At 33.9% G+C, this 144,179-nt stretch overlaps 1 protein-coding gene and 1 non-coding gene across 2 annotated transcripts; one reads left to right on the top strand and one right to left on the bottom strand.

Annotated features, from left to right (window-relative positions):
* Window positions 1–45,634: 45,634 nt before the first annotated feature.
* Window positions 45,635–45,741, bottom strand: LOC127563557 (U6 spliceosomal RNA). Its single transcript, XR_007954010.1, has one exon. It is a non-coding gene; the product is annotated as a U6 spliceosomal RNA (small nuclear RNA).
* A 3,792-nt stretch (window positions 45,742–49,533) lies between these two features.
* On the top strand, window positions 49,534–102,808 carry HDAC2 (histone deacetylase 2). The gene is made up of 14 exons (XM_051997571.1): window positions 49,534–49,853; window positions 67,688–67,800; window positions 71,332–71,449; window positions 73,937–74,011; window positions 74,234–74,372; window positions 75,142–75,283; window positions 84,665–84,757; window positions 84,846–84,954; window positions 94,644–94,784; window positions 97,757–97,865; window positions 100,103–100,233; window positions 100,976–101,131; window positions 102,020–102,077; window positions 102,427–102,808. Exons 1-14 carry the CDS (start codon window positions 49,802–49,804, stop codon window positions 102,455–102,457), a joined length of 1,467 nt encoding a protein of 488 aa, XP_051853531.1. The 5' UTR covers window positions 49,534–49,801; the 3' UTR covers window positions 102,458–102,808.
* The last annotated feature ends 41,371 nt before the right edge of the window (window positions 102,809–144,179 follow it).

The raw sequence follows: 144,179 nt of genomic DNA, 5'->3' as shown, positions 1-144,179 counted from the left end.
AATAAGGATCACCCAGGATCTGGCAGCATCCACATTAAAGGATCGAAGGGCCTGGAATATGATATTCCGAAAGGCTAAGGAACTTGGTATGCAACCAAAAATAACTTACCCAGCGAGAATGAGCATCTTTTTCCAGGGAAGAAGATGGACATTCAACGAAGTAAGCAAATTTCACCTATTTTTGGTGAAAAAGCCAGAACTTAACAAAAAGTTTGATCTACAAGCACAGAACTCAAGAGAAATCTAAAAAGGTAAAGATTAATCTTGGGAACTATATTTCAGCTATAAAGATGTATAAAGAATACATGTATACCTTGTTCTAGAAACTAGATGTGGAAAGGACATTGTACCAGAAAAAGGGGAAAGTGGGGGTGCTACATTTCATGAAGAGGCAAAAAAAAACCCTATTATATCTGAGAGAAAGAATGGAGAGGGATGAATATAGTGAGTATTTTACTGCTTTCAGAATTGGCATTAAGAGAAAAATTTTAGACATATTCAATCTATGGTGAAACTTCTCCCACCTCATTGAAAAGTGAGAAGAGAAAAGTGAAAAGGGAAGGAATAAGCTAAGTGGAAGGGAATACAGTAACTGGGAGGGAAAGGGGCAAGTTAGGGGGAGGAACTCTAAGGGGGGGGAGGGATACTAAAAAAGGGAGGGCTGTGAGAAGCAAGTGGTGCTCACAAGCTTAATACTGGGAAGGGGGGTAAGGGAGTAAGAAGGGAGAAAAGCATAAACCGGGGTTAACAAGATGGCAAGTAATACAGAATTGGTCATTTTAACCATAAATGTGAACGGGGTAAACTCCTCTATAAAGAGGAAGCGGTTAGCAGAATGGATTAAAAGCCAGAATCCTACAATATGTTGTTTACAGGAAACACACCTGAAGTGGGGTGATACATGCAGGTTAAAGGTAAAAGGTTGGAGCAAAATCTACTATGCTTCAGGTGAAGTCAAAAAAGCAGGGGTAGCCATCCTGATCTCAGATCAAGCTAAAGCAAAAATTGATCTAATCAAAAGAGATAAGGAAGGGCACTATATCTTGATAAAGGGTAGAATGAATAATGAAACAGTATCTATATTAAACATATATGCACCAAGTGGGGTAGCATCTAAATTCTTAAAAGAGAAATTAAGAAAGCTGCAAGAAGAAATAGACAGTAAAACTATAATAGTGGGAGATCTCAACCTTGCACTCTCAGAATTAGATAAATCAAACCACAAAATAAATAAGAAAGAAGTCAAAGAGATAAATAGAATACTAGAAAAATTAGATATGATAGATCTCTGGAGAAAATGTAATGGGGACAGAAAGGAGTACACCTTCTTTTCAGCAGTTCATGGAACTTATACAAAAATTGACCATATATTAGGACATAAAAACCTCAAACTCAAATGCAGTAAGGCAGAAATAGTGAATGCATCCTTTTCAGACCATGATGCATTGAAAATTACATTCAATAAAAAGCCACAGGAAAGTAGACCAAAAAATAATTGGAAACTAAATAATCTCATACTAAAGAATGATTGGGTGAAACAGCAAATTATAGATATAATTAATAACTTCATCCAAGAAAACGATAATAATGAGACATCATACCAAAATGTATGGGATGCAGCCAAAACGGTAATAAGGGGAAATCTCATATCTCTAGAGGCCTATTTGTATAAAATAGAGAAAGAGAAGGTCAATGAATTGGGCTTGCAACTAAAAATGCTAGAAAAGGAACAAATTAAAAACCCCCAATCAAACACTAAACTTGAAATTCAAAAAATGAAAGGAGAGGTCAATAAAATTGAAAGTAAAAAAACTATTGAATTAATTAATAAAACTAAGAGTTGGTTCTATGAAAAAACCAACAAAATAGACAAACCCTTAGTAAATCTGATTAAAAAAAGGAAAGAGGAAAATCAAATTGTTAGTCTTAAAAATGAAAAGGGAGAACTCACCACTAACGAAGAGGAAATTAGAGCAATAATTAGGAGTTACTTTGCCCAACTTTACGCCAATAAATTCGACAACTTAAATGAAATAGAAGAATACCTCCAAAAATATAGCTTGCCTAAACTAACAGAGGAAGAAGTAAATATCCTAAACACTCCTATCTCAGAAAAAGAAATAGAACAAACTATCAATCAACTCCCTAAGAAAAAATCCCTAGGACCAGATGGATTTACATCTGAATTCTATCAAACATTTAAAGATCAATTAACTCCAATGTTATATAAACTATTTGAAAAAATAGGGATTGAAGGAGTCCTACCAAACTCCTTTTATGACACAGATATGGTACTGATACCTAAACCAGGTAGGCTGAAAACAGAGAAAGAAAATTATAAACCAATCTCCCTAATGACTATTGATGCTAAAATCTTAAATAAAATATTAGCAAAAAGACTACAGAAAATCATCCCCAGGATAATACACTATGACCAAATAGGATTTATACCAGGAAGGCAGGGCTTGTTCAATATTAGGAAAACTATTAACATAATTGACTATATCAACAACCAACCAAACAAAAACCATATGATCATCTCAATAGATGCAGAAAAAGCATTTGATAAAATCCAACAGCCATTCCTAATAAAAACACTTGAGAGCATAGGAATAAAAGGACTTTTCCTTAAAATAGTTAGGAGCATATATTTAAAACCTTCAGTAAGCATCATATGCAATGGGGAAAAACCAGGTAACCTTTCCCAGTAAGATCTGGAGTGAAGCAAGGTTGCCCACTATCACCATTATTATTCAATATTGTATTAGAAACACTAGCCTCTGCAATAAGAGTCGAGAAAGAGATTAAAGGAATTAGAGTAGGCAATGAGGAAACCAAACTATCACTCTTTGCAGATGATATGATGGTATACCTAGAAAACCCCAGAGATTCTACTAAAAAGCTATTAGAAATAATTCATAATTTTAGCAAAGTAGCAGGATACAAAATAAATCCCCATAAATCCTCAGCATTCTTATACACCACCAACAAAATCCAAGAGCAAGAGATACAAAGAGAAATTCCATTCAAAATAACTGTTGATAGCATAAAATATTTGGGAATCTACCTACCAAAGGAAAGTCAGGAATTATTTGAGCAAAATTACAAAAAAGTTTTCACACAAATAAAGTCAGACTTAAATAACTGGAAAAATATTAAGTGCTCTTGGATAGGCCGAGCGAATATAATAAAGATGACAATACTCCCTAAACTAATCTATTTATTTAGTGCTATACCAATCAGACTTCCAAGAAAATATTTTAATGATTTAGAAAAAATAACAACAAAATTCATATGGAACAATAAAAAGTCGAGAATCTCAAGGGAATTAATGAAAAAAACTCAAATGAAGGTGGTCTAGCTGTACCTGATCTAAAACTATATTATAAAGCAGCAGTCACCAAAACCATTTGGTATTGGCTAAGAAATAGATTAGTTGGAAAAGGTTAGGTTCACAAGATAGAATAGTCAACTATAGCAATCTAGTGTTTGACAAACCCAAAGATTCTAAATTTTGGGATAAGATCTCATTATTTGATAAAAACTGCTGGGATAACTGGAAATTAGTATGGCAGAAATTAGGCAAGGACCCACACTTAACACCACATACCAAGATAAGATCAAAATGGGTCCATGACCTAGGCATAAAGAACGAGATTATAAATAAATTAGAGGAACATAGGATAGTTTATCTCTCAGACTTGTGGAGGAGAAAGAAATTTGTGACCAAAGATGAACTAGAGACCATTACCGATCACAAAATAGAAAATTTTGATTATATCAAATTAAAAAGCCTTTGTACAAACAGAACGAATGCAAACAAGATTAGTAGGGAAGCAACAAACTGGGAAAACATCTTTACAATTAAAGGTTCTGATAAAGGCCTCATTTCCAAAATATATAGAGAACTGACTCAAATTTATAAAAAATCAAGCCATTCTCCAATTGATAAATGGTCAAAGGATATGAACAGACAATTTTCAGATGAAGAAATTGAAACTATTACCACTCACATGAAAGAGTGTTCCAAATCACTATTGATCAGAGAAATGTAAATTAAGACAACTCTGAGATATCACTACACACCTGTCAGATTGGCTAAGATGACAGGAAAAAATAATGATGAATGTTGGAGGGGATGTGGGAAAACGGGGACACTGATGCATCGTTGGTGGAGTTGTGAACGAATCCAGCCATTCTGGAGAGCAATCTGGAATTATGCCCAAAAAGTTATCAAACTGTGCATACCCTTTGATCCAGCAGTGTTTCTATTGGGCTTATACCCCAAAGAGATACTAAAAAAGGGAAAGGGACCTGTTATGTGCCAAAATGCTTGTAGCAGCCCTGTTTGTAGTGGCTAGAAACTGGAAAATGAATGGATGCCCATCAATTGGAGAATGGCTGGGTAAATTGTGGTATAAGAATGTTATGGAATATTATTGCTCTGTAAGGAATGACCAGCAGGATGAATACAGAGAGGCTTGGAGAGACCTACATGGACTGATGCTAAGTGAGATGAGCAAAACCAGGAGATCATTATACACTTCGACAATGATATTGTATGAGGATGTATTCTGATGGAAGTGGATTTCTATGACAAAGAGACTTAACTGAGTTTCAATGGATAAATGATGGACAGAAACAGCTACACCCAAAGAAGGAACACTGGGAAATGAATGTGAACTATTTGCATTTTTAATTTTCTTCCCGAGTTATTTTTACCTTCTGAATCCAATTCTCCCTGTGCAGCGGGAGAACTGTTCGGTTCTGCAAATATGTATTGTATCTAGGATATACTGCAACATATTTAACATATATAGGACTGCTTGCCATCTTGGGGGGGGGGGGGTGGAGGGAAGGAGGGGAAAAAACGAAACATAAGCGATTGCAAGGGATAATGTTGTAAAAAAAATTATCCTAGCATGGATTCTGTCAATACAAAGTTATTATTAAATAAAATAAAATTTAAATTAAAAAAAAATTTCATCATCTGAAAATTGTCTGTTCATATCTTTTGACCATTTATCAATTGGGGAATGACTTGTATTCTTATAAATTTGGCACAGCTCTTTATATATTTTAGATATGAGACCTTTATCAAAAATTCTGGCTGTAAAGATTTTTTTCTCAGCTTGTACTTCCCTTTTAATCTTGTTTCTGTTGGGGTTTTTTGTGTAAAATCTTTTCAATTTAATGTAATCAAAGTTGTCCATTTTGCCTTTCATAATATTTTCTTATTTTTCTTTGATTGTAAATTCCTCCTTTCTCCAACGATCTCCAAAGGTAAATTATCCCTTTTTCTCCTAATTTGCTTATGGTATCATCCTCTTGCTCAAATCATGTAGTTATTTTTACCTCGTTTTGGTATGGGGTGTGAGATGTAGGTCTATGCCAAGTTTCTGACATATTATTTTCCAGTTTTCCCAGCAATTTTTGTCAAATAGTGAGTTCTTGCTCTAGAAGTAATAATTTGGGGACTTATCAAATACTAGATTGCTATAGTCCTTGATTACTATATCATGTGTAGTACCAAGTGATTTTGATTATTGCTGTTTTATAATACAGTTTTAAGTCTGGTACTGCTAAGCTACCATCCTTTGTAATTTTTTTTTCATTAATTCCCTTGATATTCTTGATCTTTGTTTTTCCAGATAAAATTTGTTATTAGTTTTTCTAGTTTTATAAAATAATATTTTGGCAGTTTGATTGGTCTGGCACTGAACAAGTAGTTCAGTTTAGGAAGAATTGTCACTTATATTAACCTGGCTTAGCCATGAATAATTGATATTTTTCCAATTGTTTACATCTGATTTTATTTGTGTGAGAAGTATTTTGTAATTATGTTCATATAGTTCTTGGATCTGTCTTGAAATGTAAACTCACAAGTATTTTGTTTACAGTAATTTTGTGTGGGTTTATTTTATATCCTGCAATTTTGTTAAAACTGTGAATTGTTTCCAGTAGGTTTTGGATGATTTTCTAAGATTCTCTAATTATATCATCATATCATCTTCAAAGAGTGATAATTTTATTTCCGCATTGTCTATTTTAATTCCTTTAATTTCTTTTTCTTTTCTTGTTGCAAAAGTCAACATTTCTAGTACAATGTTGAATAATAATGGGGATAGTGGGCATCCTTGTTTCACCCCAATCTCTCATTACAAATAATGTTTGCTGTAGGTTTTAGATACTCATTACTTTAAAGAAAGCTTCTTTTATCTCTATGCTCTTTACTATTTTCAATAAGAATTGGTGCAGTATTTTGTCAAAAGTTTTTTCTGCATCTTTTGAGATTATCATATGATTTTTGTTGGTTTTGTTATTAATATGGTTTATTATGATAATAATTTTCCTGATATTGAACTAGCCCTGCATTACTGGTATAAATTTCACTTATTCATAATGTTTTATTCTGCTGATAAACTGCTGTCTCTTTGTAATATTTTATTTAAAGTTTTTGCATCGATATTCATTAGGGAGATTGGTCTGTAATTTTCTTTCTCTGTTTTGGCCCTTCGTGGTTTAGGTATCAGTGCCATATTTGTGTCATAGAAGAAATTTGACAGTACTCCTTATTTACCTATTTTTCCAAATAGCTTGCATAGTATTGTAATTAATTGTTCTTTAAATGTTTGGTTAAAAATTGACTTGTGAATCCACCTGGCCCTAGAGATTTTTTTCTTAGAGAGTTCATTAATGACTTGTACATTTTCTTTCTAAAATGGGATTTTTTAAGTATTTTATTTCCTCTTCTGTTAACTTGGCCAATTTATATTTTTATAAATATTCATCTATTTCAATTAGATTGTCAGAGTTGCTGCCATACAGGGTAAAAATAGCTTCTAATTATTGCTTTAATTTCTTTTTCATTGGTGCTAAATTCACCCCTTTCATTTTTGATGGGGGTGATTTTGTTTTTTCTTTCCTATTTCTGATCAAATTAACTAAAGATTTATCTGTTTTGTTAGCTTTTTCATAAAATCAACTCTCAGTTTTATTTATTAGTTCAATAGTTCTCTTAGTTTCTATTTTATTCATCTCTTCTTTGAGTTTCAAAATTTCTAATTTGGTACTTAATTGGGGGTTTTTAATATTATTTTTCTAACTTTTCATCCCTAATTCATTGGTCTCATCTTTCTCTGTTTTATTTATGTAGCTATTTAGAAATATAAAATTTCCCCTAAGCTTCACATAGGTTTTGGAATATTGTCTCATTGTTGCCATTTTCTTAGATGAAATTATGATTGTTTCTGTGATTTGTTGAGTTTGACCCACTCACTCTTTAAAATTAGATTATTTAATTTCCATTTGGTTTTTAGTCTATCTTTCCATGGCCTTTTATTGAATATAATTTTTCTTGCATTGTGATATGAAAATAAGGCATTTACTATCTCTGCCTTTTTGCATTTGAGTGTGAGGTTTTTATGCCCTAATACATGGTCAATTTTTGTGTAGGTGCCATGTACTGCTAAGAAAAAGGTGTATTCCTTTCTGTCCCTATTCAATTTTTGCCAGAGGTCTATAATAACTAGATTTTCTAAAATCCTATTAACTTCCCTAGTTTCTTTCTTGTTTATTTTGTGGTTAGATTTTTCTGATTCTGGGAGGGGAATGTTGAAGTTCCCCACTAGAATAGTTTTGCTATTTATTTTTTCCTGTAACTGACTTAAAATCTTCTCTAGGAATTTGCCTGCTCTACCACTTAGTGCATATACATTTAGTATTGTTACTTCTTCATTATTTATGGTACCCTTTATCTAGATGTAATTTCACTCCTTATCTCTTTTAATAAGATCTATTTTTACTTTTGCTTTATCTGAGATCAGAATTATTACTCTTGCTGTTTTTTTTTTTTACTTCAACTCAAGCATAATAAATTCTGTTCCAATCTTTTACCTTTACTCTGTATGTCTCTCTATGTCAAATGTGTTTCTTATGAACAACATATTGTAGGATTCTGTTTTTTAATCCACTCTGCTATTTGCATTTTATGAGAGCGTTCATCCCATTCACATTAACAGTTATGATTACCAGCTCTGTATTTCCCTCCATCCTATTTTCTTCCCTGTATGTACTTTTGGTCTCTATTTCCACCCTGTCTTTAGCCTTGTGTTTTTTTTTAACTCATCTCACCTATTACCTTTTCTCCTATTACCCCTCACCCCTTCTCTTAGTGGTATTTTTACCCATCCCACCTACTACCTTATCTCCTCTTATCCTTCCCCTTTCTCTTAATAATGTTTTTTTAATCCACTCCACCCACTACCTTATCTTCTATCAACCCCTCCCTCTTCTTTTACCTTTTTTCCTTGTGTTTCTGCCTTCCCTTTTATCCTGTCCCTCCCTTTTCTTTTCCTTTTTCTCCTCCTACTTCTTTGTATGGTTGGATAAATTTCTATATCCAACTGAATGATTAGATTATTCTCTTATAGCCAAAACTTCAGACAATGCTCATCCCCCTCCATTCTTTCCTTCAATTGTAATAAATCCTTTGTACTTCTTCATGTGAACTAATTGTCCCATTATACCTCCCCTTTCCTCTTTTCCACTTCTTAATGTCTTTTTCTTTGATGTGATCACATCAGGGACCATCCACAACCACATCCAGAACATGTGATACCTCCCGCCCCTCCCCCCCCACCCCACCCCGGGTCTGCCCTAGTGACAAATACAGTTACAGATACTCTTTTTCCATCTAAGAATGTAAACACTTTAACATTTAAATATATTTTTTTCTTTGTTTACCTTTATATGGTTCTCTTGAGTCCTGTGTTTGTAGATTAAATTTTCTGTTTGGTTCTGGTTTTTTCAAAAGAAATGATTTAAATTCTCATAGTTCATTGAAGCTCCATTTCCTTACCTGAAAGATGATGCTGAATCTAGCTGAGTAGTTAATTCTTGGTTGTAACCCCAGATCTTTTGTCTTCTGGAATATGGCATCCCAGCCCCTCCAATCCTTTATCATAGAAGCTGCCAGGCGCTAGGTAATCCTGACTGTTTCTCCTTGATATTTGAAATTTTTTGGCTGGAAGCTTGCAGTATTTTTTATCTTGAGATTATAATTTTGGAGTTTAGCCACAATGTTCCTTGGGGTTTTCCTTGTGGGATCTCTTTCTAGAGGTGATCGATGGATGCTTACAATGAGTATTTCCCCCTCTGTTTCTAGAATATTGGGGTAGTTTTCCTTAATGACCTTTTGTAGAATGTTATCCAAACTCTTTTTTTTTTTTGTCATGGCTATCAGGTAGGCCAATAATTTGTAAATTGTCTCTTCTCAATCTTTTTTCCAGAATGGCTGTTTTGCTAATGGGTATTTCATATTCCATTTTTTCATTCTTTTTAGTTTGACTGATTCTTAATATCTCACAAAGTCTATAGCTTCCATTTGCCCTATTTTAGTTTTTTATGTATGATTTTCTTCAGTTAGCTTTTATATCTCTTTTTTCCATTTGGTTTATTCTAAGGAGTCTGTTTTCTTCCTTTTTTTCCCTTCCTTTTCCAAACTGCATACCTCTCATTTCTTTTCTAATTTTGCTTCTAACTCTCTTTATCTGCCTTTTGACGTCTTTTATGAGCATCTCCAAGAAGTTTCTTTGGAATTGAAACTAATTTATTTCACTCTTTGAGATTTCTTCTGTGGGCATTCTGTCCTTGTCTGAGTTTGTGTTTTGGTCTGCCTTGTCACTATAGTAGCTTTCTATGGTCAAGGCTCTTTTATGTTTCTTACTCATTTTCTTTCTTTTTCTTTTTGGTATTTCTTCTTTTTTTTTAACTTTTATGGTTGATTTCTGCTCCTGGGATCAAGGGGGTGCTGTCCCAAGGTTCCTGTGCATCCCTGAGCCTAGGCTTTGAGCACAGGGGTCCCATGTGTTCATAGAAGATAGCTTTGCCTGCTTTGTCCAGGAAATCGCCTGGTTTCCCAGAGTTTGCCTTCTGAGCTGGGATTGGAAGCTGCCCCACTGATTTGCTTTTCTACTGCATCAGGACTGAGGGTTTTAGTTGTTGATCTGTGATTAAGACCTTCTCACTGGCTTTCCCAGAATCTATCTGACCTGGGCTGAATACCCTTTTAATTGCAATGAGACTGACCTTTTTTGAAGTTTTTTCAGTCTATCTTGAGGTGGAGAGTGGTTTCATTCCATCAGACTCTGTTCAGAGGCTTCCTTTCGTGTGGTTTTTGAAGAAACTGGAAAAGTTCAAGCAGCTTCCTAACTTTACTCCCCATTTTAGCTCTACCCCCAGAATTCCCCTACCTTTGCAATTTAAAGAAATTCTCCTCCCAGATAATATTTGCTGTCCCCAGAAAAAAATCAGTTGAAGAGTTTTTTTGGATGTTTGTCCATACTGCCAAATCTGGATAGCTGTCTGGTGATTTGAGACATTTTACTCCCAAGTGCTTTTCCAAAGGTACTTGAAAAAGATCAATGAGTCTCAGAAAGTCTTTTTGGTATAGTTCTTCAACAATCCAGAAATTACTAGTCTCTTGAGAGAGTTCATACTACCAAGTTGATAGGTTTGGCGATTATATTTAATTCTAAAAATGTGAGGCAGCTACATGGCAACAGTATATAGAATGCCAGACCTGAAGTCAGGAGGACTCATCTTTTTGGGTTCAAATCTAGCTTTAGAAAATTACTAGTGATATGACTCTAGGGAAGTCACTTAACTATTTGCCTCAGTTCTTCATCTGTAGCTGGAGAAGGAAATGGTAAACTATTCCAATACCTTTATTGGACATTATCCTAAAGGGGACATGAAGAGTCGGACATGACTGAACCAAAAAAAAAAAAAAATTGGTTAATCCAACTGTGTGAAATTTTATCAGTTATTATCTCTTTCTGACTGTAAATACCTTGTTATAACCCAAAGGCTTTATTGCTTTTATTTAAGTAAAAGGAAAAAGAAAAATAAGACTCATAGGGAAAGTGTTCCCCAAAGAACTCCTAACTAGAACAAGAGACCTGGAGTTGATTGGAAATCATCCTTACCTTCAGGTAAGAAACCAAATGTCCTGGGCTCAAATCTCTATAACACTCTGGTCATCCAACATTTTTCCAATGGATTTCAGCAACACTTCGAAATACATGTCAGAGCTCACATCTCTCAGGGATCAGCAGATTAATACAAGAAAAAAATAAAGTACATTCAGAAACTGCTGAGAGAGGTGTGAAACTCTGAAAAAGGAATTAAGAACTGGGGATTGATTGCTTGGAGATTTCTCAGCCATCAAGATAATCTGATAAACCTGGAATCAATAAAGACTTCAGAAAAACTGTCGTGCCTCAAGCCACAATTTTACAAATAGTCCACAACTATTCCAAGATGAAAAAAAATTAACATTGATTAGCCCCCACAACATGCTTTAGGTACAATGCTAGGTAACATTGTTCTAAGAATACAACAAACCCACTGCTCATACTGCTACAAGCATATTAAACATGTAATACAATAGATAACTATATTTAATTGAACCATGCCAAATTTATCTCAAAAAAAAAAAAAAAACTAGTCCAACTTGTAAAAGAAACATCAGAAAACTGATTATCCAATTACAGTTTGAAAACAACAAAAAAAATTTTTTTTTCCTCCAATGGATCCCAGTAATAGTATTATATTCAAGAAGAAAAATCTTAGAAAAGCCCAAACAGTAATCTCTCTGCCCTCCCTCACCTTCAGCTGGTTTCATTGGATTGATCTTCTGACACCCCAGCTTCAATCCCCTGCTAGTATATTCATTTTTAATAGTCATCCTGTTGATAAAATTAGTTCAGAGCAAAGGCATTTACTACAATAGTATAGTAAGAACAACAATGACAAAATATTCCTGCCTGTGGCATACTCTTCCACATATGCAGTAGTGGGAAGAGTTCACTAATGGAGAGGCACAAATGTCAAGAACACATATGGCTAAGGCAACACCTATCTTTGGCACTATCGGGCATAAATATCTTTTTCTATAATGTTTTCTGCTTCTCCTACTTAATATACAGTCTTCAGCACAGGTCACTTCACTGAACTTCCTGAGTCTATTTCTTTCTGCAGTTCAATATAATTCACAATAGCATTCTGGATCTGTTCTCTGCTTGGTGAATTTCTTTGTCCTAAAATGTCATTGGTGATTGTGAGCTTCGTAAAAAAGGAATGGGTCAATAGGAAGAAAATAAATTAGGTTAAATTTAGGTAAAAATTTGCTACTGAAATGTGGAATAATTTCTATCAAATTCAAGAATTTCACTTTAAAAATCGATGGAAATATAAGAAAAATTTCAGCAAAGTGCAAAAATTAAATGACCTATTAGATCCTTTCCATCTTTAGTTTATTTGATTTCAAATTAGCTCAAAGAAAGGCTAAGCTTAGAACAGGATAATCTGTAGAGCACTAGATTTCAATTAAGCAATAAGTGGCAAATAACTCTGAAGTGACATCCAATTCATCCTATATTAATATCACCTATTTTAGGTTAAATTTCTATGCACAAAAGTGGGTAGAGGTCCTCCATTTTAGAAGGAAATTAGTCTTTTTCAAATTTATTCTTCCTACTTGGAATTAGAATTCTCAAAGATATTTAATGAATGTATACTAAAGATCATAGCTTTCTACAATATTAAAATAGATCAGGATTCTAAGGATGTAAGCAATTATAGATTATCCCTATAATCTGAGTAATATTCAATAAGTATTGAAGCGAAGGGTGAACCAGTCAACTTCTAATTTGTTTACAGATTAATCGGGATCCCACTCATTTTGGAATGAACCTCAGGAAATATTTTGTAATAGGATAATAAATTTAGAATTGTAAGGAATATTAAATGCCTTCTATCTCAACACCTCATTTTACTTGTGAGGAAACTGTGACTAAGAAAGATTAGATGATTTACATACATACATAATAAATTATAGGGTCAAGATTTGAACCCAGTTCTTCCTACCTAAAAATTGAGAGCTTTTTCTATTGCACTATAATAATTTCCTTAAAAATACCTCTCATCTGGGCAGCTAATTGGTTCAGTGGATAGAGAACTAGCCCTGAAGTCGGGAAGACCTGCGTTCAAATCTGGCCTCAGACACTTCCTAGCTATGTGACCCTGGACAAGTCACTTTACCCCAGTTGCTTCAGCAAAAAAAATAATAATAATAATAATAACTCTCATCAATATATTGCTAAGCGATTGAAATAGTTAAAATTCTCCCAAAATCATGACAGAGAAATTTCTTCAGAGAGGTGAACAAGAGAAAAGCACTTGAACAACGATTTATTATTTGATAAGAACCCAGGAAGAAATTGGTCAGCTGCCTTGGTTCACTAATCACTGAGTAGCCAGTGTCTGAACTCAAGCTTCTTTCTAAAATGGGGAGGTAATAGGAGACAATTTGAATAGTGTGAACAAGAACAAGGTAAACTAGAAATACAAGGCTAATTTTAATCCAAGTTGGCAGATGTATGTCTTAAGCAATAAAATATCATAGAAACCTATACATTCAATATGTATCCTACTCTTTTAACACTAGTCTGACTGGAAACAGCATGTTTCATCTATAGTGTCTTTCTTAGGCTGACAAACATTAAGAATAGGCATTACTCTGAGTTTCAGGAAGAAAGGGTTTTTTATTTAATAGAAAATTTTTCTATATCTCCTCCAACATTTGTCACTTTTTCCTTCTATCATTTTAGTCAGTATGATAGGTATGATATATGAAAGTTGTTTTAACTTACATTTCTCTAATCAATAGATTTGAGCTTTTATTCATATAGCTTTATATAGCTTTTATTTCTTCTTGTCCATATTCTTTTACCATTTATCAATTGAGGAATGACTCATATTCTTATATATTTGACAAAGTTCTTTATATATTTGAGATATGATATATTTATCTGAGAAACTCTACAAAAATTTTCTCTTAGGTTTTTACTGTTGTTGTTTTGTTGTTTTCTTCTAATTTTGACTACAATTGGTTTTATTTAGGGGAAAAATTTTTAATTTCATGTAATCAAAATTATGCATTTTATATCACAAAATGCTTTCTATCTCTTGTTTATTCATGTCTAATAAATCCATAAGTCTGATCAATGTTCCATGTTCTTATTTTCTTATACTATATCCCTCTATATCTAGGTCATATATCCGTAATGAACATATATCTTGATAAATGCTGTAAGATAGTGGTTTATACCCAATTTTTGCCATTCTGCTTTCCAACTTCTCCATTTTTTAAGATCAAATAATGAATTCTTATCACAAAAGCTTAAATCACTGCATTGTCAAACACAAAGTTATTATAATCATTTGCTAATGTGTATTGTATTTCTACTCTGTTCCACTCAACTACCTTTCTATTTTTTAGCCAATACAAGATAACTTTAATAGTTACTACCTTATAATACAGTTTAAGGTCTAGTAATATTAAGCCCTCTTCCTTTATTTTTGTTTACTAATTTCTTTGATAATATTAACCTTTTATCCTTCCAAATGAATTTTGTTATAATTTTTTTCTAGCTCTGTAAAACAATTTTTAGTAATTTAATTGGGATGGCATTGAATAGATTAGTTTATTTTATTTTTTTTTAAATTTTTTATTTAATAATTACATTATATTGACACTCATTTCTGTTCCGATTTTTTTCCCCTCCCTCCCTCCACCCCCTCCCCTAGATGGCAAGCAGTCCTTTATATGTTGGATATGTTGCAGTATATCCTAGATACAATATATGTTTGCAGAACCGAACAGTTCTCTTGTTGCGTAGGGAGAATTGGATTCAGAAGGTATAAATAATCCGGGAAGAAAAACAAAAATGCAGATAGTTCACATTTGTTTCCCAGTGTTCTTTCTTTGGGTGTAGCTGCTTTTGTCCGTCATTTATCAATTGAAACTCAGGTCTCTTTGTCAAAGAAATCCACTTCCATCAAAATATGTCCTCATACAATATCGTTGTCGAAGTGTATAATGATCTCCTGGTTCTGCTCATTTCACTTAGCATCAGTTCATGTAGGTCTCTCCAAGCCTCTCTGTATTCATCCTGCTGGTCATTTCTTACAGAACAATAATATTCCATAACATTCATATACCACAATTTACCCAGCCATTCTCCAATTGATGGGCATCCATTCATTTTCCAGTCTCTAGCCACTACAAACAAGGCTGCTACAAACATTTTGGCACATACAGGTCCCTTTCCCTTCTTTAGTATTTCTTTGGGATATAAGCCCAATAGAAACACTGCTGGATCAAAGGATATGCACATTTTGATAATTTTTTGGGCATAATTCCAGATTGCTCTCCAGAATGGTTGGATTCGTTCACAACTCCACCAACAATGCATTAGTGTCCCAGTTTTCCCGCATCCCCTCCAACATTCATCATTATTTTTTCCTGTCATCTTAGCCAATCTGACAGGTGTGTAGTGGTATCTCAGAGTTGTCTTAATTTGCATTTCTCTGATCAATAATGATTTGGAACACTCTTTCATATGAGTGGTAATAGTTTCAATCTCATCCTCTGAAAATTGTCTGTTCATATCCTTTGACCATTTATCAATTGGAGAATGGCTTGATTTCTTATAAATTTGAGTCAGTTCTCTATATATTTTGGAAATGAGGCCTTTATCAGAACCTTTAACTGTGAAAATGTTTTCCCAGTTTGTTGCTTCCCTTCTAATCTTGTTTGCATTAGTTTTATTTGTACAAAGGCTTTTTAATTTGATGTAATCGAAATTTTCTATTCTGTGATCAGTAATGGTCTCTAGTTCATCTTTGGTCACAAATTTCTTTCTCCTCCACAAGTCTGAGAGATAAACTATTCTATGTTCCTCTAATTTATTTATAATCTCGTTCTTTATGCCTAGGTCATAGACCCATTTTGATCTTATCTTGGTATATGGTGTTAAGTGTGGGTCCATGCCTAATTTCTGCCATACTAATTTCCAATTATCCCAGCAGTTTTTATCAAATAATGAATTCTTTTCCCAGAAGTTAGGGGCTTTGGGTTTGTCAAACACTAGATTGCTATAATTGACTATTCTGTCTTGTGAGCCTAGCCTTTTCCACTGATCCACTAATCTATTTCTTAGCCAATACCAAATGGTTTTGGTGACTGCTGCTTTATAATATAATTTTAGATCAGGTACAGCTAGGCCACCTTCATTTGATTTTTTTTTCATTAATTCCCTTGAGATTCTCGACTTTTTATTGTTCCATATGAATTTTGTTGTTATTTTTTCTAGATCAATAAAATATTTTCTTGGAAGTCTGATTGGTATAGCACTAAATAAATAGATTAGTTTAGGGAGTATTGTCATCTTTATTATGTTCGCTCGGCCGATCCAAGAGCACTTAATATTTTTCCAATTATTTAAGTCTGACTTTATTTGTGTGGAGACTTTTTTATAATTTTGCTCATATAATTCCTGACTTTCCTTTGGTAGATAGATTCCCAAATATTTTATGGTATCAACAGTTATTCTGAATGGAATTTCTCTTTGTATCTCTTGCTGTTGGGTTTTGTTGGTGATGTATAAAAATGCTGAGGATTTATGGGGATTTATTTTGTAGCCAGCTACTTTGCTAAAATTATGAATTATTTCCAATAGCTTTTTGGTAGAATCTCTGGGGTTCTCTAGGTATACCATCATATCATCTGCAAAGAGTGATAGTTTGGTTTCCTCATTGCCTACTCTAATTCCTTTTATATCTTTCTCGACTCTTATTGCCGAGGCTAGTGTTTCTAATACGATATTAAATAATAATGGTGATAGTGGGCAACCTTGCTTCACTCCAGATCTCACTGGGAAAGGTTCCAGTTTTTCCCCATTGCATATGATGCTTACTGATGGTTTTAAATATATGCTCCTGACTATTTTAAGGAAAAGTCCATTTATTCCTATGCTCTGAAGTGTTTTTATTAGGAATGGATGTTGGATTTTATCAAATGCTTTTTCTGCATCTATTGAGATGATCATGTGGTTTTTGTTTGTTTGGTTATTGATATAGTCAATTATGCTAATAGTTTTCCTAATATTGAACCAGCCCTGCATTCCTGGTATAAATCCTACTTGGTCATAGTGTATTATCCTGGTGACAATTTTCTGTAATCTTTTTGCTAATATTTTATTTAAGATTTTAGCATCAATATTCATTAGGGAGATTGGTCTATAATTTTCTTTCTCTGTTTTCAGCCTACCTGGTTTAGGTATCAGTACCATATCTGTGTCATAAAAGGAGTTTGGTAGGACTCCTTCAATCCCTATTTTTTCAAATAGTTTATATAACATTGGAGTTAATTGTTCTTTAAATGTTTGGTAGAATTCACATGTAAATCCATCTGGTCCTGGGGATTTTTTCTTAGGGAGTTGATTGATAGTTTGTTCTATTTCTTTTTCTGAGATGGGACTGTTTAGGATATTTACTTCTTCCTCTGTTAGTTTGGGCAAGCTGTATTTTTGGAGGTATTTTTCTATTTCATTTAAGTTGTCGAATTTATTGGCATAAAGTTGGGCAAAGTAACTCCTAATTATTGCTCTAATTTCCTCTTCGTTAGTGGTGAGTTCTCCCTTTTCATTTTTAAGACTAACAATTTGATTTTCCTCTTTCCTTTTTTTAATCAGATTTACTAAGGGTTTGTCTATTTTGTTGGTTTTTTCATAGAACCAACTCTTAGTTTTATTAATCAATTCAATAGTTTTTTTACTTTCAATTTTATTGATCTCACCTTTTACTTTTAGAATTTCAAGTTTAGTGTTTGACTGGGGGTTTTTAATTTGTTCCTTTTCTAGCATTTTTAATTGCAAACCCAATTCATTGACCTTCTCTTTCTCTATTTTATACAAATAGGCATCTATAGATATGAAATTTCCCCTTATTACCGCTTTGGCTGCATCCCATACATTTTGGTATGATGTCTCATTATTATCGTTTTCTTGGGTGAAGTTATTAATTATGTCTATGATTTGCTGTTTTACCCAATCATTCTTTAGTATGAGATTATTTAGTTTCCAATTATTTTTTGGTCTACTTCCCCCTGCTTTTTTGTTGAATGTAATTTTCATTGCATCGTGGTCTGAAAAGGATGCATTTACTATTTCTGCCTTACTACATTTGAGTTTGAGGTTTTTATGTCCTAATATATGGTCAATTTTTGTATAGGTTCCATGAACTGCTGAAAAGAAAGTGTATTCCTTTCTGTCTCCATTACATTTTCTCCAGAGATCTATCATATCTAGCTTTTCTAGTATTCTGTTTACCTCTTTGACTTCTTTCTTATTTATTTTCTGGTTTGATTTATCTAATTCTGAGAGTGCAAGGTTAAGATCTCCCACTATTATAGTTTTACTGTCTATTTCTTCTTGCAGCTCTCTTAGTTTCTCTTTTAAGAATTTAGATGCTACCCCACTTGGTGCATATATGTTTAATATAGATAGTGCTTCATTATCCATGCTACCCTTTAGCAAGATATAGTGTCCTTCCTTATCTCTTTTAATTAGGTCAATTTTTGCTTTAGCTTGATCTGAGATCAGGATGGCTACCCCTGCTTTTTTGACTTCACCTGAAGCATAGTAGATTTTGCTCCAACCTTTTACCTTTAACCTGCATGTATCTCCCCGCTTCAGGTGTGTTTCCTGTAAACAACATATTGTAGGATTCTGGCTTTTAATCCATTCTGCTAACCGCTTCCTCTTTATGGGGGAGTTTACCCCGTTCACGTTTATGGTTAGAATGACCAATTCTGTATTACTTGCCATCTTGTTAACCCCGGTTTATGCTTTCCTCCCTTCTTTCCCCTTTCCCCCCCTTCCAAGTATTAAGCTTGTGAGCACCCCTTGCTTCTCACAGCCCTCCCTTTTTAGTGTCCCTCCCCCCGCCTTAGAGTTCCTCCCCCTATCTTACCCCTTTCCCTCCCAGTTCCCGTATTCCCTTCCGCTTAGCTTATTCCTTCTCTTTCCACTTTTCCCTTCTCACTTTTCAATGAGATGGGAGAAGTTTCACCATAGATTGAATATGTCTTAAGATTTTTCACTTAAAGCCAATTCTGAAGGCAGTAAGATACCCACTATATTCATCCCCCTCCATTCTTTCTCTCAGATATAATAGGTTTCCTATGCCTCTTCATGAGATGTACTACCCCCACTTTACCCTTTTTCTGGTACAATGTCCTTTCCACATCAATTTCTAGAACAAGGTATACATGTATTCTTCATACATCTATATAGTCAAAATATAGTTCCCAAGATTAATCTTTACCTTTTTAGATTTCTCTTGAGTTCTATATTTGTAGATCAAACTTTTTGTTAAGTTCTGGTTTTTTCATCAGAAATAGATGAAATTCGCTTACTTCGTTGAATGTCCATCTTCTTCCCTGGAAAAAGATGCTCATTCTCGCTGGGTAAGTTATTTTTGGTTGCATACCAAGTTCCTTAGCCTTTCGGAATATCATATTTCAGGCCCTTCGATCTTTTAATGTGGATGCTGCCAGATCCTGGGTGATCCTTATTGTGGCTCCTTGATACTTGAATTGGGTTTTTCTAGCCGCTTGCAATATTTTTTCTTTCATCTGAGGGTTCTGGCATTTGGCCACTATATTCCTTGGTGTTTTGATTTTAGGATCCCTTTCAGTGGGTGATCGATGAATCCTTTCAATGTTTATTTTTTCCTCTGTTCCTATGACTTCTGGGCAGTTCTCTTTGATAATTTCCTGGAAGACAGTGTCCAGGCTCTTTTTTTCATCATGTTTTTCTGGGAGTCCAATGATTCTCAGATTGTCTCTCCTGGATCTGTTTTCCAGGTCTGTTGTCTTCCCCAGAAGGTATTTCACATTTTTCTCCATTGTTTGATTTTTTTGGATTTGCTTGACTGATTCTTCTTGTCTCCTCGAGTCATTCAATTCCACTTGTTCAATTCTGATTTTCAGTGAAGTATTCTCTTCACTCACTTTTTTAAAATCTTTCTCTAATTGTCCAATTGAGTTCTTTTGTTCTGTGGAATTTTTTTCCATTTCGCCAATTTTGTTTTTTAGAGAGCTGTTTTCTGTTTCCAGTTCACTAATCCTATTTTTCAAGGATTTTACTTCTTTATCCACTCTCTCTTTAACTGACTTCTCCAGGCTCTTTTGCCAAGCCTCCCTCTCCTTTTCCCAAGCTTCCCTCTCCTTTTGCCAAGCCTCACTCTGCTTTCCCCATTTTTCTTCTAGCTCCCTTGTGAGAGCCTTTTTAATCACTTCTATGAGGTTCATCTGTGCTGAGGAACAGATGATCTCCTCTTTTGGGGAATCACCTGGGGACTGCCTGTTTTTAGTCTCCTCAGGATTTAGAGTCTGCTCTCTATCTGTGTAGAAGCTGTCAAGGGTTAAAGTCCTCTTCAGCTTCTTGCTCATTCTGTCTATTAATCAGAGACAAACTACCAAAGAAAAACAGAAAAAACTGGAGTCTTTCTTTGGGGGGGGGCTGGGTGTGTTATCGAGCTTCCTCTACAGACTGCAGGGGGCAGCAGTGAGGCACTAGCAGGACTGTGCTGCGCCTGCGCTCTGAGATCCCAAAGCGTGCTGAGTCACTGAGGGGGGGGAAGGGGGGGGCGGCCAGGTCCTGAGAGACTCCAGCTGTTTGCGGTTGTGTTCTTCAGCCCCGGTGTTTTTAGCTTCTCTGCTGGGCTGTTGACTTGCTGCAGGTTCCAAACCTGTAGCGAAGCTCTCCCCGCAGAGACGGCTACGATCACTCCCCAACCCCTCTCCAGTCTGCTCCCGTGCTCTCACTGCCGCTGCCCGCCGCCTGCGCCCGATCTAAAACCGCCCCAGCCCTCCAGTAAAGACAGACCTTTCTTGGCGGATCTCAAGGATGGCTTCTCTTGGTAACTATTTGTGGGTTTTTTTCAGTCAAGCATTGATTCAGAGGCTTGTAATGAAGTGGATAGTGAGAGAAAGCGCGGAGCTTATGCAACTGTGAGCCTCCTCTCCGCCATCTTAACCGGAAGTGAGTGAATAGATTAGTTTAGATAAAACTGACATTTTTTGTTATATTGACTCTGTCTATCCATGAATAATTGATATTTCTCCAATCACTTAAATCTGACTTTATTTGTATAAGAAGTGTTTATAATTATTTTCATATAGTTCCTGGACTTGTTTTCATAAACACTCCCAGATAGGTTATACTGTCTACAGTTATTTAAAATGGGGTATCTCTTTCTATCTCTTTTATAGGATTTTGTTGGAGATATGTTGAAAATGCTAATAATTTATGTGAATTTATTTTATATAATGTTACTTTGCTAAAATTATTGTTTCCATTAACTTCTTAATTGAATCTTTAGGATTTTCCAAGTATATCATCATATCATTTACAAAGAGATAGTTTTATTACCTTTTTGCTTATTCTGCTTGTTTCAATTTCTTTTCTTATCATTGCTATTGCTATCATTTCTAATATCATATTGAATTATATTGGCAACTATGGGCAGCCTTGTTTCATTCCTTATCTCACTGGGAAGGCTTATAACTTATACCCATTACAGATTATGATTGCTGATAGTTTTAGCTAGATGTTTCTTATTTTAAGGAAAAATTCATTTATATTTGTGCTTTCATGCATTTTTAATAGGAATTAATGCTATATTTTCTCAAAAGCTTTTTCTGTATCTATCAATATGGTCAAGATTTTTATTATTTTTATTATTAATAAAATCAATTATGATAATAGCTTTCCTTTTGTTAAACCATTCCTAGATGCCTAGTATAAATCCCACTTTGTCACAATGTATCATCTTTGTAATAAATTGTTGTAGTCTCCTAGTTAGTAATTAATTTTAGAATTTTGCATCCATATTCATTAATGAAACCAGTTTATTTTTTTCTTTCTCTGTTTTTACCCTGAGAATGATACTTAAACCTCAACAGAACATAAAACAAATTATACATCTACTAATTAGGCTATGAACAGTCAAAACAACTCTAGTATATGTTGTTCAATCATTCTCAGTTTTGTCCAACTCTTTATGACCCCATTTTGGGGGTTTTCTTGGCAGAGATATTGGAGTAATTTACCATTTAGTCCTCTGACTTATTTTATAGATGAGGAACCTGGAGCAAATAGGACTAAGTGACTAATCCAGGGTCACACAACTAGTGTCTGCAACAGGATTTGAATACAGAAGGTCTCCCTGACTCCAGGTCTCACACTTTATCCATAGTAAATATCTGTTGTTAAAAGAATCAGGATTAGTTATTGGTAACTATTTTCTCCAAAGAACGTGAGTAATTTCTGGAGATCCCTACCCTGCAATCATTCAGCTCTGAAATAATAATAAAATAAAATAATCTCAAACTCAGAAAATCACCTCCTACCCTTAATATGTTCATTTCAAGGCAGAACTTCATTTTTCTATGTGATGATGACGCTAGCACCCAGGATACCTTAGAATCAACCAGACTCAGGATAAGCAAAAGTCCTTAGTCTTTATTCTTGATCTTTAGGGATAGAAGTGAAAGGGATGGAAGCAGAATCTTCCCAACCTCCTTCTTCCTCCTCAACCACAAAGAGTGACCCTGGTTCGTCTTACTCCACCCCCTAGTTTCTCCTACAATCCTCTCTATGTACCAATCATCGAGCCAGCACAGGATAGTGGGAAGGGCCATTTTCCAAGCACATGCCCATAGAGTATCCAATCAGTAGCTAGCCTCAAGTGCTCGGTTGTCCTGATCTTAGTGCATCGACTCAAGAGTTTCAGCCCTCTACACTTCTATGATAAGGAAACAAGAGACAAGCAACCCAAACGATTCCCAGGCTTGTCTAGAAGGACATGTGCATTAGCTGTCCAATGCTTTCAGTCACATGAAGGTCAAGGGGAAAAAAGGAAGGGTTAAGAAAAACTGCTTTTTTTCCTGGTCTCCCCTACCAAAACAAAGCAACTTAAAACAGTCTGACATAATTTGCAACTGAAAAAGGAAGAAAGAGGCTATAAATAGGTACATCTACCTAGTTATGAACTCTTCTGATACTGTAGCAAACAAGGAGATTCTTTATTATCACAAAGTATAAGCCCTTTAGTGTTCAGTCACACATGGCCACTGGCAGAGTCCTAAAATCCCACATGATCAACTGGAATCAGAAATACCAAGTTTACGCATGCTTCATGGGACAGCCCCTATCAGCCAATTCACACTTTATATCTTGGCTTCTATAAATCAATTTAGAAAAGAAAACAAACATTTATTAAGCATTTATTACATGCCAAAACTGTGCTAAAGATTTTACAAATATTTTCTCATTTGATTCCCACGAAACCTTAGGCAGTATTTCCCATTTTACAATTGAGGATACTGAGACAAACAGGTTCAGAGACTGCCCAGGATCACAAAGATAGTATCTGAGGTTAAATTTGAACTTAAATCTTGCAACATTTTATCCAGTGTGTTACCTAGCTGGTTCCAAATATGGAGAAAAATATTAGAGTAATGCATCAGGGGGACACTAACCACTGTTGAAATTAGGAAAATTCTTTTGAAGGAGTTGGCATTTAAGCTAAACCTTGACATTAGCAAGGGTAAAAAAGATTTAGAGGTGAAGAATCAAAGATTAAGCTCTGCAGAATAGTGTGCAAAACTGCTAGACTTGAAATCATAAAGACTTTAGTAGAGTTCTACCAAATTTTATCAGCTATGTGATGCTGAGCGAGTTTTTTGGCCTCCTTCAATCTCAATTTTCTCATCTGTAAAATGGGAAATAATAGCATCTATTTTACAGGATTTTTATTAATGAAGATAATAAGGATAACACATGTAAAGCAAAACAAAAAATCCTCTAGAAATGCTAGTTTCATGTTATTTACATATATATATAATTATGTATTTATGTATGTGTGTATGTATGTATATATGTATTCCAGGTGATGGGGACAATGAAGACGAAATTTTAGGGGCAGGAAATAGAAAGTAGACTAGTGTGACTATAAAGCAAGACAAGTAAACAAGAACAATATGTTGATCATTTTGCAAAGATTAAGTAAAGCCATATTGTGGAAGGGCTTTAAATACAAAACAGAAGAATTTTTATTTTAAGTAAAGGCCATAGGAAACCAGCAAGGCTTCTTGAACATAAAAGGGATAGAGCAATATTGAAGTTTTATGAATGTCATTTTGGTAGATGTGAGAAATTTGAGGTAAGAAAAACAATTTGGAGACTACTGCAGTAATCCAAGGAAGTAAGAAGGACCTAAGATAAAAGTAGTTATGTTGTGACTAAAGAAAACAGAATAGGAGCAGCTAGGTGGTGCAGTGGATAGAGTACCAGCTCTGAAGTCAGGAAGACCTGAGTTCAAATCTGGTCTCAGAACATATATGGTCTGAAACCATAACACTTCCTAGCTGTGTCACCCTGGGCAAGTCACTTAACCCCAATTGTCTAGTAAAATAACAACAACAACAAGAGATATTAAGGTAGAATAGAGAAGACTTGGCTAATGATTTGACATTAAAGCTTTTTAGGTTTAGTCCCTGCTTTAAACATTTAATCAAAATGTAAATATAAATGGCTATATATGTTTATGCAAATATAATAAAAATGTGAAATATTATTAAGTTGCCTTTCCTTAGAAAGGGAAATTTCAAAGTAGTACTAGATAGTATAAAGAGTTCTTCAGATATCATGTGCACTTTCATTAAGATATTGATAGGAAAGTGTCCAGTGAATTGAGTGAATTCTCATGCCATGAATAAGAATCACAGAGGATGAGAAAATTGGGTGCATTAGGTCCAACTGTATTGTGACAGACACAAGGCATTCTATAATGTCTAGGTTATAGCTGGCATATCTCATTATTTATACAAGGATATGTTTGTTATTTAGGATGTCAAGGTTATAAATGCTAACATTCCTTTGTGAATGAACTGACAGTGTCTGCTATAAATGTATCAAGGGAAAACTGTAATGTCCTTGAGCAAAAAACCTTATTATCTTTGCACCATAGAACATGCCTCAAGGCCATTTCTCTTGGCTTTGGTCAAGTTGTGTAGAGATAAATAGAACTGCTTTAGGATATTTGTATTCTTACTAAATATTTTCTTTCTTACCTTTGTTATTTTTTTTTTTGCTTTTGACTAATTTGCTTTTTATACTGAAATAGCTTAGACTTTATTTCCAAAAGTTATAATTTCATAAATAATTTCCATTTTGCTCCAAATGGAAGAATCTAGTAGCATTCTAATTCCTAGGAATATAGATAATAGACTTTCATGTCCTCTTGCTAATAGGTTTTTAACAGAGATAAGAAATATGACTTTTCTAATTTTATATTCAACATCTCATTTAGTCAATTAGTATTCTAGAATCCCTGGATGCCAGAAAACTGAAATATCAATAACATAAATCAAAAACAGTACCTCTCCAGAAGGAAAAGTTGGTGAACTCCTTTTGGGATTACATCATCTGGCACAATGCCTGTCCTTTGAGCCATCAGGATCATGGTGCAAATCTCATTTCATGAGGGAACTTCTATATCCACTTCTCCATCCATCCCTATCCTAGCTCACTCCTACAAACCTCATATGATTCTCATTTGATTCTCATGAAACCTTACGCAGTATTTCCCATTTTATATTTGAGGAAACTGAGACAAACAGGTTGAGAGACTGCTCAGGATCACACAGATAGTATCTGAGATTAAATTTGAACTTAAATCTTGTGACATTAAACTTAGCTATATATATTTCCCATATAGCTAGTGTTTACCTAATTTGGGCTAGAAATCTAAGGAGGTAGAACATCCCTTCTCTTCAACTTTCTCAAGCTTTCTACTCAAATAGGTAGAATAACTTTAAATAAATACTAGTTTAAAAAATAAGTTATATGCATGAGTTATTTTCCCCTTCTCTGTTATGGAAATTAACTTACCACAAAATTATTTATATGGAAAATTTTTTTATTAAGTAGTAAGGGAAAATGAGCAGAAAAATTTAATCAAATGTTGCTTTTCCTTTAGCTGATATTGACTCCAAAATAAATTTTTTTCTCATGAAGAGTTTTAGTCCTTGTTCTATTACTTAGTAGTTACCTTATTACTTAGTGTAAATCATATACCTTTTATCATTTTCCTCATTTCTAAAATGAGCATATCTATTTTTATCTATCTCACATACCCATTTTTTTAAGATCAAATGATCCATAGTCTCACAATCCAAGCCTTCTGCCACAATGGTATCAAACACAAAACAAGTCTTTGAAAAACACTAAACAATATACAAAGATCTTGGCCCATGGCATATTAATTTGGATAACCACATATTAGCATTATCTATGTTCTATTGTATTTTTATTTATTTTGTTAAATGTTTCCCAATTACATTTTAAGCTGGTTGAGGATACTCAAACATACTATAGTCAGCCACATATTTTGACATCTCCACTGCATAATATGGCTCCATTTTTTAGTCTTATTTTGAGTCTGTCAAATCAACCATGTCATTGATTGACTCTGTTCTGATTCAGAAGACAATGGATCAGCAGACTAGCTGTGAGACTTCCAACGCAACTACAGAAGCCAAATAGTGAGCCTCTGAACCCCAACATAACAGGCAGAACTTGGCCATCCCCACCCAGCAGAAAAGGAAACCAGCAGCACCAGCCCCAGGGCAGCATGAAGTCACTATCTGAGGAAGTTTGGGACAATCTCCCCTTTGTCCAAAGAACAGAGCTCAATCTTTTAAAATGAGCAAAAAAGCAAAAAGAGCTCTGACCATAGACAGCTATTATAGAGACAGGAAAGAACAGACCTTAAATCCTGAGGACACTGAAGGCAAAATGTCTCCAGATGAAACCTCAGAGGGTGACATGAGTTGGTCTCCAACTCAAAAGGCTTTCTTGGAAGGATTTTAAAAGAGAGAGGAAAAATGGAGAAAAGAAATTGTTTTGCAGAAGAGTTTGGGTAAGGAAACAGAAATTATCTGAAGAAAACTCCTTAAAAAACAGATTTGGAGAAATGAGAAAAAAAAATACAACTCTTTGAAAAACAGAATTGGTGAAATGGAAAAAGGGAACAACTCCCTAAAAAAATAGAACAGGTGAAATGAACAAATTAACAAAACAACTCATTTAAAAATTCAATTGGCAAATGCAAAAGAAGATAAAAAAAGTTACCTGAAGAAAATAATTCACTAAAAATTAGAATGGAAACAAATGGAAGTGGAAGACTCAATGAGACATCAAGAATTAATCAAACAAAACCAAAAAAAAAAAATTGAAAAGAAAAAAAAAAAAAGAAGAAGAAGAAGAGAATGTAAATTTCTTCATCAGAAAAACAACTGGAGAATAGATCCAGGAGAGACAATCCAAAAATTATTGGACTACTTGAAAACCAAGATGAAAAAAAGAGCCTAGATAACATCTTTCAAGAAAATCACCAAAGAAAACATTCCTAATGTCCTAGAACAAGAGGGTAAAGTAGCCATTGAAAGAATCCACTACCCACCTCTGAAAGAGACCCCAAAAGGAAAACTCCAAGGAATATCACAGCTAAATTTCAGAATTATCACATCAAGGAGAACATATTGCAAGCATCCAGAAAGCAACGATTCAAATACCATGGAGCCACAATCAGGATTACTCAAGAGCTAGGAATTTCCACTTTAAAGAATAAAAGACACTGGAGTATGATATTCCAGGAAGCAAAGGAGTGTGGACTATAGCCAAGAATTAACTACCAGCAAAATTGATCAGTATCTTTAAGAGAGAAAGATGGAATAGAGGAATTACATTTATTTTTGATAAAAAGATCAGAGCTGAACAGAACATTTGATCTTCAAATACAAACTCAAGAGAAGCATAAAGAGGTAAAAAAGGAAGAAAAAATTGGTTTTTTAAAGGTTAAAAAGTTTACATTCCTATCTGAAAAGATGATATATTTAACTCTTGAGAATTGTATCATTGTTAAGGGTATACTTAGAGAGTGAGGGTATAATTTGACCTTATTGTGATTATATAAAAAAAGAAGCTAGGGGTTGTATTCAAAGAAGAGGGAAGAGAACATAGAATGCAATAAATTACATCACATGAAGAGGCAAAAAAGACATAATTGAGGGAAAGAAAGGAGGGTGATGAACATTATATGAAACTTAATCTCATTGAATTTGGCTAAGAGAGAATATCAGACATATTTAATTTGATAGGGAAAATTGTTTTACCTTATAGAGAATTAGGAGAGGAAAGGGGAAAGGAAAAGAGAGGGCTAATAGAAGAGAGAACAGAAGTAGGAGAAAAAAGAAATAAAAAAGAGAAGGGGCTATAAAAGAGGAGGCCTAATTGAGGGACATGGTGATCAAAAACAAAACACTGGGGAGGGTGGAAAGGGAGAAAGGAAAGAGAAAACTATAACTTGGGGAATAAATTTTGACTGGGACACTAATAAATTGCTGATGGAGTTGTGAACTGATCCAGAAGGTAAATGGAATTTTAGAAAAGTTAGATATTTTGGAGAAAATTGAATGGGGACAGAAAGGAATATTGTTTTCTTGGTGGTACATGGAATCCACACAAAAACTGACCACATATTAAGGCATAAAAACCTCAAAATCAAATGCAAAAAGGTAGAAATAATAAGTGAATCTTTTTCAGATCATGATGCAATAAAAATTACATGTAATAAAGGATCAAGGGGAAAAAGACCAAAAATTAATTAGGAGCTAATCTAATCCTAAAGAATGAGTGGATCAAACAATAAATCAGAGACATAATTGATAATTTCATCCAAGAGATTGACAATAATGTGACAACGTATCAAATTTTATGAGATGTAGCTGAAGTACTTCTTCAGGGAAATGTTTTATCTCTAGATTCTTACTTGCATACAACAGAGAAAGAGGAAATCAATGAATTGGGCATGCAACCAAAAAAGCTAGAAAAAGAAGAAACTAAAAACCCCCAATAAAATACCAAATATGAAATTCTGAAAATAAAAGAGAAGATTCATAAAATCAAAAGTAAGAAATTATTGAACTAATAAACAAAAGTAAAAACTTCTATTATGAAAGACCAACAAAATAGATGAGCCTTTAGTTAATTTGATTAGAAAGATGAAAGAAAAAAATCAAATTGCTAGTATCAAAAATGAAAAGGGTGAATTTTCCATTAAAGAGGAAATTAGGATCTATTTTGTCTAAGTATATGCCAATAAATCTAATAATCAAAATGAAATGGATGAATACTTACAAAAATATAGAGTGTTCAGATTTAGAAAGGAGGAAATAAGAAAAAATCTCCAGGGCCAGATGGATTTACAAGTGAATTCTACCAAACAGTTAAAGAACAATTAATTGCAACACTTTGCAAACTATCTAGAAAAATTGAGAAAGAAGGAAAGAGTTCTACCAAATTCTTTTTATGACACAGATATGGTGAAACCTAAATCAGTTAGGGTCAAAACAGAGAAAGAAAATTATAGACTAATTTTCCTAATGAATATTGATGTGAAAATCTTAAATAAAATATTAGCAAAGAGATTACAACAAGTTATCACCAGGTTAATACACCATGACCATTTTATATTAGGAATACAGAGCTGGTTCAATATTAGGAAAACTATTAGCAAGATTAACTATATTAATAACCATAACATTATCTCAATAGTTGTAGAAAAAAACATTTGACAACCCATTCTTATTAAAAACACTAGAGAGCATAGAAATAAACTTAGTTTACCTTAAAATGATCAATAGCATCTATTTAAAACCATTAGCAAGTACCATATGTAATGAGGACAAATTAGAACCGTTCTCAGTAAGATCAGGGGTGAAACAAGGTTGCCCACTATCACCATTACTATTCAGTATTGTATTAGAAATACAATGTATTAGAAATGTTTGCTATAGCAATAAGAGAGGAAAAAATTAAAGGAATTAGAGTAGGTAATGAAATAACAAAATTATCACTTTGTAGATGTTATGATGGTATACTTAGAGAAACTACTAGAAACAATTAACTTTAACAAAGTTATAGGATACAAAATAAATCCACATAAATCATCAGCACCTCTATATATTAACAACAAAGTCCAACAGCAAGAGATACAAAGAGAAATTCCATTTAAAATAACTGTAAATAATATATTTGAAAGTCTATCTGCCAGGAGTAAAACATTTTCCATGCAAATAAAGAAAGATCTAAACAACTGGAAGAATATCAAGTGCTCATGGGAAGGTGGAGCTAATATAATAAAAATTACAATTCTACCTAAAATAAATTTCCTTATTCAGTGCCATACCAGTCAAACTCCCAAGAAATTACTTTATATAGCTAGAAAAAAATAATACAAAATTCATCTGGAAGAACAAAAGATTTAGAGTTTCAAGGGAATTAATTAAAAATGCAAATGAAGATGGCCTAGTTGCACCAGATCTAAAACTATATTATAAAGCAGCAATTTCTAAAACCATTTAATATTGGCTTAGAAATAAAAGTAGTGGATGAGTGGAAGATTAGGTTCACAAGACACAGCAGTCAATGTCTGTAATAATATAGTTTTTGATAAACCCAAAGACCCCAGTTTCTGGAATAAGAACTCACCATTTGACAAAAATTGCTGGGAAAACTGGAAAATAGTATAGCAGAAACTAGATATTGACCAACACCTATCACCCTATACCAAGATAAGATCATTTGTTCATGATTTAAACATAAAGAATGATACTGTAAGCAAATTAGAAGATCAAAGTGTAGTCTACCTCTTAGATCTGTGGAGAAGGAAGGAATTTGTGACCAGAGAAGAACTAGAGATCATTATTGATCACAAAAGAGAAAATTTTGATCATATCAAATTGAAAAGCTTTTGTACAAACAAAACCAATGCAGACAAGATTAGAAGGAAACAATAAACTGGGAAAACATTTTTACAGTCCAAAGTTCTGATAAAGGCCTCATTTCCAAAATATATAGAGAATTGACTCAAATTTATAAGCATAGAAGCCATTCTCCAAATAAATAAATAAATTGACAATAAATGTCAAAGGATATGAACAGACAATTGTCAGATGAAGAAATTAAAACCATATGAAAAAATGCTCTAAATCATTATTGATCAGAGAAATGCAAATTAAGACAACTCTGAAGTTCCACTATACACCTCTCAGATTGGCTAAGATGACAGGAAAAGATAATGATAAATATTGAAGGGGATTGGAGGGAAAACTGGGACACTAATAAATTGCTAATGGAGTTGTGAACTGATCCAACCATTCTGGAGAGCAATATGAAACTATGTCCAAAGGTCTATCAAACTATGTATATCCTTTGATTCCCCAAGAAATCATTTTAAAAAAAGAAAGAAAAAGGACCCACATGTGCAAAAATGTTTTTTTTTGTTTTTTTTTTTTTTTTTTTTTTTTTTTTTTGCAGTGGCAAGGAAGTGGAAATTGAATGAATGACTATCAGTTGGGGAATGGCTGAATAAGTAATGATATATGAATGTTATGCAACATTTTGATTTTTAAGAAACAATCAGTAGGATGATTTCAGAGAGGTCTGGAGAGACTTACATGAACTGATGCTAAATGATGTAAATAGAACTAAGAGAATATTGTTCACAGCAACAACAATTTTATACAATGATCAATTCTGATGGATGTAGCTCTTTTCAACAGTGAGGTAATTCAGGTCAATTCTAATAGACTTGTGATAGAGAGAGCCATCTGAAAACAGAAAAAGAACTGTCAAGACTGAATGTCAATCACAACATATTATTTTCACCTTTTGTTGTTGTTTTGCTTGCTTTTTTGTTTTCTTTCCCATTTTTTTCATTTTTGATCTCATTTTTCTTGTGTAGCATGATAAATGTGGAAATATGTATAGAATTGTTCATGTTTAACATATGTTGGATTGTTTGCTGTCTAAGGGAGGAGAGAGGGGAGAGAGAGGGAGAAAAATTTGGAACACAAGGTTATGCAAAGGTGGATGTTGAAAAGTATTTTTGCATGTATTTGGAAAAATAAAATAGTATTTAGAAAGTTTTTTTTTAAAAAGTTTGTAACAGTCCTTTTTTGTGCTGGCTAGGAACTGAAAATTGAGAGGATTACCCATCAGCTGGAAAATGGCTAAATAAATAATAATATATGAATGTTATGGAATATTATTGTTCTGTAAGAAACCATCAGCAGGATGATTTAGAAAAGCCTAGAGAGATTTACATTAACTGATGATAAGTAAAATGAGCAGAACCAGGAAATCATTGTACATGGAAACAGCAAGATTATATGATAATCAATTCTGATGGATGTGGCTCTTTTCAACAATGAGGTGCTTCAGGCCAATTCCAATAGACTTGTGATGGAGAGAGCCATCTGCATCCAGAAAGAGGATTGTCAGGACTAAATGTAGATTACAATATATTTTTTCACCTTTTTTGTTGCTGTTGGCTTGCTTTTTGTCTTTTCTCATTTTTTCTTCCTTTTTGATCTGATTTTATTGTACAGCATGTTAATTGTAGAAATATGTATAGAAGAATTGCACATGTTTAACTTATATTGGATTACTTGCTGTGTAAGGGACGGGGTGAGGGGAAGGAAGGGAGAAAAATTTTGAACGCAAGATTTTGCCAAGGATAATGTTAAAAACTATGCATATATTTTGAAAATAAAAAGCTAAAAAAAGAAGACTCCAAATGAGGTCTGAAACAACTAAACAACCACCACAAATATATGATGTGTGTGTGCATATATCTCTCTGTGTGTGTCACAGACAGATATATGCACACACACACACACACACACACACACGTTATGGACCAGAACTTGAAACAAGGTGCTATGTTAGTGGAATTGATAGAGACAATAGTTATTTAGCATGGTACTTAACAGTTCTCTAGTTCAGTACATGTACTTAGTACTTACTATAGTTTTACAAGATTCACACCTTTGAAAAGAGACCATATAAGCTTGGACAAACTCAGCCAGAATCAGAACTAGGAAAGACTAGAGAAGTAGTGGCAGGCTCTCCTCCTTCATTTCTCCACTGAAACCAAAATCCGGAAGGCCTCCAGAAAAACTAGCTGAGCCCCCGTGAAGGAGACAAGACTTTGAAGGAGACAATAAAAGATTTGGACTTTAACTCCTGGCTGTACTTGTGTGGTGATTACTGAACTGAAATGAAGGCTGCCTCCAGAGACTCCAAGGAAACCTCAACAGAGAATATTACATTTGAAAGAGAGTATTACACACATACATATGTGTGTGTGTGTATACATATATATATATATATATACATATTCAACAATAGCTGTCAAATCATTCAATTTAATCTAATACTGAATTTATTATGCCCTGAGGATTAAAAAAAAAAAAGGTAAAAAGGAAATTCTGTTGGTGCTCAACACTAATTCTACTAGAAAGATAGACACGTTGTTGGTTTTCAAAGACTACCAATTTTATTGGGAGGATGGAATAATGTACACTGATAAGTACAATATGTCAGAAGTAAGAGGATAAAGGATAGATTGCATGATGTTCTAGAAGAGTTTTTGAAGATGTATAGAATATTAACAAATGTGAGAAGTATCAGGGAAATCTTTGGAGAGGAGGTAATACCTGATCTCAGCCTGGAAAGAAGATAAAGAATCTGAAAGATGGATATAAGAAAGAAACACATGAAGAATAAGAAAGAAAAATATGAAAAATGGTCTGAGATATTGTAGCAAGTTTAAGAAAATATCTAATAGTTCATTTAGAAGTCAGCATAGTTTGTTTAGAGGGCAATGTAACTTATGGTTCAGTGCCTTGAATTTTCAGAATTGATTGGATCCAATGGATTTATGTGGATTGGGTCAAATCTTGGGAATGTCTACCCTAAATCATAATTTTAGTACATTTTTCCTTACTGCTTTAGGTAGAAATAAATTTTATGCTATGTAATTGTAATAATATAATGTAAATATCAGTTAGAAAATGTCATGGGGAGTAAAATTTATCAGTGTAGTTTTTCTTAGAACTTAATAGAGAAATCTAAAAGAATAGCAAGCATTATGAAGATACATTAAATCAGTTTTGTGACATTATTCAATTATCTTGGTATTCACAATATACTTTTTGTTATTGATATTCATAGAACAAAAACATTAAAAAGTATTGGTTCAGATGATTCATAGCACCCCACTGTGATTTGAATTCCTTTTGGAAGGGAAATGAATTAGAAGTTGCTGACATTTTTAAACTATACACAAACACACACACACACACACACACACACACACACGTGTGTGTGTGTGTATGTATGTGTATATATATAATTATTCAGACTCATGCAACTTACCCCAGTTTGAAACTCCCCAGAAGGAAAAAAACATTATGAGGACTATTAGAGAGGGCAATACCTTTTTCATGGCTGTCATCTCTTGATCTAAGATTTTGTTATTGCCTCTCTAAGGCCATGAGTTTTGGGGCCCATCAGGCTATGTGAATGGCAAGAGCTTCCACATGCCTCTGTACCAAATTAGCCTCTGTATGACTTTGCGGGGTGGAGACGGGGAACTTCCTCAGGCTTAGTTTCATTGATAGCTCAATGCTTTCTGGTCTGTCCTCCAAAAGGGAAAAAGGCAAAGGATGACAGATTAACATTATCAAGACATCCTTTTATAGGAATAACACTAAGGGATGGCTCTGTCCCATAAGCAACCATCTTGATAGCTTACATATGTCTATGTACTCTCTTTACATGCATTATCTCACTTGATAATCACAACTCTGTGAAATAGAGTATCAAAAAGATTAATTGACTTTCCCAATAACAAAGCTAATAAGTGGAATTTGAAACCAGACCTCCCATGTTCCATCTACTAAACCAGACAATTCCATTTTAAACTAATAAGATTCAAACAAATTCTCAAACAAAAAGCCTTCTCTTCCTACCATTTCAATAGTACTAGTATTGCAGAATGACCTAGCAGTTATCTGCTATACAATATTATTAAAATAAAGATCTAAAGGTAAGTTTGAACAAGGCTATTGAAGACTATAAATGTCAGGCTAAGGATTTTTATTTTACCTTGGTTGGTTATTGTCCTTTATTCTCAAGGAGAACCAAAATGACAGTACTATGTTGTAATCAAAATATGTAGTGTTTCTGACTGTGGCTGATCAGACCAATATGGGCTTAGGATACTCTAACACAGGTTGGGTACAAATAGTCCATGTGAACAATTGAGGTGGATTCTTTTTCTTTTTCTTTTGAGTTACTTTAATCCTACTTTGCTAACAGAACACAGTACCTTCTCTGATGAGGGCACACCATGTTGATGGTTTTGTACTAGTATTTCCCATGTCACAGAATCAATCCAAAAGTTCTTAAGAGACACCTTTGAGAGTGTCCTTATATTGCTTTCTGACTACCATCTGAGTGCTTATCCTCTGTGAATTCTCCATAAAAGAATCTTTTTGGCTAGCCTACATTTAGCATTTGAACAACATGGCTAGCCTGTCAAAGTTGTGTTCTCTTCATTAGAGTTTAAATGCTTGGCAGTTTAGTTAGAGAAAGGACCTTAGTGTCTATTATGTAATTCTGCCAGGTGATCTTCAAGATCTTCTTAAGACAATCAAAAGGAAATGATTCAGTTTCCTGGCATGGCAATGGTAAACTGTGCAAGTTTCACAGGCATACAAAATACAGAGCACAAAAGCTCTGTAGACCTGCAGTTTGATATTCAATTGAGTATTTCTCCTCTCCCACAGTTTCCTTCAGAGCCTCCCAGACAGAGTTGTTTTGGAAATATGTGCATCACTCTTATTATGAATGGGTTTATTCCTGGAATGTATACTGCTAAAGTAAATGAACTTATCCATAGAATTCAAAAGTTCTCTATTTGCTACAATCAATATGCTATATTGTTATAATTGCTATAATCCACATATGTATAGTGTAGTGCTGACTGATGGAGCACCTGTTTCCTTGTTAATTGTTAAGCCAAAATAAGCAGAGAATCAATATATACTTAGTTGCATCTCAACTTCAAAAGGCTTCATTCAGTACACAATCATTTGCAAACAAAAAAATCATACACCAGCACTCCTTTCACTTTAGTCTTGCTTGTCATTTTTTCAAGTTTTCGAGTTTTGAACAGTGAGTGACATTAACAGAGAACTGGAAGGAGACCTCAGAGGCTAATCAGGCCAATAGAAAATTGTTCATTTATAAATCTGGCATGTACATAGTCAATTGCTATTAGATTCATAGCTGGGGACCTGAGAAATCAAGAACATTCTTGAAGGATCAATGATTACTAGAGTGTGTAGGATGAATCCTTAAATGAACCTCATTTTATAATTTTTTTAGAAAATTCTCCCGTGCTAACATTTCCCTTCATTAACTCCAAAACAATCAATCTTCTATTTTCAGATGTTCCTGAGTGGAATAGTCTTTCTTACTTTTGTGTTGAATATTTTGTAAAAGCAAGTTCCAATATCACTATTGGCTATTCAAATCTTTTCAAGTCTCTTAATTGTTTCAAGTTTTATTTTCCTTATCTATGAAATCAGGATATTTACATCCCTTCTGTACCTGTACTCAAGAAGCCATGAGATTTATTTGGGGGATTTATTTTCTTTGAATTATCTAGGTAGATAAGTCCTCAAACACAATTGAATGAAGCACTGGTTTGTGTAGCATCTTTAGCCCTTATTCTGTTTATACCATCCACATAGGTCTAAATTCAGTAGGATCAAGTTAGATACAGTTTCATTATTGCTATTCAGTATAATAAATGAGTCACTGACAACATGTAATTTAATTTCTTATAGTAATTACTAATGTATCTTTATTCACATTAAGTATTCCTCTACAAATACTTCATGCTTTGGCCAACATGAACTCCTTGCTGCTCTATAACCGTATTCTTCAGTTTCCTCCTTTTATAACTTTGCCAATGCCTTCACTAAATGCCCATCTATTCATCTCAGTTAAGGCAGCTAGATGGCACACTGGATAGAGTTATGGATGTGGAAATAAGAAAACTAGAGTTCAAATTCATTCTTAGAAATTTACTTTGGACAAGTCATTTAAACTTGGTTTGCCTCAGTTTTCTCATCTGGAAAATGGGGTGATAATACCTACCACTTAAGGTTGTTGTAAGGATCAAATGATAGTATTTTTAAAGTTCTAGGTGATGCATTGAATAGAGTGCCAAGCCTGTAGTCAAAAAGATTCATCTCCCTGAGTTCAAATTTAGCTTTATATACTCAATAGCTGTGTAATCCTAAGCAAATCATTTGACCCACTGCCTCAATTTTCTCATTTATAAAATGAGCTAAGAAAGGAAATGGCAAAACATTCTATTATCTCTACCAAGAAAACCCCCAAAATGGAATCACAAAGTGTTGGAGATGATTGAACAACCAAGCACATACATGTAAGTAGGTGCTACATACATGCTTATTTCACTTCCCTTCATGTTGAAATTCCATATATGCTTAAAGTTCAACTTAAGTATTTTCTCCTTCTTGTGTCCTTCTGAGACACATCTGTCTGGAAGCAATTGTTTTTCCTCCTCTGAATGTTTAAACTATAAAAAGTATTTATTTATTTAATATGATTTAAGTTGGAAGCAACCTTAAGGATTACCTAATTCAATTCTATCATTTACAATTAAAGAGAATCACTTGCAAAAAAGTTAAATAGCTTTTTTGTTGTTGTGGCAATTGTGGTTAAGTGACTTGCCCAGGGTCACACAGCTGGAAGTATTAAGTGACTAAGGTCACATTTAAACTCAGTTCCTACTGACTTCAGGGCTGGTGTCTATCCACTGTGCCACCTCGCTGCCCACTAAATGGCTTTTAAAATCAGATTGATGATCTGGAATTATGCCCAAAAAGTTATCAAATTGTGCATACCCTTTGATCCAACAGTGTTACTTCTGGGCTTATATCCCAAAGAAATACTAAAGAAAGGAAAGGGACCTGTGTGTGCTAAAATGTTTATGGCAGCCCTGTTTGTAGTGGCTAGAAACTGGAAATTGAATGGATGCCCATCAATTGGAGAATGGCTGGGTAAATTGTGGTATATGAATGTTATGGAATATTATTGGAGCCCAGCATTCTATGCACTGTATCAACTAGCTGTCTCTGACAGAGGTTAAAGGAGATTCAAAGATAAGTAGGATATAGTTGTTGTCTTCGAAGCACTTAAAATTTTGGAGACACAAGATATGTACACAGATAAACTAGGATGCTAAGTGGAAATATAAGAAAAGAAAAACTGAATTTGTAGACGTAGGTTCTCAATTCAAATCCTAATTCTGTTTCTTACCAGCAATCTGATTTTATTTATTTATTTATTAATCTATCCATCTATTTATTTATTTCCTTTACTGGAAGTTTTTTTTAAATATATTTTATTTTATTATATTATATTATAAATGCATATTCAACAGAGAGGACTGGCGAGACTTACATGAACTGATGCTGAGTGAAATGAGCAGAACCAGGAGATCATTATATACCTCAACAATGATACTGTTTGAGGATGTATTCTGATGGAAGTGGACCTCTTTGATAAAGAGAACCTTAATTGATCAAAGATGGACAGAAGCAGCTACACCCAGAGAAAGAATACTGGAAATGAATATAAACTGCTTGCATTTATGTTTTTCCTCCCGGGTTATTTATACCTTCTGAATTCAATTCTCCCTGTGCAACAAGAAAACTGTTTGGTTCTGCACACATATATTGTATCTAGGATATACTGCAACCCATTCAACATGTAAAGGACTCTTGCCATCTGGGGGGAAGGGGTGGAGGGAGGGAGGGGAAAAATCGGAACAGAAATGAATGCAAGGGATAATGCTGTAAAAAATTACCCTGGCATGCGTTCTATCAATAGAAAATTATTTTTAAAAAAAATGCATATTCAATTCATTTCATGTAATATAGATGAAAAAAATACTTTGAAAACTATTTTACAAATGTATTATTATTAGTTCTTATTTGTATGAAATAGACTTTCTGCAAATTCCTCTTTAATATAGTATTGAGCTAAAGGAGAAAATGCCAACATATGAGTAGACAGATAACACAATAGAAATGCACATTTGTGTGCAAAGCAGAGTATATTAACCTATAATAAAGCTAAAAAACAAACCACAACTACAAAAAAGCACATGTTAGCACATTGTGTTTGAAATATTCCTTGAAAAATGCAACTAATGGTCCTTGAAAAATGCAACTAATGGTACTTAAAAAATGTGAGTAGATATCATATGACTAGAAATAATTCTATACCATAGTCAGAAATACTTCATAAGGCAGGCTAGCCAAATTTCTATTATTCTAAGCTTTGGATAGAGCCTTTAATGGTCTCAGACCAGTGTTTTCATTCACATAAAAGAGAACAGAAGACATTCTCCCACACCAATATGCAAATACTTGTTTAATATCCATAAGCATTATTAAAAACTAGCTCCTTTACTTCATGTAGTATTTTTTTAATTGAAGCTTTTTATTTTTAAAACATATGCAAGGGTCAATTTTGATTGACCCTTGCAAAACCTTGTGTTCCAATTCCCTCCCCCACTCCTGGGGGCACCCCCTCTCCTGGAGGGCAAATAATTTAATATATGTTAAACATGCCAATATAGGCATACATATGTATACAATTATCTTGTTGTACAAGAAGAATCAGATCAAAAAGGGAAAAAAAGAGAAAAAAAATAAAATTCAAGCAAACAATAACAAAAGAAGTGAAAATGCTGTTATGATCCATACTCAGTTTCCAGTTTCCATAGTCCTCTCTCTGGGTGTTGATGGTTCTCATCATTACAAGATTATTGGAACTGGCCTGAATTGTTTCATTGTTGAGAAGAGCCACATTCATCAGAACTGATCATCATATATTCTTGCCATTGCTGTGCACAATGAAATCCTGGTTCTGCTCATTTCACTTAGCATCAGTTCATGTAACTCTCTACAGCCTTTCATATAGTATTTATAAAGACTAACAGTTCTCAAACTTTTTGACCTCAAAATTCTTTAACAGTCTGAACAATTATTGGAAATTCCCTCAAAAAGCTTTTGTTTATGTGGGTTATATGTATGAAATTAAAATGTCTTAGCATAATTATGAAAATAGTTTTAATCGTCTGAAAGTGACTCAGAGACCCCAAAATATACACAGGCCACATTCTGAGAACAGTTGATCTAGAGAGAACTTTAAAAATAATGAATGGTGAAAAAATGCTGAAACTAAATGCAAATGTCATATAAAATGGGTACATAGCAGAATCTGTTACAACAAACATGAGAGTATTATTAAGAGAAAGGATGCTGACTTTCCCCACTCTTATTTGACACAGTTCTGGAAATGCTAACAATAGCAATAAGACAAAAGAAAAGAATTAAAAGCATAAAGATAAGTTAAGGAGAAGATAAAATTTCTCTCCTTGCTGCTGCTGATGATATAGTTGAAGAATCCAAGTGAATTAGCAAAGATACTAATAGAAATAATTAATAATCAGCAAAGTTGAAGAAAACAAAATAAACCAACAAAAATTATCTGCATTGATATATAATGATAACATAATTTGAGATGATAGAAATATCAATAATAGGAAGTAGAATCCTATTCCAAATAACTATAAAAAGCATAAAGTATTTAAGGATCTATCTACCAAAGTATATAAAATTTGATACAAAGATTTTTTTTTCATATAGATTCAATTACAAAATATTCCTTTAAGAAATAAAGAAAAGTTTAAATTGCTAGCATAATATTCAGTGTTCATGGTTGGGCCATGACAGTATGTTAAAAGTGACAATCCTACCAAAAGTTAATTCAAACTTTCTAATGCTATACCAATCTAATCACAAAGAGAATATTTATAGGACTTGATAAAATAATAACAAAATTCATTTGGGAAAATAAAATATCCAGAACATCATGGGAGATTAGCATTCCCAGACCTCAAATTATACTACAACTACTCAAACTACAACCATCTGGTACTAGTTTAAAAATAGAGGGATAGATCAAAGGAACAAATGAGACAAAAGAAAATTAAAAACAATGGAACTTGTTCAATAAAGTAGAAAACACAAATTATTTAGGAAAGAACTCCTTATTTGATAAAAACTGCAAGGAAAAGTGGACAACAATCAGGTAGAAACTAGAGTTGGACCAAAACCTTACATCATATTCCATAATACATTCTAAATGGCACCCTTAATAATAATGATCATGAAAAAAAAATTAGAAAAAAAAAAAAAACCAGATGGTATAAGTCTTAGAAATATGGTTAAGAAATGCATTCTAACAGAGCCAATTACAAAAAAAATAGGTAGATAATTTTATTTACAAGAAATTGAAAAGCTTTTGCACAGACAAAAATTAACACTCCTAATATAAAATTGTCAAAAGGAGAAAAAAAATTTTTTTGCATTAAATTTCTCTGATACAAGTTTGGTCTGCAAGATATATACAGTTAACAAATATATGAGTAGTTGTCATTCTCCAATATATAGTCAAAGAATATTTTTCAAAAGTTTTCTAAAGAAGAATTCTAAGACATTCACAACATTTAAGAGTGCTTCAAATCACATTTTAATAGGCAAATCAAAATAATCCTGAAGTTTCACTTCACACACTGCAAACCAATTAAGATGAACCCAAAATGTGAATAGTCAGTGTTGGAGGGATGAAAGATAGGCACACTAAGACCTTATTGGAAGAGGTATGAATCAAGACAATCATTTTGGAAAACAATATAGGATTATGAAAATAAAGTAATTAAAATATCCATACCCAGAGATTATATATTTCCCAAGGAAGCAATTGATTAAAACAAAATCCCTCATATATACAACAAAATGTTGATTAACACTTTTGGAAATAGCAAAGAATTGGGAAAAAAGTAGCTGCCTATCAATTGGGGAATGGCCACAGAAATGATGATATGAGAGAAATGATAAGCTAATAGCTAATATTGGGGAGACACAAGATTTAACCCTTTCTGAAATCTTATTTTCTTACTATGCCATTTGGGGAAGGCCATTGTGTTCTACTTAGGTTTGAGTGGCAGATAAATTCTTTGATTAGGTTGCCATCAAACTCTTATTCTCTAAGCCCTTCATTATACTAGGTTCACCTCTCCTTATAATATTCTTTCTCTCTCATTACTTGTTAACTAATTAGAATCATTGTCACTCTCAAGAATATCCATCCTTTCAAGGACATATAAGCTTGAGTGGGTTCTATGAAGAGTCTTCAGCATTTGAGAGTGTCACTGATCTCTTTTTTAGTTATAGGTTAACATGATTAATAAAAATGGCTGATTACCCAGAAACTATGTCTCTTGAACTTTTTATATATTCCAGGTATATGAACATAATGAAATGGTAAAAGAAATAACGAATTATTATTTTAAAAGAAAATATGAATGTGATAAATACAGAGTTGGATGGAGATACATGAATTGATAGAAAATGAAGTAAGCAGGTCAAGAAAACAATATACACAATGACTATAACAGTGGGAATGGAAAGAACTATCACACACAAAAAACTTAAAAGTGAATTAATAAAATTGTAAAGATCAAATGTGGCTAGAAAGGAAAGATAGCATAAACTTCCATTTACTTGTTCTCTTTGTAGATGTACAATCCACAAGTGTTGTACATTGTACATATTTTCAAGTTTGTAGTTTTTTGCCTTGGAAAAAAATTACTATTTTTATATGGGATGGCTCTCTGAAAAGAAGCAGCATACTAGAAAAACTATGATATAAAAAACAAAAAAGCAAAAGGTAGCCTGTTTTTATTTTAAATAAATCATTTGAAATATGCCAGTTGTGTTCACTAAACATTTTTTATTTGATCTCAATTGAACTTTCACTACAGCATAACAATTCCTTTTTGATTCTGACTGACTTTCTCATTCTCAAAGTCAGGCTTTTATTTCACATAAACTAGAACTCCATTCCTAGCTCCCCTAAGCTCTAATTTTTTTGCCTATCCAGAAACCAGACCTTTCATTCCTCTCTGCAAGTCATCTTGTCATATATCTATATAAGTAACCTTTTCTTCTTCCCTTTTTCCTTTCCATCACCCCTTTGTGTGTATCCTACTTCAATAAAATGTAAGAACTTTGAGGAGAGGGAAAATTATTTATATTTATATTCTAGGTACTTAGCACAATACCTGGCACAAAATTGTTATTTTAAACTTTGCTTTTGAAAAGGACCATGACATCAGGTAGATGATATCATGACATGCAAGTGAATTGGATTAGAGTAAGGGAAGGCTATGCAAAGTCACCTGCCTCACTTTCCCTTCTAGAATCATCTGAGTTCATTGGCAAGAAAAAGAGCAAACTAGAGATGGCCCTGGATGTTAAGCCATTAATAAATGTTCTTTCTAAGATAAACTTTCTTCTTTCTTCTTAGGCTGCCAATACCAACTTTTCTGTCCCTCTCAGCAGAGGAAATTTATTCCTATTTTAGTGAGAAAACAAATTTCCTCTTTATTACTTCATATTCCAAAAATACTCCAATATTTTACATTTTCTCTTCCTTCACTTCAATCTCTGGTATGCAGATGAGCCTTTGTTGCAATCTTTACAAACTGCTAACTCATTAGAGTTGATAGATTATTGATCTGATCTTACAAGATGTTTTGGGCCTGAACCTGAAACAAGGTATTAAGTAGAACTAATTGATACAATGCTTGTGTTCACACCTTTACTCAATGGAATTCACAAGTATGAGAGATTCACAAAGTAAACTTTGTAACTTTATGAATTCATGCCTCCCTTGAGTTATCACCTTGTTTCAAGTTGAGTTAACACTAGGATTCCAGTAAGCCTTCTTACTTAAATTTCTTCCAAGTTGTGCTCTTGATTCCATCCCTCACTGTGTGTGGAGCTTATCTTTTCTTTCTCTCTCTCTGTCTCTGTCTGCTCTCTCTCTTTGCTTATATTTCATATTTATATATTTATAAATTTATAAATATATATTATATACATATAATTATATTTGTCTCATTATATTTCAGCTAGCTCTTTCTTTCCTTTTACTAACAAACATTCCCAGATCTTCATGATCATTAAAAAGAAAAAATAATTAACTCTCATTCCTTAAAGCTATTGTTTTATATCTTTTCTTCCTTTGATGGCCAAATTCCTCTAATGAGTTGCCCATTTCCTCATTTCAGACTCAAATTTCAGTCAGTCTCTTATAATTTGTAATCAAACTCCAGTGTAAGACTGAAACCACTCTCCTCAAAATTATTAATCTCTTACTTGCTAAATCTGAAGACTTACACTTTGAACTATTTAAAAACTAATAATAATCTTGGAGAACAAATCATGAAAAATCTCTTCTTTGACACAATGTTGAGAATATTACACATATTGTCATATTCATTCTTTTTTGGTTTTTTATGTATTTTAAAATTTATTTTAAGGAAGAATTCATTGTCCGGTATGGTGAAGACAAGAGGATGGAAAGTTTAAAATTGTGTTTAAAAAGGCAATAATAATACTTTTTTGAAAAAAATCAAATGACCTTTACTTAGCTCTTAACCATCTTAATCTATCTGAACTTTTGAAACTATCACTTCCTAGACCTTCTTTTCCTATGTTTTATGTAATAATGTAACTTCTGTTTATCCACTCTTCATTTTCCTTTGCTAGGTCATATCTTTTTTATCTTATCTCCTCTACTAAAGGTGAGCTTTCTTTTTATTCTCTCAAGGCACTTTCCTAGACCTTCTTCCCTTTTTCTCTCTCTTCTTAATACTCTCCTCTATTCCCAAAAAAGGTTCAATTATTAGCAGTGCAAATGATTCTAAAATCTTTCTATCCATCCCTAATTGCTACATTGAATTCCTTTCTATATGTTGAATAACTTTATCTGTTGTTCCATTAATATATCAAGCTCTATAATGTCACAATAGATCTCATATTTCCCTCCCCAAAAATCTTTCCTCTGCCAGACTTCTTCATTTCTGCTGATAGTTCCACTCTTTCTTCTAGTCATTTGGATTCATATGACTTTGAAGCCATTTTTACTCTTACTCTTCTCCCAATTCCCTTATCTAATCAATGTTCAAATCTTGCTGTCCCTACTTCCACAACATTTATCACATTTGCCAGTTAACTCAACTCAAAGAACCTCTACCTCTCTTGCCTAGATTATTGAGCTTTATAATTGGCCTTTATGTCTCTAATTTTCCCTCTCCATTCCATCTTCTACAGAGATGCCAAAATGAAATTCCTAATATAGAGAGAAGTGAAATGAATGAGTGAATGAATGAAAAAGTATTGATAAAACATCTAATATGGCCCAATTACTCTGCAACACACTGGGAATATGAATATAAAAATGAACAAGTCCTTGTCAACAAGGAGCTTATGTTCTAGCAGAAGCAGACAATACATGTAGAAAGTGTTGGACAGGAAAGGGAGTTTAAAAAAATAATATTTTAGATTTTTCCAATTACATATAAAAACAATTTTTAACATTCACTTTTTTAAAATTTGGAGTTACATATTCTCTCCCTGCTTCCTCTCTTGCTACCCTTTTCCCTCCTTGAGATAATTAACAATTTGATATAGTTTATAGATACAAAATATTTCCATATAAATCATATTGTGAAAGAAGACATAGTTTCCAAAGCCCCACCAAAAAGATGAAATAAAAAGTGAAAAAAAAATATGGAATGCATTGCAAATTTGTTTGTCATCCATGCATTGGAGCCATGCTAATCTTCTCTGTGTCATTCTAATTTTGATATATGTGTTGCCAAAGAAAGCACAAATTGATTACTTTTCCCAGAACAAGAGATAGAAAGGTCTGCCTGCCTGACAGACAAACCACCATGTTAGAAACAGAGGAACTCATTTGCGTTGAATCAATTCAAAATATTCTTGACACATATCCTTATTAAATGCTCTTCCTCTAAGGCTAAGTTAAATCGCTTTTTGTTAATTGTCTCATTTTATTCTAATTTTGGGCTTAAACTGAAGGAAAATGGCCTTAGTCAGGTTCAGCATAGAACAATAGGATAGCTCTACCCAGTGGCAGAATATATGGCATGTTGTCCAGGGTGCATGAATGTGAAGCTAGTTTGAGGCCAGTTATATATAATGTAGTAGATGATTTTTTTTGCTTGCTCACTCACTCATCAAGACAATTCATACCTAGGGCTGGATTCCCAAGCAATAGTAATTTTTCCCCCACATTCAACTGTTAGTTCTGCTGCTTTCTTGTCTCTCTGTAAGGGCTGATAGAAAACTCTGGGACTGGTCCCCTTTTACTGAGCCATAACAAAGAAATGGCTGTGGTCCACAATAATAAAACAATTAGCCTCCAATTGGTGAGATAAAGACTCTACTCTGCAAGCTCATGAAAATTATAATGAATGAATGAACAAATGAATGAATGAAAAACATTTATTAAATGCTTATTATGTGTGCCAAGCATAGTGATAAAACCTGGAGATACAAACTCAAGTGTATTTTTGCCATTGTCTTGCCTGAAGTCATGACTGCTCCCCCTGCTTTTTGTTGTTGTTGGTATTGTTGTTGTTCAACTAAAGCATAATACATTTGGCTACAACACCATATTTTAACTCTATGGAGTCTTTATGTTTCAAGTGTGTTTCTTGTTAATGATATGCTATTAGATTCTACTTTTTCTACTCCATTCTATCATCCTCTTCCATTTATAGGTGAATTCATCCCATTTCACATTCACAATTATAATCATTAATACATTTTTATCTGTATATAAATCCTCCCTTCCCTACCCCCTATTCGAAAGGAAACTCTTTGAAAACAAGGGTTTTATTTTTTGTCTTTAGACAGTTCCTGGCATACCATAGTTTCTCAATAATTGCTCTTAGCTTTGTGTTAAATTAAATTGAAATGAATTATGATCAAAGCCTAGTTTTTAGAGCAATTACAGCTATTAAATTCATATTAAGTATCCCTGAGACTCCTTAGAAAGACATAGTCACCCAATTCCAAATTTAAATAGGATTCTCGAAAAGAATCTATAGGTAATACTTTATACATTATAATCTAAAGAAACATGTTTGGAGAAACAATTGTATAAAGTTAGAGACAATTTTCAATAATTCAGGGAATGAGGATCATTTGTGAATTGTCCTTTTGATGATTTTATTCTTTCGAACATTTATTATTTTATTGGGTAAAAATTAAATCATTCATTTTGCTGCTGGTTACTCTTATAAAAGGTTTTGTAGTAGATGTTTTTTAAATTGTAGCTTCTCCATTTTTAAAATGCCTTTTATTTGTCTATATTTATTTGTTCATAACAATAATTTCCTCTTTTAAAAAAATTTTAAGTTCAGAATTTTTAAAAATATAGAAAGTGCTTAGTAAATATTTGTTGAATTGATTTGAATTCGGCTTTTGCTCATGATATTCTTCAGGCTATCTTTTAGATATAATCATGCAAAATTAAAAAGTGAGTTGTGAATAAATTTTCTATTAGTGTACTTTAAGTACCCCTACTGTAATCATTGACACTAGGTATAGTTTGGAGAGTGTATAACCCAATTTTATAGAGTAAAGTTTTGTTATTTTTGACTTTATGATGCCATTTAAGTAAATGTCTTTGCTTTGAAAAAAGATTAATTGGGAAGATAAATTATCTGTTAAAATGTATGTGTCCTTTACGAACAGCTGAATATGAAGAATTCAGAGAAACATGGAAAAATGAGTGAATTGATAGACCAAATATATATATATATGTATGACAATAATGCAAAGGGAAAGTATAAGAACAAAAGCTTTTTGAATTTTATATATTTGTAATGACCAAGCTTGGTCCCAGAGAAGAATTGTGAAAATTAATCTTCCTCCTTTCTTTGCAAAAGTAGGAAACTATGTGTGTGGAATATTACATATGTCAGAATTGATTGATGTGTTGGCTGGCTTTGAAGAACTGCTTTTATTCCTCTTTTTTTTTTTTCTTTATTACAAAGAATGGCTCTCTAGAGAGGGGAAATAGAGGGGATATGTTCAATAATAAAGCTGTAGTAAAAACTAAAGCTTTTTAAAAAGTTACTCATCATGGGGTATACTTAGGATAGTGTAGTGGTAATGGTGGGACACACACATCCTTAAACAAAAATTAAGATTAGAAAAATTTAATTATAAATCCATTTTGGATGCTTATAGTCAAGATAATGTAAATGAACCAATTGTAAAGACCCCAAAGATTCAGCAATAGTCTAAGAAAAAGATCACAACTATACTCATCATTCAATGAAACTAACAAGTGGTCAGATGATTGCCATTTGAGTTTTAGGAAGGAAGGATATTATCTCCCCCTTCTTCATGTTGACATATACACACTGAAGATTTTGTGGATGAATCCTGAGAAGGTATAATACTGTTTGCAGTCATCCCAATTATCATATTAAGGAGGGCACAGAAACCTATCTCAAATTCATTTTTTCTTTTATGCTATATGCATATGCTATATGCAGGTTTTTGTGCTAGATGCCGATAGACATTTTGTTTTCCTTTCTTAAAATAACTTTCGGGGAAGAATCTAAATTTCCTACAAATTTGTTTTCTTCCCAGAATATGACAAATTTAGAATTTATTAAAGAAAATGCATTAGAGCCAACTGAATGTATTATATTTTACTTTTCTTTTTTAGGCATATAACTTACAGATCTGGAAGGTCCTAGCCATAGCTTTGCGCATAGCGATAAGTGTTTGCTGAATTAAGGAGTTTTAGAAATAAAATCGATTAAGCATCCAAAAAAAATGTCTTCGGTCCAGCAAGTAACTTTATTTCTTAAGAGGAAGTTGGTGGGGAGGGAGCGAGGGGAGATAGAAGAAAAGGGAGGGGGGTGGAAGGGCTGTGTCGAGGTGAATGAGCAGCTGCACGTATGAACTCAAACATATATTCATAATTTATTTATTTTTAAATGAGCCAGTAAGAAGTTCAGAGTCCACGACAGCAAAGATGATGACTAGTAATAGAGGATTTGGAGGAGGGAAGCTCAGGTAAAAGTGAAAGGGAAGTACAGTAGCACAGGAGAAGCGTGAAGCAGTGGTCTCTTCCAGCCCCCCGTTTTCCCCCCTCTGGCGCAGAACACGTGGTTTGTTCCAGGCGGGTACAAGAAGGGGCGGGAGGGGAAGGGGGGAGACAGTGAAGGAGAAGGGAGGCGTAGGTGGACGCATAGAAGTCTCAGTGGCTGATGCTTCGGTTAGAAGGAACGGATAAACTCGTAACTGCGCAGGCGCAGAGTGGGCGCGACCATCTCTTCCTAGCCGAAAGATAGGGAAATCCAAGCAGCAGCTTTGAATATTTAGTTATGCTATAAAGATATAGTTCCAGTTTTCCCTTTTAAGTTCCTATAAATTTATTCATATTCTCTTTATCTATAAAATATAGCCTATATAGGGGATTGCCTACCAAATTTAGAAACCTCTTTTGAGCTTTGTCCCCCACCACAGGCACAATGGCAGCGTCCCCGCCTCCCCAAGCTCCCGGGAGGTGGTGGGGAGTGTTCCCCACCCCCCTAGTGCCGCGAGTTGGCGCTGCTTCCTCCCGGACTCCACTTGTCGGCCCCCTCTGCCGGGCGGTGCCGATTCCCCCTCCCGTCACCCCTCCCTCCTTTCCCTCCCTCCCTCTTTCCTTCCCTCCCTGCCCGCCTGTAGCGCCCCCGTGGCTGCCGCCACCACCATCACTACCACCGTCCCAGCACAGGCCATCCTCCGTCCCCTGCACGCTCCCAGCCAGCCGCGAAGGCGGCAGCGGCGGCGGCGGCTGCAGAAGCCCAGGATTTCGGAGACAGCAGCGGCAGCCGCGGCGGCGGCAACTGGGAGTCCATGGCGTACAGTCAGGGAGGCGGCAAGAAGAAAGTCTGCTACTACTATGATGGTAAAAGAGGCCGACCCTCAGCGGGAGGGGGGGGGCACGCTATTGGGGCTTCAGGCTCCCCTCATCTCCTTCCCCCCACCTTGCACTCAACCTTGGCCTTCCCTCTGCCCCCTCTCCCCCGGCGAGGGGTTGGAGAAAGAGAAAAGCCTGAAATTGGGATGGGTCGTCCCCTCCTGCTGTGAGTGAGGGGTGGTCGTTTGTCTCCTTCCCCCCACCCCCGTCCCCGCCTCCGCCCCCGCTGAGGTTGCTGGCGGGAAAATGGGCATCTCTCCTTTTCCCCACCTCCCCAACCATCCCCATCCTCCTCCCCAAAAGTCACCACCCCCTGGGGAGCCCGCCCAAGCTTCTTTGAGGTTGGGGTAATGGCGAATAAGGCCCGCCCTTCACTCCTACTTGCATGCGTGGGGAGGAGAGATTAGGGGGGGAGTGCGAGGAGTGCATCCTATTTCCACTGACACCCCCGAAATAATAGTTTATATGTCGAAATGGGAGATTTCTCGTTTTACACAAAGCGGTGCATCCCCCCTTGGACCCGAGCCCCGCCTTCTCTCTCCTTCCTCTTTTCCCTCCCCTTTCATCCTCCCTCTCCTCACACTCACTCCTCCCTTTCTCTCTCCTGGCTCCCTCTCTTACCCACCTTTAATGCATCCACTGCAGAAGGTGAAAGAGTTTTCCCCATATCATAGGGCCACGGTAGAATTACATCAAGTATTCCTGTTAAGGAATGATTTTTTTCCCTTAGCCTTTGTCTATCCATTTCATGGAACCCCACGTTGTCTGGGCCAGTGGGATGGAGAGGGTCCCTTCGGCTTAAATGTCACCGTTTTGGGGGCGATTAAAACCAAGTGTTGTTAGCCAAAAATTTTGCCGACTTTGAGGTTTTCGGTGTAGTGGACCATTAGAATTTAGTGGAAGAAGAGATCTCTGGGGGACGAGGAAGTGTTGCTACTTGTGTTTGGAAATCAGACTTGATGGGGCCTGGCCTTGGGGAAGCCTCTGTCTATCTCTGTGATGCCAAGTTAGATGTGGTTGCCGCCCACTTCTTTGTTGCTCTTTGTTCAGCAAGGGGTGTTTGTATGTTGGGGAGGTGAGGGGGGATTCGTTGTGCAGAACCCTTAGTTTATAAGTTTGTCATATCCTTTTTGGAACATTTTGTATAGGTAAAATTAGAATCCTGGGGAAGGGAAGTATTCAGCAGCGGTTCCTAAATGCTGTATGATTGCAGGTAGTTGAGTACTTCTAAGATCTGGGTATTCTTTCCACTGGTGGTAGTGCAACCCTTCTGCATTATTAGAAGCTCTTCAAAAATTGATGTGGCTGAAAACCAGCGGCCAGCATGGTGAAGAGCTTTCACTAACACCTTTTTCCCCCTTAAGTGTAGTGGGACTTGATAACAATTGTGCTGCACTAAGGAACCCTGAAGTTTTCTCAGCATAAAAGGCATCAGAATAGGACTTGAGTGGAGAATGTGCAAATATTTTGAAAGTTAGTAGAACAGATTATGCTAGAGGAAAAAATATCCCAAATTATAGCAGAGAAATTAGACTTCTCCACCTAATGTAACTTTGAAAACTTGTATTAAATAACCCAAAAGTTTCTCTTTATAAGCCAGCCCTTTTTCAAAATTTGTTATGGTATCTTTTAGAAGGGATCTTACAAATCATTTATCTCAACATAGACTTATAATCATACCAAAAAAGATATTGATAATTTGCCTTTGGATTTTTTTTTAAGCAATAGCACATCTTTCTAGTGAAAAATGTCATAACTTTTAACATAATTTTTCTTATGCCTGTTCTGTGAACAAAAAAAATGATCTTTTATCAAATGATGTAACATTTTATGATGATTTTATTTTATGACTATGAGAATAAAACAATAATTTTGTCTTTGTTAGAAATACACTTTCTAAAAGGCTTAATTATTTACTGTAGTTTAAAAGTTATATATGGGGCTTAAGGTGTCTTAAGATTTATATTTTGCTTTTTTATACATATTTTGGGGTGCCATAAAATCTTTTGGTTTCTTTAACCAAAATAGACTTTGATTATTTGTGTTAACAAGTGATTCTTTTTATTTAGATATAGTTTTAGAGCACTCTTTAAAATTGGTGTTGGAAGGGAAGGGCTGAAGGGATCAGAGAAACCTGATACACAGAACACTTCAAACAGCTGTTAGTTGGTCTTGGCAGTGAATTGTGGGCTCTGAATGGAGTGAGCCAGCCTGTACATTTTCTTCTGCTCTTAGTAACATCTGTGGTATCCCAGGGAGAAGCTTAGTCTCTTCTTTTCCCCATAGCACTCTCTCTGTATAACTAAGGGTGTTTGTGTACCTAATGTATCCCTCTTAGTAGATTGTAAGGTCCTTGAGAGCTGAGACTGTCACTTTTAATTTTTATATCACTAGCCTGTGTGTAATAATCGTTTAAAATAAATATCAGAACTAAATTGACCCTACTAGAGTTCTGAAAATTGTATGGTTATGGTAATTATATCAAAGTATTTTGTTCTGTAAGGGCATCTAGACGAAATGATGGAGTAGAAACAATGAGAATAGCAAGAGAGGTGGATTTTGCCAGTATTTCTTTATTTTGGACTACTTTGATTAGTTATATTACTGTTCTAAGGATTGCCATCAAAGATGGCAAGAAAATCATTAGATTAGATGCTTTTTATGTGACACTGGTCTTTCCTCTCTTCCTCCCCACTCTGACGCCACCTACATTTTTTTCAGCCTTATCAAATTCTTCCAGGCACTTTAGACAGCCAGATCTGCCTACTCCCTGTACTAAAAGAAAGTCCTCTGCTTTTTTGCTTCTTCAATTAGCAGAAGAGCATCATCTCTTTTTTTCCTCTTTTACTATAAATTCTGTTTGAAAAGAATGGCACTCATTTGACTTTCCCTAGGAGGGCTTTCTCCCTACCTCATCTATCTTCAGCTATTTGTGTTTTGTAGTTCTGAAATGGATTTATTGTGAATCACACAACTAATTCTTTTAAACTAAACTTTGCCTTATTGTCTAGCCTGAAAAGCACAGCTATGAATGCAGTGGATGCTCAATAAGTGTTTTGAGTTGAATTGACTTCTCATTTAATCTATGTTCTTAACTTGCATACTTTTAACTAATTTAATATAGGTAAATTATATATTACTTCCCTTTATCTGCATTCTAATTAAATTGGTCTATTTATTTACTGTCCCTCAAGACATTCCATCATATCCCATCTCCTTGCCTTTGTAAAGATTGATCCAGATTTTACTCCTTCCTCCTCTCAGACTTTTAGAATCTCTGTAGATTCTTTCAAAGCCCAAGAGGCAGCTTCTATGTGAAACATTTCCTGATACCCTCATCCACCCATTACCTTGTATACATTTTGTATTTATTTATTTGAACCTGTTGTTTCCTCGAAACAGTGAAAGATCCCACCCAGTAAGAACTGATTCTATCTCTGTGCCAGTGTTGCAACATAGTAGGCACTTACTTAGTAGATGCTTAATATTTGATTGATTTCCTTTAGATTATTGTTGTTAGATAAGCATTTATTGCAATGCTTTTTAAATTTTACCTTTGAAAAGAAGTTGGGTCCCTTTGTTAGCTAACATTTGGCCTATGATATCTTTGATTTTGATAACTTTACTTTATTGTGTTTTTAATCATTAGCATTCCTTCATAGTTTTAATCCCTCTCCTGTAATAGCATTGAAATCTGTGTAATAAATATGAATATTTTTTGTAATTTCAATAGTCTTACAGTTAGAATAATATGTAAGAAAGAATTTTTACCAAATTTTCAAAGATAAAATAAAGATAATTGCAATTTGGGACCCTTAGAAGGAACTTTAAATTTTGCAAATTTTGCTTTAAGCCAGTAAACATTTAAGTGCCTTCTCTGTGCCAGGCCATTTTCCTCTTATAAATGTCTTTTCTTCACTTTTTTGATGACCTTTTATTTTCATCCTCTTCATTTTAAAACTCAGAAGGGCAAAATAGTAGGAGAGAGGAGAAAGAAAAATAACAACTGAAGGTATACACAGACATAAAAATGCCAATCTTAGTCATAAGTTTTATTAATTCAGCAAACTGTGTACAAGACTAACATTCTAAGAGCTATTTTTAATACTAATATGATTAGGAACTCATCAGGAAGAAAAAAATAGAAGAAGTTTAGATAATTCACCAACCAAGTAAGCAGCATTTATCAAATTAATTTGGTCATAAAACACTTCCGAATTTGAGATCTGTTAATCATACCATGAATATCATCTCAGAGAATCTTTGAGCTTGGAATACCTCTTGAGCAAAGGCCAATTGATTAAATTTAGTGACAAAATAAAAGCCATAGCATGTTGTAAAATGAATGTTTTGCATGTGCATAATTTGAGGCAAAATAATCTGGATTTTGAGTCAAAATATTTGGGATTAAATTCTGACCTTGCTTCTTACTAGCTGTGTGACCTTTAGCTCTGTAATTCAGTTTCTTCATCTGTTAAATGAGGTTGATCTCTGAGTTCCCTTCTAACTCTGAGAGTATGAAATTTAATATTTTAGAGGGAGTAATGTAGCTATTGTCATTTTCCCACCTAGAACCCTTATTGACATCATATGGAACGAGTCTTTAGAATAGTTTGGAAAATACTTATCTAAAGAAAATAAGCAATCTAGCAACAATTTGAGATGGAGAAAAACAAAGAAATTCTGGGAGGAAAAAAGAAGCTCCTTATAGTTTGTTGTTTATATATAAATGTAGATATAACATATATATGGAAAGAAAGGATGGAACGCATGTTCTCATTGATGTAGTGTTTAAATTTTAAAACTGCTCTTAAGTCTTTCGGGACATCCTGTATAAGAACTAAAGACTATAGATGACATAGTTTGCTATATCTGAAATTATATTTACTGTGAGAGTTAAAACTTTTTCATTTGGTATGAAGTTTTTATTTATATCATTTTCCTCTAACATTATTATTTAAATGTATTGCCTAATGGGACATGTCCTTTTTATAAGCCAGTTAGAGAAATGAGTACTTAATTTTGTTCATACAAAGTATTTATACTAAAAAGTACATTATTGTAAAATTTAAAAAATTCTCCTTCCCACTGCTCCTTTCAATAGAAGAGTAAAACAAATAAAAAAATGTCCTTACAATAAATAAGCATAGTGTAGCAAAACCAATTCCCATGTAGTTTATGTGGCCAAAAATGATTGCATCTCTCTATATTTTATGTTTATCACTTTTATGAGGAAGAGGAATAGGTGAATTGTTTTAATACTCTAGTTTATCATTACATTAATAAAAGTTTTCAGTTCTAAAGTATTTTGAAGAATTTTTTTCAATAATGTTGTCATTTTATAAATTATTTTCCTAGTTCTTTTGACTTCTGTATCAGATCATAGAGATCTTTCCATTTTACTTTGAAACTGTCAGTTTCATCATTTCTTATAACACAGTTATATTCCAGTACATTTACAAACCACAATTTGTTTATCTATTCTTCAATTGATTTTCTAGTTTTTGTCTCCACAAAAAAAAAACTGCTATGAATATTTTTATATCAATCCTTTGATCTTCTTAAGGTAAAAGTCTAATAGTGGCATAGTTGGGTCAAAGTTATGCATAGTTGAGTAAATTCTTGGACATAGTTACAGAGATTACTTTCCAAAACGTCTGAACCAATACACAGATCCATCAGGAGAGCCGTAATGTCCTTAATTTCCCATAATCCCTCCAACATTTATCATTTTCCTCTTTTGTCATCTTCAACAATCTGATGGGTTTGAGGCAGAAATCATTTTAATTTATTCAGTAATTATTTGGATTTTTTTATGACTATTGATAAGTCTGGGAGAATGGCTCTTAATCTAATACATTTTAATCAGTTCTTTCTATATTTTGGAAATGAGATGTCACACAAACTCAGTACAAGAATTTTTCCTTTCTAATTGTAATTACGTTAAATTTGTTAATTAAAAACTTTCATATTTTATGTAATCAGAATTGTTTATTTTAATTTCTGTGATCCTTTTTTCTCTATTTCTTGTTTAGTCATGACCTCTTCCTTTCCCAATACATCTGAACGGTTATATATTTCTTCCTCTTATTTGCTTATTTTGTTACTTTTTATGTCTAAATCACTTTTGCATTTGGAGTTTACCTTGGTATGTGGTATAAGTGTTGATATATATCCAATTTGTACCAAATACTTTTCTAGTTTTCCCATAGGTTTGGTCAAAACTAAATCCATATCCCAATAATTAGTGTCCTTGAGTTTATTGAACAGTTAATGTGTTCTGTTTCTTTGTGTTGTATACTTAATTTCTTCCACTGATTTTCCTATTTTTAACTAGTACCTAATTGAGTAATTCTTTGTGATAATTCTGATACTAATAAATCCCCCCTTCTTTCCCACTTTTATTTTTCATTATTGCCCTTGTAATTCTTGATCTTGTTCTTCCATAAGGATTTCACTATTTTTTTCTACCTCACTAAAATAATTCTTTCCTACATTGATAATTTGAAATAAATTAATTTAGGTAGTGTTGCCACTTTTATTAAATTGACTGAACCTACTTATGAATAATTGATCCAAATTATTTTAGGTCTTTCTTTATTTGGACAAAAAAGATATATTACCAAATCTTTTATATAAAAGTACCAACCTTTGACTTAATACAAACAATGAGAAACATAACTTGTATTGGGAATGAATATAGTATGAAGCAGTTACTGAGGAATCTAGCACAGGCTAGTATTCTATTAAAAACTTGTTCTTTTTTCCTATTCTACTTCTCTTGTCAAGCTCATCAACTCCTATGGATTCAATGCTTTTCTTTATAGATAATCCTTAGATCTCTTTATCCAGCTCTAATCTTTCTCTTGACCTCCATTCTTACAACACCAATTGCACATCTCCAATTGAATATCTCATAGGCATCTTAAAACTCTTTCTCCCTAAACTCTATTCTCCTTTGTATTTTATGTATTATCATGGAGGTTGCACCACCAGTCACACAGGCTCAAAATCTAGATATCATCCTTGGTTCCTTACTGTCACTTATCTTTCTCTCTTTCTCTGTGTCTCTGTGTCTGATTGGCTATCTCTCTTTATGTTTGTCTCATACCCATGCTCATGTGCATGTGTGAATACACATACACACATAGACACTCACATATTTAGTCTGTTGCTAAATATATTGATTCTATCTTCCCACTGTCTCTCATCTATGTCTTTGATACTGCCATCTCCCTAATGCAGGCTCTCATCATCTCATATTTAGACAATTTTATTAGCTTTCTTTCTGCATCAAGTTTCTCTCCACTGTATTTTATTCTCTCATCAGCTAACAAAGTGATCTTACTAAAACATCTCTGACCATGTCACTTTTAATTTAGCTTGTATATTATATGTATGTAATTTGTGTTGTTGTGTGTTTGTATGTTGTTTTCCCTTTAGATTATGAACTCCTTGAAATCAGTTATTATTTTTGCTTATCTTTGTATGTCAGATACTTAAACGTAGTTGCTTAATAAATACTCATTGCTGATATATGTGCTTAATAAATACTTCTCTACTTGATTTCATTTAGGCTCCTGTGGATATGTAAGGCTTCTAAATCCTTGGTAAAACAGTTGCAGGAATATGTGCCATGATTAAATTTATTTATGATGGATTTTTTTGTTACTTTTTTTGTTACTTCCATGAGGATTCAGGAGGAATTTTTAAAGTTTTGTTGTATCACTAATGTAAATCATAATTTTCCACATCTAAGGGAGTAGAATGGGGAGAATCTTTATGTGTTGCTGTGATTAAAACAACTGGTGACCAACTATCTGGTGATGACTAAACTGGGTGCATGCTTGGCACTTACTGTCTTAGACCTAGGAATGAATAGATACTGTAATAACTTTAAAGAATCCAGGGTCACTTGTATTCCACTGTGGGATATCTGGGAGAACTTTAGTGGAAGAGATTTAATTGATTTAAAATCCAATTAAATCAGTTAAATAATTTCAAACATATTTAGGCATGATATAGAAGCTAAATAGTAGAAAAGGCAAATTGATTTTCTGAACACTCAGAAATAAATTGAATTCTTTTGTTTAACTTAAAAATTGAAGTTTTCTCTAGAGGGCAGAATCAGGACCAGTATGTGGAAGTTGCCAAAAGGCATTTTTAGTAACATCATATAAGGAGAAACTTTCTAAAAATGATTAGGTATAAGGACTGACAGTCTTCCAACAGAGATTGTACAATCAAACATTTGTTGCAAGTTTTATAGTGAGGAGTCTTGTTCAGGTACTAGCTTGAATATATAGTCACAGAAGTCTCCTTTAACTAAATATTTTGCATTTTTGATAGTTCTTTACATTTTTTTCTTAGCAATTAAAGATGTTTGAATATGGAGAACATTTTTAAGCACAGTGGATTGCAACCTTGTAACTGAATAGGGGGATCACAGAATTATGATTTATTATCAGATTTTTGATGTATATACCTATTTTTTATATTTATATACTTGGGGTCACATAAAAATTCTGGGCAAAAAGGGATGGCAAATGGAAAAAAATGAAAGAAGTTCTACTCTAGAACATCATTTGTCAGAAGTCTTGTTTGTTTATTTAATAATAGTTTTATTTTTCAAAATACATACAAAAATTGTTTTCAACATTCACCCTTGCAAAACCTTCTATTCCAAAACTTTCTTCCTCCTTCCCCATCTCTCTGCTCTCTTAAACAACAAGTAATCTAGTATAGTATATGTGCAATTCTTCTAAACATATTTATTTCCACATTTATCATGCTGCAAAAGAAAAATGAGATTCAAAGTGGGGATTGGAAATGAGAGGGGGAAAAAAATAAACCAACAAACAACAACAAACACAAAAAAGGTGAAAATGCTATGTTGTGATACACTTTCAGTTCTCACAATCCTCTCTCTGGATGTGGGTGGTTCTTTAACATCACAAGTCTATTGGGATTGCCTTGAATCAATCACTCTTTATTAAAAGGAGCCACGTCTGTCACAGTTGATCATTACATAATCTTTCTGCTGTGTAGTGTTCTCTTGGTTTTTACTCACTTCATTTATCATCAGTTCATATAAGTCTTTTCAGGCTTTTCTGATATCATCCTATGTGGTGGTGTTCTTTTTTAGAATATATAATGGTTCTCTGGGAGCAGATTTCTTGGGGAGGTTTTCTGGAGGTAGCCTTCGTTTCAGTTCTGAGTAATAATCACTCCAAACACAGCCAGGAGTTAAAATCCAGTTCTTTACTGTGTCCTTCAAAGTCTTGAGCTTCAGCCCCTACCTCCCTCTGAATGTCTCCAACCAGCATAAGGGCTTCTGTCTCTTTCAGAGTGCTCTTTGGCCCTGAGAGCTTCTTGCTTATATGCTGTACACTGAGTACACACTAATCATTATATCACTGGGAAACCGTTATTTGTTGTAGGATTAAATCAATTCTAAAGTAGATTTAAACATTGTCTCCTCAATTCCACTTAGTACCTTGTTTCAAGTTCTGGCCCATAACATCTCCTCATAGGATCAGATCAATCATACTGAACCATGCTAAATTAGATAATTATTGTCTCTATCAATTCTAATGACTTAATACTTAGTAAGAATTCCAACAATCCTACTTATCATTTCTTATAGAAAAATAATATTTCATAACATTTATATACCATAACTTGTTCAGCTAATGGGCATCTATTCAGTTTCTAGTTCCTTGCCACTTCAAAAAGGTCTGTTAAAAACATTTTTATATATGTAGGTTTTTTCCCCTTTTTTATGAACTCTTTGGAATATAGACCCAGTAGAGACACTACTGGATCAAAGGGTATGCACAATTTGATACCCTTTGGGCATAGTTCCCTCACCAGAATGGTTGGATCAGTTCCCAACTCCACCAACAAACACTAATCTAGTGTTTGATTTGTTATTGTCTTTCTTCTGTGAATTGGATTAGGTGAGCTTCAATGTCCTGTCTAACTGATAGCTTATGGTAATAGTTTTTTCACAATGCTAATTTTGGGGAAATTTTTTTTCTCTATTACTTGAGTTCTTATTTCCTAATTATTATTATTATTATTATTATTATTATTATTATTAGGGGGGAGGGGAAGAAGGGACATCATAGTATAGTATGTCAAAATGTAAAGTTAATCTAGCACAGTTGCAGAATTTTGAGATATCTTTGTTTCCTCTCTGCCCACAATTATTTTACCCACTTCTCTCTGTTCTCCTCAAAAAAAACCTAAATGGCCATGCCATTGAAGGGAAGAAAAATGGCTTTTGAAAGATTAAGAACAATATAGTCTTCTCTACTTGTTCCTTTTGCAGCTTTAACCTTTAGGATCTTGTAGAAAATTTTAAGTGGGAGGTGGCAGATTCTTGAAGGAATCCCTCTATAATTTGATCACAAATATTTTTGTGATTTTTCTTTTAGTGGAGCATTAAGTTCTTTATCCATTGTATTGCATAGTTTCTTGTACCTATGTGTTTGTATTATAAATATTTTTGAATAAGGAATTAAATTCCTCAAATTATTGTTTGTAGATTTTTTTTTTTTTTTTATTGTATACTTCAGCTGTCATGGATCTTTGGTGTGTTAAGAAAAGGTGACAGTATACGGAATTAATGATTTGTAATCATACAGTTTCAAAATTGTTTGCCTTTCATTTCAAAGTAGACTATTGACATCACAAGTGATATATTAACTTGTGAGTGAATTGGATTTAAGTGAAGCAAAGTTGTGCAAATTAGTCAGCCTATCTTCTTGAGTCATCCAAGTCCAATGGCAGGACAAAAGTCAGTATGCTTAGGAGTGGCTCCTTGAATGGAACTTTAGAGATCATTTATCAATGAGCTTTGGAAGTTCTTTAATCATTTTCTGTAAGTTCATATTTGGAATCAATTTGTTATGGGATTGGCTCCAACTTGTTGCTCTCTGACAATTTTGTAGATACGTTGTCTAATAGCATCCAACTATATCTCCTTTGTTTATAGGATGAAGTTACTGTTTGGTTGAACTGACATTTTATTTGCCTTTGTAAATACTACTTGTTTCTTACAACACAATTATAACACATCTCTAGATAATTTCTGAATTGTGGCTAACAGAGATCAATAGTTATTATTACACTTTTATTTTCGTAGAAGGTAATTTTGGTTTCATAACAGTAACCTATAGGTTTGCTGGTCCTTGGTGATGGAACCTGAAAAATAGAGGTTGCTAACCTTTAATTTAAACAATCCCTAAATGCCTGTTTTAATAATCTGCAGAAGAGAGTTTCAAAGCTAGAAAAAGAGGGGGGGAAAGTAATAATAATAGATTGAAGATGTTTTGTTTCAAAATTTAACTGAAGTTAGAAGTTTCAACTATGAATACTTAATATCAAATAATGTGTAATGACTTTACAAACCTTAAGGTGCTAAATAAATGTTAATTATTACTTTTGGAAATATTACTGCATTTTAAAAAATGGACAATTGTTTTGAAATGATTTTTTAATGACCATGGTACAGAAACAAAATAAATTTATTCCCAGAATTTTCATGAAATATTTTATAACTAAAACATTTCAAAAGACTGCTCTGTGCTGAAGATGAATAGTTGACTTTATTAAGAAGCATTCAATAACTTAAAATACAAGATAATTACATAAACTATTGAATCATAAAGCTTCAACCCTTTGAGAATAGTTCAACATATAGCAAAATCATATAGTTATTTGCATAATTTCTTCCTTTTACGTTAAGAAATAACCTTTCATCCATTTACTTAATAATTTCAAAGAAATAGGTAACCCAGACACCATTAAAAATAAGAAAGACTGTTAAAACTACTTTCTATGAAATGTACAGGCAGCATGACATAATGGATAGAGAAAAGTGTTAAAAATCAGAAAAACTGAGTCTAAGTCCTACTGACAAAAACTGAAACAAATTGCAGACTTGATCTGAGCAGTTCACCTAAAGTCTTTGCTGAGTCTACATGATGCAAAATGGTTATTGATCTGCATTGATAAGGGGGTATTTTTTCTTATGCCAGGAGTTCCTCCAAACCAATGAAAATATGAGTTCTGATCAAAAGAAAAAAAGTGTGTGTGTGTGTGTGTGTGTGTGTGTGTGTGTGTGTGTGTGTGTGTGTGTATTAGTGACTCTAGTATGAGGTTATGAGAAGCAAAGAATATATGCTTTAAAAGTGCACCAAAAAAAGCTTCATAGTATGTTAAATTCTCACCGAATTGGAAAAGTTAAATGAACTTGAAGCGTCAAATTACTCATTTTTGACATCATTAAAGAAATTTTTGAGTAATTTGAATTTGTAAAATGTAATATGATAGATAAAAGTAACTTTGAAAACAGTGGGGGGTTTTGGTTTAAGATTTCTAACATCATCTAAAACGTGTAAACTTTGATTTAATCTTAAATATTTATCACTAAATTGAACATTTAGGAAAATATATATTTAATTTTTTAAAATTTGTTTTTTATTTTTAACATTTAAAATTTTTTTTAGTTCAAAATTTTCTCAAGGAAGAATTTCTCTGCTGCTCACTAAGAAGATAGGCAATATGATTCCCATTACACATGTGAAAACATTTAAAACATTCCCATATTAGTCAAGTGACATCCCCCCCATCCCCCAAAAGCAAGAATTGAAAAAAAAAGTTATATTTAAATATCTACTCATAGTTCATCAGTTCTCTCTCAATCTCTCTCTCTCTCTCTTTCTGGAAGTAGATAGTAATTTTCATCATGAGTCCTTAGAGATTGTCTTGGATCATCATATTAATCAGTAGCATCACACAGTTAGGTGGTAATGGATAGAACCTGGGTCTAGAGTAAAAAAGATCTGAGTTCAAATCCAGTCTCAGACACTTAATAGCTCTGTGACTTTGGGCAAGTCAGTTAACCTAAGTTTCCTTCAACTGTAGATGAGCTGGAAAAGGAAATGGCAGACCACTATAATATCTTTGCCAGGAAAACCTCTAATAGGGTCATGAAAAGTTGGACATGACTAAACAACAAATCTTGCGCAGTTGGTCATTGTTACAATATTGCTATTACTGGGTACAACGATTTTGTGGTTCTACTCACTTATGTTAGTATAGGTCTTTACAAGTTTTTCTGAACCATCCCTCTGATCATTTCTTATATCCTATCGTTTCCAATAACAAAGATATGCCACAAGTTTTTAAGCCATTTCCTTCATAATAGATGTCTTAATTTCCAATTCTTTTGCCTCTGCAAAAAAAAAGAGCTGCTATAATATTTTTGTACATTTAGGTTGTTTTTCTTTTTCTTGGATCTCTTTGGGATACAGACTTCATATAAGATAACTCTTTAAAAAGTTTTGTGAATTGGTCTCATCAAGCAAATGCATGAATGTCCCTGTTTTCTGGTTCCTAGGTGCTCATTTACTTGTCTGAGAAATGGACATTAAACAGTGTACTTCCTTAATAATTAGTTATAACTTTCAGGACTATATATAAAGCTGTGTTCATAAATTCTGTCAAACGGTGGTATGTCATTATGTTGATCAGAATTATTGAAATTTTTTACTGTTGACTGTTTACAATATTGCTGTTGCTATTATAGATTGTTGGTTCTTCTAATTTCACTTTGAGTAAGTTCCTCTAGGTCTTCCTAGGTTTTTCTAATCTCATTCCCTTTATTATTTTTTAAAGCACAAGTAGTATTTTATAACATTCATGTGCCATATAACTTGTTCAGCCATTCCCCAGTTAGTGAGCATTACTTCAGTTTCTAATTTTTGTTAATCACAAAAAGAGCTGCTATAAGTATTTTTTAAAATAAGTATGAAAAACATGAATTTTTTTCATCTTTTTGGGGGGTGATGAAAGACCAGGAATCTCTTTTGGTTATAGACCTAGTAACAGTATATCTACATCCAAAGTTATACACTATTTAATAGCCTCTTGGGCATAGTTCCATATTGCTTTTTAAAATGATTGGACTATTTCACAGTTTCACCAACAGGGCATCCCCCTTCAGCATTTGTCATTTTATTTTTTCATCATCTTAGCCAGTGTGGTGATTGTGAGATGGTACTTAAGTTATTTTAATTTGCATTTATTTATGATTTTTTTATTTGTCAGTTGATAGCTACCTCTGAAAACTTTCTTCATATCTTTTTTCCATTTATCATTTGAAGAATGACTTATACCATTTCCCTATATAATTTAGAAATGAGACCTTTATCAGAAAAACTCGGTGCAAAGAATCCCCACCCTGTTTATTGCTTTTATCATTTTAGCTGCTTAGGTTTTTTTGTGCAAAAACTTTTAAATTTCTTATTAATCAAGATTGTCTATTTTGTCTTCCTTGAATCTCATTATCCCTTGTTTGATCATAAACCCTTCCCATATTCATTGGCTTGATAGGTATTTTTTTCCTGCTCTACTGATTTGCTTATGATATTATTCTTTATGTCTAAATCATGCACTCACTTTGAACTCTTCTTGATATAAAATGTGACATATTGGTCATTGCTTCATTTTTACTAATCTACTTTACAGTTTTCTTAAAAGTCTTTGCCAAATAGTGATTTCTTGCTCCAATAACTAGGATCTTTGGGTATATCAACACTAGATTACTTTGTTCATTTGCTTATGTATCTGGTAGGCCTAATCTGTTTCATTGATCAGCCTCTCTTTTTTATTCATTAGCAAATTGTTTTCATAACTACAGTTTTGTAATAAAAATTTTAATTTGGGTATTACAAAGCCACCCTTCCAGTTGTTGTTTTTTAAATTAATTCTTTTGATATTCTTGATCTTTTGTTTCTCTGGGTGAGTTTTATTATTTTTTTCCTACCTAATTCTTTGGTAGTTTAATTGGTGTAGCATTTGATAAGCAAATTAGGCATTATTGTCATCTTTTTTATATTGGCTCAGTCTATAAGTAACTAATATTTTTCCAATTATTAGATGTTTTTATTTGTATGAAAAGTATTTTGTAATTGTGTTCATTTATATCATTTATAAACTCCTAAGTATTTTATATTGTATTTAGTTATCTTAAATGGAAATTCTCTTTCTGTCTCTCTGCTGGATTTATTGGTAATATTCAGAAATGCTGTTGATTTATTGTGGATTTATTTTATGTGGGTTTTTTTAAATCTCCTGCAAGTTTGCTGAAGTTGTTAATTGTTCAGTTAGCTTTTTAGCTGACTAGGTTGTAGAGAACTCATCATCTCATAGAGAACCATAATATCATCTCTAAAGAGTGATAGTTTTGTTTTCTCACTGCATATACTTATTTAATTTCTTTTTATTATTGCTACAGCTACCTAGAAAAGTACAATATTGAATAGTAATGGTGATAATGTAAGCCTTGTTTCATGAACCTTGCTCTTATGGAAAGGCTTCTAGTTTATCCACTCCACCAGTAATGTTTACTCTTGATTTTAAACAGGTGTTACTTATCCTTTGAGGGAATTCTCCTTTTATTTTTTTACTTCCCAGAGTTTTAACAGGAATGAGTATTTTATCAAGATTTTTTCAACATCTTTTGAAATAATGATAATTTTGTTATTGATGTTGTCAATTCTGCTCATAATATGTGATCTTTGTGATATTTTTGCTATAATGTCTTTGCTAGTATTTGTTTATTTTGTTCTTTTGAAACTTCTTTTTTAAAAAATCCTCTTCTAAGAATTCTTGTTGGGTTTCTGTTTAATCTGTGTTTTTTCTTTGAGATTGTAGATATTTTCAGGTCATTGTCTTTTTCCATGTTTGTGTCTTGAGCTTCCCTGTCACCATTGTGGCTTCTTTTTTGTTTGTTTGATCAATTTTTCCAGATTGCTTAGTGTTTTAGACATTATGTTAGTGTTGAGCTCTACTTATTTCTGGGGGAATTGTCTAGCTTGAGCCTCTGTCCTAGGTGCTTGCAAGGTTTTGTAAATTATCTGGAAAGAAGTATGTTCACTGCCTTAGTGGCCTAATCTCTGCAACTTCCTGACCGAGGTTTAGGTCTGTTGACATATGTGCATTTGACTTTCAGTAGACTATCCCTGGACTCGATCACTATTAGTTCCCTAGGAGCTTTGACAGGTTCAGAACAGTTGAACTGCTGACTGTTTTATTCTTGGTTTCTACCCAGATTATTCTACCAAAGGTTTGTGTGTAGGACTAAAGGCTAAAGCTGAGTCCCGTCCCCCCGTCCCCCCCCCCCCCCCCCCCCTTTGCTGTTAGGCTTAGAGATACATAGCTATGGTTCTGGAACTTATTCCTTGCTCTGTACCCAGTGAGGTATCTGCCCTAGAAGTGCAACCTGAAATTGGATGATGGTTATAACAGAGTGCCACCTGGCACCAGTTCTCAACCCTGGGAATTTCTTCAGTCCCTGTGCTTCTCTGCTCGTTTAAAATCCTTGTTCACTAAAATGTTCCCCACCACTGTTGTTGCTGCCTCCCTTGCTATTCCTAGCCAGCCTCCAACTCATTGTCCATAGACCTTTCCATCTTCCTAAGCTCTAGGCTGGAAAAATGACTTTATGCTGTTTTTTTATTTTATTATTATTTTTTTTATTCTTAGCTTTTCTAGTTTCACACATTTTCTAGCTTGTTGTAACGAAGCTATGTGTTAGGTGAGCTGTGTAAAAATGCTGACTCTCACAGCCATTTTGACTCCACCACCCTTCCCCTAATAAGATTTTTAAATCCATACAAATATGAGTGATTAGTTGCAGGCATGTTGAGCATCTAGACTCATCAGAGGCATTTTTTAAAACTATTATCAGGTTTTTTAAATCAGATATTCCTTTTAAAATAGTAGGAACAATTTTCTTTTCTTTTTTTTCCAGGCAATGTAACTCTTATATTAAATCATTTGGGTATAAGTTAGACCTCTATCCTCTATCCCACATACTCCAATAATGCAGAATGGTATAGAATATTCAACTCTTAGGCCATCTCCCAGATTGGGTCTGTTCATGATTATGTTCATCTTTATAGACACATCCAACTTGGGTATCACAATAGTCAATAACTCATTACAGACCAAAAGGCCAAGTTAAAAAAAAAAAAAAATGTGATTCCAGAAGTGAATTACCAATTTAGTGTGAGTGTGGCCATACTTGATTGTGACTCCCATTAAGGACAATTTTCTTTGTGTATATTCATCTTAAAGTAAGAAAACTGAAAGGCATGCTAATTTTTCCTTGTCAGATTTATCAAGAACATAAAAAGCAAGAATAATTTTTAATATAATATTTAAGTTTCTTTTGTTCACCTGGCTGAAAATTGAAAAAAAATTATATATAATTTCATTTCTTAAAGTTACTAAATGTATTTTTGGTATAAGGTAAATCTCTACAAGATGTTAAGATAATTGGTGTAGTTCAATGAAACAATTATTTAAATATTTAAGATACGTAATCTTGTTAGTGAAAACTGTCCTAGAATATTCCCCTCATCAATAAACTGTTGGATTAAAATTTGTTTTACTTTTCAGTGATTTGGTAATAATAACATATCATGGAATTCTTAGGGTTTTTTTCAAACTAGAAGGAAATTAAGAGATTAAATCTATCATATTATATATAAGCATATCAGAGCTCAATATAGGTGTCATACAATGAATTGGTAAAAGTTGAGACTGAACTAGGGCACTATGTACTCTATGATAGTTGTCTAAGCTAAATGTGGTTTGTTTAACTGATGATATTATTGTGAAATGCTGTAAATCAGGGCATTATTATATAGGATAGGTCTAAAAAAATGGTATCCTTTAAAATGCTTCTCTGTAAACTATAAATTCTTATTGGAATTATTGATTGTACATATTTCTTCTTATTTCAGGTGATATTGGAAATTATTATTATGGACAGGGTCATCCTATGAAACCTCATAGGATCCGCATGACCCATAACCTGCTGTTAAATTATGGCTTGTATAGGAAAATGGAAATTTATGTGAGTATCACTTTTTTGCAAGAAAATTCATGATTGAATATATAATTGAACTGCTACTTTGAAATGAGTAGTTTTGACAAAATGAGTATTATTAACAATGGTGAATGAGAGAAAAATATGTTGGGGTATTTTCTTTCTTCTCTATCTTCAGTCTTCTTGGAACATCTGGGTCTTAAATAGTCTTTCCTCATTTTTAAATTATCCCAATTTAATAGCAATCCATTAAGTAACGTAATAAAATGAAACAGAAAGAAACAACAACCAAAAAACCCCAAGCGTGTTTGTCAAACACTAGCCGCTCTATGTATGCATATCCTTGCATAGGGTGCTGAGGAAATACGAAAAAAGTGAGTCCCTGCTCTACTGCAAGACATTGTTTAATTAGGAAGATAAGTCAGAAGGACAAAATTTGAGGCAGAAGGTCCACAACATCTTCATCCAAGCCCCTTTTTTTTTTCCTTTGAGGATAGTAAATTAAGGTTCTTAAGAAAGTGATGTGCCCAAGTTAATTGATGGTATTGGATCCCAAGCTTCAGTTCTAATGATCTACTGTGTTTTATGACCTTAAATCCTTGAGTAATCTTTTCTTGTCTCCCCCCCCCCATTGTCACTATGTAACTCACATAGACTGTTAAAATTGGAAGGAATCTCAGCATCTATCTAGTCCATATGTACCTGAAAATGAATTTCTAGGATAATATGTACAACTGCTAATCATCTGTTCTTTCTTGAAGACCTTCACTAAGAGGATCCCCCCTCATTTAACTTTTCAGTTAGTTCTGTTAGAAACTTTTACTGATATCAAGCTTAAATTTGCCTTTTTACAAATCTCTGTTGTTTCTGGCTCTACCTACTGGAGCCAAATGGAATAAGCCTAATCCTTATTCCATTCAAGGCTTTTTATTATTCTAGGTGACAATTTTGTACACTCTTATTTTATCATTATTCTTCTTAAACTCTTTCAGATATGGTCTGACCAGGGAAGAGTATAGAGGAACTATCACTTACTTCCTGAATATCTGTCTGTCTTATTGTAGCCCAAGATTGCATTAGCAGTTTTTGATTACCATTTTCGATGATTCATGTAATTTTGTATCTATGAGGTTGATTTCTTGATCCTAAATGTAAAACTTTACATTCCTATTGAATTTCATCCTTTTAGATTCAGCCCATTGCTTTATTTAGCCTATCATTGGATTGTTGTTGTTTTTTTTAAGATACTAAATATCATTCATTGTTAATCATTTTTTCTCATTTTTGTGTCATTTGCAAATTTGATAATGTGCCATCTATATCTTTATTCCAAGACATGGGGATAAATAGGACAGGGCTAAGTACATACCCCAGAATATTTGACTGAAAATTTCCAAGTTGACTTACACATTAATGACTTCTCTTTGAGTTCAGTCATTCTACTGATTCTAATTGTATTGCCCTCTCGTGCACAGAGAATAGTTTGAACCTCTTTATCAAATATTTTACTAAAATCTTTGTAAATTCTGTGACATCCTCTTCCCTATCAGTTGAGTAATTCTGTCAGAACAACAAATGCATCTCTTTTGGTATGACCCATTCTGGATGATATTATGCTGGGTCTTAGTAAAAACTGTTTTATTTCCTAGATGTTACTAATCATCTCTTTAATGCTCCCTTGTAGAATTTTCCTAGCAGTCACAGGTAAGCTCTTTGTTTTAAAATGCATAGGCATTTTCTTATGAAAATCAGAGCATTATTCTTCTCCATCTTTGCAGTTCCTTCTCCAGGCTTGCTTTCAAATATTATTGACAGTGGCCCAGCCATCCTACTTCTTTTAGTAACAGTACATGTAATTAGTTCATCTGAGCCAGGAAACTTGAATTTAGTCATGGGTACTTCCTGGGTGCTCTTTTACTTACCTTGGTTATCTGCTCCCTGTTAATAGTTTTTGTCCAAGTATTTCTGTTGTAGAGATCACTTCTTTAACAGAGAAAACATACATGAAAAAGAATTGAGCATTTTCGCTTTTTCAATATTGTCTTATCATATTCTATGACTATAGTATATTAATATTTATCCTTAATTGCATTGTCTTGCTATGATCTTCTGGATGTATCCTTCTATAACTTGCATTTGGTTAGTGAATTCCATGTTCATTCACATTGTTTTCTTCACAGCACCTATTTTTCCTTTTCATTAGAATTGTTGCCTTTTATTTTCAGGAATTTCATTTTTGAGTGTTTCCTGACTCTCCTAAGCAGATTTCCTCTGTAGAGTTTGTCCATGGAATCTGGCTATCCTTCAGAGCCCTTAACCTGCTCTCCCAAAATATAAGATGTATATCAGACTATGCCTAGGTTTTCTTTCCCTTATTATACATATTACTGGGAGGAAGTGGTTGCTTCCACCCAGGGTTCCCATCAGTTCTACTCTAGCAGCCAGTTCCTCTGTTCAGTTGTCTCTGGAATTAAATTTCCCTTTATTGTTTTCTCTACTTTTTGAATGACAAAAATCATCATTAAGGTAAGTAAAAAAAAATTACTAGCTGTGCTTTTTTGGCACAAAGAGCTGTAGCAAATTCTGCATATCTGCATTATACCTCTTTTATCAGGTTAATGTTCTCTTTTGTTAAATAAATATCCCATTTATTTCCTTTTACTGTCTATGTGTACTCTAGGATTCTTTAAGGATAATTTTTTTTTATTTCTCAATCCATTGATTTTCAACCAAATGGTTTCCACCATACTTTCCCCATTCTAGTTCTAAATTTATAGATTTTCTCATACAAGTATGTTTTTTATATACATATACAATACTACCATTGTCTCCTTTCTTCTCTTTTTAAACAATTTATGCCATAACTTTTTATTAATCCATCCAGAGTACATATGTTTTATGTCACTAAATTTCAGTGATACTCTTGAGGTTCAAGTTTATTTCCTTCTTGCTTATTTCCTCTTGATTATTACTTGTGTGTAGACTTTTGAAATTATCAGTTTATAGCAGTTTTGCTTTTGTCTTTATAATCCTAGCACCGAGCACATTTCTTGGTATATTAATGTCTACTTGGTATATTGTAGACATTTAATAAATGTTTGTTAATTAATGAATTTATTAGTGTTAGCTCTATTCTTTCATGTATATTTCATTGTAATTATTTAGTAATATCTAGAGTGCTACTTATATATGAGCAGTTTTCTCCTCAGTCCTCTTATTATCTGAGAAAAAATTGAATGCTTTCATGTCATCAAGGGTCCCCCTTTTGAGAGGCATCTGATAAAGGAAGATACATGATAAAAGGAAGGTAATAAGTCCTGAGCAAGGTCTCTACTCCTAAGTTTGATTTTGGATAGACAAGGAAGGAGATGGCATGATTAAAGATTGGAGTTGACAGTGAATCTGATATTTTGGACTAGTCTTTCTGACTGGTTATTCATTTTTTCAGACATTTTTCTTTTTCAGTAATGATAACAAATGGGAACATTTAAGCATCTTTTCTTAATGAATTTTTTTTAAATTAGATATAATCCTAAAATTTTTGTTCTTTTCCTACAGAGGCCCCACAAAGCTACAGCTGAAGAAATGACCAAGTATCACAGCGATGAATACATAAAATTTCTGCGCTCAATAAGGCCAGATAATATGTCTGAGTATAGCAAGCAGATGCAAAGATGTGAGTTTGGATATTAAAAGTAAATGTTAATATTGTTTCATAAAATTACTGTTTATATAGAGACTTTATATATGCTTATATAAAACTTAAATGATCACAAAGTATAATAGGATAACATTAGTCTTATTCCTCATTCTATATGTAAATTTTCAGGACATATTAAGGTATTAACATTTATGGAAAGAGGTGCCTAGATAGCAATTTTTGTCTTGTTTCAGTTAATTTTCAGTGTTGTTTAATGGCAAATGATAGTAACAATGACAACTAACATTTATATAATACTTTACATAACACTTTAAAACAAAGCACTTTCTTTACAGTATTTCATTTAAGCCTGATGGCAATGTAACATAAATACTACACATTTTTGTCTTTCCATTGAACTCTGATGTTAAAAGTTACTTTCTGTGGGTGAAATGAAGTAATAATAGTCTGTAGTCACTTGGAAATTATTAAAATGACATTTAGTGTGGCTTAATTATGCTCTGGTGGCTTTTGTCCTGATTAACAAAGGGTTAATTTAGGATTATAAAAGTAATGTAACTAGGAAATTCCGGGATTTAAAAATTGAGTTATTGGCTTTTATTTCTTGGTATTAGAGACTTCTAGTGCAAATAACTTTTAATGGGAAACTAGCATATGTAGTTGAACTTCTGGTTACTCTCATAGTAGTATGATCTTGAAATCAAGACTGTCCTTAACCTTCAACAGTAAAAGCAAAAAAAAATTGGGAATAATAATAACAGCACCTACCTCACAGGAGTGTTGTGAGGCTCAAATGAGATATTTATGAAGTCCTTAGCATAGTACCTAATACACAACAGGCATTTAATAAATTAATTAATTAATTGAATTTAATAAATAAATCTATTTTGTCTCTTACTCCTTCTAACCATTTTTATGCATAGGGATCTCTTGCTAAGAGTAAACTACTTGGAGGGAAATGCATAGTTCTCTAGTAGTGGAACGGGGCCAACTCATATATATATAATTTAGATATTGTTATTACACAGGTATCAACTTGTGTGCTCTAACCCACACAATTGAATTAGTGCTGCTTGCAAATATTTCTTTAGTTCTTCTAACAATATTTTCTAGACTTTTATCATTTTTGCTAGTTTGGAGAGTGTGATTTCTGTTTTACTTTTGTTTTAATTTTCATTACTCTGATTATTAGTAATTTTTCAACATTTTTTAGGTGGTTGTGGACAGTTTGTATTTCTTTTGAAAACTATATTTATTCTTCAAAACACATGTCCATTATGGAATGTCTCTTTAGTTTTATAGATTTGTGTCAGCTCCTTATATTTTGGATGTCAGATATTTATCAGTTCTTTAATGCAAAAGGATTTTTTTCCTAATCTATAACATCTTAATTCTAGCTGAATGGCTTTCATTTGTACATTAGCTTTTTAATTTTACATTGTCTTGATTGTTTTGTCATATGCTATCTCTTTTATCTTGTATCTAGTAAAATATTTTCCTTCCTTTTCTTTCTTTCCTGTTTTCAAAATAGTTTGACTTTTACTTATTTATTTATTTTTTGCTTTTTATTTAGATCATTTGTCCATTGGAATTTATTGTGGTAGATGGTAATAACACATTGATCTTAATCTATATTTCACCAGAATGCTTTCCAGTTTTTCTGAGCATATTTTCTTGGCTGAGGAGTCTACTTCTTAGTAATTAATTGGTATTCTTGGATTTATTAAATACTGAGTTAATGTTTTTATTTCTTTAGGAGTATTATTTAACTGTTCTTTCTTTCACTGAGTATATATGTGGGTGTACATGAAATAACTTACCAGATCATTTTTTTTATGATTATTGTATTTATTTGACTTGAGTGAGGTCTGGTAATCCCTAAGCTTCCATCATTTCTGCTTTTTTTCAGTATTTCTCTTGAAAAATTAATTTTTATATTTTTGTTTAATACAATGAATTAGTGTAGCATTGCTTTTCATTTAGTCTGTTAAAATATTTCTTCTCTTCCTTTTCTTATTAGCAGTGTTTCCTTTATTCTGTCACATAAAGTGCTTCCATGTATACATCTTATTGCATAATATTACTTTTCAGAAACCTTCTTATTGCTTTCTGAATAAAACCTTGACTTTTTAGCTTGTTGTTCAAAGCCCTCTACAGTCTGGCTCTAATCTACCATTCCATTTTTTCACACTATTTCCTCTCAAAACTCTACTATTTGATAAATATGAAAACTTTCCTTCTTTTCTAGCTGTTGAAATAAAGAAATCTTCTCTGAAGCAAATATCCAAACAAAAACAGTCTCTTTTTTGGAATCATGTAACATTTTATATATAAAGTTTGTGTATCTACATTTTACTAGCTTCTTTAAAAAGTTCTTTAAACTAAGTTTCTTCAAGGCAGTGACTAACTTTAGTCCTTTATACAAAGTACTTAATATTTGTTGTGTTTAACTTTTTGCATTGATTCAATAGGGTAAATTAGACTTGGTATTTTTTTCCACAGTTAACGTTGGAGAAGATTGTCCTGTGTTTGATGGGCTTTTTGAGTTTTGCCAACTATCAACTGGTGGCTCTGTTGGTATGTAATCTTGATTTAATCCTGTATCCAAAAATGGGTTTAAAATTTCAGTCTTCTCAGTTTTAAAAGCACCTGCTAGACACTTAAATACTTCTTGATTTGAAAATCAAGACCTGAAATTTCCCCATCTCTTATGTAATGAAAAATTATGCTAAATTCTTTCTTATTTTAACCATTGTTAGAACTAACACCTTTTTTCCTTTTTAAATTTCTCTTTCTTAGCTGGGGCAGTAAAATTAAACAGACAACAGACTGACATGGCTGTTAACTGGGCTGGAGGTCTTCATCATGCAAAGAAATCAGAAGCATCAGGTTTCTGCTATGTTAATGATATTGTCCTTGCCATCCTAGAATTGCTAAAGTAAGTTCATTGATAGTTATTTTTTGATATTATAACTTTATTGATAATTCCACATATTAGTGAAAATACCCATATTAGCAAAAAAAAATTTTTTTTTTAATTATTTTATTTTACTTGAGTTTTGACTTGTATTCATTTAATCCAACATTGAGAGCTTATTCTTGACAATTTTTGGAGGAGAAGAAAGTATTAAAGGTACAAGGTCAAAATTAATGTCCTGTCATAATTTTACATTCCCAGTTATGGTTGGGAACATTTAAGGATTCTTTGAAGACTTAAGAAAGATGAGGAGGGAATAGACTTTCACTAAATAGTCAATAAATAATTAATGGCCAGCAAGTTTTGAAGGGTTTCTTCCTTGTTTTAAAAGGCATAATCAGGATCTGATGTTTTCTTTTCAGGGTTGCTATTCTCTGTATGGTTTCAGGGTTTTTTCACCTTTGATTTCATTCTTAAGGGGATAAACCCAGGATTTCTCCATACCACTTCTTAAATTTATGCTAATTGTATTTCATAATGAGAAAGTCTTTTCTTATAATTATAAGAACTGGAAACACTGGCAGGTACTATGTTACATGTTAAAACAGGATACAGAAATGTGTAGGAAGACCAGAACTCTGCCTGAGTTTTTGTAGTTCAAAGGATCATTGATGATCACTCTATATAGCTTTTGGTAGTTTTATGAATTAGATTCTTTCTTAACTAATATGTTTTATTCTCTATATTTATTTTTCCTATAAATATTTATTTCCTGTGAATCTTTTTGTAGGTACCATCAGAGAGTCCTGTACATTGATATTGATATCCATCATGGTGATGGTGTTGAGGAAGCATTTTATACAACAGACCGTGTAATGACTGTATCATTCCACAAATATGGTGAATACTTTCCTGGTACAGGAGACTTGAGGGTAAGTCTGCTAAGCTTTTTAATTTGATTTGCTTTATGGGGAATTGTAGAATTCATATGTGACCTAATTAGTGCATGTGCCTTATTAAGTTATGTGCATTATACACAGTATACTTAGAGCTTTCTGACCTAGACCTGAATTTTAATCTTCCTCAACAAAATCTTATTAAGCATCTATATTGTCAGAGGTACTTTTCTTCATGAACTACTGAGTAACTGATGTAGCCATAAGATTTTTGTTAGTTGAATTGAAATGATTGTAATTAACTATTTCTAATTTTCATTTTCTTTCTTTCCTTCCTTCCTTTTTCTTTCTTTCTCTCTCTCTTTTTCTTTCTCTCTCTCTCCTCCCTCTCTACCTTCCTACCCTCTTCTCCATCCCTCCCTCCCTTCCTTCCTTCCTTCCTTCCTTCCTTCCTTCCTTTTTTATTTTTTTCTTTCTCTGGATGGGGTGAATGTTGTTTTTTTTTTCTTACTAAATCTTTTTAGTACAAAAACCTTCAGCCAATTCCCATGTGCAGTCTTACTGGGTTATCCAGTTTGAATCTTAATAGTTTTAGTATCACAGAAAAATATATTGTTATTTACAACTTTATTAATAATAAAGAAGAATCAAGTTATTTTAAAAAGGAAAATGAAAGTGCATTTGTTTTTAATAAGGTTTTAGTCCAGTTTCTGAATATTCAGAAGTCTGGTATCTTTAGCTGTTCCATGCACTTCTCTTATGCGTTCAAGTGTCTATAAAGATTGATTACTATTATAAACTGATTAATAGAGTTATATTGTCAAGTATTTATAAAGACTGGTTACTATTTAGTATTATACTATGAAATGTATGTTATTTTGCATTTTGGCTGTCCAGTAGTTGAGTGTTCCATTTTTAATATTGAAAGATGGTTTAGTAAAGTAGAAAGAAGACTTGATTTGGAATCAGAATTGGATTCAAATTATCATCATCAATTATCATTTTTGTTCCCTGTTTGAATATCATTCATCAATTAAACATCTCAGTGTTCTTGACTGTTTATTTTTGCTAACAACTTTTTTTGGTCCCATTAGATTTTAGGCAGAAAAGAAGTGAATCAAAATACTTTTAATACAGTAGATTAAATTAGTATATTGACTGAAACTTTCTGCTTTGATAGAATTAAAGCACAAATCATGAGCTATTTGATAAGAAAAAATAGATTATATTTTAATAGGTAATAATTGCTTATTAAATGGAGTATCCCTAAGGCAGGTGCTATATTGCCCATATTTTATTTCAGTCTCCAGGACCTTTGCCAGTGAGTGCTTAATAAATATTTGTTGAATTTAATAAATTTTAAACGAAATCTGTTTTGTTCTCCTTTTTTCATGAAGTTGAACTATTTAAATGGCATGTTTGGGCATCAAAATAATTAGTATACATTGTTTCTTTGTGATTGGAAGTCTTCAAATCTAAAATATTTCTTTCTAGATATGATTTTTATTTTATCTGTCCACAAGATGGTACTGTTTCTTTAACCCAAAAGTCATAAATGGTGAATTATTGAGAATATTATCTTCTTTTGAAAGACAACTCAGATAGTTTTTATTATGTATATATACTATGTTCACATATGTGTATGTGTGTGTGTTCATGAGAAATTTTGGGTTTATAGTCTGCAATAACATTGGTAAGGTTTTTTGCTCTCTAGTTTGAAAGTTGTTTTTTTTTTTTTTCTTAACTGTCATGTCATTTTTCATATTGTATGTAGAATTCTATACCACTAGTATAGGTGACTTTAAAATATTTTACTTGATATAAATTTGATTTGACCATGACTATATTTATTAGTACCATACCTCCTTTTTGGCTTAGATCCTTCTATTTTCTTTTTCCTTTTCTATGTTAATAGATCAGAAAAAAAGATTTTTGGAGATTATCTGAAATACCTTATTCTCTCAGAACATAATCAGAAAATTAAAGGAAAATAGAATTTTTTTTTTAATGGAGCATATCTGAACTAATTTTCTCAAACTCTGTTCCTTCTCTCCCAAATCTACCATGTTAGTGTCCAAGGAATACAGCCTCCCAGTTACTCAAGCTCACATCCTAGCTTTCATCCTAAACTCCTTACATTTTCTTGTATGCATTGTTACCAACATTTATAATTAGTTGCTAAGTTCAATTGATTCTGCCTTTCCAAAATTTTTCATATAGAATCCCTTCTTTCCTCTGACATTTACACTATTTTAGTATAGACCCTCATCTCCTTGTGCCTGGACCACTGCAGAAGCCTGCTCATTGGTGTCCCTGCCTCAAGTTTCTCCCTACTCAAATTGTTCTCCCTAAAAAATGCCTTTTCTCACTATTTCAATCTCCTATTCATTAAACTTGTTATCTTTAGGATCAAATAAAAAATTCTGTTTGACTTTTAAAATTTATCATGACATTACCCCTTCTTACTTTTTCATTCTTCTTATTCCTTACCCCTTTCCAAATATTCTGCAATTTAACACCATCACCTTGTTATTTCTCATATAAGACATTTCACTTCCAATTCCCAATTCTTTGCATTTTCAGTGGCTTTTTTTCTTACCTGAAATTCTTTCCTTCTTCATTTGTATCTCCTGGTTTCTTTCAAGCAATTCTCTGCAAAAATCCCACTTTCTAAAATATGCCTTTTCTAATCCTCATTCATAGTAGTGCAAAGGTGGGGCATCTTTTTTTCTGCCAGTTTATTATCAGTTTATGGGCAGTTTATTATCAGCAAATTATCAGTTTATAGAACTCAGAGCAGTGGGAGTTTGTTGTATCTAGTTTGTCAGTGGCCTAACAAATGATTTTGTGGGCCTTATATAGCCTGTGGGTTGGATATTCCCTACCCCTGGTATGTCTTTGCCCTGTGGGTTAAGTCCAGTTTATTGTATCTATTTCTTGTTTGCTCATGGATGTTTGCATATTATCTCCACCATTGTATTTTTTTTATTATTTTAGTATTTAATTGTTTTGCTTTTTTTTAATTTTTTTTAATAGTATCTTTTTTTTTTTTCAAATATGTGCTAAGTTTTTCAGTGGTCATCTTTGCAAAACTTTGCATTCCAAATTTTTCTCCCTGTTTGCCATCTTCAAGATAGCAAACAATCCAATGCAAGTTAAACATGTTCGGTTCTTCTAAACATATTTTCATATTTGCCATGTTGCACAAGAAAAATCAGATCAAAAGGGGAAAAAAACCATGAAAAAGAAGAAAGAAACAAGCAAATAAACAACAACAAAAAGGTGAAAATGCTATATTGTGATCCACATTCTGTCTCCATAGTTCTCTATCTGGGTGTCGGTATCACTTTGCATCATAAGTCTATTGGAATTGCCTTGACTCACCTTATTGTTGAAAAGAGCCAAACAAGTCACAGATGATCATCACATAATGTTATTGTGTACAATGTTTTCTTGGTTCTGATTACTTCACTTAGCATCAGTTCATGTGAGCTTTTCCAGGCTTTTCTAACATCAGCCTGCTCATCATTTCTTATAATAGAACAATAATATTCCATTACATGCATATAACATAACTTGTTAATGGGCATTCACTCATTTTCCAGTTCCTTCCAAAAAGGGCTGCTACTACAAAAATTTTTGCATGTGTGGTTCTTTTTCCCTCTTTTAAAATTTTCGGGATATAGATCCAATAGAGACACTGCTGGATCGAAGGGTATACATAGTTTTATAGACTATTAGGCAGAGTTCCAGATTGCTCTGGACTATGAGCATTTTGAGAGAAGGATGTGCTTTTTTGAATTAAATTCCAAATGTAGAAAGTTTGAGCTAAGCAAGCATCTTTGATAGAGGTTATATCAGAAACTAGAATATCAATTTTCAAAGATCAACTATAATGTCAAAATAAAAATAACTTTAAAAGAGTTTTAATTGTTTCCAGGTATTTGAAGATTTCTCTTTTCTTAGAAATTAACAGAATTTCACTCTACTCCATTTTAATAAAGTACTTTCTCCAGCATGTGGGATTTTATAAGAGTATGGCCTCTACTTTCTTCTTTACTACCAACTTAGCCAAGAAAACTTTTCAGTAATATCTCTAATGAGGATTTCAAGAACTTGAATTGAAAGATTTATCTCATTTTTAATGGTTAAAAATATCTGCCAGGACAGCAACCAGTGAATAAAAATCATTTCTTTCAGAATGTTCCCACAAGTGTGTTTTCTGTTTCTTTCAGCTGCCTTTGGTTCAAACAAGCACATCAAGACTTGTCCTTTTGCAAATACAGTAGAATGGCACTTCATTTTCTGTCCCCATTTCTAGACGGACTCTTTTTAAAATATGATTCAAAGACCTACTTCTGATTAAGTTGGCTATTGACAAAACTTCTTTCAAGCTTGTTGGAAGACTTGTTAATGTGTGTCAGTGTTAAAAGCAGTGAACAACAGTGACATAAAGAGCTTTCCTTTTAACTCAAATAGCATAACCAGATGCATTACCAAGGTTTGAAGCAACTCCAAATGTACGAGACTTTTCTTCCAAGGCTTTTTAATTGACAACTCCACCCCCCCCCCCTTTTTAAAACATTTTCAAAACATTAATGGGCTTTGTAGTTTACAAAAAGGATTCATAAAGTGTTATCAGCTATTTTCATCCAGAAATGTTTGTATTTTAATCCATACTTCTATACTTTCTAGTTCATGAACTGATGATCTAAGATATCCTTTCATGTTTGCTGCAACAAACACAATGATGGCATGTCCATCATGTTCATTAAGGCAAGTAAAACCATATTAATAGGTGGTTGTTGCTCATTACTTCATTTTTTTCATCATTTTTGCTTAAATTGGGATTGTAGCTATTTTTTAAACTCAGTATTTTTGTGTGGTTTTGAAGTAACTAGTTTGGTAAATTTCTACATAGAAATAAATATTTTATACATTGTCATTAGGTATTTGTTAGTGCCCTACTATGTGCCATGCATTGTGGCAGGCTTTGCACTAACAAAGAAAGGCTAAATCAACTTCTGTTCTCAAAGAGGTTACATTCTAATTGTAGAAACTATATAAAACTGTATTTACAGGATGGTTACTGGATAAATTCAAGGTGATTAAGAAAGGGAAGGCTTCTCTGACAGTAAGGGGGAATCAGGAAAGACTTCTTACAGGAGGTAGGATTTTAGCTCTGACCTTTTAAAGGAAGTCAGATCCAGAGGCACATGTGAAAAGGCAAAGAATTTCAGAAATGGGGGAGAATCACTGAAGACTTAGTGTTGGGAGTGAGAATATCTTGATTAATAAAGGAGTCTAGTGTCATTGTATTTAGAGTAATATGAAGGAAAGTAAGGTATAAGAAAACTGGAAAGGTAGAAAGTTCCAGGCTGTGAAGGGTTTTAAAAGCTAAATATAGAATTTTATATTTGTTTCTGGAAGTATTAGGGAGCTGTAACATTTTAATGGATAAGAGGGTATCAGTCAGAAAAAAATCTTTTTTTCCCCCTTCATTATCTTTTTACATACATTTATGAAGTAAAGATATTTGCAAAAAGAATGTTGTATTATAATGTTAGTGTATTATTCCATGAAAATAATTTACATTTAAAAATCACTTTTCAAGAAAACTGAATTAGGTCAAAAATGAGAACCATTATTTCTAGGAATGCATGAAAAAAAAATCCAAATTCTAAGAGTAATATGATTCCTAGGTTGTAGAAGTGTTAAAGCTTTATAAAGCTGACTTTATTTTACTTGTTATAAAAAGTAATTGAATATCTTACTATTTTACTTAACATTCTGGTAACTGTTTGCTTCTTATCACTCTATTTCTAGCCTTATTAAAATATCCAGTTCTTAATCTTTGTCTCCTGAAATTCATGTCTTTATGCTAGGGGAATTCAATATACATACTGATACTCTTGCAAAACATCCTAACTTCCTAGTTTCTCAACCTTTTGCTCTACCCTACCTCAGCTACACACAGAAGTGGTCTTATCCTTGATAGTGCCATCCCCCACAAGTGTTCTATACTTCCTAGTTCACAAAATGAAATTTCTGTTTATTCTTCCCTTTTATTAATATGCTTTTGAAAGAAGCTGAAAAAAATCCCAAAGCTATAGTTACTAGTTCCATAGATTTACATTATATAATGTTATCTAAGGCCATTTGCTAAGACTTTTTTCTTCTCATATTACTTAGATGCCTTTTGTCACTGTCTTTTTCTTCATTCCTATCTCTGATGAAGAGGTAGCCCTTCTTTCTTTTGGGCAAGACAAATTCCTTTACTGGAAAAGCAGATCTGAGTTCATCCTGTATTCTCCAACAGTTTGCTCCTTTTATCTTCCCCACTCTCTCACTAATCTTTAATCCCTCCTTATAGTCATTTCACACCTAAGTTTACTCTATCCTTAAAAAACTTGTCATGTCTGTAACCTCATTACTCTTATTTTCTCTGTTTACTCTCTTTCATAGTTTTAACTTCTTGAGAAGCCTGTTTGTATCTTCCTTTCCTTTTCTTTCAATTCTCTGCAGTCTGGCTTCCAGCTCCATTCTTCAACAAAACTGTTCTCTCTAAAGTTAATTGCAAGAAATTAGGCATGGACCCACACTTAACACCATATACCAAGATAAGATCAAAATGGGTCCATGACTTAGGCATAAAGAATGAGATTATAAATAAATTAGAGGAACATAGGATAGTTTATCTCTCAGACTTGTGGAGGAGAAAGAAATTTGTGACCAAAGATGAACTAGAGACCATTACCGATCACAAAATAGAAAATTTTGATTATATCAAATTAAAAAGCCTTTGTACAAACAAAACTAATGCAAACAAGATTAGAAGGGAAGCAACAAACTGGAAAACATCTTCACAGTTAAAGGTTCTGATAAAGGCCTCATTTCCAAAATATATAGAGAACTGACTCAAATTTATAAGAAATCAAGTCATTCTCCAATTGATAAATGGTCAAAGGATATGAACAGACAATTTTCAGATGATGAAATTGAAACTATTACCACTCATATGAAAGAGTGTTCCAAATCACTATTGATCAGAGAAATGCAAATTAAGACAACTCTGAGATACCACTACACACCTATCAGATTGGCTAAGATGACAGGAAAAAATAATGATGAATGTTAGAGGGGATGCGGGAAAACTGGGACACTGATGCATTGTTGGTGGAGTTGTGAACAAATCCAACCATTCTGGAGAGCTATCTGGAACTATGTCCAAAAAGTTATCAAACTGTACATACCCTTTGATCCAGCAGTGTTACTTCTGGGCTTAAATCCCAAAGAAATACTAAAGAAGGGAAAGGGACCTGTATGTGCCAAAATGTTTGTGGCAGCCCTGTTTATAGTGGCTAGAAACTGGAAATTGAATGGATGCCCATCAATTGGAGAATGGCTGGGTAAATTGTGGTATATGAATGTTATGGAATATTACTGTTCTGTAAGGAATGACCAGCAGGATGAATACAGAGAGGACTGGCGAGACTTACATGAACTGATACTAAGTGAAATGAGCAGAACAAGGAGATCATTATACACTTCAACAATGATATTGTATGAGGATGTATTCTGATGGAAGTGGATTTCTTTGACAAAGAGACCTAACTCAGTTTCAATTGATAAATGATGGATAGAAGCAGCTACATCCAAAGAAAGAACACTGGGAAATGAATGTAAACTATTTGCATTTTTGTTTTTCTTCCCGGGTTATTTTTACCTTCTGAATCCAATTCTTCCCGTGCAACAAGAGAACTGTTCGATTCTGCAAACATATATTGTATCTAGGATATAGTGCAACATATCTAACATATATAGGACTGCTTGCCATTTAGGGGAGGGGGGTGGAGGGAGGGAGGGGAAAAATCGGAACAGAAGCGAGTGCAAGGGATAATGTTGTAAAAAAATTACCCTGGCATGGATTCTGTCAATATAAAGTTATTGTAAAATAAAATACAATATATTTTTAAAAATAAATAAATTAATTAATTAATTGCAAAATCCATAGGCCTTATCTTAATCCTCATTTTCATGATCTCTGCCATCTCTCATACAGTTGATAACCCTCTTTCCCTTGATATTTTCTTGTTTTTTAAGTTTTCTTTTTGCTGCTCTCTTCTATCTCTCTTCCTCTTTGTCTAACCCTTCTCAGTCTTCTTTACTGGATCTTTATCTGATTACTTTAGTAAATATTAGTTTCTCAAGACTCTGTCTTGGGCCCTCTTTTTCTCTTTATTTTGCTTAGGTGAGTCTCAGTAAATGATCTCTTGTATCCTCACAATCCATCCCTCTATTCTTTCTAACTTCCTTAATTTCATTATTACTGTTAAGGGTGCCACTGTCCTCCCACTCACCCGATGTAGCAACTGAGTGGTCATTCTCAATTCTTTGTTACCCACCTATATCTAATCATTTAATGTACCCAACCACTTTTAACTCCCAACATTTCTCACGAATATCCCCATCTTTACTCATAGATCTTATAAGACGGCACATGAGCTGTATCATTACTTAATTTGTTAGCAGTAAAGAAAAAAAAAAGAAAAAAAAACTTTGAATTTATAGAGACACCTCTGTGGTGTTGGATCTGCAATTAGGAAGAATTGAGTTCAGTTCCTTCCTTAGGCAAGCCATTTAATCTCGTTCCACCTTGATTTCCTCAACTATAAAATTAGAATAATTATATCACTACCTTCTATGGTTTTTGAATCAAATGAGGTGTGATACAGGTAAGATATTTTGCAATCTGAAAGCACTATATTAATGGTAGCCATTATTAAATAACAGATTTCAACTATTGCTTCAACTATTAGACATGTTGGAACTTTATCTACACTCATAGCCTGATCCCTGTTTGTGTTGCAAAGGCCACTGCCTTATATGTAATTATAATTCTCACTTGAACTGCTGAGTTTTATACAATTTTATCAAACAAAATGACATGTCTCCTTCCATATATTGATCTACAAACAATTGTAGATAGTACTAGAAAACTGCATTATATCTAGGTCATCAGTATGAGAGTACATAACTTTATTTGGTGGTGAATGGCTCCTTGGTGCAGACTTGCCTAATAAATGTCCAGCTGTATCTTTTAGTGACAAAGCCATGAGTATTCATAATACTACTCTGTTTTATTGCATTCAATGATAATTGTAGTAAATGCCAAATTTCAGCTAGATGTTTTTTTGTCCATAGTTACAATCATTTACTAAGCTTTTGGATGCCTAGATGCTGTTTTTTCTTTCCATGTCCTATGATACTGATATTTGTTAGTAATTATGTCAGATTTTAATTTTGTCACTTTGTCCTTTAAATAAACGTTATGAGATTTTTAACAATTTGTTTAATGGATAAGTTTAATAGTGTTTGTTTAGAAAAATTTTCTAAGTCTTAATTATGCATTTTTAGGACATTGGTGCAGGAAAAGGCAAGTACTATGCTGTCAACTTTCCAATGAGAGATGGTATAGATGATGAGTCCTATGGGCAGATATTTAAACCAGTAAGTATTATTTATGCCAAATCTCATCCATTTTGTTTTATTATGTGTTGAAAGGGATTAACCTTTGATATCCTCTGTTTCCATATAGATAATATCAAAAGTGATGGAGATGTATCAGCCTAGTGCAGTAGTGTTGCAGTGTGGTGCAGATTCATTATCTGGTGATAGACTTGGATGTTTCAATCTTACTGTCAAAGGTAACTATTTTAAAGCACAGTATTTCCAGATAAGGATGGGAGGGTAGTTTTCACACATATACGCTTATACATGCATAATATAAAGTAACAACTATTTGGTCACTAGACTTTTTGCCTATTGTCATTTTGAAAATTAATTTATTATTAGTCTTTCAGTAAACTCACTTGGTCATAGTGTAAAGATAATGCCAATGGAATATAATCTTTGGTAGTTGTTATCACCCTAGAAAGACTTTGAGGTTGGTCTCTTTTCTGAGGTTCACCTTAACTAAACTTGAAAGGTGCTCATCCTCAAAGGATGGAGTGAATTCTTCAACCACAACATCTCTCAAAGACTGTTGGAGGGTACAGCTTTAATGTCAGCACTCTTAGTTCAGGTTCTAATTTGAGCACACACAAGTCATTCATAAATCATTAAACAAAAGGAGATTTACTTTGCCCTAACACAGTAAGGATATGCAACCAAGGATACAGTGATACTAGTCTTCGGCTTTGGTAGAACTGGCTTCCCTCACCTCCTCATGGAAACTCGTCTGATCACCAGGTCATCAGGGTATGGTCCTAGGCACCCATCAAGACTGAGAGGCCTAAATTCCACATGACTTGCACTTTTTGGTGTTATTAGTTGACATGAATCTGCAGCATGGAATCCAGGGCTAATCAAGTCCCAACATGGCTTTTGTCCTAAACATTCCCTGAGAGAGTGTCATTACTTGACCGTGAATCTTCAACATGGAAACCAGGGCAAATCAAGTCTCAGGACAGCTTTTGTCCTGACATACCTTGAGAGGGGTGGGGGGAAAATAAAACATCAGAGAAGCAGGAGTTAATTACCTAGGCCAATCAAGTTGATTTTGTCTTTTTAAAGTAATGTTCTTCTTGTTTTGGATGGGAGGAAAGAAGCTATGCAGGAAAACATAACTGCTTAGTTTCAGGGTCTTAAGGATCTTCTAAAGGATCTTCTACCATCTAATGCTTATAAGATTTTTGCTGCACAGTACTAAAGGGCAAAAGGAAAAAAGAGGAAGAAAAAGAAACAAAAACATGGAGGTAAACACTAATAAGAGATCCTAATCCCTTCCTCCTTCCTTCAGGAAGACCAAGTCTCAAGTTTTAAAATCTGATTCATATTGTGGGTACCACCAAGTCAACTCAGGAATCCTTTTTCTACCCAGTAGTTATGAACACTCCAATATACCACTGTAGTGATGGTATCAGTTCTCCAATACCATTTGAAAGCAAGAATTCTCCCACCAAAACTCTCTCCTTCCCAGAAGGAGCTGCCCAAAATATCCCAGAGGAAGGAAAGCTTGCCAGTTGAGGGGAACATAAGCTCCTTCTCAAGAGAGATGGTATCCTTTGAGAAGGCAAGCACTTGAGACCAGGGCATCTCTGCACTGGGAAGGGAAGGTCAGGGAGGGTTAGTTGGGAGAAAGTCCAAAAGTAGTCCATTCTTATTGGGTAAGTGTCCTGGAATTTGGATGCCAGAAACCCATTGGACTAGAACTAGAGTGTCATTGAATTGTTATAGACAGAGTTGGACACCTCACTTTAGCAATTAGTTGCATAATGATTCAACTGTTGATCATCAGAAGCAAACTTCTTTTCCCTGAGAAGCGAGAGTTAGAGATCAGTTGAGTGTCACTTGAGGCTGTGCTCCTTGCACATATAGAACATATAGTCCTGTGCCCCACATAACATGGAATCACTTCCCTGGTGTTTGACTTGATATGTGTATCTCTACTTTTTCCCTAACCTCTACTTTTCTTATCACAGTTTCACACTGGTGATTTAGCATATATTGTCTCTGATGGGTGGTGATATGCCCCACAAATAACTGTATGCAGAGGGAAGATTCCAAAAGGGAGAGCTTTTGATTGTCCATACCTATGCAGACTCCAAACAACTTGGTCAAACCTATGGTCACCACTCAGAAGTCAACATAGATGAAGATCTTCTTGCTTACTGAATGGACTTATAAGGATCCTCATTATCTGAGGTGTTTGTGTTACAAGATTAGGGATTGCAGAAATCAATTTGCAGATGGCTCTTGTAGCAGATGGAGGCATTGGTCTTTTTTATTTTGTTTTTTTTTTTCTTTTTTTGGGCTGAGGCAATTGGGGTTAAGTGATTTGCCCAGGGTCACACAGCTATGAAGTGTTAAGTTCTGTGACTAGATTTGAACTCAGGTCCTCCGAATTTCAAGGCTGGTGCTGAATCCACTGCACCACCTAGCTACTCCACAAAATAGTGGAAACTATACTAGTCTTTGGATGACTATACCAAAGATAGTCATCATCCACTTTTGAAGGACACTCACATCAGAGGGATTCAAGCAAGTAAAATTTCTAACAGACCATTTCCATTTAGCTTTAGAAGTCTCTTATTAAGAGGTACCATTTTGCATCTCAATTAGGTGCTAGAAAGAAGCAAACAGCTGACTTTAAAAAATGTTGTAGTAACAAGATTCCCTAGAAAACTTTGTGTTCCAGAAGCCAAATAATCACTTATTCTGATCATGTTTTGGTAGCCACAAAAAGTTCTGCTCATCTTAATCTTCAGGGACAGAGACCTCTAGAAGCATGAGCTTCCCACAGCTATAAGGATCCAAACTATAAGGTAGCTTACTTTATATTTTTCCAGGGCTGTGGCCTGCTTGGAAATCCATTTGAAAGAGGCAGATTTTCAGGTGAATATAAATGAGGGGCCATCAAGATACACAAATAGGAAATATAGATTCTTCAAAATAAGTGTCCATAGCTTATTCCAGACTCACCTGGAATCCTCTGGGTTTTTGCTACCTGCTGTATTCTCCAAAATTCAGCTGAGCAATCTGGACTCTAGATTACTTTATGATTGATTCTTATCCCACCTCTGTCCTTTATGGGCTTCCTTTGGTCCTATAAACATTACTTCATCAGTGTAGTGGTGATCACCAATACCTTTTCAGATCTTCCTATGTCTTTGCTCATCTCAGCATGATAGGACAAGAAAAAATGAAAAAAGCCTGAGGAAGGATGGTGAAATTATATTGGATTCCTCCAGGTGAAAGCAAATCTCTCTTGACCAATCTCTGTCACAGAAATAGAGAAAAGAACATTGGCAAAGTTGATTACCCCATGTCAATGATCACCCTGGTCCTAAGGAACTCGTCTACAATACTGATAGGGTAGGAACAGCTGCAGAAATGGATTTGATAACTTTTTTACCTGTAAGCTCCCAAGTATCTTCTACCTTCCTCTCAAATGATACAAGGCTGTGTAAGGGGAGTTAGTTTAACAAAGTGAACCAGCTTCCTTAATCTCCATCATTTGAGGAGAAATACCTTTCACCTCCATTTGCCCCCTGGGGGACCAGATCCACTGTGGTAGTAACTGCATGAGTGCATGTGACTAAACATTTTCATCCATCTTACCCAGAGTTAAGTGCCTGCAGATTGCTGAAAAGATTTGCATAGGTACTGAAGTTACAGTCCCCTTCTGTACGGGGTCTGTACTCTGTAACTTCACTCTGAATAATCTCATTGAAGCAAGTGCTTTAAAGGATACCTTAGCGTGGACCTGAAGGACTGTTGGTACCTGTTTTCTTGATTTCCTTGAACAGTTTTGTTGAAACTCCCTTCAGCTGGCCATTAGTTGCTTTCTTATCAACCTCATGTTTCAGAGGCTTTTTCCAAGCTCCCTCTGAGGATAATGTTATTTCTTCTGCCTACCTAGCAGGGTGATGGCCTCTGATATGACCTCAATTCCCAGCATTCTTATTTGAAGTAATAGTATTGCCTGAGCCATAATCTATTCCAACCCGCTGCTTAAGTTTCACCAGTTGATCAGCCAGTTCTTGTGTGGTTATGAGTCTGGGGAGACTCTTAGCTAAAGTCTGAGGCCTTCAATTGAGGTTCCACTGAGAAGGTAGGATCTCCTTTCACTTGAGACAGGCTGGGTATAGTATTCCAGGGATTCCTTAGGTTTCTTTTTTAACTTCTGCAAACACCCCAGTTCATGGGTAGAAAAAATTTGCTCACTACCAGCTGCCATAAAGTGAGTTCCTGGAGGGGGCTCACAAATCATCAGTCTTCTTCCCATCAGAAGAGATCATTTTATTTAATCAGATACTGGTTGAGCCTTGGCTTTCATTTCATGTTCCTAAAAGCTTAGAATTCTTTCTAACCACTTAATTATTCTATTTCAGTTCACTTTCAGTCTTCTGCTGTTAATCCAACTTAGAACAGGGATTTTGAACTTGATTTACCATTCCTGGGCAACCTTCTTTAGCATCCACTGAACTTAGTCCCTTTGCATAAGCAGGAGCTTGCTTCCTATACTATATAGAAATACATTATCAGGAGGGCTTTTGAAACAGAGCCCCATAGTAGCCCAATCACCTCCCCTATATTTGCAGGATTCCTCTCCCAATTTAACCTAAACACATCCCAGTGTATTGAAACTATGTTATTTATGGTGTTCTTCTAACACCAGCACTCTTAGCTTAGGTTCATTTAGGAAGACTTGTAAGCCATTGAACATTTGACAAAAAATTTCTTTTGCCTTAACACAGAAGAAATGCATCTGAATCAGAGAGAATTAAATTCCACATGGCTAAGACTTTTTATGCTTTTAGGTTACCATGAACCTGCATCATGGAAGCTGGGATCAATAACAAAGCTTTGTCTTCTTATAGGTAAAGCTTCCCCATATTGGTGGAGAAAAGAAGCTGGATCAGGGAAACTGGGCCTGTTACAGAAACCTAAATTTAGGATTGCAGTCTGAATCATTGAAAAGATTATCCACGTAGATTTCTAAATTTTTTGAGTTAATAAAACAAAAGGTTTTCTTAAAGACTGCTACCAAGAAAACATTAAAGCAGTAATTTCTATTTTTATAAGAAGAACGTATAATCTGGGTTTATTCAAGTCACATCAATATTCTTTGTTTATACAGACTAATCATAGATCCACTTTTTCTTTTGAAAATAGTAAATTTAGTCATATACTATCTGATGCTGAATCTCTACTCTGTAGACACCTATCCTTTTGAGAGTAACCTCAGGTTCTTGAAAAAAAGTTGGTTTTGGATGTTTTGCACATTGGAAATATTCAATTCATAGAGCAAATTAGATGTGCTGTCTGAGAACCAGCCTAAGTCTAGGAGGCTGAACATTAATTAGTCTGATCACTAGGTTTATGAATTCTTGGAACAAGGTGATGTAAATTTTTTTTTTAGATAAATGATAATTTTTATTTTAGGTGTTCAGAATGCAAGATTCTTGTCAAAGTAATCAGTAGTTTTTCATCTAATGGATCCATAAAAAATCATTTCATGAGATTCCTGGTCATTTTGCTCTTCCATGCTTATGATGGACATAAGCAAAAAGACTACCAGTATAATTGCATAATCTCAAATTATGTCATGAGCATCCCCCTCAAAAAGGAAGTTAAAAGAAAAGATAAGAGAAAATGGTCTCCATTTATAATGGTCATACCTGAAGTATTCAGATGAGCTATTTAAGCTGAAAAATTTGAAGTTTTAGTTGTCTAAACATCCTTATCTTAAGAAATACTCCAAAACTAGGAAATGGAATAACAAAAATAAAGAACCCAATGAAAATGATAGATGGTGCAAGAAAATAAAACCTCATAATCTTTTGCTTACAAGAAACTTGTTTGTAAAAAATATATTGCATTAGGTAAATTTCTGAACATCAGGAGCTGAGGTCATGCTGTCAGTTAAAGTAAGTACATCAGGGAAAAAATAGTAAAACTACATTATACTAAAAATTGTCATATATTACTATTAAACTCATGTGCTTCAAATAACTTTGCATCTGAATTCAAAAAAGAAAAATTGATTGAACTGCAAGAGGTCATAGTAACATAAGTGACAAGACATATTTAGATAAGCTTAAGGGAGAAATGAAATGGAAAATAGAAATTGAACATTTAGCTGGAAAAAACAGCTAAAAGACTAACATGAATTCTAAGTGCATCTGCTAATGTGTATACGTATTTCTTACCACATTAAGGCATGGAGATACTGCAAATGTAAAATGTGGTACAGTATTTATATACCATAATGTGATAAAAAATCAATTCCAAGACCACAATACAAAGCCAACTGGATATAACAGAATCCTCAAGTGAGTTAAAGAACAAATTATGGAAACAATTATTGGAAGGAGAGAGAATATAAAATGATTTGCCAAAATTTCTGGGGTATAGCTGAATGCAATACTTGAAGAAAAATATTTCTGAAAACAAAATAGAAGGGGAATATTAATAAGCTAATTCACTTTTGAAAGTCAAAGCTAAAATGAATATACAAGATACCAAAATTAAGCTCTAAATAAACTACAAAGATAGTATAGAAATAATCAAACTGAAACTTGGTTTTTTGAAAAGATGTATAGGTTCGTAGGGCTTTAGCCAATCTGATTAAAAAGATGGCAGCAAAAATCGAATTAACAAAAAAGCAAATAAATTAAGTGAAATTACAAATCAAAATAAAATGTTAAATTGACACAGAAGTAATGTGCTTATAAAACAACACGAAAGAAGCAGGGATAGTTTTAAAATTAATTAGGAAATTATTATTCCTGTCATTTCTTTAACAGGAAATCAAATAATGATTTTTTAGCAATTCCATCTTAGAAAATAGGAGTAGCTGCAAAAGAAAAAACTGTTCCTTATGGATTTGCAGATTTCTCTCACCTTTTTTAAAAACCATGTTACTTCTTAAAATTAAAAAATATATATATCCTACCACATTTTTTTTTGGAAAGAATTGAAATACTAAGGTAAATCAAAAAATGATAAAGCAATAACGGAATGATATTGTTAGTGGATATTGATTTTTAAAATTGGAATAAAACCTACTCAGCCATACTCCAATGTTTTATCTAAGAAATTGTGATGGAATTAGATTTACAACAGATCTAAAGATGTTTTCAACATGAGGGAAACACTTCATAATAAAAACATTTAAAACTTCACATTATGTAAATGTTAGAAAAGCCTTTGACAAAGTATAGGATTCATTTATACTAAAACTTTTGCAAATAATGGGCATAGAGGGCCTTTTAATGTCATAAAATGTTTAAAAGCAAGCATAAACAGCAGAAATTTTTTTTTCAAATTTTTCCAGTTACATACAAGATTATAAAAGTAGTGTCTACTATTCCTACTATTATTTGACATAGTTTGGAAATGTTATGAAATGGCACTAAGGAAACTAAAGACATAAGGATCCCTATTTACTTGTATCTTCAGTGAGGTGATGCAAGAGAAACCATGCCAGCCCTGAAATCAAGAAGACTCAACTTTCTGAGTTCAAATCTGGCCTCATATTGGCTCTGTGACCCTAGACAAGTCATTTAACATTTTCTCAGTATCTCATCTGTAAAATGAGTTAAAGAAGGAGATGAGAAACTATTTCTTCCTCATGGCCAAAAAACCTCAAAATGTAACCATACTCAGACACAATTGAATTGACAGACCATGCTACCCAAGTACAGTTTCAGACTAAAAAATCAACTGTGTTTCTGAATTAATAGTAAGTCCAAGGAAGTTACAAAGTACCTAGGGATCATTCTACAAATGCACACAAAATACTTCTATAGGTTCAATTACAAAGTACTCCTTTATAGCTAGAATGTTAAGCACTGTGCCAGTGTAATATTTGTCACCAGTTAATTTGCAATATTCTATACTAATGAAGTTAACTAAGGGGTACATTGTGGTACTCAGAAATCAATTCTTTTTTCTAAAATTATTTTATAACATTAAGGGAGATAAACGGGCATAAAGAAAGAGGGAGTAGTACTTCCACAATTTAAACTATCTTATAAAGAAACTATTTTAAAATAGAAGTATAGTGAAACAATATGAAAGAATCCAACAGTACAGCATAATAAATCTATTTGATAAATAAGAAAACAAATTTCTTAGGAATGAATTTCACACTCAAATTTTATTTTATTTTTTTAATAGTCACTAAAGTGACTTTTTTAATAGCTTTTTATTTACAAATTATATGTATGGGTAATTTACAGCATTGACAATTGCCAAACCTTTTGTTCCAATTTTTCCCCTCCTTCAGATGGCAGGATGAGCAATAGATCATACTCAAATTTAAAAAAATAATCTGGGGAAACTAGAAATCATTCTGTCAGAAATTAGATTTTGGCATTATATTTCATGATATATACTGACAAGCAGATTGTATGCCATTCACAGCTATGCATAACAAATATTTTTAACCAAGATGGTTAGGACAAAAAATGAAATGATTAACTGATTATATGAAGATGAAAAACTACACACAGAAAATGCACCTTGGATCAGCTTAGTGAATACATAAGAAACTGTCAAATTTCTTTGATAAAGAGTTTGCTGGGATACATAAATAGTTGGCATATATATACCTCTGTACATAAGCAAGATCAAAAGCCATTTCTCAAAAGATAAGTGGTCAAAAGAATTTCCAAATAACTAATAATGGAAATGAAAATCAAAACAACCCTAAAGTTCACCCTTCAAAATAGCAAAAAATAAAAGATGAGAAGTTAATGTTAAAGGAATTGTGGGAAGGCAGTAGCACATTGTTGGAGCTGTGAAATCAGTACAGCCCATTTGGAATGAAATTGGAATTATGTAAATAATAAAATTATCAAAAATGTTCAAACTTTAGACCCAGAGAACCCACAACTAGGATTGTGTTTGCAAGGTGGTTGTTGATAAGAGAAAAATGCTAATATACATTAAAATAATTATAACACTTTTTGAGAAACTGGAATTGGAAGGAACAAGGAATTGGAAATCATGTATGCCCATTGATCAGGGTTTGTGAATATAATATCAATGTTCTGTTAGATGACATGTGAATTCAGAAAAGTGTAGAATCTATATAAATTAATGCAGTCAAGCAGAGATAAGGGGGAAAAATGCCTAATTACTAACAGTGCAGATGTGGGGAGAGAAATACAGCCAAAAAAAAAAAAAAAAACGTTCAAAACTAGAAAGAGCAAGTTTGACTTCAAAGAGAAATGAGAAAATATTCTACTTCCTTCTCAAAATAGCCTCCCCTAGTATTATGTATTATACATATTTTCAAACATTTTCATTTTGTTGATCAATTATGCTGACATTTTTCCCCTTTTGGCAGGGAAGGTTTTTTAAAAAATACTGTTACAATAGGATACTCTGGAAAAAGGTGAAGAAGTTTAGGTACTAGAAAAAACTACAGTCATATTACCAAAAAAAAAGTACATAAAATATATCAGTAAGAACTTTGGAAACATTCACAAACCCCTGGTTAACAAACCCTGGCCTAGGAACAGTGGAGTGTTCAATGATGTGTCAGTATTTTTCCATATAAACAATACAATTTCGCATTGTCCCAAAGGCAAATGGAATGCTTTAATCATTTATTGGAGATACTGTTGAAGGGGTTCCTGGTTAGATACAATTAGGATACAATGTTTGGGGGTACTTTCACCTCTGATTTGAAGCAGAAGAAATTGCTTCTAACATACGTATGTGTTTGAAGTATTTTAAAGAAACCAAAAAATCCCAGTAAGGTCTACATAATATTTGAAAAACATTTTGATTATTTTGATTGTTTACATTTTCTTTAAATAATGTTATAGTTTACTTTGTAAATAAAACTGCTAATTTATGTTTTCTATCTTTGTGTTAGGTCATGCTAAATGTGTAGAAGTTGTAAAAACTTTCAATTTGCCCCTTTTGATGCTTGGAGGAGGTGGATACACAATCCGTAATGTTGCCCGTTGTTGGACATATGAAACTGCTGTTGCCTTAGATTGTGAAATTCCAAATGGCAAGTATTACTACCCAGTTTAACAGTGAAAATGAGAAAATTATTTATGATTAATCTTTGTACAGAAGATGGTGCAATGGATAGAGCACCAGCCCTGAAGTCAGGAGAACCGGAGTTCAAATCTGGCCTCAGACACTTAACACTTCCTAGCTGTGTGACCCTGGGCAAGTCACTTAACCCCAACTGCCCCAGCAAAAATAAATAAAGAAACAAATAAATAAGTAAGCAAACAAATAAATAAAGTTATGGACATCTTTGGAAGTTTGGGGAAGCTTATAGACACCTCAGAATGACATTTTTACATGTATAAAGTAAGATATATAGTATTACAAAGGAAATCAATTATATTGAAATACAGTTATCAAGATAGTAAAAGAGAACAAGTTCACAGATCTCAAATTAAGTATTCCTGAGTTAGAAGATGAATATGACTGAAGAGTTGTCATTGTGGTGTAACAGGAAGAATACACATTTGTTTTGCCATTCTCTTTACCATTAATAAAGGATACTGGAGTGCTGTAGAATTTATTTGTAAAATAATTGCCAGTAAGAAATAATTTTTAGTAAACAGAAGAATATATGAATGAAGCAAAATTGAATTTAAAAATAATTTTTCAAATGAAAATATATATAAATCTTTTTTGCAAACCTTAAGACATTATGTAAATGCAGGTCATTATTTTATTTCCCCCTCTTCCCACAAACATGAAAATAAGTAGGTACATTTTATATATATGTATATAAAAGCATTTACTGTATGACAAGATGTTCTAAATACTGGGGATACAAGTACAAAAGCAAAGGAAGTCTGTATCTTCAAAGTAGGTTAAATTCTAATTGGGTAAAATAACAAATATTTAGAGGAGACCAGGAGCAGGTGTAGCTTTTTGGTTCAGAATGTTAACTGGGATGGTAAGTGGGTCCATAGGGAATATATCAGCACAATCCTTATAGAAACAGTGGCAGAGTTTATTTGATTTGATGTTCATTCCAGGAGGAATTGATTTTGGAGTTGAAAGGCTAGGTTTATATAAAATAGCCCAAGAACAACAAGTTCAGAAGTGCAATTGAATGCAACACTGCACTTGGGGTCAAAAGGACCTGAGTTCAAATCTAGAAAGTGCTTAGCATAAAAGAATGGGAATTATTAGAATAGGGAGAGGGAAAAGAAGTGGAGCTGAAGAGAAACATTTCAAACTAGATATATGAGACAACTTGTGGAAAGGTTCAGAGACAGATGGAGAACAAATATGAAGAATAAGTTAGTGTTTAGACTATAAATGGGAGTAAAGTATAAGAATATTCTAAAAGTAGAAAGGTCATTACCCTCTCCTAGGTATTTTTCCTGAGTTTTCCTAGTTTTTCCTGACAGTTTTTTCTTTTCTCCTACTGTCTGCTTATTCTCAGTCTCATGTGGTAAATTGTCTCTTGTGTTCTACCCCAAAGTTCCATCTTGGGTATCTGTCTCTGTTCCCTAGTCCTTTGTAGCCTGCCTGCAGTCTCCTTTCTGGCATTATGCATCATTCCCCTTTACATGCTCTTTGGACCAACCAAATTGATCTTGTTTTTCACATGTCACTTAACTCCTGACAGTGCAGTGGCTAACCAACAGGTCTCATATTAGTTGGTGAGGTAGGAGTTTTTCTATCCCAAGCATGTGAAGATTCCTTGGCAGAATGGGCAGATAAGAACAGTTTATTCCACTGGCCAAGAGACTGAAACAAGCACTATGGAAAGCTTAGTTAGTAAGCATCAAAGATGCCAAGGTCATTCGCTGATTCCCAGGCTATTGCCAATCGTCTTAACTTTTGTCTGCCACTGGACTTGAATCAAGACTTTGTGCAACTCTGCCTGCCAGGCAAGTCAAGACATCATAACAACTCATTTATAAAATGAGGGAGTTAGATTAGATGGTCCTTCCATGATATCCCTTATGTTTCTGTCATTTCTCTCCCTGCCTTTGCACAGGCTGTGTGTACTATCCCTGGAATGTACTCCCTTAACAGCTGTGCCTCTTAGAATGCCCAACTCCTTGCCAAGCTCAAGCACCATATCCTACACCATCCTACTCTGATTTCCTGGTGTTGGTTACCTTATCTCTTGTTACTTTGTGTTTATTTGTATGTATTTTATGTAGTCTTCTCTGCGTGTTGTTTCTTTCCTATACAAGTTTTAATAAATGTTTGATGAATGATTCATAGTGTTGGATGTTGTAAACTGTCTTGTAAGTTGTGTCGTAATTATGTACTTTGTTCAATGAAAATAATGTGTTATTACATTTCAAAACACTTGAGGGACTTTTTTCATTTTATCTTTATATTCTCAGACCCTAACAATGACTTGTACATAGTAAATACTTAATTGATACTTTTTGAACCAAATGTAGTAATGGTTCATATTCAGTTAACTTGGAAAAAAAAGGGGCAGGGGCATAGATGAAAGAAGGGATGTATTTTGACACTGGCTAAAGAACTGACCTCGAAGTCAATAAGATTAAATTCAAGCCATTTTTCTTGATACTCACACAACCACAATGTAAGTCATTTAATCTCTGCCTATAAGCTTTTAGACAACTGAATCGTTAGAAGTAGTTTTCTTTCTAAAAATCCCCTATCCTAATGTGAAATCATGTCTAGTCTCGCCTGCATCCTTTTCTCTTTTTCTCCAACATGCCCAACTTGTTCAAGTTTTGCTGGTATTCCTGAGTTGAACAGGAATAGTGACTAAAGTAGCTCAGATTTCTCTTGATGGAAGACATAGACTTAAGTATTGAAATTAATTATTGCTGTATTTTCTATATTTTTGCATTTCACTTGTGTAGTCTTGTTTGGTACTTAGTCTGCTGTATGTAGTCCTGATTATTCTTGTAACTTTCTAAGAACTATTTTTAAATTCTAGGTTTGGTGGATGTTCACTATTTCTGTCTTAAAGATTAGCTTTTTAACTATAAAATGTTTTGTTGTTTTCAATAGAGTTGCCATACAACGATTACTTTGAGTATTTTGGACCAGATTTTAAATTGCACATTAGTCCATCAAATATGACAAATCAGAATACTCCAGAGTACATGGAGAAAATTAAGTAAGTAGTGATTGAAATAGTTTATTTTGTTAAATATTTGATAAAAATAAAACTTTTGACACATATGCATGCAAACATTTTTCACAGTATCTTTTGTATTGTAAAATCTAGGCATCAGTTAATGAACTCTGTTTATATTTCCATTTTTTACTTTTTCATCATATATAATATCATTAAACTGTCATTCTAAAAACATTCTTTTTTTTTCAGAGAGTCTCAGAATTGGAAAAATCTTTAGAGATCATCTAGTTCAACCCATAGTAAAATATAAAACCCCTTAATAAGATATCTGACAAATGGGCATCTAGTCCATACTTAAAGATGTTATTTTGACTAAGTGACATTGAGAATACTATTATCTTTCTCACTGGTTAAGATTTATTATTAATATCAAAGTAAACATAAGTCTTATATTACTTTTTAATATAATCTGGCACATAACACCTAGTCCAGTTTTGGATTTGGCAACTATAAGCTCTAACTTCTTGGTTGAATTAGGTCCAGGTTTTAAGATCTTTGAACCTCATTATTGAATAAAACATTGATGCATTGTAGTACTCTAGACTACATTAAAAAGTTGAGGAAACTGTATATACATTGTGTCTACATGTACATTTAGAGAGAAAAAATGCATATGTATATGTTTTTATATATAAATATAGATAGAAGAGAAAAGATGTGGGACTGACAAATTAAGAGCAACATTTAACTATGAAAAACTAGTAGATATCTTGAAATATATCTAAATGATTAGAAAGACTTTTGACTTATTCTGTCTCTTGCTAGAGGCAAGAACAATGGACAGCGGTTGCAAAGAGACAGAATTACACTTAATTAACAACAGAATCAACTATTCAAACCTAGAATGAATCCTATCAGAATATATTGCTTTCTTCCTCACTCAGTAGTTAGATGCTTACTTCTTCAGTATATCCTTAAAGGATTTATGTTGAAGTACAGGTTTAGCTGTATTTCTTTTGAGATTGCAAGTGTTGAGATTCTGGCTTTCAGATAGGACCTCTCTGTGTAAATTCTAGCAATTGTGAACTTAAACAATGAAATATCTGAAGATGCTTACAAATAGTCCTTAAGTAATATTAACTTAACTAGACTTTAGTATTAAACTTAGAAAAAATAATAACAAATATTGAAACATTGAAATTTGAAAAAATATTGAAACACTGGTCCACTTGAAGTCAACAAAGTTCAGTAAAAATTTTACCACTGTAATAGATTTAAATCATTATTTTATGTTTGTTTTGAAACAATTTCAGTGTTTCATTATTTAACATTATTCTTATACTGGTATAACTTTGATGTAAACATTATGAAATTGCTTCCTAATGAAATTCATTAATGAAACAAACTAATGATTGCTTTTTGATGGTAAATACTTGCCTAAGTGTCAGATTTTCCCATTCTCTTTTATACTGTTTTAAATTGGCAATATTAGCTGCAAATATAACCGTTTAGTTGAATTCATGGTGATAATTTTCTTATAATTTTATTATTTTCAGTGTAAATTCCACATAATAAGGATATTAGAAGACCAATAAAAGAAAATTTTCAAAAATTTGATGTTACTTTGTTTAAAAAAAAGCCTATTCTTGATGTAGTTAATATATAATAAATCTGAATCTAATTTTTTAAAGAGTATGCTCCAATCTATAAATTTTTATTTTGAATATTACCATGGTATTGATAGAAAATATTGGGTAAATCTGTTTTTAGCATCATCTTGAAGGCTTTTACTTGAAAAGATTTTTACTTGTTTTAAATTTTATTTAGTTTTGGTATTTTTAAAAATTATTGGATTTTACATCATGGGACTAATCATACAGATCCATTGTTTCCTTTTTTTAAAAAAATAATTTGAAATTCCAAGAATGAAGTACATATTAATCTATCAGTTGAATTATAGCTAAGTCATTCAAAAAGAAGGAAAGAAAATTAAATAAGTATTGACTTGAACTCAGGTATTTTGAATTTCCTATTTGTAACCTAGTATGACCCTTGCGTGTACAATTTCTCTGCATACTTTGAATGACTTTCTTTGAAATTTGAATGCTAGAAAATTTTCCATTTTGGTAGAAAAATATAACCATTTAGTCCATGAATTTATAGGTACCCAAGCTTTAAAGGATTGCATATTTTCTTGCTCAAAATTCTTTTGAAATATGTTAGGGATTAGTAAAAAAAAATGAATTATTTGAATGACTGTTCCCTGTACAATATAGACAACGTTTATTTGAAAACTTGCGCATGTTACCTCATGCGCCTGGTGTACAGATGCAAGCCATCCCTGAAGATGCTGTTCATGAAGACAGTGGGGATGAAGATGGAGAAGATCCAGACAAACGAATTTCTAGTAAGCTAATGCTATCAAATGTTATGAAAATTGTATTTGGTTTAGTGGTTTTCTTAGTTATTCAAGCAATTATTAAGCTATTTGAAAGTGGCTTATATACCAAGAACTTTGATACAGATTGAATTCTTAAAATATTTTTCTTTCTTAGAAAAAATAGCTTTCTTCTTACTGAAAAACTAAGTTGCATTGTCTTTATAAAGATTCAAAACTTACTTAAAAGAATTTATGCTTAATCAGAAAATAGATGTTTTAGCAAACTATTGTATATTTTTTTAAGATTTTGGATATTCAAAAAGGTTTTCTGCTGCTAACCTTTTACATGTATTACTATATTGAAGATCTCCTTTTTTGATGTCTAAAGCCCTTCTTGGCATTATACCTTTTTTATCTTTAAAAATAATAATAATAATAGCTGGTGTGGCATAGCAATGTAAAAATATTTCTCATTGTAAGATATATTTTTAAAATCTCTAAATTTTTCAGATTTCTTTTTGTTCCCTTTAACTGTTTTCTCCCTGATAAATAAAGTATGTTTTAGTATTTATTGAGAGAGAAACATGGCCCAATTCTGAAATTTCAAGTGCCCTTTTAGCTTTAGCTTTAGTTTAATAGGTATTTTGTGTTATTTATACATATATATAATTATATTATAATAGATTAAATGGTTAATGGAATATAATGAACACAAATTTTATATTGCTCTTGGACAAAATGTAATATTTATCTTTACATTGTGTTTCAGTTCGAGCATCTGACAAACGGATAGCTTGTGATGAAGAATTTTCAGATTCTGAGGATGAAGGGGAAGGAGGGCGTAGAAATGTGGCTGATCATAAGAAAGGAGCAAAGAAAGCAAGAATAGAAGAAGATAAAAAGGAAACAGAGGACAAGAAAGCAGGTTAGTTGTTGGTCTTTAAAATCTAGCAAATGATAGGTTGGCTAAGGAGTTATATTTCATCTTTGAAGGGATGTGAACTTAATTACAGCAGTACTTAAATAGGGGTTTGTGTTCAGTAAATAACTGGCCAAAAAGTGTGGTGAAAAAACCCAAACAACTATAGATCATCTCATTTTAACAATTCATAGTCTCCAAAACCAAAATAAAGTGAGAAATTGAAACAAATCAACAGTGTTCATTATTATATCTTCAATCTACATTTATTGTGTGCACACAATATTGCACTAAGCACTCTTATCAAATGGAGAACAAAAGGTAATTTATGTGTGTGTGTGTGTGTGTGTATGTACACACACACACACACACACGGGTATGTAGGTGTTGCATCTGCAACTATATAATGTAAATATTATTTGTAGAATATTAGCTTGATGATAGTGACTTAACATTTTACTCTTATCTTCCACAGTGCAATTTTTGTTTATTTTATTTTTTGATCACTTGAGTGTTAAGTAAGTTAAGTAAGACATAGGTGATGTGGGGCAGCTAGATGGTGCAGTGGAAGTCAGGAGGACCTGAGTTCAAATCTGAGATCAGACACTTAACACTTCCTAGCTGTGTGACCCTGGGGAAGTCACTCACCCCAGATTGTCTCAGCCCTCTCCCCCGCCCCCCGCCCCCCCCCCAAAAAAAAAGACATAAATGATGTAGGTATAAAAATTGTGAGATTTCAGCTACTGAGAACTTTAAAAGTTTGTATTTATTCAGTGACAGTATTAAGAGGCCATAGGATTGTTTTCTTTCTTTTTTCTTTCATTTAAGATCTGAGCTTTCCTGTGTAGGCTATTTGTATTTATTGTATATTTCTTTTGATTTTTTTATTTTTAGATGTTAAAGAAGAGGAGAAGTCCAAGGACAACAGTGGTGAAAAGACAGACACCAAAGGGTAACCCAGTACTAATTGAATCTCTTACGAGTTAAATGTGGTTAAGTTTCAGATAACCTAGCCAAATTAATATATTCTAAGAATGATGATACAACTAAGGAATTTTTGGTATCATATATTCAGAAAGCATCTACATCAACCATCAGCTCTTGATGCTAGACTTTACAAAATGAATTACTATACCAAATCCTAGCTCTCAAAATTTAATGAGAACTAAATGAACAAAAAATAGACAGATGTTTTCTGCCACTGTAATATTTGTTTTGTTGTATATAGTAATAAATGTTAGTTTAGTCAAAGTGCATTTAAACTAAAATTGTGCCACTTTTATATTTTGCCTTTTGAACAGAACCAAATCGGAACAGCTCAGCAATCCTTGAATTAGAGAGCCTCACACCAATTTCAGGAAAAAGTTTAAATTGGGAAAATATTGGGAGGAAAAAAAAATACAGGTTTCTTTTCAAAAGAGACTGCTGACTTCATTTTGTACTACTTGGCATGGACCGTATTTATTTTCAAAATGGCTTTTTTTTGGTTGTTGGCAAGTTGTATTGTGAGTTTTTCTAATTATGATGCAAAATTTCTTTCTCCACCATGCTTTATGTGATAGTATTTAAAATTGATGTGAGTTATTATGTTATGTCTAAAAACTGATCTATTAAAGAAGTAATTTGCCTTTCTGAGCTGATTTTCCATCTTTTGTAATTATCTTTATTAAAAAACAAATTGTACTTGGGTTGTCTTTCGTTTTTCATTGTAATATGTTGTCAAATTTGGGTAGACAGGGTAGAGTACAAGGGTTACATAGAATTTGTATATTGGGTTTCATTGGGGGTGATGAGATTGATTGCAGTTGGTTTGAAAATTTTTTGGGTATCTTATTGAGTTCATATACCTCAAATTGAACTGACCATAGTATGATATAGAAGTACCTGTATTATTGATTTTAATGAATCCCCTAGAAATCATTATTCAAATATAGTAGAACTTTTTTTAACTTAGTATTCATATTGTAAAAGTATCAGTACCTACTCTACTTTACTTGATAAGCTTTCATAGATAAATTACTTAACCTCTCTTATCTGATCTTCAGATAACTCTCTAAGATGTCCCAATTCAGTTAAATATGATATAAGATAATCCTAGATGAAGCTAGTTGTTACACCAAAGAAATAAACCATTCATGTATATCCATATGTCATAATGAACCGTGTAAAATATACTCTACGTGAGTAGATTTATTTTTTGCTTTGTTTATTGGATTTTCAGTGTAAGTTTAAATTAGAAGTATTTTATCTCCTGCACACAACACTAAAAACATTTGAAAGTGAACAGACCTCTAAATCCATCACCTAACTTTTTTAGAATTAGAACAAAAATATGTAGAGTCAGTATAAAGGGGAAAAAAGAATATAAATGGAATTTTTCTAATCTTTCACATTATTGCTAAGGCTGCTAGTAATATTTCTAATTTAATTGAGTATTAAGATTAGAGATTTATTTAATGCTGAAATCTTCTGTAGTAAACCATTTTGATTTGTGATTCTTTACCCTATTATTGACATTCGAAAGAAATGTTGTGAATTTAGTCATTTTATTTTGTATAGTTTACAGTCATCTAGAACACTGTCTTCAGTAATTTAAGTTTTTTTCTAATGCTTCAGAGATTTGGTTTAATAACTTTGGTTTATAGTTCAGGTAGTAAATTTAAGTTGTTTATGAAAGTAATAACAAACTGGACAATAAAACATTGAGTTGGAAGAATTATTTCTGAGGCTTATCATTAATAAATTGGTGGATACCTGGAAGTATTAGAAAATGAGAAATATTATCAAAGGGTAAGGGGAGCTAAATTTAATTATTTTTAAGAGCTACAATTTAAAGGTTTGTGTCTTTTTGGCAAACTCCACTAAGTTGTTTTCTTCCTGTTTTTTTTTTTAATCTAGTTTAAATTAAGAATTAAGATTATGGAATGTAAAGCCACCTAATGAATAGTCTAACCTCAGTTCTTGAGGTCTATGAATTTAATATTTTTGTAACTATTTTAGTATGGTTGGTTTTCTTTGTAATCTTGCACATTTTATTTTATAAATTTAAAAAAGTGAGAAGGAATCTGTAGACTTCACTGGAATACTAAAGGGAGATCCTTGAGATACACAAAAAGTTTAAAAACCCTAGTCTAAAATGAATTTTTTCTGTGTCAGTGTTCAGTATGTATCATATTAGCCAAACAGTTTTAATTACCCTTCTCTGCCATCCCTCAACTGGCTTCATTGTCTAGCCTATTTTTCCCAGGATTCTTTAGTTTCCTATTCTTCTTAGTCCTGTTTTTGCTTTCATTTCTTGAATTCCCAACACAGCTCCACAAACCCTTGCCAGGGAGGGAAGATTTGGTCAGTAGGTGGTCTGCTCTGTATTGTAATAATTATTTAATAAATTCTTGGTGAAATCAGTTATCAGTGAGAAAACAGCCTAATAACATGAGTTTGTCAAAATTGTGAAATTGTATTTGAAATATAGATGCCATTCATGACACATTGACTTAGTGACTTTGCTTTACTTAAAGTTCTGCCCCAAGCTACATCCTGTGTATGACTTCTCTTTCTGGCAACAAGTAAATCAAGGTCAGACTTTTTTTTTTTAGGTTCCTAGAGTTGGTCAATTTTTCATTTTTTGGTCTTCTGGGGAGACTTTTCAAGTCTCAAATTTTATGTATGTACCCAGTTTTATTTTTCTTAGCTATGAAAAAATTTTACCTATTGGGAACTGTTCATAATTTTGATAGAATAGTCTTGTGATTTCAACCAATACAGATCACAACTCATCCACATTTAATCATCCTGTGAGACGCTTGTTCCCGCTTTCCATTAAGTCTCTGTACTCATCATTTTAGGAATCTTTGAGATTTCTGGACATTGCATTTAAACAAATAAACCATACAAACATAGCACTGATTACACTGATTTGGATACATATATAGCTCATTTCTGATAATCTCTCTAATAATCTTTTATGCTCCTCCCCCTATATAATTCTTTATAAGTTTTTGTGAAATGGAGATGTGTTACATAGATCACAGAGGAGAAATCTTAAAGCATTAAAATGGATTGTCATCAAAAAAAGGTCAGAAACAAAATCTGTCCAAATTTTATTTCTTAATGTCATGATGTGAGGGAGATAAGGAGATAGTGCGGGACCTATATTTTATTTCTATTTCTATTTGTGTTATTAGGGCTACTGCCTTGGGAGTACTACATGTTGAAAAACAGCTGTGGGATACAAATCAGGGAAAGTTGGTGGGATTTAGCAAGAAATTAAAGTTTATACGAGCTCTGGAATTCACATATGGAAAAATATTGAAAATGAACAATTTACAAACAGATGTTTGTCTTGATTGTTAAAAACCAAGGCAGTTTATTGGATTGTATATATTTTTAGGGATTTTGGGAAAAAGTCACAAGGGAATAATGGAAATAACATGGAATGCATTCATTGTCAAAAACAGCTGTAATGTGAGCAGAACTGTAGAAAGAAAATATTCGTTTCCATGCAATTGTCTTTTCCTTTTTTTACCACAAGATGTCAGCTTTCTCTCTGTTCAGTTGTCTTAAAATAAATACAGAATGTCTGTCTCCTTACCATATGTATTACTATTTAAGGTTCCATAGTAATTCATATTATTGCAAAAAAAGAATTGCACTAATTAGGAAGTTAAGCTGTGTTTTTTACTATCTGCATTTTGAAAAAGGATGATATGAAGAGAGTAGAAATGTATGTATTGGTCTTGATTTCGAGTAAAATATGATATTAACTACAAAAATTTGTATCCAGGTTTTTTAAAAAAATGTATTATAATTCAGAGATGTAAGATTGACTTCTCATCTTCATTCTCTGTAAAACTAGATTTTATTGACTCAGTCACCAAACATTTACTAAACAAGTACTACATTCTGCCAGTGGGGTACAAAAGCAAAAAAAGAAATACTCTTTTGCATTATTTTTTTTAAATTTTATCACTTAGCTTGATAATATCAGGAAAGTAGAAATTGAAATTGTGTTTTTCTCCCAATCCACATTGTTGAATCTTACCATCTTGATAATACCTGGAGCCTGCATCTTAGGACCTCATACTACTATGTAACTACACTTTGCCTCCATACAATTAAACATTGTGTCCAAAGACAGGCTGAGGTAATACCCTGTTGTGCAATGTGAGCATAGTCTTTAGAGTCAAAAGATCAGGCTTCAAATCCCAAATCTCCATTTAATACAAATTAGACTTTGGGCAGGTTGTTTTTAACATTTCTGAGCTTCGACTTCTTGATCTATAAAATGAAAAAGTTTAATTAAACTAGAGATTTGATGGACAGTGTTCCCAAGTGGATCCAAACCAGATAAATATGTAATTAGAAAATATTTTTCAAAATAAATAGAAATATAATAGAATATAATTTATGTTAATGTGTGGTTTTTTTTTAATTTAATTTACATACAGCCCTAATTCAGTCTCATTACCTAATCAATCAACTTTCTGCTAGACATTCTCATGTAGCTATCCCAAAGTCATCACAAACTCAATATGTTCTAAATGGAATTTTCTTCCTCTACAACTTTAATCTCCAAGAAATTTTCTAATTTCTAGTAATATATTTAAACATATATATATATGTGTGTGTATATATATATGTACATATATATATATATTAAAGGAAGAAGGCAAAAATTAGCAAAACTAACCATTACATTTAAAAAGTTATTTATGTATTTATTCTATTTCACACACCTTTGCAGATGGAGAGGAGGTGGTTTCTTTTCACATCTCTTTAGAGCCAGGTTTGTTATTGATACTTTTGCAACTATTAGGTTAGACTGTTCAGGAGCTTCTATGCAACTTTGCCAAACCATGAAATGCTTATGAAATTGCTACTGCAGCATGTCCATATGAAGGTTGCTATTGTGTTATTTCATTGCAGCAGATGCTGCTACTGGTGGATTCTGCTAATATTTCTAACCTTTGATTTACATTAGTAAAATAGATGATTCTATTCATGTAGGATCCACCTCAAATTCTCCCTACAATAGGTACTTTAAAAGTACCTAAAATGTCTAAATTCACATGGTTACCAGGATACCCCTTCTTAAAATACTTGTTCATCTAAAACAACAAAAAAGATACCATATGATCAAAGAAACAGTGTCCTGGTGTAAGAAGGCAGACAGCTGCCCTTTCATCTGCCTGCTTATAACCATAAGGAAAAATCTTGAGAACTGGTTAAATCACACCTTTTATATACACACTGAATTCTGACCCAACAGTTTTAAAGTCACAAGTTCTTCTGGCTTCAAAATTAGAAAAAATCGTGCAATACAAGTCCTGAAAAGAAGCTACTCCAAAGTTTCCATATAGTTGGGTTGGAAGCAGATAGTCTCATCTCAGTCCACTATCCTTGTTTGTTTTATTTTTGATTTGGAAAAGTTATGATAGTGTTTCTAAAAAAAACCATGTCAATATAAAGTAATTATTAAATAAAAATTAAAAAAAAACACCAAAATATTGTCAATGAAGCTTTTTTTTTAAAAAAAATTCCCCCCACCCCACCAAAGGAGATTTGTGTTTTCAGTCTTCTTTTTCTATTCTTTGTATATAGGGAAATGTTCATTTGTCTATGTTTCCTAGGTTTGTAATAATGGTCTGTCTTCTGTTCCTAATAAAAAATTTCTGGTTTTCTTAGAAATTTGCATTTATATGACACTTTAAAATTTGCAAAGCACTTAATGTACATTATTTAATCCTCATAGCAATCTTGTAAGTTATTTATTGCTTTTATCCTCCTTTTAAAGATGGGTTCACATAGGTATCAGAAGAAATGTTCAAACCCAATTTTCCTGACTTCAGCTCTAACCCTCTATCCACTTTGCCATTCTACTACAGTGACGTATGAACAGAAGCCATCTGGCTTTTTTACATTTTACAAGTAAGGAAATAGGCCCAGAAAGATTGTCATTTTCCCAAGGCCACATAGTGTTAGAGGCAAAATTTGAACTTAGGTCCTTTCAATAAGTACCATGTATATTTTCAGTAAGTATACTTACTTACTGTGAGTAAAACTCTTAATTCAGATTTTGAAGAACTGAAACACATGCTCATTACTTTCAGTACTGGGGATAAATTTAAAAGTTAATGAACTAAGGAGAGAAAAACTGGGAGAACAGTGATATCCTATTTCACCTTTAGAAGTTAAACATTTTGACTCTGTCTTTCTGCAAGAAGATATGTTACAACTCAGGAGGACTCCTTAAAATTATACTAATGAAAATTCCAAAGGCTTAATTGGGAAATAATTTGGAACCTCAGAGGCAAAGAGTGCTTTTCAAGAGGCATTTGTTTTAGGAGCTTCAAGTCCAATTCAGGGTAACAGTATTAGGGAGTAGAGTGGCTTCTATCTGGCATCTGGCGTCAGTCCCAGTCATAAGTATAACTGAAACAGATAAGCCTTGTCTTTGTTTCCTCCTGTCTCCTTTCACACTGCTTTCCCACCATTCCACCATCTTGAATCCTTTCCATTAAAGATCTTGATCTCCCCTGAACTGAGATCAATGAGTATAATTATTAAGATGTTATTTATTGTGAGTTAATAATTCTGACAGCTGATACTTGGCTGTCCACAGTAAATGGAATTTTCAGGGTTTTTTAGAATTTAATTTATATTTTTAATATTTTAAAAAGAATTTAACTTAGATTTTAAAATTTGATCCAAATGCCAGTCCTGCCAAATAGAGAATATAAGTAGTAGTATATTGCTTTGCAGATAAAGAAGTTGATGTTGAGTGACTTTCAAACAACTAATAATAGGGTTAGCTAGGTGACACAGTGCCTAGAATACTGAACTTGGAGTCAGGAAGATCTTAGATTGAATCCTACCTTCATTAGTACTAAGTGTGATGTAATACCTATGTGATCCTGAGTAAGTCAACATGTGTCTCAGTTTCTTCATCCATAAAGTGAGGATAATAGCCCCCACTTTCCAAGGTTGTATTATATCCTTGCACATGTCTATCACACAATACATAAGTGTATTATTACTTGTCTACTTACAAAATCAGCCGTGTCTATGATTTACCTTATAACTAATAATTTGCCTATTAGGCTCAAGAAATTCAACAGAATTTTGCTTTTATTGAAAAAACTCTATTTGCTATTCCTCATATTCAAAGATTATTCTGCTTATTATGTGTTAGGTACTGTCCTAAAAACTGGGAATATCAAGAAAATAAAAATAGTCTCTGTCTTCATAGAATTTACATTCTAATGGGTGAGATAATATGTTAATAATTAGGTACATACAAGAGATATACATACTAGATGGAAAATAATCTCAAAAGTAAAGAGTACTAGTAGATGGGAGAACCAGGAAAGGCTGCCTACAGAAAGTGAGTTTTGAGCCAATGCTTAAGGAAACTTAGGGAGAGCATTTAAGGCACATAGGACAACCAGTATAAGGTCATGGAGTCAGGAGGTAAGAGTATCATGTTCAAGTAAGTGTACCTGGCTTATAGGATTCATAGATGGAAGCAAAATAGGAAAAGGAAGTTGTGATGAGTTTTCAATTCCAGAAGAATAGGAAGTAATAGGGAGCCACTAGAGTTTATTGATATGGTTGGCTGTGGAGAAACTGGGGCAGGGGAGAAAAGAAATATATAATGTGAGGGAATCTGCAATTGCGGGGTGGGGGAATTACTTTAGCAACTGAGAGGTTAGACCCCAATCTAAGGAATCCAATTAGAAGGCTGCTGAATGAATGAGCATTTATTATGTTCCAAGCGTAGTGCTCAGAACTGGGCATACACACCCCCCTAAAAGAAAAAAAGACAATCCCTGTTCTCAAAGTTATTGATCATAATATAAAATAAAATGGGGTATTGAATTTCAATTTCATACAAGTCCTAGCATTCTCTGTACTTCCATTTTCTCATTTATTAAGATGAAATAATAAATCCATTATATTCCTGTACCATAATTTGTTTTACAATTTTCCAATTAATTCCCACCATAATTTGTTTCCATGTCTTTGCTGTAACAAAAAAGTGCTTCTATGTGAAATAATTGAAAAGGTCTCATGCTGCACAGTGTACAGTGCCAAAGCAAATGGCCATTTTTCTTTCACGTCATTTTCACTGATCAAATCTATTTGTTTCTGACACCAAACCATTTGACAATACCAGGGACTTGGACTAAGGCTATAGTTAAAGTGAGCAATAATGATGACCTGAACTTGGATGTAATCAGATAAAAGATGTTTACAGTAAATTTTGGGAAGTTAGGATGCCTTTTATATGGCTGTCCTTCAAGTAATTGAAGATATTCCCAACTTCCATGCCTGCTGAAAGTTTTTTCTAGGCTAAATATTACAAATTCAATCAATCCGTCCTTGTGGCATCTGATCCCCTGACCCAGTATTTTGGGAACTTTAATCCAACACTCCAGCTTCTCAGTGTTCCTCCTAAAATTTGGAATGACCATTGATTAGGGAGTGGTAAAGATAAGGAAGGTGACAAAGATAATAAGGATCTGAACACAGGATAGCTAACTAATACAGACAGACGGTAAAGTCAAAACAATCAATTTTAAGAGAAAATATGTTAAGTCTGACAGATAAGTTGAGTTTGAATTTCATGGTAAAATATCCATGTGAACACATATCCTAAACACAGCTAGACAGAAGCGGGCCTAGAGCTGTAAGAGAAGTCCAATTATAGATAATGTTTTGGGAATCACCAGCACAGAAGTGGGAAAGGAAGTCAGCAATTGCTAAGGAGCAATAGAGGAGTAAGATAGAAAATGATTCATGCAATGGAAAGAAAAAATGCAATGAGAGATATAGGAGAACTAGACATATATGGTACTTCAAAGCCAAAGAGTTAATCAAGTAAGAGAAGATAGTCAGCAGAATCAGAAGTAGCATGGTATCACTGACTCTGAAACCAAAGGACTCTTGTTCAAATCCTGCCTTTGATGCTGTTTACTAACTATGATCCAACTTGGTCATGGGCAAAGTTTCTTCATATATAAATTGATGCAATTGGACTAAACATCTGAGAGTCCTTGCAGCAATAAATCTGAGCTTATGAACATGCCTGAAAAAAGAAGCACTAAACCTGGAGATTAGGAATCACTAGCTATCTTTGAGAGAATAGCTTCAAAAAAAAAAATTAGAATGGAGAAATGAGTTGCCACGGGGTTGATGCATTGGAGTATTAGGAACAGGGGTAAAACTTCAAGAATATGTGCAAAGAATGGGAAGAAATCATAGTTCTATAAGGAAAAAAGGTCAAAGAAAATGTTTATTTGTTTCCTTTGAAGGTTTGGGAAATCTGAGCCAAGTTGCAGGCAAATAGAATGAAGCCAATTAAAATGAAAGAGCAAATCCAAAAGAAAGAACAGTCTAACAGCAAGGTTTTGAATGTGGGACTCAGAAGGAAATAATGTTGACACAGAATAATAAAGTCAAAATGAAGAGTTCGGCAAGAAAAATACAAAGGAAACAAAACATAACTATTACTAGACGGAAGGGGAGAAAAGTGAAGCAAAAGGACAGGAAAAAGCTAAGAAAGGATAAAAAGGACATTTGTACGTGCATTTCAAAGACCAGAAAAATAAAGTGTGCCCATCAGCTAGGGAAATGAATATTTGAATGTAATAGGATATTATTAAGTTATAACAAAGTATGGAAAGGATGTATTTTGAAAAATTGTTCATTGCATTCATCACAGTTGCTTTTCGTTATAGTGGCATAGTTATATATAAATTATCCTGCTAATTCTGTGTCATTCCACTGTGTCAGTTCATATAAGTAGCACACACGCACACACACACAAACCTGATAGAGAAACTGAGGCACAAAGTTTTAAGCATGATCAATTTATTAGTATGGATAGCCAATACCAATAAATTGGATCCAAGGCCCCTTAGTAGTCAAGAATGAACCTGACAGCAATTCTTTTATAGCATTTACAAAGTAATGATAGAAAGGTATTTCATTCCTGATTTGTTGGTGCTGCTTACATCAGTTCCTCACCAAGTAGACCAACATTCCCTGACTACAATCTTTTGGAAAGTTCCATATTAGGCAAACATCCTATTACCAGATTGACTCTTCTTTCACCTTGGTCAGCAAAAGTTCACATATTAGAATTTTTGTGTTTGGACTCTAACCTAACAGGAACAGGGAAATTAAACTCCTAGAAATTTTTCTAATAAGGCCTATACAGTTAAGTCTGAATTTGATTCACAAATATTGATTCTGATTAGATACATTGATTAAATTCAATTCTCAATAATTAATCATGGAATATAAAATTCAAAGTTTACAATAGACAAATGAAGTTACAGGTTTTAAAGAGCTCAAAGACATAGAGAGGATCAACTAATATATAGTGGATTGATCATAATAAATTAAAAATAATATAAAATAAAAGGGGGTATTGAATTTCAATTTCATACAAGTCCTAGCATTCTCTATACCTCTCCATTTTCTTACTTATTAAGATGAAATAATTATCCATTATATTCCTATGCCATAATTTGTTTCACAATTTTTCAATTAATGCCCACCATGGTTTGTTTCCAAGTCCTTGCTACAACAAAAAGTACTTCTACAATATTTTATACCTATTTATTTACTTCAGATTATTGTGGATCCTTTCATTCTGAAGTCTTATTAGTGTATTATGATTTATTGAAGATTTAACTAATCTAAAAATCTGTGTTCTGGAAAAGGACCATATAATGACATTGAGTGACATAGTGTTGAGTGCTGAACCTCAAGTCAGAAGAGCTAAGTTCAAATCTTACCTCAGACACTTACTTGCTGTACAATATAGGGTAAAGTCAATTAACCTTGATCTGAGGCAGATCAAGATTTCCTCTCCTGCAAAATGGATATAATAATAGCCCCAACCTCCCAGGATTCTTGTGAAGAAAAAATAAATTAATAAGTAAAAATGCTTTGCAAACCTTAAAGCACTGTATAAATGCCACTATTACTAGAATGTAAATCCAAGGTCCCCGTTTAGAACTCTGGATACAAGCACATTTAAAAAAAAATGACTTTGTTTTTCAAAACTCGTTACCCACAGAATTTAGAGTATAATGGAACTTGACATGGGAGTGAAAGGGAGATTTCGGGTATGAGAATATGAACTTCCTCTGGAAAGCAGCTGCAAGCCTCTGGATTCCAAGACTTTTAAGCAATTATGCATTGTATTTATAAACTCATTCCAGGTGGACAGTTTATGTGCTGAAGCTAGAGTTGGCTTGAAAGCACTTTGAAATAGAGCTCAAGAGAATAGGGGTGGGGAAAGGACTGTTTTTTCCCCCTTTAATACAGATAATATGAGTTGCTTAAAATTTTTTTTCCCTTTTAAATCCCCAGCACCTATCACAGTTCATAGCTCATAGTATATTCTTTATAAATGCTTGTTAGTTGATTGACTAATGACATGAAACAAAGAATATAAATTGTTCCTTGCTGCCTGCTACAGCGGAAGAGAGGAAGTAATTCAACCATGAGGCAGAAAGCTTTACAGTTTCCAATTGCTTTCGAATTTCTTGATCTCCATATCAAGGAGACAAAAAGAAGTTTGGCCCAAAATTCAGTTGAGTGATCTGTATGACCTTGTACCATTCACTTGACTTCTGATTATCAATTTCTTTATTTTGAAAAATTTAGCCTACACTGATTTCTTTTTCCTTCTCTGTTATTTATATCTCCTAGTATAGAGTTCTTTGAGAACCATGTCCTATTTGTATGTTATCTATTGTATAGTCTTGGTGCTGAGCATATACTGGGGAATCAATAAAACTTTATTGATTGGCCATCAGTTATGGTGTAGGAAAATCACGAGTTAAGCTGATAAGTACTGAATTTAATGTTGTCTGCTATTACTACTACTATTACTACATCACTAATTATTTGCATCATCATTGTTGTTTGTCCTTTGTTTTAGAAGATGATCAATGACATTGTGGGTGATACCTTGATTTGGGCAGTAATTAAATTTAAATAAGGCAAATTGCACAACTTGTGCTTATGCCCCATGATAATAATAACTAATATTTATATAGTGCTTTAAGGTTTACAAAATACTTTGTTTATAGAATCTCAGTTAATCCTTGTACCAACTCCATGAAATGGGTACCATTATCATTCTAACTTTACAGGTGAAAAAACAGAAGCTGGCCATGGTTAGATGTCTTACCTAGTCATACAATCCTAAGTGTCTAAGGCTAGATATGAACTCTGATCTTCCTGAATACGAGTCCTGTACCCTATTTATTATGTTACCAAATTTCCCCAAGATCACATAGTATTAGAGACAAGATTTAAACATATCCTCTAACAAAAAAGCCATCTCTTCACTGCAGTGGTATTGAGTTCACACTTTGGCTCTACCACTTACTACTTATGTGATTTTTTTTTTTTTTTGGCTGAGACAATTGGGGTTAAGTGACTTGCCCAAGGTCACACAGTTAGGAAATATTAAGTGTCTGAGACCAGAATTGAACTCAGGTCCTCCTGACTTCAGGGCTGGTGCTCTATCCATTGCACAACCTATCTGCTCACTATGTGATGATCTTTGAGCAAGACAATTAACATCTCTAGGTTTCAGTTATCCCTGTTTTAAAATGAGAGGTTTAGAATAGAGGAACTGAAGAATCTTTTCCATTTTTAAGACTATGATTTTACCAAAAAAAGAAAAGGCTCTGAGAGTCATCTCAGATCAGGTACCAAGAATGCTTCAGGTATTTTGTGGGGAAAGGGAGGAATTTCACTCAGGTAGGTTTGACTGGGGTTCTACTTTGATGTCAGAAAGCTACTGATCAACTAGGAAATTTAAGGTTTTCAGTTTAGGGAATTTGTATGAGTATATTGGGGTAGAGGGAAAGATGGATAAGGGAAGTAAGGAAAAAGGGAAAATGTTTCAGAAAAAAACTCAGAAAGGGGATTAGCAGAAGGAGGGGACACAAATAAGGAATAACCCATTGGACATAAATTAGAAATAGAGTGCCTGTACTTCAAGGTTGCCACAATGCAAGGCTTGATTCTTAAGTTGGCAGAGTCAGAAATTCAATTTTGCACATTTACCCAAGACAGTACCTAACAATATTGAAAATGGAAGAAAGGAAAAAGGATCTGGTCTCGGATCCCTATAATTTTAAACTTAATCATGGCTGTGCCTCATCTTTAGAAGTCTGTAGTCTTATATTTTACAGGCATTCAATCTCAAGAATTTCAGAATCTAAAAGTTGGGTGTTCTTTTACTCCAACTTGAATTTGAACAAGAATCTCTTTTTTAATATCCCAGCCAAATTTTGAATTCACCTCTACTTGAAGACATGCAGCTAAGGTGAATAAAATACTTCCAAAAACAACCCATTTCACTTTCATATAGATTTCTGAGAAAGAATTCTTCAGAAAGAGTTTTAGATGAGTGTCAGTGGAACCCAACAGGAGAGAGCCTATTCCTCAAAAACCAATAGGAATGTGCTCAAGATAACCAACTGAAACTGAAAGGCACAATTGTAGTAATATGAACAAAAGGACAAAGAAATCTGCTTCTCAAAGCTTGAACTAGGCAAAGACAAGATTATGCTAGTGATATCATAATTAAGGTACACAGTCAGAGGCAGGAACTCCTGGATCATTGTTTGAGTGACATTTGGGGAGAGGAAAGGGAGGGATACTGTGAGTGAGCGTTGAAGGGAGGGATGTGCCTTAAATATTAAATCCTTTCATTCTTGAAAGAGGAAAATTTTCATTAATTTTGTTCATCACAAATAGCTGGCCTGCTAGAGACAAATAAATCAATAAAATAGTCAAATAAGTCCAGATCCCACAATATTATATCTGTTTCTAGAAAGCCAGAGAGAGGGAAGGGCTGGAGGGTGATGTGGAGGGGTAAGGGGATGGGTTTTGGTGGGCATTGACCTTGCTCAAACAAAACTGTGAGATAGCTACATTTGGAATACTGTGTACTTTTCTGAATACTGCACATGAAAGGGAAAATCCAGAAACTGAAGAAAATTCATAGTAGAATAATTACAGTGAGTCCTTCAATAAAAATGTATTAAACATCTACTGTGGTATACTGACAAATACTGGGGTTACAAAGTGACCCCATAGTAAAATAGCAAAATAATTCCTCCCCTCAAGGAATTTGCATTCAATTGATGGAAAGCAATGTATACATAAAAACTTCTTTATATATCTATACCTATATAGCTTTATCTATGTGTGTATGTTTTTACATCTAGCTATATCTATATATACACATATGTATATATAGATAGATCAATTTATGCAAATGCATATATATATGTATATATATACTTATCTACATATTTAATTAGGCTGTCCTAGACAGAATGTTCAGTTGCCTGTCTTTGTAATATATAGAAATATTTCTTGTCTGGGTCCAGTCAAAATGACCAGAAGCAAAGCTTCTGGTCACATGTGATTCCTTGCTGAGTTGAATCTGTTTAGCTAATGTGCCATTTTTCTGTAGGAACATCTACAACTTATCTCTTGGTTTCTCTTTTTCCTTCTATCTTCAAAATGTTAGGATGATTCTGAACTGTCCAAGGTACCTTTCCTTAACCTGGCCTCAAGTTCTAAACACATGGAAATTTCTGTTTCTTTGGTATTTTGTTTTCTTTTTCCCCCATCTTAGGAAAGAAACATCTCCAAGATGAAATTGTTTATGCAATGATCTTGTGCTCATCAAAAGGTCCAAATAAATGTCATGGGAGTTCTGCAAGGTAATGATTGAGATGTTCACCAAAGTAATAATGGATGACAGCAAGAGTGAAAGTATATGCAACAGATGTGGAAAGATGGTGGTAGCTTCAAGAAACATGTCTATTTTTAGTAAAGAAGAGTATTGGCTATCAATTCATACTCAACTTCAAGATCCTTCTAGACTCCCCTTCTAGTAGGGAGCTATACCTAAGAAGGACTTAGTAAGACCTCCATGAATGAAGAAAAATACTGTTGGTACCAAAAGTTTAAAGGAACCTTTTGTCATATGTATTTTGTGCAAGTGTGCCTCTCTACCTTTTGTACTGTAAATGTGAGCTTACAAATGTGGCCTATTGACCTTGTGACCATAAGGGTATTATGTACCCCAGATTTGGGAAGGAAGCTCTTAAACCAATTCTTTCTAAAATTTAATGGAGCCTGGCTGACTAGTTATTAATAGAAAGCAAGCTGGTGGGGGCTTATGAATTACAACCAGAAACCCAGTTCTTCTGTATAGCCTACTCAGTTTAAGAATTATCAGAGTAGGAGTTATCTGCCACCCTTCTGAAAATTCCATATCATAAATATGAGCTAGAGTTAGGGTGGGGGTGGGGGTGGCCCTGAAGATAGCTGCTACATATAAAAAACAGTTTCCAGGAGGAAAGTACTAGCAAATGGGAGGTCAAGGTTGGACTTTTATATTTGAGTTATATAGATGTAGAAGGCAGTATCATAAATCCAAGAAGCAGGGAGAGATAACCTTTTACAGCTACAGCTAGTGTAGCTAGATCAGAGGAAATAAAATAAGACATATAACTGAAACATTTTTGCAGAAACAAAATTAATGCATTTAGAAGGGATATAGTTAACTGAGGAAATATTTGAAGAAAATTTCTTTGATAACGATCTGATATCTATTATTGATATAATTATATAAGATTAATACAGATATAGAAAAACAAGAAATGCTGATACAGACATATAAGAAAGAGAAACATTCTCCAGTAGATAAATGGTCAAAGAATATGACTAGATACTTCTCAAGAAGAAATATAAGCTATTGACAATTGTAAGAAAAAAATTACAAATGACTTAATAAGAAAAATATCAATTAGTATAAATCAGAGGTTCTACTTCATATTCATTAGACTGCAACAATAGTCAAAAAAAAAAAAGGAAAAGGAAGGAAGGAAAAAGAAAATGATAATTGCTGAAGAAATTGTGAGACTATAGCTATACTAATGCTCCACTGGTGAAACTATAAATCGATGCATTCATTCTGGAAAACAATTTGGAATTATACTCAAAAAAGGTAATCAAACTGTGCAATATCACTAGTAGGCATATACCTGAAAGAAAACAAAGAAAAGGTATTGTATTGACTATCTTGTAAGCCCTGGAGTTGGAGATGTATGGTTTTGAAACCTACTTCATATACTTTTTAGCTGTGTAATCATGAGTAAGATATTAACTTTTCTAAACAATGATTTTCTCATCTGTTAAATGAAAGCTTCAGACATGACATATAAATATGTCTTCTAATTCTAAATCTATGATCTTATGAAAGAGAAAAGGGACACAAATATTTATAGACCTACTTTTTGTTGTAGCAAAGAAATGAAAAAAAATGGATATCCATCTGGTAGTTTCTTATTTTAATTAATTGTTATTGCTAACTAGGTGCTAAGTTTTAATATTTGGGTATGCTGAACTGAAAGAGTTGTCAACTCTTGCTAAATGTTAAATTTAAATTTAAATCCTGTGGTCAAAATTATAGACAAATGTTTATTAAATGTCCACTAAGTGCTAGGCTAAGTGGGTTAGGCACTGGGAATACAAGCATAAAGAATATTGAAATAACACTTACTCTAAAGGAGTTTATATTCTAGGGGGTGGAACTGCCCCCTCCTAGTCATGCATGTGTGCACATACACATCCCTCCCCCTTAGGTAGCCCTTTTGTCACTTCTATTCCCTTTGATACCCTCTATTCCTAAAACTAAAGAATCTGAAATAACTGTCCTCTAAGCTCTATGTTAGTAATCTATGATTCTAGGATCTTGGATAAATTCTAAAAACCTTCTCTTCCTTCTTCTTCTTCTTTCTTCCTTCTTCCTTCTTTTTTTTCCCCTGAGGCAATTGGAGTTAAGTGACTTACCCAGGGTCACACAGCTAGGAAGTGTCTGATCTCAGATTTGAACTCAGATCCTCCTGACTTCAGGGCTGGTGCTCTAGCCACTGCACCAATTGGCTGCCCCAAAAACCTTCATTCTTAACATAGTTTTTCCTTGCTGCAGAGGGAAATGAAGACTTTTATGAGATGGATCTTTTTAAATAGTAGCTTGCCTTTGTGTTGTGCTGCAAGAGTTGAATTGCTTTCCTCACATAACCTTGTAAAGAAAGGCAGGATAAAGCAGTGGAAAGAGTTCTTTTTTAAACACAGAAAATCCTCAACCCTCCATAAATCTACTGTCCCGCAGATTTACATACAATTGGTACGAAAAGAAGTTTATTCATGGTGAGGGAACACACCTAGGAAAGGTATACATGTAAGAAACATGAATAGTCAGAGGATGGAGTTGGGTCCCAGGGTTATAACCTAGCCAGAAATTGCTCCCGTTCCTACCATTGATTGCTTCTGAAGAGCCACAAAATAATTTTGTCTGATTGTGCAATCTACTGGCCTGCATTCTGGGCTATTCTCTCTGGTGTTCTATGATTGTAATAGTAGGAACTCAATAAATGTTCATTGAATTATGAATGGATGGAAATTACCTGTGGGTATTCTGATATCTGTTGCCACCTGCTGGTCATCTGTGGATTTACTGCTGCTATATGGTTTTATTTTGATTTGTTTTAATAGAATAGGCGTTATCAGTTGATTTAATATCTAAACTTGAGATCTATATCTATTTTTATTTAAATCAGAAAAACAGCGTAACAATCATTCTGAAAAGCTTGAACTCAAAACCTTGAAAGGGGAAGGGGATACTACTAAGCTGCTAAAAACCCCTAGGGATTATATTTCTTCTTTCACAACATCCTAGTCAAGTTCATTTCTGAGTGAGGCAAAGCCAATTGAGGAGTAGATCTTTTGTTCAAATGGGCTAGTTTTGCTGTATTGAGCAGGTGAATAGATCAAGTAGATTGCTCCTCAGAACTGGCTCCTCGCTATATTAAGTGGTGACTACTATTACCTCAAGTGGTCTCAACTACAGATTCTAGTTTCTTAGGGGATCACTTGTGATTCTTCTGGTTTTTAAACTTGATAAAGAAAATTTGATCCATTCAATTTTGATAATTGCTTAAGATAATGAATAAATAAATGGAAAAAAAAACAAAAGAAACAGAGGTATCATGAACTTTTCCTGCTGCTCCCCATTTAGCTGGTGGCTCATATTAGTCTCCTCACTCCAGTGATGCCTAAAAGAGAAAGAGATTTTGTGAATGAATCTTTTTTTATGATTCCTCTGTTTGGGCTTCTCGGCCAATCAGAAGATTCATCATCACCATTGTACTAGCCTAGCCCACTCATGGTGAGAAATAGACTTATCAAGACTATGTGATGGATTTGAAATAGATAGAGAATATTTCCTATACAGATTCTGGACCATCCATCAGGAAGAGTAAATCTACAAAAGCTTCAAAGACTGAATCATTGGACAGTACCTCCTTTAATTCGAGTGAGAAGAAACTCAGAAGACAAAAGCTCTCAAAATGAAGTTAAATTTTCCTTCAGACCTATGTAAGTCTCATTGGCCTGCAACCACAAAATTATAGAATATTGAAATGGGAAGGAACTTCAGCAGCCATCTAATCAAACCTGGATCCTAAAAGGAATCTCCATTGTAATACTTGATAAGTTATTGTGGAGGCTTTGACTATCTCCAGTGAGGCAGAACTTATTGCCTCCTGAGAAATCCCACTCCAACATCAACTAAATTCCTAGAATTTATATCTCTTTTAGTGGAGCCCAAGATTCATTAACTTTTTTGACTACCATATTATACTGTTGACCCATATTGAGCTTGCAGTCTTAGATCTTTTCGAGACAAATTGCTATCATTCTATCCCTTTCTTCTTTGAACAACTGGCCCAAGAGTCAGAATTTTGCTTTGAATTCTACCTCTTGGACAAAATGTTTCACCTCTTTGGGCCTAGATGTCTTTATCTGTAAAGTAAAAAGGTTCTACTAGATGACTTCCAAAATTCTATACAGTTCTAGTGATATAATATTGAGATTTTAGATTTATATCTATTAAATTTCCTCTCATTAAATTCAGTTCAATTTTCTACCATGAGTATGTCTTTGGGAATCCTGATTGTTATCTAAGGTGTAAAGTATCTCTCTCAGTTTGGTAGCATCTATACATTGTCTAAGCACATCATATATGCTTTGTCCAAGTTATTGGTAAAATATTAAATAATTCAGGACCAAGCATACCTCCTTAGAGTATGTTACTCACATTTCCAATTTGACATGACCATTCAACCAGTTCAAAATCTATCTAATTTTACTATTGCTTGATCCCCATCTTTTCTTCCCCCCTCCCAAGAAAATAACTAATAATAATTTATCAAATGCTTTGGCTAAAATCTAGATAAATTTTTTCAACATCCCCCTGATCTACTTGAATAGTGACCCTGTTAGCAAAGAAAATAAGTTTAGTGTGGCCATGACCTATTCTTAATAATCAACTCATGCTCATTCTTTGTAATGAACCCTTCTTTATCTAGATGTTTGCAAACCATCTCTTGAATAATATAATTTAGAATTTTCCCAAGAAGTGAAGTCAAATCCACTAGCTTATCACTTATAAATTCCATTCTTTCGCCTTTCTTGAAAATTGAAGAACACATACCCTTTTGTTCTGAGAGGCCTTTCCTGTTCTGCATGAATTTTCAAATGATTATTGACAGGATATCAACAATCACATCCCCCCGATCTTGCAGTAGCTGAGCAGGTAGTTCATCTGGGTCAGATGATTTGAATTCATTAATGGAAACTACGAGTTCTTACAATCTCTTAACTTATGCTGGCTTTCATTTCCCTATTAGGCAATTTTGTTTTTTGTTTTTTTTCCCAGTCCAAAGGCCATTCTCTTTGGCAAAGAACATAGAAACCAATAACAAGAACCAATGCTTTCTCCAATTTCTCCACTTTCTCTTTTTCAAGTTTTCACTGTCTCCATCCCTCCCACTAAGCATATGCTCGGCTTAGATGTGTGGTCAATGAAGGAGAGAACATGAAATTGCTCCTGTCCCCTAAAATATGATTTCTTTTATCTACTTACTTTATTAATAGGGAAATCTTTGTGGTAAAGCACAAACTTTCTATTCTCTTAATAGACTACCCTGAAAAAATTCAGTTTCTTTGGAAACTCAACTAAATACCTTCCAGCTGGGCAAAATGTGTCTTGGAATACCTGATGGCCTTTAGGACTTCTGGGCACGTTCATTCCCACATCTAACCTTCTGCACATAAAGGCAGACTGAGTCTCATCTATCCTTTGCAGAGAAGAAATTCAGGAAACTGACCAATTCTCTAAGCTACAAAGTAGAAAAGAAAATTGATGTTTTGATTAAATGAAGCTTTGAGATCATTTCATGCCAAATTTAAAAAAAAAAAATCCCATTTCAGTGCCAAGTATTCAACATTCACAGAGAACAGATGTAACATGTGTTCAGTTTCAAATAAGCTTGAGAAAGAGACCCCAGAACCTTTGTATTTAAATGGTATAATTCATGACAGAGTAGTGAAGGTGGTTTTGAGATGAGACAAAAGACAACTTTTATTTATGTGAGTGTGTACATTTGCATGCATACACACATCTGTAAATGCATATACATACTTGTATACTATTTAGTTGTCCTATTCCCTTTATTTCTGTCTTTTTCTTTTCTCAATCTTTTTTCTTTTTTATTTTAATTTTTTAAAAATTCTGAACTTAAGTATCAAACGCAATTATTCCATATACACTGTGAAGCAGAAGAGAATTCATCCACTTTCAAAGTGACAGTGGCAATCAATTCAGAGTGTAATTAATTTCAAAGGCATCAAAGAGTTTGCTGGAAATAATGGAACATTTATTTGTAGGTTAAGTTTTAAAGTTTTGGGCTTAAAGCTGCTGGAATGTCATAGCAGAGACAAACAGACTCTTCTTATTTCCTTAGTACAATTATGAACTGAAAAATCTGTGTTTCTTAGCTGAACTTAAAGCCAAATTCTTTGTTTTAGAAATACGCATTTCCATTTAATTTCCTTGAGCTTTTGGGAGACTGATGTTTATTAAACTCCAAAAAAGCAAAAACATGTCAATACTTCTCATTTTCCAATGATATAGATGTAACTGCTTGGGAGTAGTAATATCCATTTGTTGCTAAATAATGATTTTGATATCAGGATGTTCAAATTCTATATAATCTCTCATCTAAATGTACCAACCAGTTATAACAGTCTCAAAAAACATTCCCATAAAGATATTTTTTTGGTGGGCTGAGATCTGTGTTTTCTTTTACAACATGACTTTTATGGAAATGTTTTACATAACTTCACATGTGCTTTTTTAATATGGGATGCAATGAGGATAAAGGAAAGAATATGAAATTCAAAGTTTTAAAAACAAATGTAAAAATTATTTTAAATGTAATAGGAAAAATAAAAATATTAAATTTTAAAAATGATAAAAAAATTCCCATGTGATCCTGAGATAATGTCATCAATAAATGAATTGTGGTGTTTTACTACTAATGCTAAGTAGCTCTTTTTTTTAAACCTTTGGCTAAAAGAAATTTTTAAAATGACTCATCAGATTTTAAACATGTTTCTTAAAGATTGATGCAGTACTTGAATTTTTAAATATTTTGTAGATTATGGACCCCTTTGGCAGTCTGGTAATACCTCTGGACCCCTTGATGTTTTTAAATGCAGAAAATACTTAGGATTGGAAACGAAACAATCATATAAAAATTTTGTTGTTGCTTAGTTGACACTTCATTACCCCATTTGAGGTTTTCTTGGCAAAAATACTGGAGTGGTTTGCCCTTTCCTTCTCCAGTTCATTATACAGATGAGGAAACTGAGGCAAACAGGGTTAAATGATTTATCCAGAGTCATATAGTTAATAAGTATCTGAAGTTAGATTTGAACTCAATCTTCATGACTCCAGCTTCAGCACTTTAATCATTATATTCAAATATAACTTCAAAATGCACATTTTTAAAAATTCACAGTCTGCAATTTCAGAACCCATGGTATAGCGGTTCCCTTCTCAGGGACCACTGGTTTTTGTTCCCCAGTATAGTCACAAAACAAGAATACTTGGATTTAAAGTCAGAAGACTTGAGTTGGAATTGTAACTCCACCACTAATTATCTCTATGACCTTGGACAGATTATTTCATCTGATAGCTTCAGTCTCTTCATCTATAAAAGAGGGTTTTATTAGGCAACTTCTAGATTTTCTTGCAACTCTAAGTCTGTGATCCTAAGATAGTCACACATAATGAATTTGTTAACTTCATTCATTCAGCAAATATTTATTGTCTACTATGTGCAAGACACTAAGACAGTATACATATTTGCTCTGTTGTTAGATTTCATGTCACTGTCGTTTTGAAAAAGAAAAAATCAATCTGATGTTCTACTCTATTTTTCTTTCCTAACTGTGCATTTAACTAAATCTCTTAACTTCAATATTACCCATCTGTAAAATGAGCATGTTAATACTTCTATTTATAACATTTTGAGATTTGGGGATGAAAAAGGTATAATGTAGAAAGAAAATATTGCTATTCCTGATTTATTTAACTTGAACCTTCTGTTTCATTTAAACAAAAGATTAAAATGAAAGTTGTGAAGGTCCATAAATAAAAAAATATCAAAAGTACCTCATACTACTACAAGCTTCATAAATGAGCATAGTCCCCTATTGTGTTCTCAAATTCTTTCATTGATATAACCAATGATAGCATGTGAAGAAGTGCCCATAATTTAAGAGAAAACTAGTTGATCACTTGTAGAAAATATTAGGGAGAAGCTAAGTGGCACAGCGGATAGCCTGAAGTCAGAAAGACTCAATTTCATGAGTTCAAATCTATTTTCAGACACTTACTAGTTGCATATTACCTATCTAATAGTCATTTAACCCTATTTTCCCCAGTGTCCTCATCTGTAAAATGATCTGGAGAAGGAAACAGCAGACCACTCTATTATCTTTGCCAAGAAAACTGCAAAATGGGTCACAGAGAGTCAAACAACTGAACAGCAACAGAGGATTTTTGATCATTTTTATTAAAATATAAGGCAAACTGGGTAGCCTCTGAGATTTGTTTTAAGCCTGAGATCCATTTTATAAAGAATGTAAAAGAAATATAATAATGTTCTTTTTCTAGCTTTTTTTTTAGTATTCAAAAAGATGCACTCCTTTTTAGGAGCCACTGGCTTTTTCAATATATTTTTTTAAAAGTACAAAAAACAATAAGTCACTTCAAATTCTCAAAACTGGTTATCTTCAGGGAATATTTGACATGCACAGCCATGTACATACTCAGGGGCTTTTATGAAATATACGTGAGTCTATTGAGTTTCTCTATGGAGACTCTGGTTCAGCCATCTGTCATCTACAGGTCTGGTCAACTTCCTGCCTTTCCTCACCTCACCATCACAGTCTGTGGCAATTAGCCTTCTGGCATCAGGAAAAAGCCAAAGCTGATTACATTTTGACCATGTTCACCTCTATTCCTAATGGAATTATTTAGAGTGTTCATGCAATTTATTTAATATTTGCAGAACTGGACCATATCCTGAATTCGTCAGAAAAGAATGTGACATGCAAGTATTCCCTATAATCTCTCTTCCAGGTTCTTATACTTACTTACCACTCAACAGGCACTTATATTTCACAGACACATTGTCCTAGCCTGTAGGAAATGAGAAGGTATGCTATAATGAAGACAGTCCTAGGCTTAATTCAAAAGACTTGTGTCCTCTTTCTGTCTTCTGCCCACCGGTGACTCTAGACAAATTATTGCCTAGCCTTGGTTTCCTCACCATTGAAACAAATGAATTAGATTATAATCTCAAAAGTCCTTTCCAGGTCTAATTTTACAGTTCTAAAATACATAGATTCCTGCCTTTAAGAATCTTACAATGTAGTAGGGAGATTAGACCTATATACAAAGAACTGTAATGCATAACACATAAACCTTGTGATAGGTTTCTTAGGGAAGTATGAAGAATGGTTTAAAAAATTCCTAAGAGAATGAGATCACCTCTAGTTGTAAAAGATGGAGGAAGGCTGAAGGATGTGTGAAAGAGATATCTGAATTAGGCCTTGAATAACAGATAAAAGTTCAACACGTTGAGATTAGGGAAAAGGAAGAATAGTACTTGTTGATAAAGACAGAGATAGGAAAGCATGAGATTTCTTGAGATACAGGAGTTACTTCTGAATTATGTAATCTACTAAAACTGAACTTACATATACTACAGAAATAGAACCTGTGTGGAAGATCAGAAAGAAATGTTACTTTTCTCTTAAAATTTCTCTTGGATCCAGGTCTTTGTGATTGAGAAATTGGGTAATCACCATGCAAATCTATCATCCCAATTTCTATGAAAATATAGGGATGAAAGATACTTAGCAATTCTGTCTTTATGTAGTTTTAATATAAAATTCTTAGGGAATAACTTTTCACACTATAGTATAATAGAATTAGAAAACACAATGTACTTCCTGAAAGAGAGGCCCTGTAGTTTCTCTCTCTTACCATGAGTTATTATGTTTAGAATTATTCTTCATTTCAATGTAAACTAAGTAAATCCCATACACTCCCCAGTGGTTGGTTTTTTTTTTTTTCCTTCCTCTATTACTCTTTTTCAAGGTTTTTCAAAATCATATTCCTATCCTTGCCAAGGCCCCTCTTATTCTAGTTAGAAAGAGGGCTGTAAAATATCACATGTCAAAAGTACCCCAGTCCCTCTCTCCAGTCTTCCCTTGATAACTTCCCAGGACAGCTACATCTTCATAATGCCGCTGATGGGTACTTTTCCTCTTGGTCCCAACTTTGTTCATCTCCCTTATATGTATTATTTCCCCCCCTCCATTAAAATGTAAGCTCCTTGAGGACAGGAACTGTCTTTTTTCCACCTTTTTTTTTTTTTAGTTCACTGGAATAAAGTAAGTTTGTTGACTGAAGGACATAAATATATGTAAGAACTTTGTTCCATAGCATAACTGTTTCTGTTTGCTCTTCATTTTATCCTGTATTTACTAAGAAAATGACATCTATACAGAGGTTGTCTCTGTAAATCAACCAAACTATCTCTGCAATGTATTTGTAATATCAATAAAACTTTTTTTTTGACTGACATACTCCAGGATTTTGAGCAGTAGATTCTTTTGTCATGACAACCCAAACACCCTTTAGAAGATTTGAGTTTGCTGCATGTGGTAATGCCTAACTAGAATCCTTACTAGGATGTGAGATTGGGAGTTCTGACTTGTAAGAATAAAATTAGTTGATGTCCACCTCAAGTCTGGCAACAATATGATGAACCCCCAAGAATGGGAAGTCATTAGGTTGCTTAAAGAGAATTGAACTAATCCAGATCAGAAATGGAACTGACCAAAGTTTTTGTGCCAGTCAGTGGTGAGATTAGGGCTTTTGAGTGGCTCTAAGTGAAATGGGGAGATAAAAAGGAACGTGAAGAGAAAAAAGGTGGAGAGGGAGGGAAGGGGATGGGGGAAAAGACGAGGGGGAGGGAAGGGAGAGAAGAAGGTAGAAGAAAAGGGAAAGAAGAGGAGCATCAGAGGAGAGAGAAAAATGAATAGGAAAAGGGAAAAGAAAAGGAAGAAGGGGAAAAAGGAGGAGGAGGATAGGAGGACGAGGACAACAAGAACAAAGTCAGGGTAGAAAGTAGTGTTGAAACAAGTGAGGAGTTTAAAATGTTCTGATGAAAAGCTTGGAGACTGAAAGAACGTCCTCATCACAAGAGGATCCATTAGAGACTCTACTTATTGGAGAATTGTTGTTGGATCAGGGTGCAGCCTCTGACTTAAACTGTACTTTCCTCTACAATAGGTTTCCGAACATCATTTCATTCAGATGAGCTTTTTTCTTGTTAACATTCTCATGAAACTTTTTAAAAACCATTTTATAGGAACACTGCAGGCAGCTAAGATGGTCCAATGGATAAAGCACCAGACTTGGAGTAAGGAAACCCTGAATTCAAATCAAGCCTTGGGCACTTACTTATTAGTAGCTATGTGACCCTGGAAAAAAAGTCACTTAACTTCTCTGCCTCAGTTTTCTCATCTCTAAAATAGGGTTAATAATTGGATCTCCTTCCCAGAATTATTATAAAGATATAATGAGATTAAAATTCCATAGCACTGGATAAAACCCCAAGTCATATATAATTTTATGTGTATATGTATATGTATATGATTTTATACTCTAGCTCTCCCATGTGGATAATAGGAGCCAAAAAGTGCCCATGTGTTAAAGGCTTTTTACTTGAAAACAAACTCCTGACTTGACTTACGCCAACTAACCAATTAACTCTGCCCCTTTTACAAAACCCCATAGAGTCCTATGTCCTTTGCCCTATCATAATCACCTTGCTCATTTGTGGTTTGTAACTGTTGGCACCTCAGGAGGTGGAAGTGGTAGCAGCCCCTTGGCCACCTGCTTGGCTGCTTCCCACTACAAAGTAGCAGCTGCAGATTTTTGTGTTTTTATTTTGAATCAAGATTACTTGAATTTTGTTGGGGCACCTGTCTTCTCTACAAGTTCTAACAGGCTGTTCTCCGGTTTCCCTAGTAGTCTTGTCTTGTAAACTATGAGATTGCAATGTTGGCTTCCAATAAATTACAGATTTCTCCTTGAAGATAGGAATATATAGTATACATACATTTGTTTTCAGCCATGTCTGATACTTTATGACTTCATTTTGGGTTTCATGGCAGAGAAACTGGAATAGTTTGCCATTTTCATTTCCGATTCAATGAACTGAGGCAAACACTGTTAAGCGACTTGCTCAGCGTCACACTGGGCATTTTTTTTCTTCTTAATTAAGGCATTTTTTTTCAATTTTTTTAATAACTTTTTATTGACAAAACCCATGCCAGGGTAATTTTTTTTACAACATTATCCCTTGCACTCACTTCTGTTCTGACTTTTCCCCTCCCCCTCTCTTCACCCTCTCCCCCAGATGGCAAGCAGTCCTATACAAGTTAAATATGTTGCAGTAGATCCTAGATACAATATATGTTTGCAGAACTGAATAGTTCTCTTGTTGCACAGGGAGAATTGGATTCAGAAGGTATAAATAACCCAGGAAGAAAAACAAAAATGCAAACAGTTCACATTCATTTCCCAGTGTTCTTTCTTTGGGTGTAGCTGCTTCTGTCCATCCTTGATCAATTGAAACTGAGTTAGATCTCTTTGTTGAAGAGATCCCCTTCCTTCAGAATACATCCTCAAACAGTATCGTTGTTGAGGTATATAATGACCTCCTGGTTCTGCTCATTTCACTCAGCATCAGTTCATGTAAGTCTCCCCAAGCCTCTCTGAAATCATCCTGCTGGTCATTTCTTACAGAACAATAATATTCCATAACATTCATATACCACAATGTATTCAGCCATTCTCCAATTGATGGGCATCCATTCATTTTCCAGTTTCTGGCCATTACAAAGAGAGTTGCCACAAACATTCTTGCACATACAGGTCCCTTTCCCTTCTTTAGTATCTCTTTGGGGTATAAGCCCAGTAGTAGCACTGCTGGATCAAAAGGTATGCACAGTTTGATAACTTTTTGAGCATGGTTCCAAATTGCTCTCCAGAATGGCTGGATGTGTTCACAATTCCACCAACAATGTATTGCACTGGGCATTTTTTGAAGAGAACAAATGATATCACAGGATGACATCTTTACTTCTGTGTGATTTGGATTTAAATGAAACAGAGTTGCACAAAATTGTCAACTTTACTTGCTCTTCCATAGTCACTGAAGTCAGGTGGCAAGAAAAAAATCAGCATTGCTGCTGATCACCTGGAGTGCAATGGATGACCTTGGTATCTTCAGTGTTTGGCCACATTCTAAGAACATCACAGCGGCCTGCTTCAGCTTTTGGGCCACTGGGACAAATTATTCACATCTGCCCTTTCCCCAGGAGGAGGTCTTCATGTGCTTTGGTAAACAAGCCCCCTAACTCGTCTAAGGGCTTGAAGCCTGCCTGTTCCCTGAAAGCTGGTTTAGTTCATCTGCTGAGATGGGTTGACTGGGGTGAAAATTAAGCGGCAAGTAGACACCAAAGGTGGATGAAAAGTTCTGGCCAAGCCTTTACACCTTGCTGAACATGCTATGTATCCCAAGATCTTGCCCAAGGCCACAGCAAATGGCCTTTTTATAACCAGCTCTGAATTCATGATAATGACTCTTCCTGACTCTAGGCCCAGTACTCTATCCACTACACTATTAGTTGCCATATATCATATACAAATCATATATTATTATCCATATTCTATACATATCATATGTTATTATATAATAGATATCTGCATACGTCTACAGTATATCATGTATATTATCTGTATACAGGTATACAATTATTGAATTTATAGCTCTAAAATATGCCCCAATTACTTTGAGCAAATATTAGCTTAAAAACAAATGTCAGGTTTCTTTATAAAGAAAATTTAATTTCTAATTACAAAACCCACAAATGTGCATGTATACAAGGGAAAGTTTTCATGCAAAGCTTTGAGACTGAGAAATAATTACCTATTAAATGCTTAAGAGAAGCTTCATGCTCCTTTTCTGCCTCTGGACTTCAATGCTATATCTTATCATCCTTCTCATCCTGGAAGCTTTTTTAGTTCTTATGGTTTTCCCGTTCTGGGTTATTCCTCCACCTCTGAAGCCTCTTGGCTCTCATTGGTAAATTCTTCCTGGAACCATTTTGAGGAATGTCCCAGGTCAGCCATCTTTTATTCTCTCCCAATTCCACTTCTGATTTTTTAGGTTTTGCCGTGATATCACTATGTGGATATTTCTCTCTCTCTTCACAAATCCTTCCCCCCAACACACATACACACAAGACACATCCATACACACACACATCTTTTAGATTCCTTTTTATATATTATCTTGCCCCTTTATAATAAAAGCTCCTCGAGGACAGAGACTCTTTCTTTATGCATATATTTAGATCCTCAGCTCACAGTGCCCCCCACATAGTAAGCACTTCACAATTGTTTATTGACTTGATGTTACATTATTGACTGCTTATTACTAAATGCTGAGAAATCTATAACATTTAAATACAGAATAATCTCTATTCTCATGATTCTTATAATCTAGACATAAGACAACAATCCAGATAGCTATATTTCAAGGTGTAGCAAGAATGTTTGGTGCATTCACTAAGAGAAACTGTTATTTCCAGATCAAAGCAAGAATTCCTTGGATTGTGGAAGAATTTTCCTTGTTCTGGGTCTCAGGTAGCTTTTGCTTGAGCATCATCAATAGACATTATCGTTAATAGCATATTGAAAATAGAGCTTAGCATAACTTTTTTTAAAAAGATAGTGATCCACCAACAGGGAGAGACAGAAAGATCACAGTCATGGGTATATACTCCAAAGGAGACACAAAGACAAAAAGTATCAAGGAGAGACCTAAAGCTCTATCTCTGGTGGGTTATCTCCAGTCATTTTTATCTGTATTTTGCCCTGGATCTAGATGACTCTGGAAGGCAAAATGAAGCAAGTGACCTTGTACAGTCCTCCCTCACTTCAATCCAATTCACTTGCACATCACGGCATCACCTTCCTGAGGTCATGGTCCTCTTTCATGGACAAACAACAGTCAAGCATGTGGACTTAGGAGGTATAGAGGGAAGGTGGAAGATTAGTTGATATCTCCTATTATGGGTATCCTGTCTATTTTGTATTTTTGTTGAGTTAAATACTGTATCATATTAATCTTATGCTCATAAGGGAGTGTTGATGCATCCTTTTGGTTAAAATATGTCATTCTGAAATACAATCCAATTCAATTAAGTAATTAACTATGAAATGCCTAAAACATGTTTATCTTTATGTTAAGTGCTAGAAATATAAATAAAATCGAGATCATCCCTATTTTTGCCAGTGGCATTCTATTAAATGAGACATGCAATATGCAAAATAAAATAAATATAACAAATAATTTTTAGGTGATAGAATATTAATTTTTAGAGGATCATGAGAATCTATATACAGCTGCAGAAATAGAAGATACATCTTTGTTTAGCAATAATAAATAGGCTCATTTGCCTGGAACATAGAGTATAAGAGAAAAGAATTAGGAAAAAATGAGTCTGCAAAGATTACTGGAACTAGCTTATGAAAGTGTTTAAAATATTTCTTTGTAGAACCAACAGGGAGTCTCTGAAGCTTTGTGATGAAGAAAGGAAGTGCCTGTACTTGCACTTTCATGACTTTACATGGGCTACCAATTTGGTAGCTATGTAAATGAGTAGAGTAAGTAATCAGATATAAATTGAAGGAGAAGGAAGAGAGAAGAAGAACTTTGAAGTTGTAAACTTGGGCAACTGGAAAAAATAGTGCTACATTCAAAGGAAAGATTACTTTTATATATATATACACATACATATATACATATATATAAATAATATTAGCATGATAGTATCATTTTGTGTGTATAGCTAAAATATGCATAGTGAGAGAAAACTATATTACAGAAGTTCATAATTTCATATACAATCTCATTTTTTCTTTATATATTAGAATGTTTGTATTTATTCATGTTTATTAAATCCATAATAAAAAAATTTTAATTAGAAAGGAGACAATAAAAGGAACCAAGTCCCCAAAGAAATGAGATTTAAGGTTGTGGAAAGAGGTAGTGAGGTTGTCCTTGATGAGGAAAAAGGCTGCCTCTTCTTTATAAGCTAGAAGATAGGAAGACAAAGTAGAAGAGTGATGATGTTAAGGAGATTTGGAGAATAAAATTGAAGAAGAGGGAACTCATGATAGATGTTAGAGTTTGATTTTTGTTTTTCCTTTTTTTTGGTGGAGGGAGCAAGTTATTCTAAGAGAATAAATGGAGGAGGGAGTAAAGATGTCTTGAAGGCAAAAGATAAGTTTTAGGGCCACAATTGAGGGAGTGAGGAAAAGTCAAAACATTGCTGAGCAACAGTGATGATCAAATTGATCCTAGCATAGGACTCTAGTGGCCCTGCTCAGCACAGTTTTGTGGCTTGCTCCAGTATCATTTACTAAAAAATACTCTAACAGAGTAGGAGTGGAGAAGGCTGTGGTGGAGGTATTTGAGAAGACATGAGTGAAGGAAGGACAAGGAGGAAGGAAGGGATTCAAGAGTAGTGTAGAACAGTATTTTGAGGGAAAACTACGGATAAGAAAATGAACCAAAATTTAACATTGCATGGAAGTTCTTGTCAGGTGGCTTGAACCATGACATGTTATTTGGGGAAGCTCTACAATAAACCTAATCTTCTGTGCAGTGACAAAATCCCAATCAAAACAAGAGGTACCATCAATTGATTGTACTGATACAGATACCCCAGTCATTAAGGGCTGCAGTCCAGTCACTTCTCATCCTGTATGATTCTTGTCTATTTTTTCACCTAGATCTTTTTAACATTCCAGAGATCTTTCTCTAGGCCTCTTAGCTTTTGGGGAGTATTAGTGCATTAGTCAGCTATTATTCTTCACTATGTTACTGACCCACCTCCTTTCCTCATCAGATGTTCCCCAGATGACATCCTTTATATTACATAGTAGGATGATGTTATCATTAATAATGTTGCCCCTTTTATTTTTTTTTTGTTTCTTTTGAATCACTGATACTTTTGATTCCTAAATCAAAATTATGATGCATCATGATTTGTAATCATAAAGACACAATAGAAAAAGGCTAGTGATAAAAAAAAGAAAGACTTTGTGTTAGAGATCAGCTTGAAACTGTGTACCCAATTTCCTAAATTAAAGATAACCCACTCTTTCTCCTGTTCATTTCTGGTTCCAGATCTCTAACCATGGCTAGTGCATAATAAAGAGGTGTGCATGCATTTTTGACTTTGTATTCACAATACTCAGCATAGTGTTTGTCCTATAGAAGACAGATACTAATGCTGCTGTTGTTCAGTCATGTCCAGTTCTTCGTGACCCCATCTTGGATTTTCTTGATACCAGAGGGTTTTGCCATTTCCTGCTCCAGTTTATTTTAAAGATGAGGAAACTGAGGCAAACAGGATTAAGTGACTTGTTCAGGGTTGCACAGTTAGTGTCTGAGACCAGATTTGAACTCACATAGATGAGTCTTCCTGACTCCAAGCCTGGCACTGTATTCACTATGCCCCTTAGTTGCCCAATACTACAACTACAACAGCTAATAATAACCAACCTTTGTACAGGATTTTAAGATTTACAAAGTGTTTTATAAATATTATCTCCTTTGATCCTGACAATAACCCTGGACAGTAGTTACTATAATAACTCTTATTTTCAAATAAGGAAACTGAGGCAATCAGAAACTAATTGACTTGTCCATGTTGACACAGCTAGTATCTGAAGCTGGATTTGAACTTCAGGCTCTTTACTCTCTTTATTACATTAACTAGTTGTCTTAATAATATTCGTTTAATTGAACTGTATACCTCTCATCTACAGAGTTGCATTTTATAGTTTATACTTTTGTTAAATTTGTAGACCCCTGATAGAAGCAGGAAAGATTCTCAGGCATGTCTTCTAATATGCATGCTACTTTTTTTTGTTTATTTGTTTGTAATTCTTTTCAGTGAACAAATACTTATTATCTCTCCCTCCCTTCTGCAAAATAAATTGAAAAATAAAAAATAAAACTCTCATAACAGATAAATATAGTCAAGCAAAACAAATGCTATTTCTAAAAACAAATGTCTCATTCTGTACTTTGAGTTCATCACTTCCCCATATGCACCTTCCGAAGGCAGAGTCATCTCAGACTCTCTTTTTTTCTGGGAGTGATATGTTTGAGAGGAACACTCACCTAAGGCACCCTGAGGAGAATGCACATGCCATCTTTCTTGTCTGTCTTATAATGAGGGTTCCTACAACAGCAGAGTACGTGAACACACAGAGAAAAGGGCACACGCCCTAGGACCAAAGACCAAAGCCACAGCCATCTTCCTCTATCTTTCTCTCTCAGTTTGTAATGCAACAATTGGCACATGGAGAATTTAAGAATTCCTAACATATCCTGGCAATGGTTGAATTGTTCCTCCCACTTACATCCACAGGCTACAATCAGCCTTCACATGAGCGGAAACCCTCAGGAATTCTCTCAGCAGAGCTCTGCCTGTTCCTTCCCCTTGTTCATGATAGCCTTCTTTCCTGTGCTAACAGTGCCTCCCTACACTGCAGGCTTCATTGAACTAGGTTAATAGCCAACAGGGTTTTTCAGGTCTTCTGAAAGCCCCGGAGGGACAAGCACAATAGACACCAGAGAAATTCTGCCCTAATTCCAATAGAATGTCATTTCTTCAGCTTAATATCGTGGCCTCAGTGCTTCTTCCATAAACTCATTCTTCTGGCTTGGACTATCCCCATGGGAACCTTCCTGAGCAGCTAGAATGCAACAAGGAGGAAATTATTAGAGGGTACTTTAGGCTTATATTGAGTGTTTAGCTCGCAGGATGTCATCCCGTTCTTTCCAGCAAACAGTCCCAGAGGGAGTGGAGAAAGGGAGACGGGATCATCATCGCCCTCTTCTCTGGGACAACAGTGGAAGCAGAAGCTGTGTGAGCATGAAGGGACCAGAGGGAGGAGATACAAACTTCCATCACCACACTCCTCTCTGCTGTAACTGTGGAAACAGGAGTAGAAGCTGGGATCTGTCATGTGGAACAGAGCCAGAAGCTTGAAGTCACACAGGAGACATGGCTCACCCAACAGCTTAACTGAAATCACAATATCAGAAATACATCATACCAGACACTCTCCACACCCCACCCAGTTTTCTCTCTGAATCGGACTCAACTCAAATTCCCCCTTTTTCAGGAGACTTTTCCCAGCACATTCTACTTCTAGGGTCCTCCCTCTGAGATTATCTCTCATTTACACTGAACATATATTTTACATGCAGTATTTTATATATTGTCTCCCTTTTAGGAGGAATATGAGTTCCTTAAAGGCAGGGACTATTTTCTGCCTTTCTTTATATTACCAATACCTCATACAGTCTCTGGAACATTGTAAATATGTAATAAATGCTTGTTGACTAACTTTATATTGAACAAGTCATTTATTCCTATACAAAAAGAATAATATTAAGCCTGAAAAAATTTACAGTGAGCAATAACAGAACAACTTGAATAGAATTCAATCAAAACATATAGCTATTGTTACAATCTCTCAGGAAGCTAATGTTAAACTTCAGAATGTAAAACAGTTGACAGATCTGTTAGGTATATATTTTGCAATCCACATTGATTTTGTACTATTACTCTGCTCCAAATTCAAACTCAAGCACCATTTGGATTTCATGCTCACTTGTTTACATGGTTCACTACTGCAACATTTGCTTTTGTTGCTCTAACCTCTCTGGATGCAGCTGGCCACAACTAATCTAGTGTAGTTTGTCAGTTCTTTAGTCACTAACCTCCATACTTTTAAACTCATGAGGTCACCTTTTCAGAAGAAGAAATGCCAAGTTTATAAAGCTGCCAAGAGTCCTGATGAAAGATTGTTCCGTCGAGTCTGTTCCATAAAAGGCCAATTTTAGAGAGGGGAAGTACCCACTTACCTACCTACCAGCACAAAAAGGGTAAAGAAGAGAGTATATATCCAGTTTCTTACTATAACAAATGCAAATCCACACCCACTCCATCGCTGTCATTATTATTGGATGGATAGAGGACCAAGAGACTGCTCAAAATTGTCCAAGTCATTCTAAAATACTTTTTTAATCCTCTTTGAAAGGGCCCCACATGACCAACAACAACTAGGAAATTTACAGTCTCCCACAAAATCAAGAAATGAGTAAGTATGTTCTTGTAATAATCTGAAATATCAAGGGAAGCTCTGTGCCTTCATGGAATGGCTCATGTGTATAAATCCAGTCAGCCTCAAGTACACAAGCTCAAAAGGAACTGATGTACATTTTGTTGGGCACCCAGAGGTTAATACTGATACAGGGAGAATTATCAGAATTATTAGTTTCAATTGGTTTGTATTGGTTCTCACAGCTCCACCATTCACTTGTCACAGAAGCTGTTTATCATCCATGGAATACTTGTTGTGATTATGCAACATCATAAGAGTAGGGTTTGCAGTAGAGAAGCTCCATCCATCAACACAGTCTAGGACAATTGCTCTAGTCAATTCACCTGATCTCAGGTATAATAATATGAAGCAAATGGATATCACCCATCTTGGTTGTATCTAATTCAACTTTCTGAAGTCATTCAGGGTTTGCATTATGGTTAGCAAGCCCAAAGGATATCAACACTATAGCTGCAATTGTTTCACTACTTTTCTTGTTATGTGAGTTATGGGCCTTCTTGGGATAGGGGCATCAATTTCTAGCTCAAGCTAAGGCTGTGTCATCATCCATATTTCTTGGAAATCAATATTCTAATGTGGGATATTCCTAGTCTTCATGGTCTGGGTCAGTAATTCTCAAAAATAAGAGAAAGGAAGAATCAGTCAATTGTAACAAATTCCTCCAAAACCCATGTAAGAATTTCCATGAATATCAAATACAAGTTGAAAAATTGATCTATGACATATACTTTAACATATTTAACAGGTATTGGTCAACCTGCCATCTGGGCAGGTGGGGGGAAGAAGGGGAAAAAATTGGAACAAAAGGTTTTGCAGTTGACAATGATGAAAAATTCCCCATGCATATATCTTGTAAATAATTTTTTAAAAAAGAATGCAAAGTATTCCCAAACTTCCTAGGAATATGAATGAGTAATCCCTTTAGGAGAAAGGGATGTTATTTTGGTTAATGATGATAAAACTGATTTGAGATTTGCTGAGTACATGTCCCATTAATAGTAATAATAAATTTCATTTAAGACAAAGACCAGTGTTCTTTCCAATATATCACAGGTATTTCCTATATACTACAATACCTCCTATTGATAGAAATGTAAGACAAAGTCAATATTTCCTTTCTTTTCATGAAAGTTTTTACAATGCCATACCTATTGAAGTTTAACTTAAGTTAGCATTTTTATATGCAGAATGCAATTCTTTTGTGATAGCAAAAGTAATTAATTGCTCCACCTTCTGATAGCAAAGTATGAAATCTACCTATAACAATGTATTATAGTAAAATAACTTATTATTTTAAACTTTTCTTAAAATAACAAATATTAATTTGGTCTATATTAGCATCAAATGCCATTATTTCAGAGTTGGTTCCAAGTCTCCTAGATTATAATCAATCTACCGTTGCTAATCTTAGAAAGATATATTTATCTCAGAGAAGCTAAATGACTTTCCAGTGTTGAAGAGAGATACAATTTGAACCTGAGTTTAGAGGTACAATTTGAACTTGAGTTTTCCTAATTCCCAAGTCCAGCTTACCAGCCTTTATTTCATGCTGTCTCATTGAACCAAACCTTAAAAAATATAAATGAGTTATTAATGTTGTTATTATTATTAAGATTCTACAAGGTAGATTGTCTTGGAAAAAAATCACACCTAAATTCATCCAGGTTAGTTAGATAGTGCAGTGGGTAGAGTGCAGGCTTGAGTTCAAATCTGCACTCAGACACACTAAAGGTGTAACTTTGGACAAGTCGCTTAACTCTTTGCCTCAGTTTCCTCATCTGTCAACAAGCTAGAGAAGGAAATGGTAAACTATTTCAGTATCTTTGCCAAGGGGGAGAATCAGACACAATTGAAATGACTCAACAAGAATAACAACAAAATGGGGTTAATGATGTTGTACCCACTTTGCAATGTTGTTTTAAGGCTCAAGTAAAATAATAATTATAAAGCTCTTATCATAGTGTTTGGCACTTAGTAGCTATCATTATTATTATTAATGTTCTGTCATTGATATATATTAACTCTGTTGACTCTGAGAAAGTCATGTAGTAATTAATGTATGCCCCTAGCTATTCTCTAAGAAGGTAAGTTGCACATGAGTTTGCATTATTGGGAAGTTTCTGCACTGAGTTCCCTATGCTTCCCACATGTCTAACTCTGGAGAAAGTGAATATAAAGCATTTCACTCAGTAGTTCTGCTGTGTATAACCAGCATCTATATTTTCACTACATATTTTACTTTGCTGCTTTCTTATGATTTTGTAAATTATAGCAAAGTGAAATCCTCTGTGATTTCCTTCATTTCTTCCCAACCTTTAAAATTGTGTCTTTTTTCCTTAACTTAGTGATAAAACAGATTGAAATGACCAGGTACTAGAATACTGGAAAATGCGAGCATATGCACAAATGTTACATTATTAATGGGATGATGGTTGTCCTAGATTGGTAATGATGAATGAGGATTCTGGATAAAACAATATGCAGTTAATTACATTAGCCTTTATAAATATTGTCAGCAGCTAGTAGATACAATACCAAAGGAGAGTTTCCAGCCTGACAACATCAAAAGCATTGTTGTAGAGTTTTGTATGCTCCAGTTAATTAACTTTAAGAGAGGGGAGGGGAAGGAAGTGGTGCCTTTTCTGTGTACAGTGGGTGCATCTGCCTTAAAATAGTTTTTTATGTTTAGCAAAGAGCAAAATGGAAAAAATACAATTTTGCCACATAATGAGATGATATCTAAGTAGGATTGAGCAAAAGTTTAGTCTGTTGAGAAGTGTTGGACAATGATACTATTTGAGGATGTATTCTGATGGAAGTGGATCTCTTCGAGAAAGAGAGCTAATTCAGTTTCAATGGATCAAAGATGGGCAGAAGCAGCTACACTCAAAGAAAGAACACTGGGAGATGAATATAAACTGCTTGCATTTTTGTTTTTCTTCCCGGGTTATTTATACCTTCTGAATTCAATTCTCCCTGTGCAACAAGAAAACTGTTTGGTTCTGCACACATATATTGTATCCAGGATATACTGTAACCTATTCAACATGTATAGGACTGCTTGCCATCTGGGGGAGGGGGTGGAGGGAGGGAGGGGAAAAATCAGAACAGAAGTGAATGCAAGGGATAATGCTGTAAAAAATTACCCTGCCATGAGTTCTAGCAATAAAAAGTTATTTAAGAGAGAGAGAGAGAGAGAGAGAGAGAGAGAGAGAGAGAGAGAGAGAGAGAGGTGTTGGAGAGAGTCTGTGGTTTCATCAGAGATGGGGAATTCCAAGTGAGAAAACTCTCTCCCCCAATGCAGATTGGTACCTGCTCTTCATCTTGGTCTTATAGAGTTGCTTGGTGACACTGAGATATTAAGTTACTGGTCCAAGATCACATAGCCAATATAGGTCAAAGATGGGATTCTAATATAATTCTTAATTCTCAGGCCAGTTCCTCATTAAACCACACTGCTTCCCTGCACTAACCCATTCTACAGACATATGGCTGTGGTACTGATAGTAGAATAGATCCCCTACTATTTCTCCCAAATTTCCAGGTTTGGCTCTGGTCATTGCTCCTAAGAGCTGGATGCTTGCCAGATATTCCTAACACTGTGTAGATAAGCATGGCCCTAAGGATGCCCTCTGCTAGCACAGTTTGTGGTCTTTTGTAAAACAAGATCATCTGTGGACAGAAGTTGAATGTCCATCCTTATTGATGTTAGCTCAGTGCCTGGCACATAGTAAAGCTTATATAAATGTTATAAATTAATTAAATAAATGAATGAGTAAAGTAAATAGAGAATGATAAATAAATAGATGTTATAAATAAATAAATTATTGCTATTTTATAGCATCAAATGAATAAGGAATCCTCTAATAAACCTTAGCTTTCTCAGATCCATTTACAATTCAAAGCTCAGGAATATGTCTAAAGAATTCAAAGATGGATATGTATACATATATTGTATTTAACATATACCTTAACATGTTTAACAAAAAAAAAATACAAAGAATGTTCATTTTGGATTGGATTTTTTATATTAAAAACACAAATCTCAGTTTTGATGGATATAACATTTGGTATGATAGTGGCTAAGTTTCCTAACCACTCTGTGCCTCTGTAATTTCCTGTTGTTGAGAATTAAATAATATGGAAACATACTTTGAAAAGTATTATACTTTTGTAAGGCATTGAAGTAAAGGACCTTGAACCTGAAGCTGGAAAGGTTGGTTTTGAACTATGGTTGAATTGATTGCTGGTTGTTTTATGGTGGTCAATTTGAGTCTTCCATTGGAGCCAGAGGTCCTGGGTTCAAAACTTTCTTTGTGATCTTGGGGTAAGAAGTTAACCTCCCTGGGATTCAGTTTCCATCTATAAAATGAGACTACACAAGGTTGCCAATAAGTAATCAGTTTGAGGATGGTATAAGGAAAAGAGCATTGACTCAGAAATCATTTTGCAAACCATAAAGTATTATATAAATCTAAGCAGTGATGATAACACAATGGAAAGCCAATGATTTGGACAAGAAATAATGGATATAATTGAGGTTTTTTTTTTCAATATTTATTAAAGCAGCCACTTCATGCAGGGTACTTTTCAAGGTTCAGGGGGAGGGGTCACAAAATTTAGAAAACATTGTATTTGCCCTCTTGGATCTTAGGACTTTGGTCTAGAACTGTGATGTAGGGAACTCCCAGAGAAAGAAAGTCCTGCTAATGCAAGTTGGCACCTTCTCCATGATTTATAGTGTTAGAGAGTTGCCTAGGACACAAAGATGATAAGTGAATTGTTCAAACTTACACAGCCACCATGAGTCAGTGATAAGTTCAGGTCTTCCTAGATCTGAAGTTAATTTCTCAATACACTATACCAATTGGTCAGGCTTAAAATTTATAATCTATTAAGAAATTAAATAAAAAATACGCTTGCTTTAATAGCATACATACTTAAAATATAAACTTGATTTGATAAGATAGAGAAATATTCTGTCAAAAGTAGTTTAAAAACCTTTAAATATTGAGTTCCAGATAATTGAAACTCCCTTTCTAATCAAAGCTAAGAAAGTCAAAATGGAAGTTCTAAGTCTGGTTCCCAGTGTTTTTTCTTTATATCTCCTACAGAACCTAATACAATAGGTTGCACGTAGCTTGTAGCTGGAATGTCCCACTTCCTGACACTTTTTCCTTTATATTATTTCTGGACTGAGTCAGGGTTTGATAGCAGGAGTGGCGGGAGAAAAGAGAATACCTTCCAGCTTAGACTCATAGGAAATTCATTGCCAAACTGGTTAAACAAGATGCTTAATTAATTGTTCCCAACCTGTTAAGCCAGATAGATTACTCCTAAACCAGTTAAGCCAGAAACAACTAGCCATATTGCCTAAAACTATTGAGTTTTTAAGTGAGAAAAGAACACTTATTTCTCCTCTAACTTTTCCTGATACTTTCTAATTATATTCTTAAGAGAAACAATTCCAATTTGTTTAATTAAACAAACTATCAAGTTTTTTTTTTAATTATTAGAGTTAAATTGGAGTCTAAAAATTAGAGTTAATATTTTATCAAGAATGAATGAGTTTTTTAAACTTTTCATGAAAGAAATTTTAACTTCTGCCCAAAGGGGTTTTCTCTCTCAACCTTCAGCACACTTTGGCTGTGGTGATTGAGCTTCAGTGGAAGACATACTAAATTTGGAATTATATATAAGTTAGCTTCACTATTTAACTTGCCTGTGAGGTTTGGAGCAAGTCTGTGGATTTCAGACTCTTATCTGTAAATTGAGAGCATTGGACTAGTTCAGAGCTTCTTCAACCTTTTCTACTCACGACCCCTTTTTGCCCCCCCAAATTTTTGTGACCCTAGCTATATAGGTATATAAAATACATATACAAATCAAACATTTATTGATATAAAGCATAATTTTGCAACCCCCACATTCAGTTATGAGACTTCATATGCAGTCATGACTTGCAGTTTAAGAAGCTGGGATCTAGATGACCTCTGAGGTCCATTTTAACCATGATTATAATCCTAACTACTCTTTGATTGCTTTGGGGGTACCTAGAGACATCTTCTTTCTACAAAAAGGGAATGAGTAGAAAATGAGAGAAGAAGGGAAAGGGGGAAGAAGAAGGAGAGAAGCTTCTACTCTTTAAGAAACTGTCTGAAGCGGCTCATTTGAAAAGTTTTCCTGGCATTATAGTACAGTAATTATGAGGTGAATATAGGGCAAGGAACTAAACTGTTCTCTGGGTTGAAGTTTTGTATCTTTTCTATCAAAACTTTTTTCTCCTCAGGCTCCCAAGGCTCCCTTCCATTTTTCTTAATTCCCACCTTACCCCATCCCCAAAGGTGTTTAATTGAGAAAAGCTATTAACATGGGTTGTAGTCCCCCGCAGTCATTTGCTGCTGCCATATGCTTTCTTCCTTGTGAAAACTAATGGCCATATGGGTTAAGATTCCCTATTTCCTATGAAAAGAAACAGAATCTAGTTTTGAATTCAACATAAAATCAAGGAATCCCAAAGGCAATCTAATTTTTTTCATTTTATAGATGAAAAATAGACCCAGAAAGTGTTGTCCAAGGACAATTAGTAAATGTCAGAGTCAGAATTTGAACTGGAGCTTTCTTGATTCTGTCTCATTCAACCATTTAGAGGGAAGAGCCCTTAGAAATTATTTGATACCATCCACTATAAGACTGACTCACAGGTCTCTGTTACTATACCTCTAGTGGAATACCAGTGAAAGGAAGTTCACTCATCTTATAAAGTATTGCATCATTAAATAACTATAAGGGAGTTACCTTTCACCTCTAATCCTCATTCAAAATAGAAGAGCAGAAGACTAAGTCCAATGATGGCATTTTGGAGGCAAATATCTGAAGTGCTGGACTCACAGAGAGTCATTTCTTAAACTTTAGCTTTTTTCAGTGGTTCTATTCTGCCCTTTTTTTTTTTTTTTTTTTAGGATTTTTAAAATTCTAAGCCTAGAAAGCAACAAAAAGTTCTTCCATTGAAACAGAAGAATAGAAAAAGAAGTGTCTAAATGGTTCTGAAGTCAAGAAGACTTGAGTTCAAATCCAAGTTCAGATACTTAACTAGCTATGGGACTCTGCACAAGTCATTTAACCTCTGTTTGCCTTAGTTTCTTCACCTGTAAAATGAATAAAATAATAGTGTCTACCTTCCAAGATTGTTGTGAGAATCAATTGTGATTAAAAAAACAATTATAA

This window comes from Antechinus flavipes, chromosome 4, assembly GCF_016432865.1.
Source record: "Antechinus flavipes isolate AdamAnt ecotype Samford, QLD, Australia chromosome 4, AdamAnt_v2, whole genome shotgun sequence".
Lineage (NCBI taxonomy): Eukaryota > Metazoa > Chordata > Mammalia > Dasyuromorphia > Dasyuridae > Antechinus > Antechinus flavipes.
This window is presented reverse-complemented; position numbering and strand designations above follow the sequence as displayed.

Excerpts from the sequence above, each read along its gene's own strand:
- HDAC2 (XM_051997571.1), top strand. The coding sequence starts at position 49,802 with ATGGCGTACAGTCAGGGAGGCGGCAAGAAGAAAGTCTGCTACTACTAT. Across the intron at positions 67,801-71,331 it reads ATAGGAAAATGGAAATTTAT|AGGCCCCACAAAGCTACAGC; the intron begins GTGAGTATCACT and ends CTTTTCCTACAG. Across the intron at positions 94,785-97,756 it reads AGATTGTGAAATTCCAAATG|AGTTGCCATACAACGATTAC; the intron begins GCAAGTATTACT and ends TGTTTTCAATAG.